The sequence below is a fragment of the Dermacentor silvarum genome, chromosome 2, assembly GCF_013339745.2.
Source record: "Dermacentor silvarum isolate Dsil-2018 chromosome 2, BIME_Dsil_1.4, whole genome shotgun sequence".
Classification (NCBI taxonomy): domain Eukaryota; kingdom Metazoa; phylum Arthropoda; class Arachnida; order Ixodida; family Ixodidae; genus Dermacentor; species Dermacentor silvarum.
Window position 1 is genome coordinate 201,963,760 of NC_051155.1, and position 144,179 is coordinate 202,107,938.

The 144,179-nt window shown below is 45.0% G+C and overlaps 6 protein-coding genes and 2 long non-coding RNA genes across 10 annotated transcripts in view; 6 read left to right on the forward strand and 2 right to left on the reverse strand.

Moving 5' to 3' along the window:
• Window positions 1–14,065: 14,065 nt before the first annotated feature.
• On the reverse strand, window positions 14,066–16,735 carry LOC119442459 (uncharacterized). The gene is made up of 2 exons (XM_037707354.2): window positions 16,308–16,735; window positions 14,066–15,861 (listed from the first exon to the last, which is right to left on the reverse strand). Exons 1-2 carry the CDS (start codon window positions 16,561–16,563, stop codon window positions 14,612–14,614), a joined length of 1,506 nt encoding a protein of 501 aa, XP_037563282.1. The 5' UTR covers window positions 16,564–16,735; the 3' UTR covers window positions 14,066–14,611.
• A 349-nt stretch (window positions 16,736–17,084) lies between these two features.
• Window positions 17,085–50,356, forward strand: LOC119442460 (uncharacterized). 3 transcript variants are annotated; one of them, XM_037707355.2, is made up of 6 exons: window positions 17,085–17,355; window positions 21,846–21,965; window positions 25,588–25,690; window positions 30,107–30,267; window positions 38,162–38,463; window positions 46,631–50,356. In XM_037707355.2, the coding sequence occupies exons 1-6, from the start codon at window positions 17,230–17,232 to the stop codon at window positions 47,019–47,021; spliced, it is 1,203 nt and encodes a 400-aa protein (XP_037563283.1). In that variant the 5' UTR covers window positions 17,085–17,229; the 3' UTR covers window positions 47,022–50,356. The 3 variants fall into 3 exon arrangements, with proteins under 3 accessions (XP_037563283.1, XP_049518143.1, XP_037563284.1); XM_049662186.1 differs by lacking the exon at window positions 46,631–50,356 and adding an exon at window positions 45,789–46,623; XM_037707356.2 differs by lacking the exon at window positions 17,085–17,355 and adding an exon at window positions 17,698–18,169.
• Window positions 50,357–59,442: 9,086 nt separating this feature from the next.
• LOC119442461 (4-hydroxy-2-oxoglutarate aldolase, mitochondrial) lies at window positions 59,443–61,568 on the forward strand. The gene has a single exon (XM_037707357.2). The coding sequence runs from the start codon at window positions 60,006–60,008 to the stop codon at window positions 60,999–61,001; it is 996 nt and encodes a 331-aa protein (XP_037563285.1). The 5' UTR covers window positions 59,443–60,005; the 3' UTR covers window positions 61,002–61,568.
• Window positions 61,569–63,707: 2,139 nt separating this feature from the next.
• LOC119441205 (uncharacterized) lies at window positions 63,708–72,761 on the reverse strand. Its single transcript, XM_037705859.2, has 5 exons — window positions 72,646–72,761; window positions 71,898–72,018; window positions 70,156–70,323; window positions 67,230–67,352; window positions 63,708–64,148 (listed from the first exon to the last, which is right to left on the reverse strand). Exons 1-5 carry the CDS (start codon window positions 72,759–72,761, stop codon window positions 63,957–63,959), a joined length of 720 nt encoding a protein of 239 aa, XP_037561787.2. The 3' UTR covers window positions 63,708–63,956.
• A 23,849-nt stretch (window positions 72,762–96,610) lies between these two features.
• Window positions 96,611–98,924, forward strand: LOC119442462 (uncharacterized). The gene is made up of 2 exons (XM_037707359.2): window positions 96,611–96,873; window positions 98,687–98,924. The coding sequence occupies exons 1-2, from the start codon at window positions 96,690–96,692 to the stop codon at window positions 98,845–98,847; spliced, it is 345 nt and encodes a 114-aa protein (XP_037563287.1). The 5' UTR covers window positions 96,611–96,689; the 3' UTR covers window positions 98,848–98,924.
• A 1,505-nt stretch (window positions 98,925–100,429) lies between these two features.
• On the forward strand, window positions 100,430–102,487 carry LOC119442463 (uncharacterized). Its single transcript, XR_005190089.2, has 2 exons — window positions 100,430–100,794; window positions 102,235–102,487. It is a non-coding gene; the product is annotated as an uncharacterized LOC119442463 (long non-coding RNA).
• Window positions 102,488–127,843: 25,356 nt separating this feature from the next.
• LOC119441206 (uncharacterized) lies at window positions 127,844–131,428 on the forward strand. Its single transcript, XR_005189820.2, has 2 exons — window positions 127,844–128,277; window positions 131,244–131,428. It is a non-coding gene; the product is annotated as an uncharacterized LOC119441206 (long non-coding RNA).
• Window positions 131,429–140,156: 8,728 nt separating this feature from the next.
• The window catches only part of LOC119440667 (protein turtle-like), a 115,420-nt gene continuing 111,397 nt past the window's right edge, over window positions 140,157–144,179 (forward strand). The window contains 1 exon segment of the mRNA XM_049662187.1: window positions 140,157–140,474. Within this exon segment, the coding sequence (XP_049518144.1) occupies window positions 140,366–140,474 (109 nt within the window). The 5' untranslated portion in view covers window positions 140,157–140,365.

Here is a 144,179-nt window from a genome sequence, read left to right on the forward strand (position 1 = left end):
CTCGGGGTAACTGAGAGATAACCTCTCGCTGAGCTTACCTCCGCCATTGCCTCCGCAGAAAATCACTTTAGGCCTACTATGTAAGCGTCGCGACCAATTCGCCAAAAAAAGAAAAAAAAACAAATACAGACATCTAACCTCAGTCTCACCGCTAGAACACAGTGTGAAAGGCCGTGCGTTTCAGATGGCAGGCGACGCGGCTACAAAGACGCGAGAGAAGAAAAAAAAAAAAAAACGGCGCTTACCGGCCGGGATTCGCAGAGTTCCACGGGGAAACTTAAAATGCTGTCGACGGGGCAATCTTCGCGTCCGATTCTGGAAAGCCAGCTGAGCAGCGCGTGAACCGATTCTGCTGCACGAACCAAAAAAAGTGCACGCGCCCACGCTGCAAAAGTTCCTCTTTGCTTTCTTCTTTCCAAACCACGAGGAGCAAACCCTCAGCGGGAAATTGATAAAGCTCTTTTCGAAGAGAAAGTACGACCAAACATTCAATAATATTTTCCCAAAGCTGACGCTGATTCTCCAGCTAATATTTAGATCTCCGAGATTGAAAGATTACTACCAGGAAAACGCAATTAAGTACGCAAACTGAAACCGATTCTCCAAATGCAGAAATTACAATTACGCAGATAGGTAGGCTTTATTGGTGTCGATATTGAGTGGGTCTACACAGAGTGAAGTAATCGTATATTATACAGCACTAATTGCACTATACTGTAGAATCTCCATAAGTGAGGCGATGCAGATTGCATTGTGGTGAATTTCTCTTTTATTGCGATAGCAATTATATGGACACTCCCGGCGTATTTCTGCCGTCGACGCGTCGCAGTAAGGTTCCGTATAAATTCTAAGGGCGATAATATCGTCGCCGCGCGCCGTATTCTGTATGTGCGAGTAAAAGCGTGCGAGCGTGAGCCGGCGATCGAGGCTAAATCTCGCTCACGAAAGGGAGGAAAGCGGGAAGGCAGCGCGCCGCATTTAGTCGCGCGCTGAGGGGTAGGAGAGGGAGGGAGAGGGGATGGGCTTCTACTTCGGGCGGACCGGGTGGCCGCGTGCGCCCGCCCGGGCAGCTGTATCTTGAAAGCCATCTGCAACGAGGACAGAGTTGGCCGCGCGCTGTATTTTCGCGGCTTAGTTCGCGTTCATGCGAGAGGAGGCACGCAGGTCAATTTGCTCGCTGCTGCGCCTCGCTTCCTCACTCCAGCAATTTGACAGCGAGTTTCTGCGGTCATCGAGTGAGACGTGTTCATGTTTGCTTGTGCGCGCGTGACACCACGCTCTTTAATTTAGTTAGTATACCTATGTTTACAAGTTTATACGGTCGATAAAACTACTATCCTTACGTCGTATAGCTTACCACTAATTTGCTATCGCACTCGATGCTGCGCCTTTCGGGCGAAACTGCGACTTTTTTTATTGCTTTGTTTCTGTTTTGGGTACGAAGCTTTTGGCTAGTTGTCATCGGCCAACACTAAATGACCGACAGCAAACGTAATTTATTGTATTAGAGCAGGAACAGAGGACGAGAAGTTTGGCAGGTGACTCACTTTCTTTTGAAATCATGGTCAGAGGAGGAAGACCGATGTAAAGATTTTGGCCGCAGTGGTATCACACATGTAATGTAGAGGAAATTCAATGTACACGTCTGTTTCACATCCGACGAGAACTGTCTGAACAAGATACACACGAACCCATAGGTGGCTTGGGGACTTTCAGTATTCTCCCAGGTGTTGCCCGAAAGTAATAAACCTATATGGCTGAAAATGTTTACGCAATTTTGTTTTTTTGTTTTTCATTTTGTTGATTATCCTTATTCTGTGAGCGGTCTTTGTTGTTGCGCCCTTGGCGTTGTCGTGGACATACTTCTTTGTCATGCAGGGTGGTGGAGTACTCGTGGCAAGCATCCTCTCTGAAGTGGACAAAAAACATTGTAAGACACGTATGATGTTCTTATTGCAAACGTGCATGTAGGGTTGTTGTACAGCCGTGAACATATAGCGCTGCGACTTCGGGTGCAAAAACTGCCGAGGCACGAAACAGCCAAGAACGTAAAACAAAGCCCAAAATAAAAGCTCTGACGCCAGACAGTTTATACACTCTCAACTTTTACGCTCTGCGTGTGTGTGTGTGTGTGTGTGTGTGTGTGTGTGTGTGTGTGTGTGTGTGTGTGTGTGTGTGTGTGTGTGTGTGTGTGTGTGTGTGTGTGTGTGTGTGTGTGTGTGTGTGTGTGTGTGTGTGTGTGTGTGTGTGTGTGTGTGTGTGTGTGTGTGTGTGTGTGTGTGTGTGTGTGTGTGTGTGTGTGTGTGTGTGTGTGTGTGTGTGTGTGTGTGTGTGTGTGTGTGTGGTGTGTGTGTGTGTGTGTGTGTGTGTGTGTGTGTGTGTGTGTGTGGGTGTGTGTGTGTGTGTGTGTGTGTGTGTGTGTGTGTGTGTGTGTGTGTGTGTGTGTGTGTGTGTGTGTGTGTGTGTGTGTGTGTGTGTGGTGTGTGTGTGTGTGTGTGTGTGTGTGTGTGTGTGTGTGTGTGTGTGTGTGTGTGTGTGTGTGTGTGTGTGTGTGTGTGTGTGTGTGTGTGTGTGTGTGTGTGTGTGTGTGTGTGTGTGTGTGTGTGTGTGGCGTTCGACACCAAAAGATTCTCCAAACTTCGTAGGTTGATCCTTTGATGGCTTTAAAATGCAGTGCAGTCCTGGTTCAACAATTGTTCACCAGCGAACACTTCGCAATACAACGCATGAGCATCGTCTAAATTTATGACGTCGCGACGACATGGCACGGTAGAAGGGTGGTGTCGCTCCCATCCTTCCTTTTCTTCTTTTTTTTTTTTTTCTGACTTTCCAACCCTCCTCCGACGGTAAGAGTGGTACTAAGTGGTTCATTTGGAAAGGAAAAGTTGGCGCTATCTTCTGCAGCCCTTGAGGGAGCACGGCTCAGCGCGGTCTAAATAAGGGTCTAAGTTCACTCTCCCTCTCTCTCTCTATCTTTTCCGCCCCGGAATCCCTGCGCCGGCAGTCAGTATACTGTATATGGTGTCATGGGCCGGTATTTTGTAGCGATGCCTTTCCGGTAATAATGCCTTTTCGCACTTATCGCGCTTTGCCACTGGTCAGAGCTATGGTCCGCTCGCGTTATCAACGGGATCAGCCGGCCGCACGGAGCAAGAAACCGTGGCCGGCCGTGAGCGGTGGATGATAATACTAGTATAGAATAAGTCATAAGGAATCGCTACAAAATCGCGCCCTTGATCTCAAAGTTTTTCTTTTTTTGTTTTCGTATTTGGGCCATTTGCGCCTCAGTAAAAGTTTTCGACGCTTGCCAAGCTCAGTCTCTGGCAGCGTTAGAATGCAACGTAGTCCGTCATTACCGATAAAAAGCGAAGTTCGAGCAAACACCGTTAGAATCTATGACATCGCGGCCGCGCTGATGCGAGAAGTTCAAGACAGCGTCGCGAGAAGTCTTTCGTTTTTTGCTTCTTTTTGACTTACCAGGCGTCCTCTGACGACAGGAGTGCCATATTTTTTTTTTTTTTCAGTACAGTCGAAAGCGTCTAGAACGAACGCCTCTACAACAAAATAACCTGTATAACGAAGAAATAATTCTGTACCGGTTCTATTGCGAGCTGCTCGACCTTAATTTGCAACGAAGTGACCTGGCACCCTATAACGTAAAACTTTTCCAATCTGTTTTTATTCCAATCTCCTGATGCCAAACTTACGTAACCGCTGACGCAAGCATCGGGCGGTGACCCACTGCGTTGTCTGAGTAGCCCGATCAAACGCTCTCATCGTTTATAGGTCACCTTTGTTCGCTTTCAAAACGAATAACATTGTCTACACTGAGCGTTTTTTTTTTTGTTTTTTTGTTTTTTTTTTTAATCTAATTGGCTGACAAAAGGCTAGAAGCACGCTCAAGTGCAGAGGGATTCGATGGGGCCGAGCCAGCGCAGTGAAAAAAAATAACCAGATGAAGAGGATGGTGTCGGCGTCTCCGATTGGACCACTTGCTGTTACTTAGCTTGCGGTGGCTGGTCGAAAATCGCGGCGGCGTGCAACACAGAATGGCGCTAAAACGGACCCTCAGCAAAGAAGAGTTGGCATAGCGATGTTGTATACATGCCGAAAGGGCTCGATAACGTTTTACTGCCAAGCGAAAAAAGGTTTATTATACGCTTATAAACCCGTGCTCACCGGCAGGTGCCAGTAGCGAGTGCCTGAGGGATCGGCGGGCAACCATCTTCAATTCCTTTTGGAACGAGGCAGTCTCTGGCTATTCAGAAAGAAAATTCAGTTTTGTTCGGCATAATAATGCATCTTTAACGCGTACATCTCATTTTGACGCGGCGAGTTTTCTTGGTTTTGTGACGTCGTGTGACAGACAGGCGAAGTGGGCGCAGCCCGAAAACGTTTGACCAATAGCAAAGGGCTAATGACGAGAAGATGTCGAATCAGGAAAAAATCATTCTTCTATTGTTCGGTTTAATCATGCATAATCAGTGCGTACACGTCATATCAGATGGGGAGCTATCGCGGTTTTCGTGACGTCTAGTGACAGACAGGTGAAGTTGGGGGTAGCCCGAAAATTTTTCAATCAATCGTTGAGGGCTGATTGCGGAATTGGAATAGAAAAGTTTGGGGTAGCTTTACATTATAGCGCCCCTGTATAGCTAATGATTTCTGAGGACCCAAACGTTTCATTATAAAGGCGTTCAACTGTGTAAGGGCAACTTACCAATACAGTTCAAATTGTTTTTCTCTTTAGTGTCCCTTTTATCTAACAATGAGTGCTGTGTATACAGGCATTTGTAGCATGCCTAGCGCTCCGAAACTCAGGACGACCAAACGTTTCAGTTTTGGGGGAATTGGAGCAGCGGACTTTTTACAATGGTCACAGGATGCGGCACACAGGTGCGGTCACGCGCGCTGTGGCAGTCGACAAACGTTGTTCGTGTACATCATGTATGCAGTGATGTTACAAGCTGCAAATATTTTTGTTCCCTGCCCTGCTAAGCTGTAAGGAACGTACTCGGATTTCTTTTATTTTAATTTCATGCAGCTGGAGGAAAGGGCCGGGCATGCACACAACGTACGTAGGTGAGTGTACCTGAAGCATCAGTAGTAGACGAGGTGCAGTGCGATGCATAGTGTCTACTTACCAAACTTCAAAACTTGACTGAAGCTGGGTGTCTCTGTTAGCATTGTAGAGAAACACGAAAGTAATACCTCCGGAAACAGGCCGGATGTCGCCACTTACTGCGCGCTAAGGGCAGACTTCGATCGCGATCCTAAGAGAAGCACCGAGAATTGAACAGTGTTTCACGGATCTACGACTGCACTGTAAAAAATGTCACAAAACAGACAAAAATTAAATGTTCTATTTTTACTTCAGAAAATTTATTTGAATGTAATAGAGTTTAATTTATTTAATTTTTTTTTCTCTTCATGGTCCCATACAGATTTTTTCTTGATACAAAATTGGTCCTCATATGGTAAAGTGGAAAAAAATTCATCAGTACTGTAGGGGAAATGAGATTTGTTCGTCTCTATACTACCCTCAATTAACATCTGTGTGCAGCTTCACCAGCTAGGCAAGCATGGGAAGATTGATCTGGTTGCGCAAGCGAATTAGTCTTAGTTTCTGAATAAGGTAGAGCTGCAGTCTGGGCGAGCAATGCTCCTCACAGATCATGGCTATATAAACTCGTAGAGTGAATACTATAGGTTGTGTCATGTAGTGCCGGGTGTCTCGGCACCAGACTTGAACGTAACGAATTGCATGTAATTACTTCAAATTTTTAAAGTGTACGGATAAGTATAAACACCGTCAAAATGCGAAGCGATGAAGACGCGATTCCGAGTGTTCAACATGAAAAAGACATAATGCATAATAACTTCTCAACATATTTGTGTTTTAGGCCAGTGGTCCCACATCGACATACATATCGGTTTCGAGTAGCCGCATGGTAAGGTCATCAGCGTACTGGGAAATGTCGAAACTGACTGGAGTGAGGAAATAAAACGTCTGTCTTAATACAAATAAACTCCGCCTTACTTCATCAATATGGGCTCACACATCGCACATGCACAATTAAGTTACTGGCTGTTTTAGAAAACAGTTCATATTTGAACGAGATGTAGCACGAAGTCCCTTGGTAAATTGACTAATTGAGCTTTAGTTGCAATCAGCATTGCGCTTGTATACGAACGTGAATGCAGTGGCGCACCGACGGGGGGGGGGGGGGGGTTCTAACGCCCCCCCCCCCCCCCTGAGGCCGACCTTACCCCCCCCCCCCCCCTTTGTTTAACCCCTTTTCTTTCCTTCTGCATTTGAGTACTGCAACTAAGATGTAAGACGCGCAATCGTCTGCACACTCGCAAAAAGCGCATTTTTTGACAATTTCCCGTGAAGAAATTGAAATTAATGCTGTTTAGATGGTATTGGCAAACTGTCAACCCCCCCCTGGCAGAGATCCTCGTTGCGCTACTGCGTGAATGATACCCCTGGCCAGATGGTTTTTGTCGATGAGTGATGACTTTAGCGCCTATATATCATATGGCATTGCTGTGGAGTCGTCAATATCGCTAACTTTTATCGACTCAGAAACATGACGCAGATGTCGATGATGCTGTTCCCGTGAGTGGGGACCAGTTCATAATTCCCATTCTCCCCTGTGCAGGAAAGATCGTGAGGAACTGACGGAAGTCGTCGTCTACTTGGCCAGTGCGCAAGGGTACCGCAGAAAGAACGACCCCAAAGTGACGGCAAGTATATCGACCTGTGCGCTTTAGTGACGCACATGTGCAGCTCTGCTTAGCCTCAAATGTCACTCTCCATTCTGTAGAATTATTTTACAGCGAAAGCTGTATATGGCTAGGCGAAACAAAAACCCGTTCGCCACATGTTTCGATAAAGGTTTCCATTGGCTGCGCCGTCAGTTAAGTCGTTCTCTACGTCGCACCCAGGCGCGCGCGCCATTGGCAGCGCCATTAGTGACGTTGTTAGCGAACACGTTCCCGCCGTTGCCACGTTGACGCTGCTCTGCCCGCAACGCCGTTTCCTCGGTTCGCCGTGGTCGCATGCGTTCGATATCTCGAGTTAGCTCAGCGTCGTGGTTAGCAGCATCCGCCCACCATTGGCGCTTGCGTTCGACTTCGCGATTTCAACGTGGACGTTTCGTCGCAGCCGAAGCCGAAGTGCCGCTCAAGAAACTCCCGCCGAAAGCGGGCGTTAGCCCCGGCGAACGCGTTCCCGCCATTGCCACGTTGACGCTGCTCTGCCCGCACCGCCGCCTCCTCGGCTAGCCGTTGTCGCATGCGTTCTATATCTCGAGTTAGCTCGGCGTTGTGGTTAGCAGCACGGTGCTACCACCGTGGTTAGCCACTCAACCGTGGTTAGCAGCATCCGCCCGCTTGCGTTCCACCAGAAACACAATCATGTAAGCAATAATTGAGAAACGCTTCAATACAGCGTTAAGATTAACCCACTGCTAAACACCGGGGCCGCACATTTCAGCTTCGCTGGTTAACCATCCGTACTGAGTGGGCGGCAATTTTTTATTATATTTACTATCATTATCATCGTTGAGTATTTCGTAAATGTACTCCCACTGTGCGCGGCACTCTGTCGGCTTTTATTTTAGTTCAGAATGAAGTCTTTCAGGCATTGAACTCACGCGACCATCGCATATTGAAATTGTCTTAGGTGAACTTGTCTTGCCCAAGACCAACCAACTTGCCCAAGAAGAAGTTCTTTTGAAATTGTCGATGCGCTGCATACCGAGACTACTTGCCGCGATGGCTGTGTAGCAATGGCAATCTGCTGCTGAGCACGAGGTCGCGTGTTCGATTCCCTGCCGCGGTGGCCGCATTCCGACCGGAGCAGAATATAAGAATGATCGTGTAACGTGTATTCGGTGCCCGTTAAAGAACTCCAGCTGGTCGAAATATTATTTTGGAGCCCCCACTATACGGTGTCTCTCAAGACCATGTATTGCTTCGAGACGTTAAACCCTACACTTCAACTATAACATAGAGAGACGTGTGCAATTTCATCAAACTGCCAGCATAAATCCAAATATAAGGTAGTGGAAATATATATTTGCACAACTACCATTTATAGCGACAGCTAGCTAGCTGGAGAATGCTTGCTGTGGTGTATAATATTACGATTCACTGCTGTCGCCTTATTATTAGTCGCACAATGCACTTATTTTACTTTCCCATCCATCCGTAATATCCACCCCATGTGGACTATTTCAGGACACAGCTAGGCCTCTTTAACACTGCATTCGCATACGCTTGGCAGTTGTCTTTCTATTTTATTTATTTATATTCTCTTGAAGGGTGAGGGGTTGCAAGACACAATCTCATGTTTATTAGAAATTATGCTTACAGTGTATGTAAGGCGATATCGCCTCTCCATCCCTATCAGCCTGAGTTTTGCACATACAAATGCAGCAATTTCTGCCACTGGGCGACTAAGCCCTGCAGAAAAGCCAATGCATGGTTTTATTAACAATGATGCTCGTCCAAGCAAAAATTCCAGAGTCGCCAAACACTCCTACGTTTTGTTACAGAATTCGTGGTTGCGTGGTCAAAGTTCAATTGCATTATCAAACACATGTTCCTATTTCTGGAAACATTTGAATAACACTTCTGCTGGAGTCAGCTGCTGTGAGCATGTGGGTGCTATGATTTCCAGCACACACAAACGTTCAAGGCACGTAAACAATCTGAGCTAGCTGTTTCATCGCACTGCATGCCAGACAGAACAAAGTCTTCTTTGGAATACTACATCTGCTGCAGGTGCCCCGTCTGATCAGCGGCATGGGAAGCATCATGGGGATGTACGTGGGCATGTCCTTTCTGCTGATTTTCAACGTTTTCGACATCATTGCTCGAGCCTTAATTGCTTCCTACAGGCAATTCCAGAGAGCGCAGGAACGCCGTGCAACCCTTCAGGGTATGCCTTGGAACCCACATAACCGCCTGCCAAGCTACAAGTTTTTCTCGAATTGGCGCGGCATTGCGCCTTATCCAAATAAAGCTGCTGGCCATCATTAGCGATGCGAATTAAAAAGAAGCCTGCATATTGTGAAAAATGTTTTTTTTTTCTTTTTCCCGAGCATCCCAAATAACGCAACATTTAAACAAAATTCTGTTCAGAAAGAGGACCAAAAGGTGAAACTGAAACCGTGCAGCTGAAATGACCCTCGTTCGAATGAAGGAGGCTGTGTCACATAGCTTGTGCGTCAAAGCTCCAAAGTGCATGCTGCCATTTTATTGTGCCATTTTTTTTTTTACTACGGCAGATCCCCTTAATCATGTTTCTAGTCATGCAAATGAAGTATATTGAGTATATTCTATTTTATACCTTTATTAGCGTAAAGAATCTGCCTGCTACAAATATTTGTAGCGAACAATGTGAAACCTAGTTAAAAAATATTTATTTAGATAAAATATTAAATTAAAGAATTATTCACTATAGTGAAAAGGAAGAAAATGCTTTTTCAGGCCATTCAAAATTTCCCAAAATTTTGCATCTCTAGCCGTTATTGAATGCTTGACTTTCGCACAAAAACAAAGCAGACTCGCACAGTGGCGAATACGATGAGCTGTTGCAAGCCTCACACATACTGAACAAGAGCAAAGTAAATCACATTCATTGAAAGTGACAATAGAATGGTGTATATGCCCATTTTAATTTTGCACCGTGTTCAGCTAAAACAAAAACCTAACCACATATAGCAACGTTTCTCGGCTTCATAGCACAGGCATGCTGCTTGCTTGGGAGCCAGTCTTCTTACTTCATATTGAAAACAATAACAAACACTATAGAAACCATGCTCCAGTAGAACAGCCTTACGACAGCTGCTGATGTGTCACAAGCATTGAGTACGAAAGAAATGTTTTTGATATGATTGGATTAAGAAAAGTAATTGAACTGTGTTAGTAAACTACAATTCCACAAGAGTAAATTGGATGCTCTCAGTGCGAGAGGAGGCTGGGAAAACCAGACTGCAAAAACGAGACAGACATCTACGCCACCCTGGGGTTCCCACACCAGCTCGACACAACATTGTGGATTTTGTCAGCATCTGCCTAAGGGTCAGTAATTGCTTACCGCTAAAGAACTAGTACACAGCACTTGAAAGAAACCACGCTTAACCTAGCAAGTTTCCAAAGCGTGTCCCACGACCAAAATCGCAAATTCTTTCCGTCATTCGTGATTCAATTTTACTGGATGCTTGCCTTATGTTTCTTTAAGGAGTTCAGTGTTTTGCATTAATGAAGAATTAATGTCATGGCATAATTTCCAGCACCGAAACTGTGACATCTGAGTATGCGTGTCACTAAATCTAAATGAGGGTTTGTATTTAGCACTTGTCATTTAATTTTTCATACCCTAAACAATTATTTTTTCATTTGCAATGGCCTGAAAGATGCTGATAAGTAGAAAGTATAGACCAGAATCTTTCACTCTCGCACACATGTTTAGAACAAGCACACTTAATCTCAACCCATGTCATCAGCTGTTGGCGCACCGCTGAGAGTTTGATGATGGCGCAGCTAACGATCAAGCCACGGCGAGAAAATGCTACTGTCGGCTACCATGCGATCAAAACAGGCTGAGCATTATCGCAGTTCTTTCATTTTTTCCACCAGTTCCCGCAGTCCCTGGCAAAGATGGTTGTCCTTTAGAAACACTGCAAATTCTGGTCTAAAGACTAAATGAAAATAATCATTGCCTCACAATGAACTTGAAATGAAAATGCTTCAGAAATGTTATAAGTATCCACAGCATTATTCAGAGGATTCGCACTGAACATGCGACTCAAAATTCAAGGACACTTCAAGTATTTTAAGGATGCCAAAGGCCAATATTCAAGGTTGGGGAAACAAACAAACAAAAAGTGGATTCTCCTTCCTAGCGGCAACTTTCTTCATCTAAGCAGCTGCTCAATGGGACACACGCTTTAAGTTCTTCAGATGGCTTTTCAAAGTTGACCTTCCCATAGTAATGATCGCCTTATAGCATGATGGTTCGTAGCTTCAGCCCAAGATACTCGTTGGCTGAAACTTACTTTCAAAGATGCATTTCTAGAACGTGGGGCTTCAACATAAAGCCATGATGGCTGTGGCGTGAGCTACCAAGCAAAACAACAAATGTAGGGGTGCGGCTTCGTCTAGCTTTACGATGACAATGGCAATTTAAACAAGCCTGTCGTTGGTGGCTGTGGACACACCACAATGAATCACTCAGAGACCTCTAAAATGAAAAAATCTAGGATCACTTTTAGGTTAGGTTATGTTAGCACCAATGCAGAGTTTGTTACTTTGAAAGATCAAAAGTCAATCCCAACCTTATTTTGAAGGGAATTCAAGGAGCACATTTATTTTCAAGGACTATTAGGGTTATTGAATCTATTTTTCGAAATCCAAGAGTTTTCAAGCCTTTCAAGGAGGTGTACGAACCCTGAATTCCGACATTCAAAGGATGAAGTGTATGCACGCTTCCAAATTGCCCATCATTCCTATACCACCTGAAAAGACATAATGTTGGCGAATGCACACAGTAGCGTGCAATTTTCTTCCAGTATTCTTAGTATCAAACTCTACGCCTTCAGCATATTCTTTGCAACAGCCAGCATGTGGCATCTGCAACATGCATTAAAGTATTACTGTACGCATGCATGCATAGCTTGCTAAAAAGCATTTGTCAAGGTTGGCTTCTGTACATTATTCAGCCAGCAGGTGAGGCTATGCAACAAAATTGTCTGTTCTGTTACAGTTTACGTTTTGCATCACTGAACATCAGGTTGGTCACAACATGCCTATGTACAAACTGCTGATTTTGTTCCCAGCTACATATGCTATGTTTTATAAATGACTGCCTGACACAGCTGCAGCAAATCCCTAAACCTCAATTTTGCATTTCAGAAATTTTCCTGGGGTGAGTATCAGTTGTGCATATTTTTCAAAGACAACCCAGGCATTTTCAGAAAATAATTATTCCCCACTTTCACCTGCTTCTTGCCAAAAGTACAGATTTAAAGGCATGGATAGAGTGCGGCATTTCAAGCGTGCCAAGCAGTTGCCGGTGAAATTGGATATGTCACACCAGCAATGCCAGGATCGCAGAAAATTTGCCCCCTGTATAGTTCAGCGTGTTAAACATGGCCCCCAGTATTGTGCCGATTAGCTGTTGCCACAGCGCATGTGCACAAGCGTGCGGTGAGCAAGAGCTTTCTTATTTACAAAGGCGCAAACTCAGCACTCACTTTTCAGTGGACCCAAACTGTAGGTCAGCATGTGGTCAGCATGCTGCTGCTCAGCCAAGCTAACACGTGATGTACTTTGGTCTAGCAGCTCATGCATGTTCTATGCCTGTGCCAGCCACGTCAAAGCATGCCAAATGCCACTGGTCAAGCTGGCTGCACAGTGACGTTAGACAGAAGGCGTCTATTTTTTGACAGTGTAGTGTAACTGCACTTCAAGCAGCACATGCCTGCGTTACGCCAGACTATATCTACGATTTACGCAGCTATTGTAGAGCGCAGCTCTTAAGCGCCCATTACTACAGCGAGCGTCGGCGTCCCTCATAACCGAGCCAACGAGCACAGCGAAGGATGAAAGTGTGAACAGAGAGTGCAGAGGGGGATGAAAGACGATAGCGAAGAGAGCGTGAGGAGGAAAGCGGAGGAGTGTATGGCGAAAGTGTGAGAAGACAGACGTAGTGCTGCACAAGACGAGTTTTGCGACGACGATGGCTACGAGATGGTGCCAGAGTACCACGCGTCATCTGTTCACCGATGACGCCAACATTAAAAGAATGCAGCGAGCACATCCACCGATACCATACATGAAAACAAAGCGCTGCATGGACGGAGGTGTCTCTGCGGCAGCTGTTGTGAATTGCACCCACGTGCTGCCTGTCGCGATCTCCCGATTAGCGAGGCAGTCATGCCACACTTAGCTCCATTTGTAATGTGCTGCACGAGACAAATTGTCTACACCAGCCAATATATTGCGAAATTAAAACACATATGGAGCTGCGCTCAAATTTCATGTTACGGAGTATTGTAATCTTCAGTGAACTTTTTCAACACCTAAAGTACCCCTATTGATTCAGCCTCTACCACATCATTCAACAGCTTTAACTTTACAGAGTGTTCAAAGAATGCAAACACGTAAATTGCTTTGTCTGCATTACTGAAGCAGAATGTGGCCACTCTGCTTTGTCAACATATCTTGAGCAACTCTAGCTCTACTCACCCAAAGTAGCCAATACCACAACTTTTCTTAGTTTCACGTGCTGGTCTCCAATTTTAAGTTGTGTGAACAAGCTTCTTCCTACATCTCCTCATTCAAGAGAGGAAAGTGCTAGAAATGGTGCACCCCAAACAAGGAAATGATCGACATCCCTGCTGCACGGGTTGAGCATTGCATGGCCCTTTTCTAAGAATGACTGCTTGAGCCACAAAAGATTCTCCACACCATGGGTTAACTGCCAAGCCTTTGGTCCTACATTTCCTCCACTGTAGCGCATAAAGTGCTGCTCATGATATAGAAAAGTGGTTCACCTGAAACTATACCCCAATAACCCCTCTCCCAATCCACTCGGTTACTCAAACAGCAGTACTCAAACGTAAAAAATATTACAGAGTGCACACACTGCCTTTCATCTAAGATAAAAACTATTCGGCACTTGGGTGACCCATGCCACACAGTACACAAAACATGTTTGCTTGCAGCACATTACATCATCACATCCCTGAATAAAGTAAGAATCTCTTACTCGCACTAATCCCTTGAAAAAAACAGATTGCCTGAACCGTGCAGGAAATACTTGCACATAACTGCTGCTGCGTAGCAGGCATATCCAGCATGATTGACTGGTAGCCTGCAATGCATCAAATGATTTAAGTAAGTGCCGAGAGTCTTCGTGTAGAACAATGTTTTGAACAAATAGAAACAAATACACATTTCATTTGAAAAAGCACCTTGGTACCCAAGGAGTTTCATTTCATAGAACCATTATTATGATGTGAGCTAACCACAAACAGAAAACAACTGGTTTCGAGAAGAAACTGTATATTTTACAGCCTAAGGAAAAAAAATGTGGTATAAATGAAGGAGGTAAAAAAAACAAAAAAAACAAGGGAACTCGCAGTGATATGTTGCATTCCTAGCAACTTAATAGTTCAGAAGCTAGTGACACACTGCAACTCAACATATACATTGTATACCACTTTGATCAAACGGTTGAATGTACGAGCTAGAACTACTCCAACTTGAAACATAGGACATACTTCGTTAAACGTGTGCAAGACGCTGCACACATGACCAGAGCTGAAATCTATCCAAGTTATCGTGCACCTCTGTGACTCTGCAAAGTTGGTGGCGTGACGGGCAATACTTACTACTCTCAAGAACATGGTAGCAAAGATATTGCACTAGCAACGCTACTGTACAGCTTAGAGATAACTCGGCTTCCACATGCCCTGCATGTTCATCCTTGAGACAGGATATACATATTCATGAAGTATCTCTTGACTCGACATCAACAACTCCTCCAAGGCAACACCGGGTGAAGGCATATGCACACATTAACACACTCCACTCATTCACTCTGCTTTGAGTACACATGGTCCTGCCTATGAATCTTGCTTTTCTTCTCTGTGACAACTGCACGTTGTCCCTCCGATGAATCCTGGTGTCGGGGCTCCTCACCGTCACTATCGAAACTAACTTCTTCCATTGCACCACAGTCCACAGGCTCCCTACTAACCATGCCAAAGTCAAGGAAATGAGTGAGGCCTCGGATCTCCGTTTCCAGATGATTTAACTTGTCATCACTCCCAGAATATTTGTTGATCTTCGCATGCAGCTCATGGACTGCTTCCAAGACACTCTTCTTTGCCTGGCTCACTCGTTCTGAACGGTTATGATTGGTAGAGTCACTAATGGAGCAAAGCCTCCTCACTGATTCGAAGTCATTGGTGGTATTGCACTTCAATAGGCTCTGTTGAGTACTGCTTCCTCTTGCTTCACTGCCTCTAACAGAAGGTAATATCAAGTTTTTTCTGCTTTGCACAGTGGTTCCAGGATTGCTCAAAATGAAGACGTTCCCATTCTGAGCAGCGGAAACCAGGGACGTGAAGACCAACGGTGCACTGCTCTGCTGGCCGATGACAAGAGGTGCCAGTGGAAGCTGGCTGTCGCTCTGGAATACAACAGTGGGAAGGTCAACAATAGCATTTCTATTTCCTGCAGAAGCGTGGTTGGCGGACTCGTCTATGTCTTGGTCCACATCATATGAACAACTATTGGATGATTCTGATGGCAGTTCCAGCTTCACATCTTTTACGTATGGTGTAATTGGTCCCTCCTTCTGAAGCCGCGTCAATGTCGTTCCAAGGTAACGCCTGGCAATATTGTTGAGGTCCTTCCGGCTGATCAGGTGTATCTTCTGGAGCTCCCTCCCAAGAGATTTCTTTACATTTTTGAGCACAGTGTCAACAGGTAGGCCTTGAGCAAGTTGCTGCGCAATGACTTGCTTCTCCTCTTTGTTTAATCGCAAGTGGCCTAGGTCTATGTCATGCCCGTAATGATGCTTCTGGTAGACAAGCGAGACAACGCCAGTTTGGGTGTCCTGAATGGTTGTCATCGTTGCCATGCAATGCGCGTTAATTTTGCAGCTACCTTGAGACTTCAGCCGCCTCCGGCCTTTGCCTTTTGGAATGTAATTGCCAGACCGATGGCACACATACCACCGTTTGATGCGACCACCGTACAGTGTTTTCCCACTAGAACTTGCAATAAAGCACACTTTCTCCCTGCTCTCTTCATTCTGCTTCCAGTGGAAGAAATCTGAAAAAGAGATTGTTATAAAATCCTTGGTAAAAATGTTATAACAATGCGGGCTCAACCAGCGCAAACGTTCTCATAACTTGAATATTACATAAGATAAATAAAAGGGCAAAGAGAGGGAAATGTATGACCGGAAAGTCCCACTGAGAAGGCCCTTTACCACGGCCAATGAGAGAGGGCGCCTGGTTAGTTGAAATGAATTATTGTTTCGAAAGGCATAATAAACTATTAGCATAACTGTTGCAAGGAAGATAATATTGTTGGTACATCAAAGAGAAAGCATACTTTTGCCAGCTGCAATAGACAACTGTTATGCAGTAGTCAAGCGTAATTACGTCCTCCGGCTTGTATTTTTGTCATACGCACTCTGTCGCTTCCAACAAACAATTTATTACTCAACTATGAACAGCGTTGAAAAGGACAGTTCTCACGCAAGACTTTCTCACCCTGCAAGGAGCGAAACCGTCGCTGTTCGTACTTGTACTCAAATCTGTGCATCTGGATGAGGTGTTTGAGGAGCTGTTCACGTTGATTATATCTGACATTATGACACTGGTCGCATTTGAAGCTACCCCAAGGCATCGGTATAGAATGAACTTCACTGTTGTGATGCGCCAGGCTGCACCTTTTTATGAACGCCTTGCCGCACGTTTCACAAATGTAACGCGGACATGCCACTTGATTTGGGCTCATATTTTCCATCTGTTCAAAGCCACGCACTTCCCGTCGAATAAACAATGCACGTTTGCCTAGTTTTGCAGTCGCTCGACCCTTTTCTGTTAACTACACCCAACGTTTTTAGAAAGTAAACTATAAACGTTGACTACACTAATCAAGCCACCGCAACTACACCATGATAAACTGCGTTAACATGTCGCCCGCAATATTGTTGATAGCGATACCACTGCCCCCTGCTGTGTTGAGCGGTATGGCCATATAATTCATGCTTGGGCAATGTTCGTAATATCTTGCCCTTTAAATATTTATAAAATTAGTCACGTTCCCGTACAGCAAGAATCTTGCTTTAAAAAAAATAGTTACGGTGAAACAGCACAAATAACCTGTAAAAAGTGAAAAAAAAAGGAATCACTAAGAATGTAAAGGTAAGCAAACATGTTTAATTCATTGTATTACGTAAAAAAATTTATCATTAATTTTTTTTTACAAAAGCTTTCTGACGTCGCCACATGTGGCGCGTCATGCGAAAGCTGCGCGCATAAACATTCGCACATCCTGGCGCTGTGTCGCTGTGGTGGCCGTGGCTACTGTAGCTAGGCGACAGCCGACGGGCGTCGGAAGCATATTGGGGGTTGCGATGACGCTGTGTGAAGCAATGTCACATACATTTAGTTACTAAACGCGCGCACAATGCTTGTTGGCGGCGGTATGTCGTCGCCTAAAGTGAGCAAGAAACATGGCAAGCGTCACCACCACCATCGGCGACACCACCATCACGGGCACAGCAGTGTCCTCGCCAGCCTTGAAACGTCTCAGGTAAGTGCGACAAAACGGGAGGCGTATACACATCAGTTGTTTCTTTTCATCCTCTAAGCACTGTTTAGCGAAGTTTTTGAAAGTGTTGAACGCCGAAGCATTCGTAAGAGAGCGGTACATGTATGCTACACTCGCTCGTCCGATCGTGAAAGCATTGATCATTTCCCCTTTCCAGGAATATGTCCGAGGTGATTGTACCCTGAATTTGCGAAACTGACGTGGTAGTTTATTTTGTTCCTTTCATTTCCGAAATACACGAATGCTAGGACCGCTTAATGTTTGACGCGTTCTCCCCAGGTCAGCCCAAAGCCGTACCACCATCGTAGTGAGTTTGCATGTATTATTGATTTACCGCAGTTTCTCGGCATTGTCGGTACTACATCGACATATGCTTTTATAACGCACTGAAGCGGCATACTTCGCCCGAATGACGTGGAGCTTCTTCACAGCCAAAACTGTTCCGAGCGGCTGCTACCCGTTTTTTGTCACACTGGCGCAAAAACCCACTGTTCGTTGTTCCACGCTTCGCTTGCGACCAAGGCCGCACCTCGACCAGAGTGGTTTCAATACGCGCGCATTCGCGTGCAGGCGAAAATGACTGCAGAGACACAAAGCGCTTGGCTATCTGCCAAAAAAGCGCTGCTGCTTGGGCTAATCGCTGGCCTGCGGGAGATAATTAGGTAGGCGGCGAACGAGGATGGGGCAACCGCGATGCAAGAGCTCCGCACGACAACGCACTGGCGGATTGTGCGTTGCACCTTGACCTGGCCGCTTGCGAGTCGTCGTTATGGTGTCCCAAGTAGCACATGCACAGGTATACCTAGAGAACTTGCTGGGTTCTTTGCCCGCTACAGTAGCGCGTGCGTTTGGGGGTCGTCTTCAGCGGCTGACGCACGCGCGCGATAGCGCAGTCGTAATCCGATCCCCCCGGAGTTGGCGTGCTGTGGCTGTCGAATTACGTTGTATACAGGCAGTGTTGCCTGGCTGATAGGAAGGGTGAAGGTGTGTGTCTTTGTTGGCATCAAGTTGTGTGGCCCTGGCGTCAAGACGCTGGAGTAGAGCCAGTGAGAACTGGCCTTGCGTCGTGGTCATATGCCGGGAATCTGTTTCCACTATTAGCACTTGCTTCTAGAGCTAGCTTCCCGATGCGATTTTGCATTCGAAGCATGTGCGGCCGGCAGAAAGTGAGTACGGGGCATACATTTTCCTTGTGCGCTGCCTCAGCCTACACTCACCAAGGTGTATAACAAAAATGCACCAAGGCTCATTTCACTGAATCTTGGCAGGCTTCACACGGCCTTGCAAACATTTGTGTGCTACATATAAAAGCTGTTGCGTTGCTTACGGAATCTTCGGCAGCTGTACTACACTGACTGTTCCGTTATCATCTTGTGCTGAATACATTAGTTGGCAGCATTCGCCAGGTAGACATCGACAACAATTAAACATTTTTTTTCACTTAAGCTTTTGACAGTTTAAGTTATGTAGCGATGCTGGTAGTATCAGGCACATTCACTATCCTGTATACCTTGCATAAGTGTGCACTGCCTTTGCAGCATGGTGTTCTTACTAATATTAGGCCACTTAGTTTGTACAGGGTCAGTTAAGCATCAATGAGCTGTACACTTGATAACAAACTCCTTAAGGGGATATTGACAACGTCAGCTCATTGCATGTTATCATCACTTGAGCCTACCTCATCGAGTGTATTTCGCCACGTCCTCGATGACCTGTGATGTGTGCAGGATGTCAAACAGTGTTTCTTTTATTTTTTTTCATGACATAGGCAGCCATAGACATACTGTCGTCTTTTTATCTAGGAAGATTTTCTAGACGAGAAAGCAATAAGCGTTCCTTGCAGGCTGGAGTTATCCTATCAGCTATGGATTTTCTCGCTGTCAAAACAAACATGACGTGTTCCATAATATGTGAATGTAGGCCAGAATACTATCTGTGAAATGATTATAGTCAGTCACAAAGATGTTTATTGTTCATCTCGCTCTTAACTAAATTTGAATATTCATTCACAGCAAGGAAACTAGATGACAGTGTGTGAGAAGGCCATTGTGGTGAGCATTACCATACTGGGCCGCAATATTGTAGCGATGCCTTTTCTTGATGCTGATGCCTGTCGATGCTTTTCGTGTTCATGAGTGGTGATGCGACGCTCCAGTCTGGGCAGAGCGTCGAACGTGGCTACTCACAGACACAAAAAGGGCCGAAAGGCATTAGTGTCGAAAAAGGCATTGCTACAAAGTAGTGGCCCTGCTGTTAGTCTCCAGTAGTTTATGTGGCAGCCTTGTAGGGAATGCTGCATGCAACCTTTACTACTGTCACTCAAAACAATGCTTTTTTTTTTCCACAATATTTCAAGGAGGGAAGTGGGTGATTCGTGTCTCTAAATAATGAGCATTTTTCGTGGTTGGGGGCAGGGCAAAGAAAGAAGACGAGAAAAGCGAGATGACAGACATGTCCCTTAAGTAGCAACTGCAAGTTTATAGTGAAAAACAAAAATATAGATAGCCCCATAACATGATTCCCGCTCCAAATAATCAGTGGCAAAGAGTGGCACGAAAAGCAATGGCTGACTATCTTTGAACTACACAAAACAAGCAGACAGCAATGGCGATTGCAGGCTAAGTAGGCACAGCGATATGATTAGTACAAACTAAACACGTGCATGTCATTAATCAAATCTAACGGAGATCAAACTTCAAAGAGAGAAGATATTGTTGCCAGCCATTGCTTTTCTTGCCACTTTTTGAAGCTGATTATTTTACTTTCAGTTGCTAGTTCGTCATGTTTGTCGTTTCATTTTCTTCATCTTCGTCCCTTCCACTGCCCCCAACCATAACTCTAAAGGAACTTTCGCTATTCTCTGCTCTTCAAATTCAATATTTTTGCTGTGTAAGATTTCAAGTCGTGTTTCTGCATTCTGGCCATGTTATTGAAACAATTTATGCCATAATTGAGCAACTGTGCCATTTTGGTTTTAACAAGCCCCTAAGTGGTTAACTTTATAGATGCACATCTGAGTAGTTCAGTGGTGAGCAGCAGAGCTATTGTTTTCTACACAACTTTTTTGTTTTCTACACAACTTGTCATATACAGGTTGCATTGTGTCTGCAGAATTTGATACCTTGGCACTCTTGATTTGCAGAAAGTTCACAGATTGTGCTTTTGTAAGCAGCATATGAAGAAAATACTATTGTGCCCATATTGTTCATTGGTCACACAGTGATATCTTGATATACGATATGGTTAAAAAAAAGCATAAAAGACATCCAAACATGCTTTTTCCTTCCTTCCTTCACATGTTATTCACACGTTGAAGATGTTTAACCAAGGCAACCACAAACTGTGGTTGCCTTGGTAGTGGCAGAAATGCAGGTGAATAAATGATAGCAATACAAACATGGTAGGGTGTAATAAAAATGGAGTTTTCGTTATGTCCACTGTTGGGTAATGAAACTATCCTGTTTCGAGGAGTGTTTGAAGTATGAGCATAGCTACTTAAGAGGGGTCATTTTTTCATGCTGGCACTTATGCCCAAGCCATGCTTGAGGGATGCTGTGACATGTTGTGCACTGGCATGTACATGCTGTCCAATAGATATCTTCCGGTTGTTTTTATGAGGACTGATGCATGACAGCAGGCAGGCCCTATTCTGCAAAACACCACGGGAAAATATTACTGATCAAGCCCTAAGTCTGCATGTTCTTTTAATTGAAATTCCAGACGTGTGCATTTAACTCATATTTTTTTTAGCTTTTTTGAGTGACTGTGATGCACAAGTAACCAGGGGCTATGCAAAGTTTTTCAGAAAAAGAAAAGTTGACATCACAATTTATGTCTGGCTGATATTGCATGCTGTTAATGTAAAGGTGCAACTGCCAAGGCAGCTGTGATAGTTGCAGGCTCAGCTCTTGCACAGGCTGTTCAACTGTTGCCTCTTTTCCAGAAACATTATCCTCCCTTTAATGGCAGCACTTTCGCACTTTTCACACAAGAAATCTTGCGAGATTTCATTGCCATTTATTTCTATAGAGCACCTTCATTATATTGCAAGCACTGAATGAACACTACAACTTTTTTTTTTTTTTACATTTCATCTTGTTTCCGACATTGTTTTATTGTTAGTTGGTTTATATACACTTGGGTCATTAAACATACAGTACGAACATTGTGGTGTAAAACAAATGGCAAATTCTCATTTGTAACTTGATTTGACCTGCTGTAAGCGCTGTTTCTCTCTCTCTCTTTTTTTTTTCATTACTCAAGTTTGCTTAACTTATACACATTTCCATGGAACCAGCATAAATTGCAAAACATAAGAGAGCATGGGCAAACATGGTGCTGGTTACCTTCAGAGCTATTCTGTCTCTCAGCCTTTTGTTTTTTCACTGGTTTCTTGACTTTAGTATATTCCACTTGCACCCTCCTATTTGCTTGTGCTGGGACTTAAAAAAAAAATGGCCTCCACATTTCAGCACCAAATCCTGGAGAGGGTGAAAAATGACAGGGTGATAGTGACCGGCCCGGAGGAAGACCGTCGCCGGAGAACCATCATCGTGGAAAGACGCAAGGGCTCCTTTGGATTTACACTGCAGGTGGGACTGCTTGTATTGTGCTGTTTTTATAAAAAAAGCATTTGGCCTTGCGAGTTTAGTGCACGCTATTGAATTTGTATGGGCCTGTCATTGAAAAGGGTGAATTAAGCATAGACTTTACATAAAAGCAAAATAATTTTAATGCATGTGTGCTGTTGTACAGCTTTTTGGTAGTTTAAATTTGTTTTCTACACAACTTGTCATATACAGGTTGCATTGTGTCTGCAGAATTTGATACCTTTGCACTCTTGATTTGCAGAAAGTTCACAGATTGTGCTTTTGTAAGCAGCATATGAAGAAAATACTATTGTGCCCATATTGTTCATTGGGCACACAGTGATATCTTTATATACTATATGGTTAAAAAAAGCATAAAAGACATCCAAACATGCTTTTTCCTTCGTTCCTTCACATGTTATTCACATGTTGAAGATGTTTAACACAGGAATATGATGAGCTCAGTTTTGTGATTCAACCTTTTTTTTTCCCTTCACCTAACGAGTTTTCGGCATACATTAGACTAACTTTTCAGCTATGTGACAACCTGCCTGCACTCCTTGGCAGTGCTGTTTGCAGGCAAGCTGTAAAAACACTAAATGTACTCTATGCCTGATTCCTGTAAAGGGGAGGTGGTGCTTATCTTGGCGTGTATAAATTTGTGCCACTGACTGTCTGGCTTTGCTTCTTGTCGCAAAAGTCTGTGGTAAGGATAAGTATTCCGCCGTAGCCAAGATATTGGGAACTGTCATCTAACTTTCTGTTTTTGGTACTGCACAGTGCCGCTCACTAGAACATGCAGTATATATTAAAATCTAGAACTCCTGTATTCAGTGGGCGAAAGAGCATGGAAAAAAAAGGGCCAACGTTATATTTGCCATGACCCCAAGCATTGCTCATACTTTGATGAAGCAAAAAAGAGACGAAGGCTCAATAGTTTGAAGAAAAGCACTGTGCTGCATTTGTAAGACACGGTTACATTCCTTTGCAGCCAGTTTGTCACACAAGCTGCACTGCTTTGGAGTGAATTGGGGCTGTAACCTTGTCTTTTCATTTAAATGAGGCAAATTTATGGTTAAAGCTAAGGCATAGAATATTCCAGTGATGTGCAGCATGCATTGATTGCAAGTTTTAGTTTAAAATTGTTGTTATATCAAAAAGAAATCAAAAGCAATTTGACAGAAATTTTCTTTCAGAAGAACAAAGTGGTTGGAAACTGGAATACTCTCTGTAATAAAAGCGGAAATATTGACTGTGCTGCTTAAGTTTGTGCTTAGACAGCAATTTTAGATGTGATAAAGAAAGAGTACATATGGGCCGGTATTTTGTAGCGATGCCTTTCCGGTGCTATTGCCTTTTCGCTCTTATCGTGCTTTGTCAGTGGTCAGAGCGACGGTCCGCTCACGTTATCAATGGGATCAGCCGGCCATGAGCGGTGGATGATAAGACTAGTATAGAATAAGTCGTAAGGCATCGCTACAAAATACCGGCCATGCTGTTGATTTCGTACCTACAAACATGGCTTGGGATATTGTTTTCCTTTAAGTAACTTCAACCTCCTTGCACAAAATGGACTGCATGCTGTTAGCCACTATTTTCATTGGGATGTAATTTTTAGGGGAAATTGAGGCAACGCCAAGCATTGCACTGAAAATGTCAGTTAGCAGCAGTGTGCACCTTTGTCGAAATATTTCCTCTTCTCTCTCTCAATTTGTGTGCAAGGAGGTCTAAATTGACACGTAAGGATAAAGCAGTTCCAATTTGTGTCTTGAGGTTCAAAAGTTGCAGTGTGTGTGCTTCTTATTCGAAATCTGTGTATAGTATGTTACAGCGACATGCCATACTACTACTACTGTGACAATGGCCTGTGCATTTCAACAGTTGGCAAGTGAGGGAGGCCTCAGCACTGATGTAGTCAAGTCCCCTAGTTAAAACAACTTCATGCTGAGGCTTCTTCTGTTTGCTAGGTTAATCATGTCTCAATCTTCCTTTGAGCCTTTGTTTTCTTTTTTTTTTGATTTCGTACATTTGAAAGGTGGTGTTCCACTTGTAAATAATAAAGCGCACATTAAGAGATCTGTCACCGAGGTCCCATCCCGTTTTGTGCAGTTTTTTTTTAACTGTTTTAATAAATTATAATTTGTGCATTATTTGCATTATATATGTGCACGTGTGCTTATGCTCAGTCTTGGGAAAACAGTTTAACAAATGTGTGTTAAGGTACGTCCACAGTTATGGGGAAAACACACAGGGCCAATTGGAATGTCGCGAGTGGCAAAGTTTACGTAAAGTGGCAGTAATGATCGGCAACTGCTCGAAAGGGTATGAGACCCATTTTTTGCAGCAGCCACAAAAACAAACACCCAATAAAAAAGCGAGTCAAAAAAGTTGTGTGACCCACAACATGGTGACCTTTGTTCACTGCATTCAAGACACTGAGGCAGGTGAAGTGGGTGAAAGCGTGCACGTTCTCAAGAAGTCTTGAAGGGAAAGAGGGACGTCACGCGATGCCACATGACTGCTCTGTCCCACAAAACGTGGGTCATTGTGACCTTCATGGCTGGGGTCTGCCTCATGTGCACTCCTTAACTCTTTCGTTACCGCACCCACTGAATTTGGGTCACCGGTGACCCAAAGGTGCCGCGCGAAAAATTAAAAAAAAAATACTGGCGCTCCTATGGACTAACAGTGACTTAGCTCATTTTTCTAAGCACTGTTGCTTCATTTCCTGAGTAGTCTGTTTTTTTTCCCGAGTAGCGGCGGATGTTTAACAGCAGCTCAAAAAAGTACGGTTCACTTCATTAGTTCACGAAGATGCCAGACGATCTGGTCGCCGGACCCTCATGCCAATGGCGTCATTCTGGTGATTCTGTCTCACATGCAAGGGATTATTTTTGCTGTTTCTAGCAGCAGTGGCTCTGCGGATGATATCAGATCATCGGATATTTAGTTTGGACGATGGAGGCTTGCAAATCCAGCCCACGCCGCCGTCAGCTGTTCGGCAGTATTTTTTGTCTGAGCTGCTATTTAGCATAATTTCCTAAAATACCCATGGTTCAACAGCTCATTTATCTTTCTCTTTACTGATATCCATTGTATTATTGTGTTTGGAAAATTTGTAGAGGGAAAAAATATAATTGTGGCCCATGATGGAACAAAAGTTTCCACTAGGCAGAAAAAAACCCAAAAGACTTGTGTGCTTTATGACCTAGATAATTCAAACTTTGCTGTTTTATAGACATTTATTTGCAAACCTTGTATATTTCAGATTATTTTTCGCTTTTTCTCCTTTTATGTTATGAGGACTACATTGGAAATATTGTATGCAATTATCAATAAACCTTGTTTTTAATAATTGTTTGTTACACTCAAATATTTGTTTGTAAAATAATATCCTTGGAAAGTACATTTATTTAGCTTTGTATTGATATAAAGCATGACGCTGTAACCATGATAATATTTATTACAAAAAAATAATTGCGAAAACCTGCAAAAAGTGGCACATTTTGCCATGGTAACGTTACGAAAGAGCTTTAAGAGGGCTGCATGCGTTTTTCCCACTGATGTGGATATATGTTTAGTGGGGTTATAACATGGGTGACATGAACAATATTGCCTGGTGCAGACGTATGGCATCCACCACAAGCGAGATGGAGAAATTGAACTCATCACATACGTCGACTATGTTGAGTATGATGGGCCAGCCTTCCGTGCAGGGATGCGTCCAGGTGAGTTCCTATTTGCACCTTGGTATTGGCCAAACCGTGCTATTCTAAGCAGCCACCCATGATTGGAGTAGTTCCCGACTCCCTGTTTTAAGTAATTTTCAACTGTTTCCTGACAGGGCAATTTATAACCATCTACTTGAGTGCAATGACACACCTCAAGTGCCCAAGTGTACTTTCCGAATGTACTGTGCCCTTACTTAAGTGTGTGAGGATTTGAAGTTTTCTGAATTGGAAGATTTGTTTGTGTTTTCTGTTAAGAAAACAAAAGGATAATGGTTTACAGGCAACCTTTGAGTATGTTTTCAGTCATAGGTTGGTGTGCTTTCATTAGTTAGAATATAATTTTTCTCAATGGCATGCTTGGTGGATGGTGGCAAAATTTATTGTGTTGAGTAGCTGTTCTCAGACTTTGAAGGTGTCCTCTTATCACCTACTCCACCTGCATTTGACTGTGCGAAAAAACAGGTGCCTACTTCCCTGTTTTCTTGCAAATTATCTGTCAACTCTTAGGTGGCTTCTTGTTCAGTATTCTGCAGCATGTCAGCCTTGGATTTCTATCCATTGCGATAAGAATGAGAATGGTAGCAGCTGTTGATTTATTAGCTCACAGTGCCCCTGAGTGCTTGGTGCATATGCAATATAATATTTTAATTAAATAGCAAACAGCTGTTTCCAGTTTCTTCATTAGCAGTTTCTCTATGCTAGGTGTTAGTGGTTTCATGCAGTTTGTTTGTCAAATCTTCTAGCTCTGCAAGCTCACTTTAGTGCCTGCAAGCACGGTTTTGATAACTGATAAAATTGGTGCTGCTCCGATGCGAGGATTACGGCAAATCAGGCATCATAAAAACTTTGCTGCATGGGCTCTTGCGAAATATTCACGAGCAAAAAGTCTATGCATCTAATATTTTGCATTTTGTTTCTTTGGGCCCAGACACATTTTAAGTGAGTATTATGGCGTGAGAAACAAAGAGAAAAAAACACATATTGACTGGATGTGCACCTATCCTGTTGATGCATGTTTGTCTTCATTGTTTCCTGCCATAATACTTAACCTTGTGCCAATTGGTGTGTGTATGGCATGGTGAAAATAAATTATAAAGAAGTGCGCTATCGATTGATTATTAGCAATTTTCAGTACTGCAGCTTGCAAATTTCTTTCACACAAAAGCATAGAGACAGAGTTGAATGAAAGCAAGAGATGTCAGGCTCTAACGTACATGGTACTATCTAAGGGCAGTGAGCAAGGAAAACTAGTAGATAAACACTGCCCATTCTCTAAGTTTGTCTTCTGCCTGAGCTTTTTATTTTACCCTCTGTATTTTTACCTCTGCAAAATGATACTAGCTCTGCGTTATTATTGGCAGCATTTGAGTGAATGTTTTTATTTCATTTAATTCTGTAAACGTGCTTATTTCAACCATACCACACCCTTTCATACCTTGGCTGTGCTCTTGGAAAAGATTCAGTACTTGAGTTTGTTTAGTAGTTATTCACGCATTCGTAGTTACAAAAATATTTTTGCAGGCTCATATTAAAGGAAAGGAAACGTCGCACATTCACCCTATAGCAGCCTTAACAAATAAATGCTAAGTTTCTAACTAGTGGTGTGCGAATATTTTAAACTTTGAAGATTTGATTTGAATCGGTTAATATTCGACTCGATTCAAAATACAGTGTAGACCGCTTATAACGTAAGTCGCCGGAGTCGCGAATATCCGCACTATAAGCGGTACCGCACTATAACCAAAGCAACAATTTTCAAGGCCCGCACATATGCAAAACATGTGCACCGAGCCTCCACGCGTATGCGACAGTCGAGGAATGCGGCTAGAACATTTGCATTCAATTTACAGTCGAATCTCGTTAATTCGAACCAAATCACGCGGCGGTGCCTCCGACCGGCATTGCTCCGGCACCGCCATAGAGTAAAAGCTTAGGAGACCCCCCTCAACGTTGCGCGCGAACAAAACAAAAAAAAAAAGAAAGAAAAAAAATGCGGCGGAAATTTCACCCTCTCTCAAATGGCAAGGTCGCCGCCGATTCTGCATTGCGCCGGAAGATGCGTGTATGTGCCGACGTCTCAGCCACGCTACCGTAGCCACGCGTAGAAAATGGCAGTGAACCCTTCTTTCTCCTTTATGCTTCTTCTACTTTCTAGTCACGTGTTGACCATGCACGCTGCGGCTACGGTGCAGAGGGAAGCCGCGGCGCTGTCCCAGGCCGGCCAACGAAACTGCCCACGCCGGCAAACGCCCGCTTCCCCATAACGGCAGAAAACAAAACTTCGGGGATCTGGCGCCGGGCCGTCTGTAGCGGCGGCGCCTGCACGGCGGCGGGCGCGCACGGCGACAGTCGAAAGTGAGGGACCTACGAGGTAGGGCAAGGGGAGCCACCGAAGCGGCGGAGTTGCCGAGGCGAAATCTGCTTCCCTGCCGCCCTCCCTCACATTCCACGGTCTCCACGTGCGCCCTTCGCCGTGCCGTGCCGGCGCCGCCCGCTCCCTGAAGTTTCGTCTACTGCCATTATCGTGAAGGGAGCGATGGCCGGCGTTGGCAGTTTCGTGGCCCTCGCTCGCTATGCGCGCCGTGACATTTCACGACTCGCATTCAAGATTCTGGTTTCAGCCTCACTGGCTGTTCGTTCGCACCACGTGCCCTTCTCCTCCACTTCGTCTCTCTTTCTTCCTCGAGTACTCCTTGGGGTGCCCGTTTGAGGGGAGCGTTCGCCGTCTCCGCTGACTTCCGTACTTCCAGGCAGCCACACTAACCGGTATTTTGTTTCCCGCAACTGCACTATAAGCGATACGTGTATACATGGAGTGCTATGGGAAAATTAACGGGAGTCTGAAAAGACCGCACTATATCCGGTCCTGCACTATAAACGGTTACGTTATAAGTGGTCTATACTGTATTAGAACCCCCGAAAATTGCTGTTGTTAGTTAAGTCAGCTTTGCTGTTTTTCGTGCAGTGAAGCATATCAAAAGTAGAAAGGGGCACTGTCACGGGGCCCTGCGGGTGCTTATGGCTACCCAATGCTATCGGCTCAAGTAACTACACTTTGCTGCCTTTTTGTGCATATGGACAACACCAGCCATCAGGTGGAAACTATGTGTCTGCAAATAATCTGGCTAAGTGCTTAAAAACACTGTTTTCAAACTACAAATTTCACCAAGTAGCAAGCTTGGTAACGTTTTTAGACCCTCGTTTTAAAGTAGTTCAGTACCAGCAGGCTGCTTCAATGGCAAACTGGATTAAAAACCTCGCTTTAGAAGAAGCAAGGAAAATTTCAGCACCAAGGAACTCGGATAAGTCCTCAACAGCGAAGGCTTCTGAAGAGGCCCATATCAGCACTGTAGAAAGACTTTGATAAGCTCATCAATAAGCAGCAATTTTCACTTTCTAGTGGCAGCAATTTTCAGTGCCACAAGTGCAGGTTGAAAGATATGTGCATGATGAAATTTTGGGCTGAAAATATTTGCGAAGAGATACCTGCCGCTAACAGACGCTCGTGTTTGCAGTGAGTAGCTCTTTTCAGTGTCAGAAGGAATTGTGAAATGCAGGAGCATGGTCGCTGCTCCCCAAACATGTCAAGCACCTATCCTTCTTTCATGACATTAAATAACTGCAGTTGAGGTACTGTCAAGCAAAAGTGTTGTACCAGAGAATTTTGTTGACCACAAAGCATAACTTTCCTGTACGGTATTTGCTGTGTAATTAACTAGTTTTTTTTTTTTCGTACCTCTGGTTAGTGTGAAAAAACTTGCATTTTTGCAAAACCGGTAGTATTCGTATTTGAAGAATATTCAATTGGATTCACTAGGGCTTTCATTATTCGAATTCACTTCGAAATTGAAAGTTTGATATTTGCCCCCCTCTACTTCTAAGTAATTTATTTGGCCTTTGTTCCCAATTTTTTTGCTGGCATAATGAATATTCCAGTTATGTAGCAATGCCTATTGAAAAGTGTCAAATTACTATGCAGTATAAGAGTAAAAAAAAAAAAAAAGTAGCAATGAACAATTTTCTCCTCAGCAAGTGCACATGACATACACTGCTGAGTAATGTAAGCATTAATACACTGTCAGAATTGGCACCAACTAAAACATTTAAACCTAGTTTAAATACAAGGGTATCCAAATAGCCATGCAAATACGACAGAAGACACTGCTGCTACAGCCTGGTGTGACCACCTACGAATTCAGAGTACTGATGACTCCTTTTCTGCCACAACATAGTCAGCAGGTTTGTGCCTTGAGTCTATGGCAGGAATAGCTCCTCTCCTGCACACATAATGAACAGCCAAACACTTCACTGCTTCAGTTATTGGCCTGCCTTTGTAGCTTTATCAAGTGAGCACCATTTTGCCCATTTATAATGTGCAGTGCTGCAGTGTAACACTGGGTTGTATATGTGCAGGAGATGTGATCCTTTCGATAAACGGACATGACATGGAGCATGTGGATCACAAGAGCCTTGTGCGCTTCATCCAAGGTTGTGCATCCACCATGCGTATGGTAGTTCTCTTTGAGGACTGCGTGCACAAGGTGGAGCTGCACATCCGTTACCTGCGCCTGCAGGTACGTGTCATTGGCTGCCAGTTCTGTCAAGTGGAATTTCCTGTAAGGAGTTTCTGTCACTTCACTTTTTCATAAATGTTTCATGGGGAGAACCAGACTAGGAGTGGAGGAATAATATTCCACGTTATCAGCTATGAAGTCTTCAAATTAAGTGAGAATGAGGTGCTAAGGTTAGTCCTGGGTGGAATGAAATGTAGTAGACCCTGAGTGACATTAGAGTTGTTCAGCAGTTCTTACTTGCAACTTAATCACAACTCGTTCCCTGGTGGTTGTTTTGTTGGCAGGACCTTCAAATTCTTTCTGTTTTAAGCTATTGAATGGCAGAACTCATCAATAATTAAACTCACACCAGAAGTTTTGATTTTGCATGTTTCAAATGGCAACTGTCATGTGTACTTGTGCTCTAACATTGGCTTTTATTGACGTTTGTTTAAATTCCCATTGAATTTGCAATCATTTTTTTTTACATTATTTATTTATTGTGGATTAAGCCTCTCAAATGGCACATAACAGGGCGGAGGAGTGTCTCATGTTTAAAATGGCTTTGGGGGTTACATCTCCCCTTATGATACTTTTCTGGGAGTTCCACATACATTTGCTGAGTCTTGCTGTTAAAGACAAATGCAGTCGAACCCGTTTATAAAGAACTTGATAGTTCAGTGAAAAGTGGTCGATGTATTGCTAGTTTGTTATACAGTTGCAAACCGATTTTCCGGACCTGGCGAGGACCGAAAAAAAGTTTGAAACATTGAACAGTCCGAAAAGTTCGTTCAGCCAAGAAAATTAAATTTATTACGTTTAGAGCGACTTAAAAAAATCTTTAAAAGTGCCCTGCCTCATACTACGCTTGCAGGCGATCAGATTTGCTTGGATTTGTGCAGCACTTGGCTCTAGTGAATGCACAAGAGGTGGCGCCAAGCACACAATTGTGAAGCCGCACAAACACACTGAAAGAATGCCCACAACATCTCCCGAGACACACTTAAGCTGTGGACACACCACGTGCAGAATGGCGATCAGAACTTGATTATGACAATAATGCTGACCGTAAAAGAAAAAGAAAAAAATCGCCGCCCCTTCCACTCTGTAAAGATGGTCGAACAGCAAAGCGATGTTAGTTACACCGAGTATTACATCTGCATGCATTGCACGTGATGCAGTTGTGTAAACACAAGTAAACACAGAGCTACAACAGGAACTTATATTGAAACGTTGCGAGGCAAGAAGAGGCAGCGACTTCCGAAGCTACTCGACGAGTGTCCATTTCTTTGGTCGAAACCTGCTGAGTTGCCGCCAGAGGCATCGGCTGTAGTCATGGACACCGTGCGCATTCGACGCGAACGCGGACGGCATCGGCAGCAGCTCTGCGCGTTGCCTCGATGGTGCTGCTACTTTTTTTTTTTTTTTCGTGAGGTTTCTCTCTGTGTTTTGGCATGCTTTTTTTCGAGCCAATTCTCGCTGACGCTCAAGGTAGGCAGCCTCTTTCTCAGGAGTACGTAGCGTGCAGTAGTAGTCTCATCGCAGCCCATCTGTGGTTCGGAACGAGCAATTATTCCGGATAATCAAACTTTAGCGCCTAAATTCGTCTGAAAAATCTGTCACAAAAATGCATTAGCTCTATGGGAACCCTGATGGTGCATTTATGAAGTCCGGAATATCCAATCTGCGAGTTTTTGGACTCCAAAAAATCCGTCAGCGACTGTGTGTGGACTCGACCTTCAACATGCACAAAAATTGACAACACTGAAGCTGGCGTCGGCAGTTATAATTTGACACCACTTTGCTCCTAAAATCTTTTCATTATCTTCATTTTTGTTCCTGGCTTTTTCACACATCGAACTGCAAGTTTCCATTAAAAATGTCTTCTAAAGAATGAATATGGCGTCAAAGCTCTTTCAAAACAGTGCTCTGCATGCTCTAATCACTTCAAAACTATACGAATACAGCCGCCGCCATTTTTTCTTTGAGAGCTCTTGATATATTTTGCAGTCAGCGGGGCATGAATGGATTCTATGTACGATAACGAAGCGTTCCAGTCGGCTGGAAGCGCAAACTACTGCAGCATGATGGCATTTTGCAAAGGTCTTGCCGTTGCGGCTGCAGCATCAGCCACACATGTACTGAGTGCTTCAAAATTATGTTTTCTATGTCGCTATAGCCTAAAATGTATGAAGTTCAAAAGGTAGAAAGCCATTGCAAACTGTGATCTCTGGGTAACAGCATAGTAACTGCCGGCTCTTTGTAACTTTGCCTTGCAGTGGCGTGTCGTGGTGCATTCCTGCTAACTCTCACCGCGTAAATATCACAAGCAACAATAACTTAGCAACACACGAGCGGCCGTTGGTCCAAAATGTCAAAATAGGTGTAATGCATGCGTTGCCATGCAGTGCCGCATGGAAAACAGTGCAAGAACAAGAGTGCTGCTGTCTTGGCCTCCGAGATGGCACTGGCACGTGTGCGCCAGCTATCTCGAAAGTTACTGCCGCCATGCTGCCTAACCGTGAAGTATGCTGGAAACATGCCTTGAAATCATGGTTACCCTAGCATAGTTGAAAGCAAGTGACTTTTGTCGCACTTTTTGAAATCTGCACGCAGCTCTCGCTGGTACTATCTTTGTCACAATTGGTCTGGAGAGGCGGGCGCGTTGCCATGTACCCAGTTCCTGCAAGAAAGTTCCAGTGTCGGCAAAAATAGCAGCGATCAGTTCGATTTTTGGCCGCCAATGTAAAAAAAATAAAGAATGAAGGAGGGGAGAAGAACCGTTGACATTGTCCCTAGAGCTATTTCACGGTTTGTTTATGGCGGTTGTTGGGAAATATCTTTTGTTTAACAAAACCGGAAAACTGCAACTAATCGAGTGAAGCCGTGGATTGTGCAAGTGGCACGTGCCATCAGCACCGACACGCGAATGTAGCAGATAAAGACTCGTAGGTCAGATTTGGTTCTGTGATTTCTATGCGGTTTTTGATGCTTCGGTAACCAAGCAACATTTTCTTTTATCATGTGGTTTAGGGTGCTGATAGTACAGACTTTTGTGTGCCTTCCGGTTATTTACATGCGCTGCGAGTTGTAAACACTACGAGGTAATCTTCGTGAGAATACATGACCTTTTGATGTTGTCGCGAAGCTGGCGGCAACGCCAGAGCGTAGTCGCAACCACTCCTCTGTCGCTGAGTGGTCACGTCGCTGTGCCGCAGGGAAATCCTCTGTGCTGTGTGACGGGCAGATCTCGCTGGCCGAAGTTCGCCCCGATGTGGCCATGACTGGTTGAAACGGTGCATAGGGGCTTCCCGGTTCGCACCGGTGTGATTTGCCGAATTTGCCATTATTTTCATGGACTGGATGTGGCAAGCCAGTGTTGCCTGGGTGTGAGAAGGGCGAGGGGGGTTTCCCGGAACGGTGCAGAAATTTGAAATTCGCAGTGAAGTTAGGGGAGGGGGCTGGCTCTTGCATGGGGAGGAAGGGGGGGGGGGGGCTTGCTCGGAATTTTACAGTAAATGACTGTAGTGCAATTAAAAAATGCTTACATCACTGCAAATACAACAATCAGAACATGATACATGCACATATCGAGATGCACATTAATGCTAACTAGATGTACAGACCAAAGTGCACTTCGGCAAAGTTGGCTGCCATCTTCCGCAAAAAAATAAAAGCACCAGCCGACACTGCAATGTGACCACGCATGGTCATGCCGCTTGCCGGGTCCTGTGGGCTATAGGTGAAACATACATGGAGCCTAACAGTTACCGCACGGTGGCAGCTACGGTAGCTGGCACAGTGAGCAGCTGGCCGCTTAACCACTCTAGGCAAGTGTGTTCAGTCTGTACTTGCAAGGGTGGGACTCCTGCGCCAATTGTACCATTTTGATACAAAAACAAATTCCTATGCCAAACACAGAAAAGTGACCCAAATTATGCCATGCTGTGCCAGAACGGCTTCGGCATGTGTGCTCCGGCAGTGACCGCGAACAGCGAGCGGATTCTTTCTACAAAAAAGAGTGCCAGCCGTTCATATTCCACGCGATGGTGTCTTGCGCACATTTTTTTTCGTAATTTTCACACTTAAAACATTCTTAAACTCCAGCCACTTGCCGGAAGAACCGGCAAGTGGCTGGCGCACTGCGTGGCCACTCCCAGCTGTTGTTGCTGCTGTAAGAACGGCCAGGGCAGTGGGCCGAGCGGCACGGTGCTCCATAGCTATGGCACAAAAATACGAAAAGTAGGCTGAAGGCGCTGTGAGCAAGCAAGATATTGGGGAGGCGTGGGCTGCAGAAGGTTCAGCAGGTGGGCGTCTCTGTCCCCAGGGCCGGTACAACGTAAAACTATTCCAATCTGTTTCTATGCCCACATGGGCGAGGCCTGAGCCATTTTGACCTATCATGAAGGGCTAATGGCCGATTCAGAATAAAAAGTCGCAGTTTCGCTGAAAGGCGAACTGCGACTTTTTATCTCGTAAAGCGAGATCTTTTTATCTTTCTTACGAGATCTTACGAGATCTTTTTATCTCGTGAAGCGAGATCTCGCTTTACGACCGCGGATACTTGGTGTAAAAACGCTGGAGTGAGAAAACGCGGCGGCAGCAGCGCGCGAATTGACCTTCGTGCTGCCTCTCACTTCAATGCAAACTAAGCGGTGAAGCTATCACGCAAAGCTATCAACACTCGGCACACTTTGCCCCCATTGCGGATTGATTTCAAGAAAGGAGCGCGCGACCGCAGCAGCAGCAGCCACCAGAGTAGAATGCATCTCCCCTCCCCCCTGTGCTTTACGCATGACGGAAGACGGCGTGCTTCTCTCCCACTTTCCACCCTTGCGCACACGAGATTGAGCCGCCATCTTCGGCTCACCCTCGCACACTTTCACTCGCACACACAGCATACGACGCGCGGCGACTGATGTTATCACCCTTGGGCGTTATAGGGAACATCACGGGGATGGCAGAAATGAGCCTGGAGTGTCCATATATTATTGCTATCTCAATAATAAAAAAAAAAATTGCCGCCCAAGCACTCCGTACAGATGGTTAACCAGTGAAGCTGAAACGTGCGGCCCCGGTGTTTATCACTGGGTTTATCCCGACGGTACATTAAAGTCTTTCTCAATTATTGGTTACGTATGTCTTTGTGTTTCTTAATAAGGTTTCACACATGTTCGGCTGCGACGGAGAAAATGACGTCCCTGACGGTATGCCCATAGTCCACCTCTTGCGATTCTTCAAGATTAAATCTGTCTCATGTAAGACAATGAATGGCTCATACCCCCTTAAGCATTTGCTCATACCCCCGTAAACACAGCCTCCCCATTATAACGACAGAAGAGAAGCGAAATTCCACGCTGGAATGATGAGCGGCAACGGAGCCAGCTGTGAAAGAAGACGGCGACGACAAATGCGGGAGCAGTGGCACGAGCGCATTCACGCAGTTGCGCCAAGGGGCGCCAACGAGCCAGGTGTGAAAAGACGACTATGCTCGAGCCATTGCTGATGATGATAGGTTCTGCATACAGGCGACAGAAGGACGAATCGGCTAGCCATATACAGCTTCGCTGTAAAACGGGTTGGAATAGTTTTACATTATACGAGCCCGGGGTTGATTGCAGCTCTCCAGGTCTGCGGTGACATATGATGACCCAGAAATTATGTTACCGCTTTGATTGGACCACATAATTTGAGAATATTTGCCGCTATCATCATGAGCCTCAGCGCTGGAATATATAGTTTGATCATAGTACCACTGATGTTTTCGGCTTTCCAGGAACGCATGCGCCGTGCCCCCACTCGGCCCACTCTTCCATATTCTGGAATGCTATGTAGCTTCAAAGTGCGCTGCTACTACACACTTTGTGTTGTTTGTTTATTCTGTGTTCATCGTGGTTTCGAAGTGTGCTGCCATATTCCACCAATATTCAGATTGGGCTGCCCCAAACTGTTTCAAAATGAAATTTTATCTGCTCCAAATTACTCCAAAATGAAATTTTGTTTGCTCCTAACTGGTACAAAATGCAATTTTACTTGCTCCAAAAATTTCTCCAGAATGACTTTGGGCAGTCCCACCCCTGTACTTGTATTTTGGCACACTTTTATTGTCTATATCTGAAAGTTATAATGTGGTCTCCTCAAAAACTTCACAATGTTTGGATCCTGGATGTTGCAAAGGTAAACAGTTTTATTCCATTGTTGTTCATGGAGAAAGCTCAAACAAAAGCTTTTGTCAATGCTGAACACTTTTCCATCAGAACAGTATGTACCAATTTAGTGATATTCATGCAGCCTTTCAACAGCAAGAATAGGAATTGGTCTCCCCTGTTTTGAGCATTGGTTTAATGCAGGCAAGTCAAACAGGCATGAAGTTTTGCTAATACATTCGTTTTGGGAATATCAGATTAGATTGTACCTTGAGGCTTTCCTTGCACTTTCTGATTTTGTTTGATTAATCTAGTTTGAAATGGCTCCTATTAGCAGGCTCTAACGTTGATCTAATAGAGGTTAAGTATGTGACTAGATTAACAGATTGGGATGCTTGCTTGAATTTCCAGTGACGGAACCATAACATCTGCTCCAGTTGCATAGGTTGTTGGTGATCTGGTAGTTTCAGCCCCACTTTAGGATTAGTATGTGCTGAATCAGGTAGAAGCACACACATGTCAACAAGATTGGCCGATAGTTCTGATATTTTCGTAACTTACACTTTCCATTATGAATGCAAAATTATTGTGATCTACTTTGTTATTGATATAACAATTGTACTCCTAATAACGTATTTCATATGTGGCATGGGGCTACGCCACCGCACTACGTACTGCAGCATAATGATTTAAGCTTGCAATTCACAGTATACTGATAGTGCGAGCCACAGCACGAGAAAGACGACGGCCATGTCTGTTAAAACGCTATGACGCTATGTACATAAGTGCCAGCAGCTCCTAAAAAATTGTGGTGTCAGTTTTTACGTCTTTTGAAATATTTAGAGAGGACTTCCATACATAATTACAGCACACGTGCCGCAATGGGCAAACCAGGTTAGCGCTAAGATTGCAGTTTACAACACAATTTCTCTTCCACGTTCGATAATCACACACAGATCATTTGCTGCTCCCTTCAGGGCAGACGTGAGCTTTCGGGTTGGTGCTTTCTGCTGCATTTGGCGCAAGAATATGGCTAGGAGCAGGCACCGCTTATGCACAATTACGAGCCATATAACACACAGCTTCTCCAGAGGCTGATGCTAAGCATGGGTAGTGCGAGGTTCTCACTGCGCTGACACAACGACTTCGCTGTAGCCGAATTCTGAATACTGCATATGCGATGAGGGTAGCCATATGAGCTTGTTGATAGGTCACCTTGTAATTTGTTGTAGCGCAGGCAGAACGACATGGATATAGAGGGCATATGAGACAACACACAATGCTGATCGACCAGCTGTGAACTTCCGCCATGTCTCCTTGCACTGAACTTCAGGAAATGCTGTTGCACATTCCAAAACAATTTTCAGCTTCAAAGCGTCTTTAAATTACAAAACATGCATGTTATTTGCTCTTATTAAAGACATGTTGATAATATCATAACGCACAGGTCTCTTTCATTACGTTTGAAAAATTATGCGGCATGTGCCACAAGACCTGGCTACAAGCAACCCTGGGTGTCGCACCAGCTGCACTGTTGAAATCGCAATTGTGTGGAATGAGCCCTCTGAAAATCGCATTGCCCTGTGTGCGACTGCACCAGTTATTTTTGCTTCAGTCGCAGCATGTGAAACAGGCTTCACCTCCATGGTTATAATAGGCAGCCCTGTGTACGCCGCTTGCTTTCTTCTTGCAACACTAACAGCAAAAATGCATGTGGACGTTCATTGTGACGATGTGATCATTGCTAAGTGTTCTTACACATTTTGCAGCGAGTCCTCCAGGATAAGATCACGGAGCTGAAAGGACTCTGTGAAAAGGAGCGGCAGATGCTGGACAGCTGGCGTGAGAGGGGCATTCATGTGCCAGCAGTTGCGACCTGCAATGGCACGCAGCAGCCAAGAGACTCCAGTGGCCAGCCCGCATCTCATTCATCCTGGCAGCGTGAAGATGATGCTCTTACATCAGCCACGCGCATCCTGTCTTCGTCTCTATGGAACAGACACAGCTTCAAGATCTCTTCTATGCGCTCTGACCGCAGTTTCAATCAGCTGGCACCCACTGCTACGGAAGGGTAAGCACAATGATGTCACTGGCTTCTTGCTTGTAGGGGTTCTAGAGGCAAATGTCGAGCCTAGCTAGAGTGATGCATTACGACCTTTCAAATTTCTTGGCATGCGTTCTCAGTTTTCTCATTAATCATGGGCTCCTTGTAATAGTATGAAGTACTTTGCAATTGCTAGTCTTTATTGCCCTAGCTTTTACTCATGAGGATCCCTGTTTGACTTAAGTGTACTACATGGTGGGTATGGAGGCTGAAGTTTGAAAACAAATGCTCTACGTCGTCCCGTTTTGTGAATACGGTAGCCTCAACCAAATTTCTGCACTTTACCCCGGATATGCTTAATTTATTGTGACCATGTGCGTTCTGTGCTGATTCGCCTCTCTCAATTAGGCTGCTGTTGCAGCAGCCTCATTGGGCCATGGTTGACTACTTCAGCTTTTCTAGAGTGGTCACTTATACCGAATTACCGCTTATAACGAATCTTTTGTCGCCGTCCCGCTGACTTCATTATAATGAGGGATTACTGTATTTAAACCTTGCCTACACATTACCTGTAACCTGCCTCTAATGTTTTTTTTTTTGTTTTTTAATATATAAACAAGGTACCGTGTTAGTTCACCAAGCATAGCAAGAAACCTACTACGAATTTCATATAACACGTAAAAGAAATAATAGAAAACAAGTGTTCAGTAGTTACTTGCAAAGCTGTAGTTGATCCACATGCCTTTAACTTCACGCAGATTTGCAGTGGCATTCCCCTCATTTTTGCTAAATTTGATCGTGATGCCATTTGTCAATCTGCCAGTGCGACAAGCTATATTTTGCGTTACTCATAAGAAACACTCGTATTGCCCCGGAGCACTTGCATATGTTATTTATTGCAAAGGACACAATTAAACCACACACTTTGAATTTTGCCTACGCATAGCCTATTACCTGATCCTTACATTCACCAGGGTGCCTCTTGTAATTTTACCAAGGATACTGGCAGAAGCTGATTTAACGCATAGAAAAACTAGAAAAACAAGGGTTTAGTAAATATTTGTAACACGCCTAATTGAGCCAGGGACTTTAAAATTTGGTGACACATTGCACTTAAAATGGCCATTTTTTTAATCTGAATACAGTAGACATCTGCTGATTCGACTCTGGTTAATTCAATCACGACCAAAGGCCCCATCCAGCATCCTTGCATTTCTATGGGCCCAAACATTTGTTATTTCGATCCTAAAATTGACCTTCGCTGGATAACTCGATGTTCCCCAGTCTACAGTTTTCTACTTCGCATGCACGTGCATGACATGCACACACCTGACCGTTACGGTGACCTCAATAGCGACCTCTTTACTGGCAGCATCTGTCTCGGCAGAGCTTGGGGACAGTCAATGCATAGAACACACATCATCTCCCATCGAGAATGGCTATTTTTGGCCTGCCCTAGGAAGATTTTTAAGTGATTACCATAACTCACAATGTCCAATTACGGTATTTACCCGATTCTAACCCCCGTTTTTTTTATTTCCAGAAATATGGGCAGGAAAGTGCCTGTGCAGTGCAATTGAACACAAACCAAAACCGTATTTGCAGCGTTTTTACGCTTTACCACATAACACAGGTGTACTGTGGCAAACCTGACTTTAGATAGAAAAGCAGGTTGCTATTGTTTCGCACACATTAGACCCTTGGCCATGTTTCTTGCTAAAAAAATCTGGTGGTTCACACTAAATTTATTCTTTGTTTAAAAGCTTTAATGTGATTTATACATTAGTTTTCTACTTTGGACACATAAAAAGTGGACTTGTTTGATTCGGGGGCGTGTTAAGAATAAGGCAAATACCCAGTGAGTGAGCAGTGTGTTTTGGCATTTATTCTGTATTTTCAATGAGTTTTGTAAGTCCCTTCAGGGCTGAAATAATGGAAGTTGACTGTATAAAGTTTGCGTAATGCAGAGTTCTCTCAGGACATTGGGAAACCTAGCTGATAACAGCAGCGCTTGCTGCTGTTATTATTCCAACACTTGCTTAAGGAATGTTTCACAAACGCTGTATTTGATCCACACGCAATCAAATTTGCACACAGATTTTCCATAGTGACAGCAGCATTTTTCTTCGTTTGATCTTGTTGGCACATGTAGTTATGCAGCGCACTCAATTTCGTGCAACTTGTAAGATACAGGGCTAATGCGCTGGAGCACTTGCATATTTTACTGCAAAGGCCGAAATAAACCCGTGTGCTTTGAACTTTGCCTGCACATTGCCATAGACCATGTCCCTTATTTTCGCTAAATGTAAACAAGGTGTGTTGTTCCATTTGCCAAGGACACCAGAGAAACGAACTACAAACTCGTTAAGACACTTGAAAACAAGGCAAAAACGATAGTTGAGTAATTATTTGCAACACATTAAGTTAAACCAGGGACATGAAAGTTTCGGAACGCATTAAAATTGACATTCCTCCTATGTTCATTGAAGTTGCTGCCTTGTACAATCGTTTAAGACTCTGCAGCATACTGCAGATAACGGCAGTACAACAGTTTGAAACACTTCATAAATTTTTTTTTTTTTTTTGCATGGGCAGTGTTTCAGCTACTAGTACCTGCATTTAACTGTGCACAGACATTTGTCATGGATGTCCCATCATTTTCACTAAATGTTATTTTGGTGGCACTTCTAGTTATGCCAGGACTGCATTGAACATTTCACGCCACTCGTAATATTGAATTATATATATAGTATACACTTAGGAGCACCTAAATACATAATTTATTGTACTTGCTGTGTAATTACTCCCAAAACATTGAATTTTGTCTATGCACAACGCAAAGTGTAGTCCTTATTATTGGCAAATGTGAAGCTCATGTTAGGTAGAGTTCCCTTGGGACACTGAGAAACATAGCATAAAATGATCATATAACACTCAAGCATTTCAAGCATTCAAACAATTTTTGTAAACAAAATATTGTTTACATATGCTCTATTCAATCCACTTGCATTTAACTTCGCATGTTCGCTAAATGTCATCTCGGTGGCATTTGTTGCTGCACCAGGGCAGCATTGTCAATTTTGTGCCACTTGTGAAATACTGATGACGCTCCGGAGCACTTGCATACGTAATTTATTGCAAAAGCCACAATGAACCCGCACACTTCAAGTTTTTTCTGCACATTACCCATAACTTTATCCTTACTTTCTTACTTGTAAAATATAAGCAAAATGCCTAGTTTAATCCACCAAGGATATCGGAGAAACCAAGTACGAACGCCTTAAAACGAGGGTTCTTCAGTAATTATTATTTCGATAGTAATCATATGAACACTCCAGGCATACTTTTGCCGTCGGCGTTGCCATGATCCTTATAAAGTCCAAGGGCAATAACACCGTCGTCATGCGCCGTATGCAGTATGTGCGAGTGAAAGCATGCGAGGGGAGCCAACGATCGCGGCTCAAGCTTGAGCGCGCAAGGGATGAAATTTGGAAGGAAGCGCGCCTTCTTCCGTCACGCCAGAGTCCTTCCATGTTTTTTTTCTGGTCACGAAACTGCTGCCTCAGTTTCATATAGAGCCAGCGCCCGCTGCTAGAGGCGCAACCGTGCATGAGAGGGCATGCGAACACCGCTACCGCTGTGATTGTGTGTGGGGCAGCCTCGGTATTCTAGCTTTCTCAACTTCCGCAACCGTCGCTTTACTTTCATGTAACGATTTTTAACATTCCACATGCTTAAATAACTGCTTGAGCGCGTCTTCTGCCATGAAATGAGCGCCCGGGATGAAAAAAAAAAAAAACGCTCATAACATGGACCTTGTGGCGGTCTCAGTCCAAAAAAAACATGCTGGGATTTCAAGAGCCAAAACCGTGATACGGATTTTAAGAGCCAGAACCGCATTTTACTCCCGCAGCAATTGCTTATTCCACAGCCGCATGCACCATATCTTGAAAGTGATCTGTGTTGAGGGCAGAGTCTAGGCACTTTGATGGCTCCTACCTTTGTTCGTGCTGTGTTCTCGTCGCTCAATTTGCATTGAAGCACTTTGATGGCTCCTACCTTTGTTCGTGCTGTGTTCTCGTCGCTCAATTTGCATTGAAGCGGTAGACAGCACGAAGCCCACTTCACTCGCTGCTGCGTGGCTGAGTCTAGGTGTGCCTATGACTCATACCTTTGTGCATGCTGTGTTCTCGCCGCTCAGTTTGCACTGAAGCGACAGCACAAAGGTCACTTCGTTCGCATCTGCTACCTGGTTCCTCACGCGAGCGTTTTGACAGTGAGTGTCCGTGCTCATCGAGTGTGATGTGTTCATGTTTGACTGGGTGCGGGGACACCATGCTTGTTAATTTAGTTACTAAGCGAATGTTTGCAAGTTTATATGGCCGATAAAACTACTACCCTTACGTTGTACAGCAAAACCCGGATATATCGAACTCGGAGGGGACCGCAAAATGGTTCGATATATCAATAATTTTATACAAAATTTCCAAGGGGATTTTACAGCTGTTCGTTATACGTGATAATTCATTATGTCCGGGTTTGACTGTATAGCTGTCTATTAATTTGCTATCGCAATCAATGCTTCGCCTTTCAGGCAAAGCTATGACTGTGTTGCCACACTTCTAATTAAGCTGCTAACGTGAAATTTACACCACACAATGAACTTTACATTTCCCTTATTTTCACTACATTTGAAATTGGTGTCTTGCACAGTTGTTTTAGGACATCGAAAAATGTCGCGGATACCAGCAGTATGACACTGTGGAACACTAGAACTAGTAACCTTTTACAAAGGCTGTAATTAACCTACACAGTTTAAACATTTAACATTCATGACTCGCAACATGTTTCCTCCTTCAACGAAATATAAGCACTGTGCTTCACATAATTCACCTAGGATCCCGAAAAAAAGTAACTACATGCCTCGTATAAGGCATAAAAATTGGATAAAGACCAATATTCAGTAATTAGTTTGAAAGCACATATTTAAGGCACACTCTTCAAACTTTCTGTAAACATTGAATATAGAGTAGTCCCTATTTTCCTCATATATAATAATTCTGTCATTCATGGTGCTCCCAGGAATATGGGGTAACTTGTTAAGCATTTTGTATATCGCCTCTAAACGGGCCATAAACAATAGTTTAGCAGTCTTCATTTATCCCCTAATTGACACACACACTTATAAACTTTGCCTACATATTGCCCATAACATTTCCCACATGTCCTTAAATATACGCTTTGTGAATGCAGTTTTTTTCAGACAACCGTGAAAACTGGCATATAACGTTTGCGAGCGCTTCTAGTCGCATTACCAGCTTCGCTGTAAAGTGTGGACGCTTTAATTGCTATGGATGAGATATGCCAAGCCATCCCCAAACCATTTTTGACCAGCCGTTCCTGTTTTCCAGAGTTGTTCCAGAATCGTATTACGATCTCCTGTAGACTCTCTAGTTTGCCACTTCATTGTTTCCCTCGAGTTGAGCTCATCCTGTTTCGTTCAGTAACCAGATTAGTTAAAAAGTATGCCAATATATAATGAAATGGTTTAGAGGGTAATGAATGCTATGCCTGTAGAACCAAGGAAAAAGAAGATTGTTATGTTAAATGCAAGGTCTCAGTCTTGTCACTAGGGTGCGTATCACTGATGCTGCACTTATTGGTAAGGTGCAGTTGAAACTTACATGGATGTAGAGATGTGAGGGCTTGGAAAAAAAAACGTAGAATAGTGGGAAAAAACAGTTTTTTTTCTCATGGCATAAAAAGTGGGGGAAAAAAGCAAGGGATCCAATTTTACCCAATAAAATGGAGTGCATTGAAGTAAATTACGCCCACAAATGTCACTTGGGTATAAAGATTCAGGCAACTTATTATTTCATCTAGTTCGAGTAACATTGTTGATGGTGGAGATGTGCAGTAACATTGTTGATGGTGGAGATGTGCTGCATCGTTCGTTGCTCAGTGAGGCAACCTATACATACATCACTGATTGCACGACACTGGCTATGACCTTTTACGTAAAGAAGGTGATAGGTAGGACAGTTCTAGACACTGGAACCTTGTTATAATGAGATGGGATATAGCGAAGTATAGGGAATTCCCCTTGAAATCCCATTGATCCATGTATTTAAAACCTCATTCTAATGAAGTAAAAATGTTCTGCCAATAGATATAACGAACTAGATTTGTCTCTGAAAACAAAAATACCGACCGTTGCACACTGAACATATCGCTTTCCACGGGGCTCTGCATTCGTTCGGCGTGGCAGTTCAAAATTCCAGCATCGAATATGCCGTCACCGCCACACAGTTGGTTCGCGATCACCACCACGCGTAGCCGCACGCAAGCAGCACTTCTTTCTTATCGCATCTCTCTCGCACTGCGGCAGGTAGCTGGCGAAGCTAGGCATACCCTCCGAGATTGCCATCTCAAAGGCCACTTCTAGCTGCGCCACACCACATGTCTATGATGCTTGCTCGTAGCATGCTAAAAACCAGCGCCTCCACTTCTTTCTCTCTCTATGGTACGCCGCGCTGTGCTTGCAGTTGGGCGTGACTTCCGAAATTGCGTGAAACAGGCACGAGCTGGCCAAGCCAAGCACTCGCACAGAGGCGCCACAAGAAAGCAGCAGATCAGATAGTTTTGTTTTCGAAGGCCGAATGCGTCGGCATATACATCCGCGTTTCCGGCGCTGTGAAGCTCTGTCGGCCATACACTTCGACGGGTTTGCGAAATCTCGCGGAAGCTAAACTATCTCCGAAGGTCGTGCAGGTGGCCCGAGTATACCACGCCAGTTGAAATGTTCAAAGTTGGCATATACTGCATTTAAGGGCAAGAGTCAGTATAACCAAGTAATTGTTATAGTAGCAAAGTAATTTCGGCATCAACTTCGTTATAAGGAGGTTTGAGTGTAGTAACAAGCACATTCAAAGTGATCCAGAAAAAGTCTTTGAAAGCTTCTCAGATGCTTTGCCTAGTCTGTCCATGGATGCCTGGCTCATTACGCAGATCACAATTGTTCGTTTTTAAAGGAGTGCTTAGAGAAAAGTTTTATTTCTTCTTTGGATAGCTGCCAATCCAGTAATTCTGCTTAGAGCCTCTATTGCTCTAGAACACCACAAATAATTAAGTACTGTACACTTTAATGTGACCAGTTAAAAACATGCACGGAGTGCTGTGCGGTTTCGGACGTGGAAAAGATTGTTTCGTTCACGAAAACCTGATGTGGTGGTCTCATGGTACGTACACCACTGACGCATGCACACATTATGACTGTGCTGCTGAAAGCCGAGTCCACCAGCACTCGACGGTTCAAGATGGAACAGTATGTTGTTCCCCTGCATTTCCCGCAGATGCGCACAACTGTAACGCGAAATATGACAACTTTCGGTGACATCGTCGTTGTATACCTTTCAACCACATGACCGTCACCTTCAATTTCGCTGACGAGAGTCTAGTATCCTTTTTCATGTTCAAAGTCATGCTGCTCTTGGTGCGTGTGTTGAACTTGTGGCAAAAAAGGTGCTGTAATTAATTATTTGTGGCACTTTAGACTAATTGAAGCTTCATGCATTAATTCGACAACTACCTAAAAAGCACAAAAATTTAGTTGTAATAGTTCACCACTTCTTTAAGCTAGTGTAAAGTACATGTCAGCCGAGAGATTGGCAGTTCTGTGCAACATTTTCAAGGGTGTCCTGTACATCTAAAGGCAACCACATGTTTGACCTATATTTTAACATTCCAGGTTATGTAATTGACTACTTTTTAAACACACTCCATCCACAAACTGAAAAACTGAAGTATTAGAAGGTTTGGAGACAGTACACCAGCTTTTCCCTCTTAATAAAATGAGGGTGCGAAGCTTTCACAGTTCTAGATAAAAATTCTGAAATCTACCAAGAATTTCCAAGTGATAGAAAAGTGTGTTATTTTCTATAAAATGGCTAAGTACATCATGCTAAAACACTTATAAACACATCTTTGCATGCACTTTCGTCTGCTGTCATTTTTAATCCCGTGTACTAAAAAAAGGTTAGGATATTTTTCCAGTGTTTCTTAAATTTCCTGGATAAAAACCTGTTTTTATTTTTTATTTTCATGGATTTGTTTCATGGTTTCAAAATTTCCGGAAATTTTACATCACTGCATGGTCGCAATGGTGATGCCATACATGTTACTATGGCTCTTGCAGGGCAAGTTCAGCAACCTCTACGACGCATGCATCGCCTGTCTCGCAGCAGAAGCAATTTGCGACGCTCCCCAAGGCCTCTTCGGCTGCTGCCCGCCGTCAGGCATCGCGTAGTCTTCCGGCCAGCACTGTCCCCACGCCCAAGGGGTCCTGGGATGGGCTCGAGTCGCGTTGCAGCACGGATTTCTCACGCTGCACGGGCCTTTCGGAGAGCACAGATTTCTCCGAAGCCGGCAGTGTTGAGTCGCGTCTTTCACCTTCGCACCTCTCGGATCATGAGGAGAAAATTCCGCTCGCCGTTCCACCTCCCCCTTCCACGTCCACTGCAGCCAGTGCTAATTCGGTGCCACCCAGAGCAGATGGCTTAGATCGCGATGAAGTAACGAGGCTGTGAAATTGTTTCTATCTACTTTAATTTGACAAAAACTAATGCTGTGTTGTGCAGTTTTCGCAGCAGTAGTCATTTCAGCGAGGGTGTGGTTTTCCAGCCTCTGCAGCAATTGTTTTAGCGTTCATTTTTCCTACATTTTCATTCTCTGTTTGTGGTCAGTGATGATGAACTTCTATTGTAGCTTGGCTTCTATATGCGATGGCTCATTATATAAGATGTCACGAAAATGCTGAGCGTGCAAGGACTTGAATAACACTGTAAGTCAGAATCGGAGATGACTGGTTATGCTGTGGATGTGATCACATTTTTAGTCATTTCACTTGTACTCACTAATCTATTAGCAGTCAAACCACTGGCACTTACCTGAACATTGTTTTTTTATTAGCTTTAGGAGAGACCATTGTGATAAATATAAACTGCATTGAGACTGGTTACCAGTCCCTGAGCTCTTTCAGTAGGCGCTTAATCAAGTTGCAGCTGCAGTATCAGAACTTAAGACTTAACCTTGATGACTTTGCAAAGTTTAATCCTTTGGGCTCTCAAGTAACAGTAAATGTTTGACTAAGCAGGAAACATGAACGAGGTTTTCTTTTTTTTAAACACAGGGAACATTCAGAACTTTCAACCTCACTTTTTCTAGTTCATCCTAGTCTGGTAACATGCTTATAGTTTTTTACATTTATATATCTTTTCTTTTTATGTCCAACAGACGTATTGAATATGAACAAAATAGTGTGCTCCATGAATTTTGACCACGAACTTAGTTAATGTAACGAATTTGCACCCATACAACAAAGTGCACATTTTTTTGTGCCTCTCTCGTATAGTGCACTTCAATGCACTATCTGTACATAGTTAAAGTTGCCAACATATTCCAGTAGCTTGTTGATATTAAAGTATACTACTACGTATAGCATGACTGATGCCACTTTCATTTATTCATTGTATGCTCCTTTGGGGAGATAAATGACTACATTGTTCACATTTAACCATGCAACTGTCTGTGAACTTTTTTCTTGTAATGAACAGTGCAAGGTAATCTTGAAAAATACAAACTCTCACACTAGGCACCAAGATCTCAAATGAAGGTAGAAATCAAATGTGTAATGTTGTATACAATGTTTGTTTACCCTTATTGCATATATAATGCTGATCTCTTAACAGTACTACTCACTAGCATTCACTGCACCTTGCAGAGTGTTAACAGTTTTAGGAGTAATCATTCTTGAATTTTCTTCATCCCACATGCTTGAGTGCTTATTTTGAGTAAAGTGTACTTCTCTTTTTTGGCTTCTGGAGCAGCTCTGCTGTTCTTTCATAATGATATGATTGCTGTTTATCTGCCTTTTACTTAACTTTTTTTTTTTTCATGCTTTCTCTCTGAGTACTATCAGCACATGAAGAGGCTGCTTGTTTTCGTGTCAATTTTAGTCGGAACGACACTTACTTTGGTTGTTTGCTACACATCATCAATGCATCACCAGCTCCAAGTCACAATGTATATTATTTTACCAGCTGCCTTGAGTCATGCTTTGCGGGGAATTGTTGAGTTTGTTGAATGCTACTATATACTGCAAGATTTACATCAACAAATTATTGTGATGTCACAGAAATTGCAAGTCTAGTTGCCATGTGCTAGCGGTTATAGTACAGCATGTAGATGCACTTCTTTCATTGGAAGTTGGTTGGCGCGTTGCCATATTATGCACATCACTTCTGCGCTCTTTGCTTCTTTGGAACAAACCAGTGCTAGTGCATTGATGGAAATGGGGTTGGCAGTTCGCTGCCAGAGTGGCATTAATTTTTTACATTCAGCTTGTTTTTAAGCATGCACAACCTTTTCTTTCACCTGGTGCTAGCTTGTAAAAGAAGCCCCACAGTCTTGTTTGGTGGCACAGTGGCCAACTTGGCAGCATGTCATTCATTGGAGCTTTCTTAAGCTCTGCTAGCTTAGCATCAATCTCACACCGTTGCTTTTGTCATGTTTTGTTTATCAAATCTTATCACATTACAGTGCACTTTGATTAAATGCACTGTGCGCACAACTTGGGTGTTCAATTTTTGAACATTTTCTTAATAACTCACCTCATTTTTACTTCGAAGTAGCTGCTCCCATGTTAGCTGGATATTTTGCAAGATTTGCAGCGTTGCTATTGTCAGGAATCAAAATATGTGAACTTGGTGACTTTTTTGCTTGGTTCATCTTGTACTTTGGCCTGTGCCTCTCATGAACTCGGATAGTGTGCACGTCACTGCGATGTCATCAGAGCTTTGTGTTGGGCCCTGCTGTTTTTTCTATAAGAGTGGTAGTTGTATGTTTGCTAGAGAGATTAGCGTGTGCTTAGGTTTTTATCATTTTCTCCCATGTGATATGAGACATATACATATCTATTTACATTTGAGTTCATATTTATATTAGGATTTTTTAAAGGAGCTTATTTTGTGTATCATCTTGTCACGTCTGATTGGCCACAATTTTTTGCATGACCTTGTTTGTACTGTGTTGTGACAAGCTGGTATGGTTTTCTTGGAATTGTCCTGCCAGCGCAAGTTGCGGTGATTCCTGTTCAATCTGCTTGCTTCATTATTTGTATTCTCACGCATTTGATTTGGTGCTTGATGCTTAATTTTCATGGCTCTGTATACTACTGCTAAAGCATATTGTTAGGTTTTTTTTGTCTTCTTTTCTACATTTTTTTTCTCGCGTTTGTATGTGCGAAAAGTATCTAGTCTTGCATTGCTAGTAATGTTTTCCTGGTAACACTAGAAGCATTCTTGGCTGTTGTTACATTAATATTACCTTAATGTAATGTTGTGTGGAAAAGCTTTAACAGGTGTGGGTTCTGTGCAAGAAATGAATTCCCATACATTTTGTACCTGCAGCTTGGTAAAACGCTTTCCATGCTGCATACGTCCGCTGTAGAAATGCACAGCTCTTGCTAAGATCCCACACCCTGTAAACTTTTGATTTCAATTGTACATGACAACAGACAGAATAGCTGTTTATCGGTGCTGTTTTCTTCAATGCCCATTCCAAAGACGGAATGTTAAAGCTGGTCAGAGGTTGTTGGAGATAGTATCTCACTCAAAGCAAATGCTAAGAGGGAAACAAGGAAATTGCCTGTGTGATGCAAGTGCTTGTTTCATTACTGGCATTCCAAGTAGGATACCATGGCTGCATATTGCTGCTACCTTTGATGTTGAAGTCTGGATGTGTTACCCCTGATGGTGGAAATAAGGTCACAGATAATGTGTATAGTACTTGCAATGTGTACTGATGCTGAGCACATCTTTTTAGTTTTGTTAATACCTACTATTAATAAACAATACTGGAAACATGTGCTGTTTCTTTTCCTTCACTTGAATAATGCTCCTTAATGTGTTAAAAGTTAATGTTAAAAAAATACATGCACAGATGGTTGCAAAACAAACGCCCAAGCGCAGCTCTGAAGCATTTATGTAAAGAGCACAGGGGCTGACTTTCTCATTTTTTAAAGTCACAATTAGCTTGCATGCCCGGTTCTAATCAGGACTGAAACCGAAAAATAAGTTTCGTTATTTTTATGTTTATCAAAATTTCTGAGGATCGGGCCATGTCGCGGTAACCAGAACAATACTCCACTCAAACCGAAATAACTCTTTGCCTGGGGAACTCTGAACCTGTAACCAGAACAATGATAACCCGATCTTCAAAAAAGCGAATCCAGATAAATCAATTTTCTAGTGTTGTGCACTACCTGCAACTGAAAACAAGTCGTTCTGCTGGGTTGAGTCCCTGGTTAAAATTACTACTGCGTTTTTCAATGATAAATCTATGTGCAGAGCGAAACATTAGGAAGCAGTCGATCATCATGATCGGCCTATATTTTATGTCCACTGCAGGACGAAGGCCTCTCCCTGCGATCTCCAATTACCCCTGTCTTGCGCTAGCGTATTCCAACTTGCGCCTGCAAATTTCCTAACTTCATCATCCCATCTGGTTTTCTGCCGACCTCGACTGCGCTTCCCTTCTCTTGGTATCCATTCTGTAACCCTAATGGTCCACCGGTTATCCATCCTATGCATTACATGGCCTGCCCAGCTCCATTTCTTCTGCTTAATGTCAACTAGAATATCGGCTATCCTCGTTTGTTCTCTGATCCACACCGCTCTCTTCCTGTCTCTTAACGTTAGTCCTAAGATTTTTCGTTCCATTGCTCTTTGTGCGGTCCTTAACTTGTTCTCGAGCTTCTTTGTTAACCTCAAAGTTTCTGCCCCATATGTTAGCACCGGTAGAATGCAATGATTGTACACTTTTCTTTTCAACGACAGTGGTAAGCTCCCAGTCAGGATTTGGTAATGCCTGCCGTATGCACTCCAACCCAATTTTATTCTTCTGTAAATTTCTTTCTCATGATCAGGATCCCCTGTGAGTAATTGACCTAGATAAACGTACTCCTTTACAGACTCTAGAGGCTGACTGGCGATCCTGAATTCTTGTTCCCTTGCCAGGCTATTGAACATTATCTTTGTCTTCTGCATATTCATCTTCAACCCAATTCTTACACTTTCTCGATTAAGGTCCTCAATTATTTGTTGTAATTCATCTCCATTGTTGCTGAATAGGACAATGTCATCTGCAAACCGAAGGTTGCCGAGATATTCTCCGTTGATCCTCACTCCTAAGCCTTCTCAGTCTAAGAGCTTGAATACTTCTTCTAAGCATGCAGTCAATAGTATTGGAGAGATTGTGTCTCCTTGCCTGACCCCTTTCTTGATAGGTAACTTTCTACTTTTCTTGTGGAGAACCAAGGTAGCTGTGGAATCCTTGTAGATGTTTGCTAAGATATTCACGTATGCCTCCTGTACTCCTTGATTACGCAATGCCTCTATGACTACTGGTATCTCTACTGAATCAAATGCCTTTTCATAATCTATGAAAGCCATGTAGAGAGGTTGATTGTACTCCGCAGATTTCTCGATTACCTGATTTATGACATGGATATGATCCATCGTAGAATATCCCTTCCTGAAGCCAGCCTGTTCTCTTGGTTGGCTGAAGTGTTGCCCTGATTCTATTGGAAATTATCTTGGTGAATATTTTATACAATACTGAAAGCAAGCTAATGGGTCTATAATTCTTCAGTTCTTTAACGTCTCCCTTCTTATGGATTAGTATAATGTTGGCCTTCTTCCAGCTCTTTGGTACACATGAAGTTGTGAGGCATTGCGTATAAAGGGCCGCAAGCTTTTCAAGCATGATATCTCCTCCATCTTTGATTAAATCTACTGTTATTCCATCTTCTCCAGCAGCTTTTCCCCTGGTCATGTCTTTCAAGGCCCTTCTAACTTCAGCGCTAGTTATAGAAGGAGCCTCTGTATCCGGTTCATCACTATTTTGAATGAAAGTAGCTTGGCTGTTTTGGGCACTGTACAGGTCAGTATAGAATTCTTCCGCTGCTTTTACTATGTCATCGAAATTGCTGATATTACCATGCTTATCTTTCAGTGCATACATCTTGCCTTGTCATGCCAAGCTTTCTTCTTACTGATTTAATGCTGCGTCCATATTTTACGGCTTCCTCAATCTTTCCAACGTTATAATTTCGAATATCTCTTACTTTTTCTTGTTGATTAGTTTTGACAGTTCAGCGAATTCTATCTGATCTCTTGAGTTGGACATTTTCATCTACTGTCGTTTCTTTATTAGGTCCTTTGTTTCTTGGGAGAACTTATACCTACTGGTTACCTTGGTGCCCTACCTCCCACTTCAATTGCTGCTTCTGAGATCAACCTAGTTACGGTTTCATTCATTACCTCTATGTTGTCTTTATCTTCCTTTTCTAAAGCTGCATATTTGTTTGCAAGCACCAGCCTGAATTGGTCTGCTTTTACCCCCACTGCCTCTAGGTTGGCTTGTTTCCTCTTGACTAATTTCACTCTCTCTCTCTTCAAATTGAGAGAAATCCTAGACCTCACTAACCTATGGTCACTGCACTTAACCTTACCTAACACTTCTACATCCTGCACTATGCTTGGATCGGCAGAGAGTATGAAATATATTTCATTCCTTGTTTCTCCATTAGGGCTTTTCCAGGTCCACTTCCTGTTGCTGCGCTTCCTGAAGAAGGTATTAATTATTCGGAGCCTATTCCTTTCCGCGAATTCTACTAACATCTCTCCTCTTGCATTCCTAGAATCGATGTCGTAGGAAGCAGTCGAAACATCCTTGCATTTAGACGGCTTGTTCAGGTCTCTTGATGTCCGCACAGCATACCTCTCGTTGACGGCAGCCAAGGACCTCTCAAAAAGCTTAAGCTCATCGTCTGACTTCAGGTAGCCATGGGAGTAGCCGTCTTCATGATGATGTAACCCTTGGAGGTACTTTTCGATCACCTGTCGGTCGAAGGATCGCTCATCGTTGCATTCCGCACTTTCACAAGCGAAACAAAATGCACACCGCGAATGATACGCGCGCCAACTTCTCACTCACGTGGAATGAGCTGATCTAGAGTGCCTCGATGCGCGCGAAGCGGAGGCGACGAGCGCATCGAGCTCTAAGCTGATCCAAACTGAGGCGCTGCACACCGACCGCGCCGCCAAACAGAGAAAAAAAAATAGAAAATGGTGTTAAACTTCATCGAGGTGAGGCCTGCCCCTGCACAGATTTGTTGTGAAAACAGTGGCACCCGCTTTCGGTGGGCGCTGAAAAAAGGGTGTTTATTGATAATGATCAAGTAAAATAGAGTTCTTTTCTCGCCATGCGTATATAAAATTGATTAGGAATTTTATTTTCGTTGAATGAATCTAACTGTGTATCGCTTTAATTAGAAAAAAGCTTTTTTTTTTTCGCAATGTTTGTTCCCTCCAAACATAGTCGCGCTTCAATTGCTGCTCCCATAACCATCCTTGCTGATGTCGGTGACAATTCGTTCTGAACCGCTTTTCGCCTGAAGCTTCGCGACCCTTTGGATCGACCTTGCAACTGTGGCTGCTGTTAAGGGATGGATGGTATTCCTAAATAAATGCATCACTGTTTTGATGACCCAAATATAATCTCACTATCAGGGAGGGAGCAGTCTACATGACTGGAGCAGTATTTTCTTATTTGGGGTGTTGCTACGCTGCACTCCGCAACACCCCAACGACCGCCGCTTCGCGTCGGTGCCCGACACCGCGGCTTCCCCCGCGGCACCGGGGTACAACCGACCGCGTCGCGAAACAGAGAGGAAGAAAAAAAGAAAGAAAATGGTGGTATGTCATCGAGGCGAGGGCCTCGATGACATACAACCGACTATGAATTCGACTATGAATTCGAACACCCCTGCTGGGTGCAATTGTTTTCACAACAAATCCATGCAGGGGCGCTGCATGGATTTGTTGTGAAAACAATTGCACCCAGCAGGGGTGTTCGAATATCCGGATACGAATCAAATATACACACACATACATACATACATAGACGAAAGGCGCGGCCTTTCCACGTATACGGAGCATGGTTTCCCGTCGGCACAATGTTTGTCAATGTCGGCAAAGACCGATCGAAACAATTCCCATACGCGACGTGGGCAGAGGTAACGGCGACAAAATCACGCACTCGTATGGAAAACGCGAAATCATGTGCGAAGATCCGGAAAACATCGTATCGGATACGCGTGTTTACAAACGCCATATTTACGCGTGTTCAACCACGCAGTACCGAGATACGCACACAATCTGACAGCGACGACCTTTGTACGCACGCGCTCTCGCGGTAGTTTCCGGCTGGTCGCCCGCAGACCCGAAGGGCGCCTTAGTACGCGTGATCTCGGGACCGATCACCAATGAACCAGCCGACGAACAAATTAACGGCAAGCTTTCCGCGACGGCTTGGGCCCTTTGAGCACATGTCGACCACGGCGAATTTTCGTAATGACCACACTGCCTATATATATGCACAGGGCGCTGGCAGACGGCGTTCCGGCTGTTTCAGCTTCTTAGAAGATCTGCTGATGCCAGCTGCTTGGGTACGGTAGCTTGGTTTACGAACTTACGACAGAAATGAGAGGCCATTCTGAACAGCAACAGGATCACGGTAGCGTTCAAAAGCATATGGCATGCACACTTGTACATACCCAGTTGAAAAAACAACAATTGACTGCAATTGGCTTTTCCAATAGGGATCAACTGGAACTAATAGGAACCAATTGGAAAAGCCTTACTTCCAACTGGTTACGAACGGGTCAGAGAAGAAACCAATTGGAGTTACCAAGTGGAATGAACTGGACCCAATTGGAAAATCCCTAGTTCCAACTGGTCACGATGGAGTCAAAGTATGACCAATTGAGTCCAATTGGACTTGCCAATTGGGATCAACTCGGCCCAATTGGAACGAATTGGAAAATCCCTAGTTCCAACTGGTTACGATTGAGTCAAAGTTAAACCAATTGAGTCCAATTGGACTTGCCAATTGGAATCAACTCGGCCAATTTAGGACCAATTGGGAAATCATTACCTCCAGTTGGTTACGATTGAGTTTAGGGATGCAACCAATTGACTCCAATTGGACGTGCCAGTTTGAACCAGCTAGGCCAACCTTACATTCCCAACTGAGTCTAATTGGACTATGAAAAGTAATAATTAAACTAGAACATAACCAACTGGGAAATCATACTTCCAGTTTATGAATCCATTCAGAGGAACTGAAATGAGTTATAGCTATACATGCATGCAATACTAAAGCTATAGCAAACCTGTTTCTGACTGCTGGAGTCTTATTTAAGTTTGCTTTGTGGGGTATATAGGTGTATTGGTATCGCCCATTGGTGCAATTGGTCATTCCAACAAAACCAATTGGTCACGTTCCAGTTGGTCCAATTGATCCAGTTTTGTACTAATTTACGATTGGAAATTTCCAATTGGTACCAATTGGAAATTTCCCAATTGGAGTCAATTGTTTGTTTTGACAGGGTATACGTATTACATGCATATATATAACATGCAGAACGCGGGAACGCAGTTGCCTCGATATCAACGCTGGTTCGATAGCATCGTGAATTCGTGACGTTTCCTGCAAGATATGATTCCTCCGCTCGCTATGCTATCAGGCGCTGCTGTCAGTATGGAAAGCTTGTGCTTCCGGTGCCCATAGGTCACTAGGCCTAATCGGTGATGCTTTGGTGGGTGTTGGCAACTGAAGTTACGATTTGATGCCGATTCGATATAGATATATTTGCAGTGGTCGCACAACACTCAGTCAGCCGACAAACCGCTTCACCAACAAAACCGGTGGTACGGGGTGATATCTGTTGCGACTGCGAGTCCGTATAGACGTGAGAAGTTACGCACTATGGTGGAGTACACAACGTCCTTCGGCCTTGGTCGACATTTAGGACTATTTTACAGCGAAGCTGTACATGACTAGGATCTAGCAGATCTCGTCTCCGGCGACATAGACCACCAATGCGGTCTGATCCTGGTGATAGTGCAGAAAGGGTCCAAGTGCAATGGCACGTACCCCTGTGGACTACGGGTGATGGATATATATATATATACACAGGCGGGGAATATTTATGGGTTTATGTATAAAGTGCCTTAGCACAGGTGTCAAACCGGATGATGGATGGCCCATTCTTATACCCCTCGCCACCGCCGAAGCCTCGTTCACAAGTGTCGATAGCGATACTCGGCGGTGGCACTTCCCACCAATCGTGGTGGCCCTTTGTCTCGTGACGTAGAGATTGCGCCAGCGCTGTTATGAGCCGTCGCCCTTTTGACTCGCCTTGTTCGCCCGGAGGAAGAAGAGCGGGAATTGAAGGAGCGCTAACGCGCACAGAAGCGCGAATGGGCGCGAAAACGACGTGAAGCCGCTAGCTCCAGCTTCGCTGGACTTCCCTATTCGCAGGGTGCAAGGGCTCTGCTTTTTAAAGAACAATTCGTTTATGAATTTACATTATGTACAAGAACATAGGAAGGACGATGAGAAGTTCAGTTTGGGTTTAAGCTGCCTATCCCCCAAATGAGCGATCGTCTCGTCCCTTCCGTGTTCCCGGTCTCGTCATCACTCTCTAATCCGATGCTAGGAGACAGGTGACACCATATTCGGCCAGTTAAACGCTAGGATAACATATGTAATTTGTGGCCAACTCAGAGGTCCGCTGCACTCCTCCGAGGAGAGCTTAGCCTAAAACGTACGCAGCGACACGACGTTATTGCGCACGAACTAGAGAAATAGTTATAGAAAGACACCGAGGACACATAATGACCCCGTCGCAAAGACGGACGGGGCAGTAATTTTGGGTCCGTCGGGCGTATTCCATAAGGGCGTATGCGTCCAATTCGCGTTTTTCCTAGTCGTTCCAGAGATGGGAAGGAAAAGACAAAGGCGCACGTGTCATTGACGGGAGAGCCCGCACCCCTCTCAGTCGGCGCGCCTTGACACTTTACGGGCTTGGTAGCAGGCCCTCATTGACTTGGGCGGCTTGTAGCGGCTGTAGTATTTCCCCGTGACGTACCCTTTGCTAGGAGCAAATTTGCGTCTCGTCGTTGGGGTTTAAGGGCGAAAGTCGATAATCAACTGCCGCATATTTGTGCCCCGTGACGTGGGTCCAACGCATGATCACAACAGTACCAATTACGGTATCAGCGTTGCTCACGGCCGCGCCATCTTTGCGATACACCGTACGGAGGCCTAAATATATTTCCGGATGCCTCTTGTAGACGGGCGTCAGTCTCATTCTTGTGGCCAGGAGCAACGCATCAAAAGGCTAGCTTTGGATCGGGCGCGAAAAAGTCATATGACTAATGCACTGACCGTGCGGCTGCAGATGCATTTTCACGGATGACGGGTAGACGCGGACGGGCAAATCGCGCAATATAGCGCTGGCCTTGTTGACGCGAGGAGTGGTCAAGCCCAGCCACGTGATACGACATCGGCAATTTCGTGGCTCGACCAACACCACCTAGATAGCACAAGGCCTAGGCACTCCGATCATGACGTCATGCTACCTGGCCCGACTGCCATAGAATCTAATGAGGATGCTCCCGCGTAAGCAACAGTGATTTTGACTTCACCGCTTTCGTCACGCCAGCCTTGGCAGTGGAAATTTCGGGCCAGGTAGCATGACGTCATAGGTCGGAGTGCTTAGGCCTGTGCTAGCTATCTAGGTGGTGTTGGCTCGACGGGTGACTCACCTGTCATAAGAAAAAAAAAAAAAAAAGGTACGTAGAAGTTTCTAAGCAATTAAATATTAACTGCTATGAAGCAGATGAAGCACTAAAAACCACATTAGTGTTCAAAACAACTTCACGATTTCTTTAGCTTGATTCAGAGGGCAAAAGTCACTTGATTATATTCAACAGACATTGTGTACATATTGATATATTTTTTTACAAACCTTCGTATAGGAACTGAGCTCTAAATTGCTTGCATATTAATTTGGTGTTCTCATTTAAGAAGAGCAGGGTTTCACTAATTGGACATCTCGATTCCTACAGGTACCAAAGTTATAGACAGCTAGCAACGTTCTTGTTAGGCATAAGAGTTGACTCCTCACCATATATGCGGAAGCTGGTTTTCTTGCACTATACATAGAAGACATTAAACTTAGTTTAAGTTTTCGAATATTCGATTCCATGTTCGTTTTTTTTTTCGTTTTTTTTTTACTAGATTCAATATCATTCAGAATCTGCTAGAAACAGTGCTAGCTGCAACCCCTAGAAACAGTGTAGCTACAAGACCACAGAAAGACTAAATAATACAGCACAATGTTTCGTCTTCCTGTGGTCCTATAGCAAGAGCTGCTATTTCGAACGTTCACGTACATATTTTGCTCTTGAAATCTGACTTTTCCGACACCTTCAATCCACCCCTCCCACTACTGTGGCTTAGCGTTTGTGGAGTTTTCCTGAGCAGAACTTAGCTTGACGTAGCTGGCCTTGACGTTGGCTGAACATATCTTGAGGAATTGTTGCGCTGCAAGGACTTCCACAAGGACAATAGGACTCGCGTAGTAACCACTGATCTTTAAAGTATAGAGATCAGTGGTATTGACGAAACGGCGCGTACAAGTGGAAATTGCCATCTGGATTCTGGAACTATACACCTAATGTACAACCATACAGGAAATTGAAACATGATAAAGGGAGTTGCAAAAGTGATGTAGATAAGGCGACGGAGGTACCTGTACTAAAGCATGACCCAAATATTCCCAACAATCTATAGGCTTCCCAATTCCTTTATATTGACTTTACGCTTCGCTCTTGCTTTCTTTGTGCCTTCAATACTTTTCTACATTTTATGCATGTTTCCATTTCCTCCGTGCTTCTATGTTTAGTATGCAGTGCAGCAGCTGATAATTTGCACTTGTGCCGTTTCATTACTGAATTGTATTGTCCTTGCGTAGGTCGTTGCAGCGCAACAATTTTTCAGGATTTCTGCTGAGCAAAAGTTCGCGAGTTCAATTCGCAACCGCTGCAGCCGCGTTCCGATGGGGCGATTCCAAAAACGCTCGACTTTGGGCTGAAGGACTTCCAGCTGGTCGAATAATTATTTCTCCCCAAGCATGATTTTCTTGCTCACACATGTGCTGCTTGTGAGTAGTGCCGCACATTTATTGCTTCAGAAAACAGACTCCGACATCACGAGCCGCATAGTGGCCTAAACTTTGACGGAGTCGCTGCATACGTCTACGGGAAAAAGGCCATGAGTTCTCTAAGAAGCGTGTGTCGAAAGATAGGCTTATCTGGCACCATCTTTCGCCGCACGGTGCCAAATTGCACTGATATTTACTACAGGAGGAGAGTCGAGCAAGGAATCCATTCCTACTTTCGCGCCTCCTCTCGGACGCTATCTCTAGTCTCCAAATCGTAACGCGGGGTCCTCCATGTGACAAGCGCCGCACTAGTGATATCCGGAGCAGCCACAAGTCGTCGCGTCCGCTACTCGGCAAGTTTTTCACTGCGCACACAAAAGTTTAGTCGTGTAGTAGGCACGGTGGAAGTGGTAGTAGGTGTTCACCGTGCAGCACCATGCTCGCCAAATTTTCGCGCTCTGTGCATTTGTGTTCTATCCGATCGCTTGACGGGTTTCGTATCAACGCGGTGCGGCGAGCGTCTCAAGGAAAGTGTCTGGACATCTCTGGCATTTATCCGCCGATTACGACTCCCTTCGATGCCAGCTCGGGTCGCGTGTCATACGAGAAGCTCGAGCAGAACTTGAAGCGCTGGTCGTCACTGCCGTTTCGCGGTCTTGTCGTGCACGGTTCTACTGGAGAGTGTGTGCTCCTCACGGTCGACGAGCGGCTCGAGATCGTACGCCGAGTGAAATCTTCGCTGCCTGACGACAAGCTCCTCATCGTGGGCGTGGGTCATGAGTCTACGCAGGCCACGATCGAATTGGCGGCCCATTCAGCGAAGGCCGGTGCGTCGGCCGTGCTTGTCGTTACGCCGTGTTTCTACAAGGGACGCATGACAGCCGACGCCCTCGAGAAGCATTTCGCCCGGGTGGCCGACGAGAGTCCGGTGCCTGTGATTCTCTACAGTGTGCCCGGTAACACGGGCGTCGACCTGCCTGCCGACGTGGCGATAAGTTTGTCGGCGCACCCGAACGTGATCGGCATGAAAGACAGCGGAGGAGAGATCGCCAAGATCGGCTACATAGTGCACAAAACGAGACAGTCCGGCTTTCAAGTGTTGGCCGGCTCCGCTGGATTCCTACTGCCTTCGCTACAAGTCGGCGCTGTTGGCGGCGTGTGCGCTCTGGCCAATACACTCGGCGCTGAGGTCTGCCGCCTGCAGGAGTTACACGAAAGGGGAGACGCGACGGAGGCTCGTAACTTGCAGCACCGACTGATTGCGCCGAACGCTGGCGTGACAAAGCGGTTCGGCATTGCGGGAGTGAAGGCGTCCATGGAATGGTTTGGGTTATACGGAGGTCCAGTTAGGTCGCCCCTTTTACCACTTACCGAGGGCGAACGGTCTGAATTGAAGAAGATATTCACGGAAGAAGGATTTCTGAACCCGTAGACAGTGCGTGTTGCAGTGCGGAACGAGCTAGCTCGTGTGAAATGTCGCGAATGCTGTTATCGTTGTTGCGTTGCACGCATAAAATATATTTGTCGATTTATATTCTGCGCGTGAAAAGAAATGTATGAAAATATTGTCGGTAGATAAAGTGGAACCAGTCGTCATAATAAGGTATACGCAAATTTAAAGAATTATAAGTTGGGGCTTTACGTCCTAATGTAACCGCCGGAATGATGCCGCCGCCACCCGAAATCCGACTACATTTGAAGGAAGGCGCAGGTACTGCGTAGAAATTTGTGTCTTAGGGAGAGGCCATGATAGACAGGGAAATGGGGGTTGGCGACCACCGGCCAACTCTCCTGACACTGATGTCAATCATAGAGGTATTTCCCATATGACGGTCTTGAGCGAGCAGGCTGAAACTTGCAGCGAAATTAAGCTAGCGAAGTAAGCATATGGTATTTTTTTAATTCGAAAAAAAAAAAAAATGTGCTCACGTCGCCGGTATGTATATGTGTTCTAGATATGGTTACAAGACTATGTCAAGCGTAAAGGCAATGTTATATCAGGGAGGGTATTCTGTAAGAGTCTAGTGGACTGTCCATTTCGGCTGTCGTCGATTGGCTCCAGCTGCACGAGCGAGGAGGATTGAGACTGACTGGCTCCTCGCTCGTGCAGCTGGAGCCAATCGGCGACAGCGGAAATGGACAGTCCGATAGGTGGAATCTTACAGAATATATATATATATATATATATATATATATATATATATATATATATATATATATATATAATACGAAGGGTTTCGCGCCAGACCCGAAGGTAAAGCGTTCAAAAAAAAAAAAAAAAGCCGAACGTTATTGCATATCTTTTTACTGACGTTTGGGCCGGAGGACCGGCCTTCGTCGGAGTGGCTACAAGTGTAGTCGCGTTACAGTTATACGGGTGTTTCATTTTAGCGGCACCAAAATTTTAAAAAATTGCCTGCGGCAGATAGCACAATTATAATCCTTGATCTAAACTAGTCAATGACGCGGCAATTACTTCCACGAAAAATTGAAATACCTATTGAATAATTAACATAATTACGCTAATGAACTTCTTAATTAATTATTTTGCGGCACATCTTTCTATCTACGAATTATAGCCGCCGAGTTCGCAAGGCGTATCCACTTGGAACGAATTCTCAGGAATGAACCAGTTTTGAGATATTAATTTTCAAAGTGTCCGACTAAATGCGTGGGCGTTCCAGTTAACTTTTTGAGGAAAACGCTGTTTTATGCATTGCCTGCAGGTACGCGGGCGCCGATTTTAGAAGACGTTACGAAATCGCGAATGTTTTTTGAGCGTCGGTACACTGCTCGAGGCGCCTCTGGGAAAATTACTCTGTCTTTCAGTTTGACTTAGAATATTTTGATGCCGTTTGAGAATGGCGGAAACATTCCGATTTGACGCTTAGTGCGTCAAAATAAGGTAAATAGCAGGAGTAGTCGCCGCCGGCTCTGACTTCACGAGAATATCTTCCCTTTTCAAGTTATTAGCTCGTTTTATTGCGTTATCAATAATGTCCTTAGGGTACTGGCGGTCCACGAGTGTACGCTTTAGCTCTGCACAGTTAGCATGCTTTCTTCCGCAGAGCGGAAGACAACACTCGCGTTCATTTTATGTACTCGTGTGCAGCTTGTACCTTTTTAGCACCGCATGATTATGTGATTTCGTGAAGTGATGATTCCTATCTCCTGTGATTTTTAGAACTGCCCAGCCATATTTACATTTTTTTTCACCGTGTTCTGATATCGCTTTCATTGACTAGTGCTTGATTATGCGCATGTCGTGTGGGACAAAGCGACAAGTATCTAGTGCCTCTACAAACTGTAACGCGACTACACTTGCATTCACTCCGACGAAGGCCGGTCCTCCGGCCGAAACGCACGTCAGTAAAATGATTTGCCATGACGTTCGTCTTTCTTTCTTCTATATATATATATATATATATATATAGTAGTAACTGGATTTTTCAATGGGCCAAGCGTATTTAGGAAAATCAGAAGCACAACTTCGCGGTTATCTTAGGTTTATTATTTTCCCAACAGTTTCGGTCGGTGGACCGACCTTTTTCAAGGGATACAGGAAAATCTTGCAACAGTCTTTTTATATCTTCAGGTAGAGAAAGAAGGCGCCTGTTGCAAGATTTTCCTGTATCCCTCGAAAAAGGTCGGTCCACCGACCGAAACTGTTGGGAAAATAATAAACCTAAGATAACCGCGAAGTTGTGCTTCTGATTTTCCTATATATATATATATATATATATATATATATATATATATACGTAGGTTATTATTATATTAAGTATATGTAAATGGTATTATAGTAGTAGCAGTTGGCAACCGAGGCACACGGACCGCGCGGGCATGGAGGAAGAAAAATATAGGAGGGAGCATTACGTCACGCAACCAGCCTTGGCAAGCGACCGCTTCGTGTAGGCAGCAGTGGTGGCCCAACACGTGACCTCTTGCGTCGCGATCACGGAGAATTGAGATTTGGTGAGACGTTTGGTCACCGGTAGTTTTTAGTCCATGCGCGCTCGGCCGGCAGCTGCTCACATGCAGGAAGGAAAAAGATTGTTCCTTGTTTTTGTTTTTTTCCTTGGTTTTGTTTTTCTTTATTTCAAGAGTTTCAAATGGTTTCGAATGGGCATTGAAAAAAAAAAAAAAAATCAACCGGGGGTACTCTAACCTACCGCGCGCTCTGACGTATGCTCCTTGCTGTGACGTTTTTATCGCGTGTTGGGTCACCACAGTCGACGACAATCGCGTTGCGTTTAAGAAGTGAAGCGTCACTGTAAGTTTTTTCTTTTTCTTTTTACATGCATCAAAAGCTAATCAAATTCGGTGCGGCGGTTACCGAGAAAAAGCTACAATGAATTCCGTAATGAGTGCTCATGGCGGCATGCAGTCAAGTGGCCGCTCGTTTATTTTGGTCCTCGTTGAGTTGCCTTAGCCTTAGCATGACGTCTTTTAGATGTTTCAGTCTCCGGAACCGGTATGCGGTGCCGCACTGGCTCGCTTCGTCGGCGTCGATGTCGAACATGGCAACGCCGGTTCCCGTGTTTCCGTGGGCTCTCATGTGAGAAAACGCCAGCTGCAGCTGCGGGTGACAAGACTCGAAATAAATTGTGGGGCTGACGTTTGTACGATTACTGTGCTTACGTCATGTATGGTATAGGAGGTAATTAACCGGACGCGTGAGTATAGCCTCAGTGGCTTTGGTAATATCAAAAGCAAGCAATGCAAGGATATGCACTAATACTGATTTCAATTGGCTCGTAGCTTGATCACGCGTCGTTTCCACTTCTCAGCTTTCGTTTATAGAACAGAGAGAGAGAGAGAGAGAAAAAAAACAAGAACCAGACAGCACACGCGCTAGTTTTTAATTGACACTTCTTAAACATTGGCTTGCTAATAAAGAACGCATCGTCGGTCAATATAGCGCAATGAACGACTTTGGTGGCACCGACAATCAGCGTGTGGCGGAAAGGGTAACAATAATAAAGGACAAGGGTAAATACAAGAGCACAAGTGGCTCGAACGTAAGTGAGAGCTGTTTATGTTCGGAAGATAATAATATGCAAATTATAATACTCTGATATTAGCTTTTCCGAACGTCGTAAGTAAAGAAAATATAGCGATCCCTATAATAGGTCCAGCAAGTCGGCTTGTTTCCAACTTGTATCAACGTGACCTTTGCCTTCGTACCCGCTGCTGGAAACATTACATTACGACTGGTGCGAGCATAGAGTTTCCTTCAGTAATCACTAGAGGGAAATGTGGCGCTGGTGTCTATAAGAGCGGCAAGCATGGCGGCTCGGCCAACATGGAAATGACGGGTAGTACTGCATGGATTTGCCTAAACTTCATCCTTCTGGCTTCGAACAGCTCTGTGACTTTGAAATTTGATCTTTTTCAACAAGATATTGCGTTATAAATGTAAGAAATTGCATTGATTATGCATGTGCCAGAAACCAATTGCCTTTTATTGTCTGCGATTCTGCGTTTAGGAAAACACGTTTTCCTGGAAATTGCGAAAGGTAAGCGGAATATACCGGGGCGTGTTTTTTTTTAAAAAAGACTATATATACAGAATTTCTAAACATCATCTGTGGCAGATAGCACAATTGCTGCCACTGAGCTGGAATACTCGAAGAGGCGGACATGCATCACTTGCACGAGAAATCGAAATGCGTAATCGACTCAATAAGAAATTTGCACTCGCCGTGGCTGCTAAGCACGTGGTTGTGGGATCAAATGCCGGCCACGGCGGCCGCATTTCGATGGGGCCGAAATGCCAAAACACCCGTTTATTTAGATATACTTAGATGCTCGTTAAAGAACCACAGGTGCTCCAAATTATTCCGGATTCCCCCACTAAGGCGTGCCTCATAATCAGACCGTGGTTTTGGCACGTCGTAAAACCCCATAATTTTAAAGAAATTTGCACTAAATAAGTTCTTTATTTACACACACTACATCATATTTTCAAATTTGCAAATTGTATATAGCCAGTGAGTGCACAAGGTGTATGCACGCCATGACACGACTTTCTACATATTCATTCTCGAAATGTGCGACGAAATAAATAGGTGTTCCAGTTACTTTTGTGCATTCAATGCATGCAATGACGTTTTGTTAAAGTAAGTGCAACGAAAGTGTGTTTTTGCCGCAAGTGTGACGCCGCATATCTCGTAACCGGTGCCATCCTCAGAATTTGTTTCAAGTGGATACGCCTTGCACAAACTCACCGACTGCGATTCGTGAATTGCAATATGTGCAGTAAAGTAATTAGTTTATAACCTAATTAATAAAATTTTGTTAATTAGCCAATAATACATTTCATTTATTGCGCAAGTAATGTCAAAGATTATAATTTTGCTACCTGCCACAGACAATTTTTAAAATTTATAACATTAAAAAAAAAGACAGCTGTTATAATGCCTCAAGAACGTCTCAAGCCATAAGCACGAAGATCAGACAAATCCATGTAATAACCATCATTCGAATGGTAGCGGAACGATCGCAACGACCTAGTAATTATTGGAGGAAACTCTATGGGTGCGAGACGGGGGTTTTCATGCTTGTGGTGTCACGCGCTATATGTTTCTTGTCAGAATGTCGCCATGAATTTCAACTCATCATCTACCATGCGCTATTTCAATGTCATCTCAATTACTGTCACCTGATATGGAAACCACATCTAAAACCAACATTAATAGACTTCTCGTTCTGGAAAAAAGAACAATAAAACTTATAGCTGGAGTCAATTACAGAGCTCCTATATACAACTATTTTCTTAAGTACAATATTCTCCGTGGACATTCTTTTTAAAGACAGGTTATTATACTCCGGGAGAATTTTATCTGCCTAGTGTGTCCGAAGATATCGCAGCTCTCTCTAAAATGGCACGCATACATCAATATATTTCTAGGAGACAAACAAATAAACTATTAGTTCAGCGTGTGAGAACAAACTAAGGTGAACAGAGCGTAGAATATTTATTGCCTGCAATTTTAAATAGGTATGACGTCTTCCATGATGTTTATACTCTGTCTTCCACTTCCTAAATTTAAGCCATATTTTAATAAAATTATCAAATAATACTGTTTTCTAAAACATTGTGTTTGCATTTTTCTTGTATTCAATTTTGTTGTAGATCTTCTATTCTCCAATATTTCATATTACATTATGTGTCCTTTTGAAATGTCATTTCGTCATTGCCAGCTGGCATTAATGGCAGCTGGTCTCTGCGTGCCGCCCCTGTGTAATTTATGCCGGTATTTGTTTTCTGGGCCCCAGGTGTCCTCAAGCTACTTTTTGTAGTTTTTTATTGTCTGGGGTCGATTCCCTAATTTACTGGGGCGAATGAAGGATTCATTCATTGATTTGATGGCTAGAAATAACTACATCCAATTTGTATAATCCGAGCCAATCCTGTGCAAACTGAACCACTAGTTTTTTTTTTTTTTTTGCCGCCCACTACGTCAAGACTCTTCGTTTTGCCAAAAAATGCGCAATGAGATTCCTCACTGCCGCTTATCTGCTTCACGATAGTGAACTTAAGCTACAGCTAAATTTTGCTCTTTCTGCCGGCGGTCAGCCGCAATTTCGGCCGCCGCCTGAAAGCGAAGGTAGCGGCAACAAACAGCAGAAGCATATATGAAGGCAAGATGCCAACCTTTCTTGTTATGGACTGTTCGGTTTCGTAGGTCCTCCAGGTTCTGTCGGCTTTTCTGTAGTCGTAATGTATCCCGACCTTCTTTCCCTTCGTACCTACCGTGAAGTTGGCCCCTTTGCAAACCTGCAGAGGAGAGAATGTCCGAAGTGCAATTTTAAGTGAACGTGCATAAGCGATGGAATTACACACCAGCCTTCTGTTTGAGACCGGGCTACGCGTTCCGCTTGTTGTCAAAGGCGGTCCGTTGAAGGACGTAGACGGAAGTTTTTGGAATGCGTGGTTGTTATACGTGCCGTTTTGAAGTCATATGGGACGTGCACAACATCTACATGAAGTTGTCATTTTTTGCAGTTTCACTTTCCTTTTTCTCTATTAAGACTGTAAAGATTATCGTTAATTTAGCCGTTAACTGTAAGTAAATAAAAAGAAACAGCAGGTTCCGCTGTGCTTTCCTTCGCTTTAATATCTATTGGCTTCATATGATTGTTACCCTTAATCAAGCATGACTGCGACTAGGCGTCGCTTTCACGCGCAAATATTTGCACATCATTGGACGGACAGACTCCCCGGAATGTTCAGTGTGTGGTGTTATAGAGACTATAGACCATGTGCTCGTGGTGTGCCCTGAGTATGCAAGCGAAAGACTCACACTGGCAGCCACCTTGAGGCATTTATATAATAGACCACTGTCGGAGGACCTCTTGCTAGGCGCAGGGCCACAGAGTTGTCAGACAACAGAGGCAATGCGTGCTTTTTCACGCTTCTTAGGCGACACGGGCCTGGACTCACGCTTGTGATAATCATCTGTGCAATGTGTCCTTTCACCTAGTTCCTCCCATTATCATCCCCCATAATGACCCTCTTTCTTCCCCTCCTCCCCTTCCCTTACGTAGAGTAGCAGGCCAGATGCTCCATATTCCGGCCGACCTCTCTACTTTTTCACATCAATAAACTACTTCTTCTTACCCTTAATCTTCTTGTTTATTGCATAGCGAGGGCTTTGACTTTGGCATGCTTGATGGCAGGTAGAATACGCGGATTTATTGGTCAAACGCGTGCTAGCGTTTATCACTCGCTACGCGATGTCTGTGGCAGTTTAATGGGTGTTCCATATGCGCCTCAATAGACGCGAATGGTGCTGTAACTGAAACCTCCTAGCACTATAGATTATATGAATATGTACCTAAATACTCGAGTAAGTGGCCAGAGGGTCAGCCAGTGCTTTGTCTGCAGCCTAACTGCACACGGTGCTTATTCATATTGTGAGTGCTTACTAGTCTTCAGATGGAGACTGGGATTCAAGCTTTCGTCCACCCAGGCGACGATAGTGCGGCCCAGAAAACAAGGTCATGCGGTATACTCAGATGCTCATTTAGGAGTTCAGTGGCAACCGCCGGTGGCGGCGTGATGGGGTTGCTTGTGTAGGAGCTTGATTTTACTCACTTCAATTGAGCAAGTGGAAGCTTATGGGAAATTGTCTTAAACAACTGATCATTCGGGGTGGGGGGAGGGACTTAACTGAGTGTGGCCATTTCCCGAATCATTACCGATAAGCTAGTAGGCAAATGAGCATATCACATGCTAACCGGCTTTAGGTAGACAGTTTGTATTTCGAATATAGCGACCGTCCCGCTAGCGGACTATGTTTTTTTAGTGCTCTACTGAATCATGAATTTGTTAAAGCCGCAACTCGTGTCCTTGAACAAACATTTTTCACACTCGTCGCTTTGGCCATTCATTTGACATTTCCCATCTGGTAACGCTCTTTTCTTTTTTTGTTTCGGTCATGCGAGAAACTGTTATCCTCTAGTGAGAAACATTGTTCCTCGGATGAATGTGGCCCGTGCTATGCCCTATAGCCAAAGAAAGGCTCAACTTCTGTGCCTCCTTTATAAGAAGTGGTGTATGTACATCACTCGAGAGCAGTCTCTCATGCACCTATTTGGTCAACCTTATCCCGCGCTGTCAGGTTGACCTCCTTTTGAAGCTCCTGTGATTATCTCTATGCAAAATGTTCTACTGAGTCCAGCAACTCTTATCGCCTTTCATGTTAGGTAGAATTACGACTCGTATCAGGTATCAGGACTTCCCGAACATATAGTTGGGTGATGAAGTTTTTGAGAGAAAAAGAAAAAAAGAAAAATGAAGGCTTACTGCATCAAGTCTGCACAACAAGGACGTATTAGGCGCAAAACAGTGCGCCGGACCAATGCCACTCAGTGCCTTGGAAGAAAAAAAGTGAAATGACTCTGCACTACCATCCTTATTCTGTAGACTGTTGCTGAGAAGGCGTAAAAAACTTTTGCGATCAGTTATAGATTTCAATTGTATTGAAACCGTCACATGATTCTAGCTTAATGGTCTCAGGAATGCAGCGTTGAATCATTAGTAGTCAAGGAGTGATTAAATTTTAGCTTCTAAATCGGAATGCGGAGTGTTGCCCGTACGTAACACTGTTCCTCGCAGCCTTTATTAGGACTAGTTCAGCGCGAACCACGAAAGCTGGCTTTTTCTTTTTTCGTTGTTATTCCGGCGGCGCGGGCGCAATTTGACTACGCGTATTATAGTTTCACACAGGGAATTTGGCTAGCGGATTTATTAATAAAATACGTCGGCTGAATGCGCCGCAAAGAGCTGGCTCACTGATCCTACAAAGAGTTTGTAATTTTTCTGCACGTCCATTCTCAAGATTAGTGTATTCGTATTGCCAGGATCGCGTTACGCTTAACGTTTGCGTCATTCTTTCTGTGAAATCGTCAGATCGTCTATTGTGTTATATGGCACAGTATGAACGGTTTGAGAGTAAGCAGCAAAATATAATACTATGATAACGTGCCGTATTATCGTGCAGAATATAGTTGTTTGTAAATTAAAGGATAAAGATAAAGCCGATTATCCAGCGGCGACTGTCCTCGCGCTCACTTACGTCATTCATCGAGAGCACCTGGCAGCGCGCGCACTGCAGGTTGGTCCAGCCATCGATGTTCTTTGCCGTCTTCTTGGTGATGGTGAACGAGAAGACTGCCGCCGTGAAGGAGACGACGTGGTGGATGTCGTACCGGTTAATCACGCGCTTCATGCGCAGGGCGTCTTTCTGCATTAGATATAAAGGAAAAAAAAAGAGAGAGAGAGACAGAAAGAAACAGTTGTTGTTTGAAGTGCTAGCACGTTTTCCTGTGCCATCTCGCTGGCTGAAAACAGCTTGCTTCAAGGCTTCGAGTACGGTGAGATCAGCCCTTAACGAAGCCAAGAACAGACCGGCAGAAATAAATTCAACGGTTGAGGGATGTTCTACGCTGCCAACAACCGCGCTCGTCGTTCGTTCGACCGCACCGTCTCTTATCTCCACACGGCTCTGACCTTTATGCGCATTCGCCGCTCAGTTTCCGTTGAAGCGATAGACCGCACGTACCTTCGCCCGCTCCTGCGGCGTATATATCCGCTCGCTGCCAGCGTTTTGACGGTCGTTGTCTCCAGTCATTCAGTGTGATCTATTCATGTTTGTTTGTGCGCGCTCACACCACGCTTCTTCAATCAGTTAGTAATAGTCGGGCCACATTTTCCAACGCACGCTACACATGCAATGCTGCCCGGGTCGGTAGTGCAGCGCTACAGGTGTGTCCCTTCGCACGCGCTGCCCACGGGAAGCGCTTCTCATCAACACCACCGTTTCACACGCGCCTTCTCGTGGTCATCGAGTCTCTCTTCATGTCGGTCTACTTACGCCGCAGCACACCTGCTTACTTAATCAGCTCATGTTTACTACAATTCATATTGCTACCAAAGCCGCTCACCTTACTTCGTATGACATTGCTGTGTTGCTATCGCATTCATCGCTTCGCCCTTAGGGCGAAACTGTGACATTTTTTGATCACTTGATGTTCTTTTTTTTAATGTGCACCGAATGGACGGTACGCGAGAGCTTTTGCACTAAGCTCCGATTGGAATGTGGCCTCTGCAGGCATGTTATGGCGAATAAGACCCGCCGTGGTTGCTTAGGGGCTATATGCTGTTGGGCTGCTTAAGCACGAGGTCGCGGGATCGAATTCCGGCCATGGCGGCCGCATTTCGATGGGGGCGAAATGCGAAAACACCCGTGTACTTAGATTTAGGTGCACGTTAAATAATCCCAGGCTGGTACAAATTATTCCGGAGTCCCCCACTACGGCGTGACTCATAATCAGATCGTGGTTTCGGCACCTAAAACCCCATAATTAAATTTTTTGTATGGTGAATAAGCGCGTTCTCTTCAGGTCACCAAGGCTAAGCAACGTACGCTGGTCCAGTTCTTAGGAGGCAGACAGCCTCGGGACATTTAAGGGCATATGACTCTTCATTTATTGCAGAGTAATACAGGTGTCCCCTCTCTCATACTCCCCTGGGCCTAACGTTGCCGCCCTTAGCAACTACTAAAACACTCATTCAAGTTCCGTTTTATTTCTGCTGTTTTTGATTTTAATTCGGAAAATGGCTGCAGTTTCTATTTGAAAAATTAATCAGGAAAATATGAAATTTGACATAAAGGGGGCTGTTACTGCAAGTGTAGTGGTTGTCAAAATAAGTGGCGATAAACAGCGTTTGTCCTAACGGAGGACGCTCGTTGTTCTGTCAAAGGCACTCCTTGTGCAACGAAACCCAAGGATTTTCCAAGACCGCCGCTGGACTTACGATGCTGGCGATGTAGGAGTTGTTGGTGTCCTCGTATTTCCAGAAGCTAGAAGGCAGCACTCGGCAGGGCTTCGCCTTCACATTTGTGAGGTGGCTGACAAACACTGTTGGGTACTCGTGTCTGTAATGTTAAAATACGGGAGGGGCCTTTTCTTTAATATTTACAAGTGCAAAAAAGATATTGATGCTTTCTTGGATGCTTCATATACACTTATATACACGTTCGCCCGTGAACGCCACCCCGCACACGTCCGGTAATTTTATTTTCTGCCCAAGAAAGCGTCATAGAGCTGGATCACCGGTTACAAAACTTGAAGGCCGGACAACTTTTGTAAATGCATAATTTACGTGTAGTTGCTCCATACGAGGAGCAACGAATGGTGTCGCGTTGCATGCTGCATGAGCATTTAGTTTTCGTTCAATTTCAGCACCATCGCAAGGCATTTATTTCCGAGGTGGTAATAACTATACTTTGTCAGCAAGCACAAATAAAACTTGCCATTGGATCCCCTATCATTTTCACAAAAAGTGCCAGCTATATGTATGTTTGATTGGTTCATATCGAAAGAAATAAAAAGTAAGCATCGCGTGTTTAAGTCGTTCTGCACTTGCCGAGCTCTAAAAACGAAAACGCCTGGTAGTTTGTGCTCATGTAAATTATTCACATGCCCTCGCACTATAAAAATGGCGCTATAAAAGAAAGGTTGGCAAGACGAGAAGTCGATGAAGAGTGGAGGAGGTGGCGTACACGGTGTCGTAGAGTTGGTTGGCAAATGTGCTTCTGTCCTCTCCTTTGGGTGCGAGAGCAGCGATGATGAAGAAACTGTAGGCAGACTTGTCCAGCTTCTTTACGACGACATCCATGCGCTGCAAATAGAAGGCAAATGTTGCGGAAGCGGCCGAGAAAACAAAATACAGGATTCAATTCCCTTTTCCTTTTCTCTCACCTAGGTGGAGCGGCTACGAGTAGAAGAACGTTTCCACTTATAATCCACTACTACATGTAAGTGGCACCAGCATATATCTGCGATATCTCATTATGTGCGATATGGGAAGAAATTCGCTTGCACGGAAAGAAGGACCTAACTTGGTTCACAGTAATCGTTTAGTGTGGTCCGTGCGCTTATGTCCCTTTGCAGACGGAGACACAAAAGATACAAAGGCAAGCGCTCTGTCTTAAAAAAAGTCACATTGGGAGAGAATGCATAGGCTTGAAGAAACCTCGCAGGAGCGCCACACTTCTTGTTTGTTGCATGTCACGTGCGTTGGTGTGCATATATAGCAGCAGGAGACAGAGTATGGAATGTGGTCACCACGTACGGTGCAAGAATATTAACACGCGCAGTTGAATTGTTTTCCTTTTGTGTCGCCGCACGCGCGATGTCATTGAGAAAAACGCTCACGATATCACTTCGGGTCTACCACTGCCGTTGTCTTTCCTGGAGCTGTGGCCACAAGTAAGTCAGTCAGTATCTACACTAGTATCTTTAGTATCCAGCGTTTGCTTGCTTAGACGGGTTCGACGACCACAGGCCACTATCACTGCCGCACTTCCTTGTTTAAAGGGCAAAAGTTGGCGCTCAAGCAATTTACTTTCGAGCTCTTTGTGCCCTGCCAGCCAGCTTCCGTTTCGCTGTCCCCACGCGACAAACTCTGACTATAAAGGCCGGAACTTAAAGCTGCGACAGATAAAACAGCATTTCGACGGATCAACTTCCTCTAATGCATTGCGCAGTGGCGGCTTACCTATTACGCCCAACACGTGCAAGATCAGTGCAATAGAAAGGCACGTAGGCACGTGCGCGTTTCCAGAAAGTTATTTCCTCGTATATCCCTGACAAGTTCTGAGTATTATTTTGTATGCAGTTATGCCTTCAATTTGAAATCTTTTGCCCTTGATGCTCGCAACAGGTAAAGGAGCCGGACTTAATTAGCAATGTAAAAGCTTTATCTTAACTTAAATCCTTAACAATGCTTACAGTGCAAGGCTTCACGTGGACTAAATAAGATGCTAGGACACAGACAGTCTCTTCTTTCGTCCACGTGAGACATAGTTAAGGAGCCGGATTCGTCTTTCTCTCTCTCGTCCCCCCCTCCCCATCCCAATTTTTTTCTCTTCAACCTCCACGTTATCACTTTAGTGAAACAGGAAAAATGTGGTCACGTACAGTGATGGTGTACTCGATGCGGCTTTGATGATGCTTCAGGTAGGTTGTAATGTCCATGTTGAGGTAAGCCACACCGAAGCCCTTGATGTTGCCGTCAATGAATGGCACGAATATCTCCCTGGGATACATGTGCACGTACTTCTCTCCGTGAACCAAGAAGTCGCCTTCGAGGGACACGGCGAACTTCGTACTCTTCGCTCCTTTGGCTCGTTTCTTGAATTCACTGTAGGTTTCCACTGGAATGGACGCATCGAACCAAATGCACAAAAAGACAGTGGCGCAAATAAATGCGGATAATCAGGAGCAAAAACCTGTAAATCGCCTTTGTTAACATGTTACGAATACGTTTTGCTTATATTTATACGGTTCATACTACGTGGCTTTTTAATGCCAGCGTGAATTTTCTTTAATTAGTTTTCGCCAAAGCTTTACATATGCAAACTGAAAACGTTGTTGGACCTTATAACTATCGCGTCATGTCCATGGAATTAAATTTACCTTGTTATGTCTGCAGCCGCGCAACATACGGGGCGCACAAATATTATAAATTATAAAAAAAGTCGCAATAATTTCATGGCTCAGATAATAAACATTCACATATTTAATAAAAGTTCTGTCAGCGCTGGTAAAAAGATTGTAGCTGTAACATCATTCAGAATATAATTACAAATTAGGGCCTCATTAAATTCGAGTAATCTCTTTCTATGAGCATTTATACACGCACGTAGGCCAACTGGGTTCTTAGCGTACGATGTCTTATTCCGCGTAGGTAATGTAATTATGCTTAATGGAAGTGTTTCTTTTTTAAAATCAGGTTTGGTGCCCTGTAGAATAGCAAAACTTCCAGTATTGCGCGGCCTGTCGCGTCATTGCGCTCACCATTTCCTACTGGACGTTCGATGACTGTCGCGTTGGTCGGGTTTTTGCTACTTTTCGTGCTGATGCTGACCGCACTGTAGATCACGTAATCGCAGAGCCCGTCCTCCGGCAAAGCAGGAGATGTCTTCATCCTGCCCGTGACGCACATCAGAGGCGTCGGTACTGCGCGAAGGAGTTGCGTCAGTTAGACCAAACTTTCATTTCGTTGTAAGCACCGCAATTGTGTATATATCAACTCAAAATAAAATTTACCTCCCCCCCCCCCCCCCCCCCCCACCTCATCAACAGCGAGCGCCTAAGCCTCTTGGAAACTCTTAACATGATTACCTAATCTGTTTCGCGACAGAGAAAAGAATACTGCAAGGTAACAAGCTGGAAGAATTCAGGAAAGCAATCAATTGGTGTTCCTTCTTCAAAATATGTGGAAGGAGATATAAGTGCAATGGTTCACAAAACAAAGTGCTCAAAAGTTGATGCAAGAAACCTTGCGGCCTTACCCTGAGCGGCTTCATACAAAGTAGTTTCTTCAGGTGCCAGCGTGACTGAGGTGAATGAAAGAAAAAGGCACAAGAAACAAGAAGTACAATGGCGCTTTCGAATGCACTACCATTTTACGGTTAGCTTGCAAGGCACTGGGGCTAATATAGAAAGCGTGAGCATCTGGTGCATACAACTCCATGCTATGCTGTAATTTTATAAATGCATCGGAAGTCGAGCGAATCGGTATGTCTGCCCCTTACATGTTGCCTAGGAATATTGCTGGGTTGACTGCGATTTCAGTGAATTGGTTGCTTTCGTTGCATATGTAACGAATTGATATATGTGTTATATAGTGTCTCGTGTAATGAACATTCGTGCGTGCGCCAGTGCTTGTGCTGTGCTCTTATCTATTTAGTTGTTTCTTCAGTTAAATATTAAAACATTGATACTTGCTCCCTTAGTCATACTACCAAACCCTCTCCCCGGACGCCACATACCTATTGGGTTAGTGTTGTGCACTCGTGCATCAGATTACTGCCAAATCTGACGCACGTATGGATTGCGTTAATGTCGTACGCATGCGAGGTCACTCATTGCTTCTATTTATTTAGTCGTCTTTGATAACAATGACATTAAAAATGAACCAATGCAAATAATGTTTTATTGCGATAGCAATTATATGGACACTCAAAAGCAGATTTCTGCCGTCGCCGTCGCCGTCGCCGTCGCCGTCGCCGTGAGGTTCCGTATGACGTCATTTGGAGAAGAAATCGTCGCCGCACGCCGAACGCTGTATGTGCGAGTGAAAGGGCGCGAGGGGCGCGTCTTTCACGGGGATTGAACGCACGGCGGAGAACAAACGCGCGTTCTGCGCCGTGCTCGCTTAAGGGCTGCAGAAGTAGGCGTCTTTGTTCTCCTTCACAATCACCATGTATGTAGAGCAAACGCGCCTTCTTCCAACGAGCGAGAGGCCGTGGGGGAGGGGGAGGGAAGGGAGGCGACGTTTAGCTGCGGCACGCAGTGCCTATTTATATCAGAGGCTCCGGCAACAGTCACCAACGCCGCACGCATTTTGAGCGAACGCGGGCAAAACGCCGATGGCGTCGACAACAGTTCTGCGTGTTGTTGCTACCAAAGCCGCTCACCTTACTTCGTATGACATTGCTGTGTTGCTATCGCATTCATTGCTTCGCCCTTAGGGCGAAACTGTGACAATTTTTTACACAAGTCTTACCCTCGAAAGGGTAAGCGGCACTGCTAGCTGGTTATAACAGTGGTTCTACTGTTGAATATGATGACCTTAATGTTTACCTTCATTGGATGGAGGCTTCATTGGATGCTTAGTTCGAGGAGGGATATCTGAAAATAGTATAAACCCGTTTTTATGTGGTTAGGTGTCTGTGTTACAACACAACTGCTTCGTGTAAAAAGAAAAGTTACAGAAAAATTATACGAGACCCTTCACAGTGTCTTCCCCTATGTACATCGCGGACTGTCTCATTGTGTTGCTATTGACAATGTATTCGGCACTGGTTACGGTGACGTTCACCACAGAAGAAAATCCGTACAGTGAGGACTCATTGGGCTAAGACATCAACCACATTTTTGATGTTAGGACAGGCTCGTCACTATTTTATTTTGCTTCTATCGAGTAAGAACAGTTCATACTTGTACAGCGTGTTCACAGTACCACGAACTAGACTTCATGGAAGATAGTAGTTTGTAGACGGATCAGCTCAACGGCAAAGTCGCTTGCGCACCCTAGTCGAGGCGAGAGTGTAGTTGGCAGTGAAGCTCTCCTCCTGGCAGCCTGTCAACGCGGTATTTAAATTTACCGCGTGTCCTCTAATGGGACAGGGTAAGTGTGTTGGGATGCGACAGCGCCTAAGAGTAATCAGATTTTAGAGCGTTAGGCGGGACTCACGCTTTTCTCGGGTGTACGGAACGCCTTCGTCCTCTCCGGTCTCGGCCTCTATTGTCAACCTGGAGATTGCCCCATTTCTGGTAGTCGTCAACTTTGCATCTATCGTCGTTGACGAAGTCGTGTTGGAGGCGGCAGCCGTCGTCGTCGTCGTCGTCGTCAGCGCAGCCACGTCCTCGTGCCCACGACGCCCGGCTTCCGGCCAGTTCTTGGTTGCCACGGTGGCGGTCGTCACGCTGCTCTGTTTGGCGCCTTGAAGGGCACGTGCTCTGGCTCTCTCTGCGTCTGACGAATCAGAAATGGGCGCAAAGGAGTAGAGGAAATTTCGCAAAACAAATCACAAATCATGCGTTATTCATGGCACAAATAGGATATGTTTTTATTGAGATAGGGAAGGTTCATCAGTCTATGTTGAAGAGGGGGTTGAGGTGGAAGTAATGAATTGGGCCACTGGTGCTGGGCCATGGATAGACGGCGTTGTAGTACATTTTATGGTTTTATCTGCACTGCGGTAGCACTGTATGTGTTTCCCCATTACACTTCCGGCCCTGCGTTCTTGTGGCATCCAAGCTTGAAAACCAAAATTAGATGGTTTATCCCGTTGTCAACCACAGGTATACGTGTATTTAGTGTGTTGAAATAGAAGAAACAGGCAAAACGCACTGATCTATGTGTGCACCTTTCTGGTGCATTTCGGAGTAAAACATATACCAAACTGCGTTTTAATTGCGTAGCGAAATTGGTTCCATCTGGAGGGTCCTATATATTTACAGGCTCTTGCAATGACTTGCGCTTGAAACTTGAATTATTTTAGGACATGCGTAACATATACGTGTGATTTCAGGTGTCGCAAGCGGGACACGTGTTTCCCCTCCGAGCGGAATGAAAAGCAAAGTATTTCCGTCAGATCCGGTCCACGTGCGAGTAGAACATGGCGAACTATATGGAGTGGCGATACTATGTATACATTGGACAGAGACCGACCATCCAAGGTGACTGTCACGGTAAGTGAATAGCTTATGTGAAGCGTAGAAATCGCATGAACGCACCAGCAATACTTCCGAAGTATATACTGCTGACGTCAATAACAGTGATGACGGCGGCACAAATTATCGTCGACATGCTATGATGGACAGAGTGACGATGGCGGCGGCGAGACTACGATGGAATAACGACAGTAGCATGACCAAGATGGCGTGACAACAAAATGAGAACAGCGTGACGATGGCTTCATATGACAACGACGGCGCACCTGCGCTTCCTTCGACGCTCGTTTACTCTACAGAAGCCAGATACTTCTCCGATCATTCGCTTTAAAATCCTGCAGATCCCACGCACTGCGGAACTCGGTCTGAGAGAAGCCGTGGTGAGCCAGCAAGGCGAAGCGTCGCGTCTCGACAAGATGCAGCGTATTTCGGTGACGAACGCTGGACAAACACCATCACGCAAATAACAGTGCAGTCTATGTGGACGCCGCAGAATATGCCACTCACCAAGCCTAGGCCTCGAGAGTGGTTTCCAACACATGTCACCCTATAGTTTCTGGTTCGGCCAAAGCTCCATGCTCCCTAGAGGCGGAGGAAGCCGCAATTGCCTTGGCAATTACCTCAACCACTGCCACACTAATTTCTAGTTATTCAAAAACAACAATCCGGAATCTTTCACGAGGAAAGATTCATACGCCTGCTTTCAAAATTGTCAATTCTATTCAACCCCAGACCAGATCAATTCAGCTCCCATGGGTACCTGCTCATGCGGGCAACCCTGGGAATGAAGCAGCCCACAACACAGCTCGAGCGCACGTCAACCAAGCAGGGCCAGCTACAGACCCAGACAGTGCACGCGAACGCATGGTTACTTATAACGAAAGTCCTCTCCACTATAGGGATTACCGGCTTCAGTATCCAACCCCCCTCAGTAGGCTGTAATCAAGGCTCAAGAATCAATAAATGTTTTCACCACCAACGCGCGCCGAAACTCGGTTGCGGAGAACACGCGCACTTTACATCGGTGGAGAAAGCCCGGCCTCCAACCACCACGAAAACGGGCGAAAGGCAAACTAGATTTCTCTAGAGCACTTGTTTTTTAAAAAAAGAATCTTGGCCTGAGTTAACATGGACACCTGGGATATATGGGGCAACTTTTATAACTCAGTCTGTTCAGTAAGCTGTGAAGAATTGTTGCTACTATCTCCGAATTGTGGTTGTAATGTCATGCAGCACCGAATACACGAAGCACCGTATTTGAAGAAGCTGGCCGCTTATAACATGTGAAAGCAAAACTGATTGCCGTAAACTGTGCCTTGCAAGTAGCTCGAAAATAATATTACGTATATAGTTAATGCCGGGGCTCTTGGAGTTCAGCATGTTCGTGTTAACCGTCTAGACAAAGATTGACTTTGCACCAGCGTGTTGGTGATGTCCTATCTCTGGTTGGTAAGGAGCGTCGAAAGTACGAGCGCCGGCGCGACCCTGTGTTTACAGTATCTGTGGCAAAATAACGCGAAAGCCCAGTTGCGGAGGCTCCATTTACATTTTAGACTAGACCCGCTTACGGACGTAAGCCCGTTGAAAGGCCTGGTGCGCGCGTGCGTGATGGATCGTTCCTTTCCAGTCGCTGGAGTGCCACTACTAAATTTTTCTCGACTATGTTTGCATGCGATAGAGCGTACCTTTTCCTGCCGCCGTCCTTATCACTACGTAGGTGGCGACGCCAGCCAAAGCAAACACGACCAAGCCAGCCAAAGCGATCGCTCCAAGGTACCCCCTAATATACAAAGAAAAAAAAAATCGGCAGATCATATTATGAACTCATCCTTATGCGTATATAGAAATAATTTTTGTCCAGATATCACGCAATCAGTGACTAATAACTTCACGTTAGACTTCTCGTAGCAGTTGACGGCCGTTGAAGGATCGATAATTCATTTTCAGCGTCTAGGCGATTTTCGCGAAGTGCCGGTTGGAACAGGCTCAGGTTTGAAATTTAATGTTAACCGGATTCTCTTATCAGTGCAAGCTTAAAGCTAAACTGCTTGTGCTGCTCGTTTGAGATTACCAAATGAACAAAATATTTTTCATAAGCCGAGAAAGTTGTCGCGTTGTCGGCGAGTGTGACGAAGTACTACAGCGATCCAGCAAGTTGCTGGCGACTTCTCACCACAGACAAATATGAGAATAGAAACGTCGTCGTATTTGTGGGTGACGGGCAAGTTAGACAGTGGTTCAGTTTATCGTATCTATTCTTGCAAGTTTCGAGCATAAATAGCCTAAATGCGTAAATTTTTTTTTAGTAAGAGGCTGATCATTTCAAAAATAAACATTCGTTGCTCAAAATAAAGAAAGAAAACTAGTGACTATGCATGGACTTACAGCAAAATGTTTCATATGACGTTTCGTGCTATATCAGTAGATATAGGTATGCTTCAGATAGCATAGTGCAAACGTAGGACAATAAAATTTGCGTAGCCGCTGCATGAGGTAAATGAAACCATGATTGTTTTTAGCAACGCTCTGCTCCAGTAGGAGTTGATTTCCTATGTGGCTACTTAGTCGTGTACTCACCGCCTCGCTGTTTATGAAGAAGAGAAGATTTCAGAAATCGGAGAAAGGAATAAAATGAGTGAATTTAATGATGAAAGCACAGGTAATAAGTAAACTATCACAGCAGTTGCCAGAATAACTACAGAGCTCTTGATATTCTTGCAGAGATCTCGGGCGTTGCCAACAAACTTTGTTTGTCACATATCAAGGTTTAGTTATTACACCTGAAGACAAATAAAAAAAAAGAAATACAGTTCCGTGTAATTCAAGGGGTTCATGCTGTGCGGCCTAATTGAAGAACGAAAACAGGTTTGGTTAACTGCGGTCGAGACTGCAGTAATTAGTAAGTACGCTAGGCTACTTTATTCACTCGTTCAAGACGTGCCAGGTTATATTTAACAGTGAATGTAGCTGCCTAGATTTTGTGCTATTCCGGCGCTGATTATAACGAAGCAGGAAACGTGGCTGCAGAAAACAAATAGTGAGTCTTTCAATCCTTGTGTGCAAGCTTCGCTGCCCATCCGGCGTACAGAGCAGCAAAGAAGTGCATGAAACACCGAGTGGGCCGAACGCCTATCGCTTAAGTGTGTAGGTGCGCCTGACGATACGGCACGCCAAAGTGAAAGTATGGCCGACAGCGATCAATTGGGAATACAGACACGAGGCAAGCATGATTCACCGTAGGACGCTAGCGTCAGTGGATACCTGCATTTTACTCACATGCCCAACATTCGCAGGCCCATTTTACAAGCAAGTACTCTTTGGTCACACCAACGAACTTCTTAGTATACGGCACCGCATATCGATCTGATGCAGTATGATAACAAAATAGGGTGCTTATGCGAGCTTACTAAGACGCGCATTTCAAAAAGCGAGTCTTTCAGAAGAATACTTCAAGCGCTACTGGCGGCCGCACCGTTTCTTTACAAGAAGAAGCACCGGGCCCATCAGTACGTTCGCGCTTCACTCTTAAGAATGTATATCACTTCTTCATGTTTAGTCTAATCATAACAACCTACAAAATATTGTTTGAAATGAATCCAGGAAAGATGGAGAGCGAGAGAAGTACCAAACAAGGAAAGATAGGGAGGTTACCCTGACAGACGTCTGTTTGGCTACGTCATTATAATATCCAAGTGATACAAGTGGCATAAGAGGTAGTAGGTAGTATTCCACAACTAGCTCCCAATGTTTACCCACTCAACCTTTGTAACTGTATTTGCGACGCAAGCCTCAAGATGACCATAAATAAAGTCATTCTCTGCGAACATCTCTTTTTGTGTCATTAAAGATATTACCTACAAAATCTTCTCATTAAAGCCACTGGATGATGGTAACGGACAATATATTACAGAACTGAGTGGATCGCAAGTTTAATTGGTTTAATAAATGGACCATAGTTAATTGGAAACGGCTATGGTTTCAACGCTTTAACTACGAAATAGGGGTACGACTTCCCCTCTTGGTAGTCATTATCGGGGAAGGAAAGAGAATGAGGTATTCGCAAGTAGTTTCAGCTGAAGTATATCAGCTTTTAAGGAAGTATTCCAGGAGGTACGCGTGAAAGTTGCATGGTCTGTCTCAAGCTTAAATAACTCTAAATACAAAAAAAAAAAAGAAAAAGAAGAAAATAATCTTGTGAGAGTGGCTCAGGAATGTGAGCGCAAGGTGACAAGCGAAGGACTTCACACGAATTGCGTTCCTTCGGCTCTACATCCACTCACCCACCTTCGTCGGGTGTGTCTGTGTGTTTATGCAGCTCTTATATACGAGCTTGGAACTCGCTTGAGTTTCTATACACGACTTCCGCCACCGCGTGCTTCGAGATGCGTGCGTGTGTGGGCACGTTGCATGCTAAACACCTGGCCAACGATATGTGTTATGCAGTTCCTTATGTCGTAACGCTTATAATTTTTTGGGCCTAAATTCGTCGGCTACGCACCCCGCTGCAGCCACTCGTCGCGCTTCACACTTAATATAGTCGCAAGGCAATGGAGGTGTCGCGTCATTTGTAAGCGTGGGCTTTTGCTAACCGACTTGTGTTACTACCGTCTACGATGTAGGAGAGTCGCGAAAATTATCGTATACAATTCGCTATCGCGAGTATAATCCAATACTTACAAGATGGGGAAGTCTCAGTTGGCTCATATTCAAAGTCCGATGTATCTTCTGATGCAGTAAGGAAGGAGAAAAGAGAATTAGAGGTAACTCGACACATTTGATGAACTAGCTCGCAAGTACATTATGTAAACGCAAAACGTACACAACGGCGTTTTTTTTTCTGCGATAGCAATTAAGTATATGAACACTCGAGGGGTTTGTAAGCAGTCGGCGCCGCAGTTCTGTCCCGGGTGTGATGGCGCATGTATGGCCCACGCGCCGAGTGTTGGAGCTAGGTTACGTAATCTGCTGCGGGGGGGGCTGAAGCGAGTTGATAAGGCTGGGGCATAGTGAATTGGAATATGTTTTAACAGCTCACAGTAGCCTGGTGCCATAGAGGAAGGAAACAAAAACTTGTTTTCCTCAGTGGCTGGTGCGTTGATGCCTGCCATCCTCCTGCACGCCTAGTGTTACGGTCACGTGATTTGCCGAGTTTCGTAGGTGTCGCACGGTTAAAATGAAGGCAGCGGCAGCGCGGAGGGTTCGCTTCGGGAAAAGCACGTGCGCTCCCAGCGGCCGGCACTGCTAATCACGCCAGCGTTGGGACCTAAGTGCTCGCGCTCATCAAGGGAAGTGTGTTCGTGTGTGTCATTGGGGGAGCGTGACACTCTGCGTGTTTAGTTATTAAGCGAATGATTGCTGCAATATGTATACTGACCATAAATCTACAAGCCTGACTTCGTATAATATTCCAATACTTTGCTATCACTGTCAATGCTTTGACCTTTGCGACTTCTGAAGAATTGCGACGGATTCAATGCTACGCCGCTTGGCGCTTCGCAGGATCACGGCGCTTCGACCTATATGCAATACTAACTTGATACAACAGGGAAAGAAATCGGAAGACCGGCCAAGGTGCCAAAAGTAAGGAAAAAAAAAAGAATGATGAAAAATCATTGGTGGTTTGAACCATATTATCTGTTCGCTAATTGTTTTTGCACTAATATGTAAGTCTCTTTTTTATCGATACTTGGTCCCACATCGGTAGAGCTCTATCGCATAGGCTCATTAAAGTTCACCGTAGGTAATACGCTCTCTAGCTTTCCGCCGCTTCTGTCAACGACTTCTGCTGGTTTCAGTAGCAGCTATATTTATGATCTTGTGATCCTTTCTAAGGCATGCAAAATACGCCCACAGGATATTTACCTTACTTAAATATCACTGCTTACTGCGAATTTTGAACCAAAGGTGCTTAAAGTGAGAAGCAAATTTAAACGCACGACGCTGCCTCTCTTTGCCGGCCTGCGTCACTGCACTTTCGAATCGTGCACTGAATGATTTTCAGGCAGAGTAAGGAATGACATTGATATATGCAATAAATACTTACCATATTGATCCTCTAGCTCTCCGCTGTCATCATCATCTAGGAAAGAGATAAGTGTTTGACAGTATGTCAGCACTGCTTTTTTTAAAAGGACGAGCTTAATTCCTCCTTTAGTATACGCTGGCAAAACCGTTGGGAAACGGGAAATGTGTTGACTTGCGTATCTGACGTAAGATATAGTGCTAAGGTGGCAATATCGTTATTTAAGTCGCTTAATAAAGACAAGCGCGAAGCAATATTCGTTACAGATGGTTTTTGGTGAAGCTTCCATAACACGGATGGTAAGGTTTGCGAAGCTTATATACTTTCAGACTACTGCTCACAACCTCTCGTAAGTCTACTATTTATAAGGCTACTATTGACTATTGTGCCGAGAAATTTGGTATTGAAAAGTATTTTGCGCCCTGAAAAGCAACGTGTGAAAAAAAAGTCCCCGAGATCGCAATATAATTATTTAAAGATAATGCACCTTTAAGAAGGTATACTCTGCAATACCTCTCGCTGACGAAGGTATTTTTTTTTCTTTTTGGCTATGCTCTTATTTTCGTGATTGCAAATGCCAGCGATCAGGCCTAGTGTGGTATATGTGAGGTCCGCAATGCTCGGCCAGCCACGTGCAGCCACGGCTAGCTCTTGTGATCTTACCAGCGATCTCCCTGCAAAAGCGCCTTCTATCCTGTTCAAATATATGTCAATAACGGCTTTGACGTGAATCGCTTGTGCGTATCGCGACACACAGGATATGATCACGGATCACGAAGGACTGAAATGTGAGAAAGGGCAGGTAGGGCGCGTTGCAGATTGCTTTCAGAAGTCTGGAACAGCCATGAGCTGCCTCAGATAAACGCTGAGCGAGTAACAACTGACCCAGGTGCTATTCCGACGTGCTCCGCTCTTCGTCTCCGTTTCAGTGGAGGAAATGATAGCGAGTAGAACACGTATACACGGCCCACTGTCCCTGACTGCAAACATTCGTCCTTCTTACCGTCCATTTCCGGTATCGTAGGGAAGCGAAGAGCCGAGGATGGAGCCCTGCGCCTTTTGAATTCTTCTTCTACGGCCCGCACGTGTTACGCGTGACGCGGGAGCCTTTTCCCGAGATTATGACATACATCGGCAGTGATGACAATGACGGTGTACGCGGACAATTTCGTGTTGTCCTCCTCTGACTGCGATTAACAATTCTGTTACTAAGCGCTACGACTGACATACTTTACCTAGGGCTAAGTAGCGGGCATCGCAAACGAGAGCAGGACAAAAGAAGGGGACGAAACAGAACGAGGGCTCGTCCCGTCTCGTTCTCTTCTTTTCTTCCGTGCTGTTCGGTGCTAGCAGCCATTACCTGCACATAAAGCTACACTCGGTTTAATGGCGTTCCTTAAAAAAAGAAGAAAAAAAAATGAAAACTGATCTAGGAGACCCCAGAGTGGGTATGTGCCACTACCATCTAGGCTCTAAATCTACTTTTCGTAGGCAAGCTATACATTCGGCTGCAATCATGAATAATCATTGTATTCTCTTTGCCTTTCTTTCCCATCCATCTTTCATCATTCATCTTCTCCCGTGCAGCCTGGGAAGCTAATCGGACTTCAGTCTGATCATCTCCGCCTACTCTTGTTGTCCCTGCATGTCTATACTGACCTTCAGCGTTTTAAGGAAATAAGAAGGAAATAATGCGATGACTAAGTTTGGGTATATAAACAAAACTGTACTTTTTGCTGAAGGAGGCCTCCATGTAATTACAAACGTGTTTTATGATGATATGGCTGGCAGCCTTTTAGCTATGTTAGACCCACCTGATTAATCTATTTGGTGCACTGTCTATTTGGTGCGCGGGTGGCAGTAACTGCAGAGAATAAACGGGAATATCTTCATCATCAGCAGCAGCCTATTTTATTTCCACTGCAGGACGAAGGCCTTTCCCACTGATCTCCAATTTCCTCTGTTTTGCGCTAGCTGATTCCAACTTGCAACTGCAAATTTCTTAACTTTATCACCCCACCTAATATTCTGCCGTCCTCGACTGCGCTTCCCTTCTCTTGGTAGCCATTCTGTAACTCAAATAGTCCACCAGTTTTCCATCCTACGCATTACATGGCCTGCCCAGCTCCATTTCTTCCGTTTAATGTCAACTAGAATATCGGCTATCACCGTTTGCTCTCTGATCCACACCTCTCTCTTCCTGTTTCTTAACATTACGCCTAACATTTTGATTCCATCGCTCTTTGCAGGGTCCTTAACATGTTCTCGAGATTCTTTGTGAATCTCCAAGTTTCTGCCCTATATGTTAGCGCCGATAGATTGCAATGATTGTACACTTTTCTTTTCAACGACAGTGCATGGTAAGCTCCCAGTCAGGAATTGGTAATGCCTGACGCATGCACTCCAACCCATTTTATTGCGATGACAATTATATGGACACTCCGTCGTCACCCTGAGGTACCGTATTAAGTCCAATGGCGATAAAACCGTCGCAGCGCACCGTATGCTGTGTGTGCGAGTTAACGTGCGAGGGTGAGCCGGTAACCGCAGCTTAACCTCGCTCACGCGAGAGAGGAAGGCAGCCGGAAGCGCGCGGTCTTCGTTCGCGCGCGAGACACGGGGAGGAGACGACGGAGACGGTGGTGGGTGCGTTGTGCTCTTGCGGCTGCTGCTCACGGAGCTGCCGCGTGGGCGCCCTATCTTGAAAGCGATCTGCGATGTGGCCGAAGTGTGCGCCCACGGGGGCCTCATCTTCAAAGCGATCTGCGATGGGTACAAAGTTGATGCGCCGAGTGCCGGTAGCTTCGTATGCACTGTGCTTTCCACGTTTAGTTCGCGTTGAAGCGAGAGCCAGCGCGAAGGTCAATTTGCTCGTTGCCGCTGGCGCGCTTTCTCAATCCAGCGTTTTGACGAGTTTCCGCGGTCATCGAGCGAGATATGTTCGTGTTTGCCTGTGCGCACATAACACCGTGCTTGTTTATTTAGTTAATAAGCGAATATATAAAACTTTATACGGCCGATAAAACTACTATCCTTACTTCGTATAGCTGGCAACTAATTTGCTATCGCAATCGATGCTTCACCGTTCGGGCGAAACTGCGACTTTTTTTTATGCTTCTGTAAATTTCCTTCTCAGGGTCAAGGTCGCCTGTGAGTAATTGACCTAGATAAACGTACTCCTGTACCTGCAGACGCTGGAGGCTGACTGGCGATCACGAATTCTTGTTTCCTTGCAGGCTATTCAACATTACCTTCGTTTTCTGAATATTAGTTTTAACACCACTCACGCACATTATCGACTAAGGTTCTCAATCATTTGTTACAATTCATCTCCAGTGTTGATGAACAGGACACTGTCATCTGCAAACTGAAGGCTGCTGATATATTCGCCGTTGATCCTCACTCTTATGTCTTCTCATTATAATATATTTAATACGTCTTCTAAGCATGCAGTGAATAGCATTGGGGAGATTGTGCCTCCTTACGTGACCCCTTTCTTGATAGGTAAGTTTCTGCTTTTCTTGTGGAGAACCAAGGTAGCTGTGGAAACTTTGTAGCTATCTGCCCAGAAAAGGGAATGTATCCCGACTATAATACTGGGCTCAAGGCTGAGATGGTTGAGCCAGAGAAATCAAGGAAAATGAACTGTTCGTTTTAATTGGCAATTTGAAGTAACAAGGAAAATGGAAATGAAAGTGGATGAAAAGACAACTTGTCACAGGCAGGAATCGAACCCACGCACTCTCTGCGTTGCGCGCGCGGTGGCGGCCATTGGCTTCTTCCGTGTTGTACCCCTCACAGGACAACGTGCAGGTCTCGGTAGTGACAACAAGTAAGAGTGGATTGTCCTTTTTTCGATCACATAGGTGGGTATACCGTTTATAAGTATGTTACACGTTTAAACGGTGCTGTTTAAATTGGTGGCAGAGTTGTATGTTTGATTGTGTGGGAGTCAATATGCAAATGAGTGAGACTATCTGCATCAGTGCATGGGCTTCATAAACAGAGGACGAAGAAAATAATGTATTATCAATCAAATTGATAAAAATTAAATAAATAAGGAAATTGGAGTATGTACAAGTTAGTTCGAGGAAAGTACTTGTTTGGCGCTTAGCTTAGGCGTTCTTTTGTTCCAGTTAGAACTCGAATAGCTTCGAAGCTTCTAGTATCGCGTTCTCCCTATCATTAGGTAGCCCTTTAATACTCGTCTTTATCGTGAGTTCATGCAAGTAAGGGGTGTATAGCCCATGGCGCATAAAATCGCGCTGTACTAGCAGCAAACAGGTCACACAGAAAGCTGTCGGGAGGTTAACGACTTCCCGCTTATGCCGAAAATATGGACGCGTTTCAGGATGCCGCGTTTGTCGGCCAATATGCGCGTTCAAAGAAACGCGTGAAAAAACTTCGTGACCTCCTTTCACATGAGGAAACGTGATCCTCCTGGGCGTGTATGCAGTTCAAAACCGCACGCAGAGTCACTGTTTCAGGCTATAGATATAGGGACTTTCAAGGAGCGCACTTGTGTGAGGGGCTATCCTGAGGTACGACCTTCGCTCACCTTAATGGAGATGTGGCTAAAAAGCAGCGAGTATCTTCAAGGGACGCTAAAGAAAAACACTAAATCAGTCTAGTCTGATAGAGTATTCACTGTTTCAGGCTATGGATATAGGGACTTTCAAGGAGCGCACTTGTGTAAGGGGCTATCCTGAGGTACGACCTTCGCTCACCTTAATGGAGATGTGGCTAAAAAGCAGCGAGTATCTTCAAGGGACGCTAAAGAAAAACACTAAATCAGTCTACTCTGATAGAGTATTCTTTCTAAACTATGGAGTTGTTGATTTTGCAGTCAAATATTAAGCATAAAGAGAGAAAGGAGAGAAGGCCAAAAATTCCATTTGATAAACTTCGCGCCGAAACCCTAGTGCCGGTACATCACTGTGACGTCACGAATTTCAATGTATTACACACACACACACACACATATATATATATATATATATATATATATATATATATATATATATATATATTTGCAAATTCGGGTCGCTGGGACTTATTAAGTTCCATTGTTTGGCTTTTTTTCATAGAATACTATGTAATCCATATTTACCGATGAAAAAATTAACTAAGCCCTAGCAGACGCCGTCAAGATTCGTGACGTCGCGGCTAGTTGGTGTGGGACATTCAAGACTCTCACGGGGAGGAGGCGACAGAGACGGTGGTGGGTGCGTTCTGCTCTTGCGGCTGCTGCTCACGGAGCTGCCACGTGGGCGCCGTATCTTGAAAGCGATCTGCGATGTGGCCGAAGTGTGCGCCCACGGGGGTCTCATCTTCAGTGCGATCTGCGATGGGTACAAAGTTTCAGGACGCTAAAGAAAAACACTAAATCAGTCTAGTCTGATGGAGTATTCTTTCGAAACTATGTATTTGTTGATTTTGCAGTCATATATTGAGCATAAAGAGAGAACATCACCAGTCCTTCGTTTTCGCGTTTTATTCTTTCTTTTTTTTTCTGGCTTGCCGAGCCTCTCCTCACGGTAAGGGCTGCTTTTTTGTTTATATTAAACGGTAATTTACTAATACAGCGCAAAATATTTTTTTTTACTTTAGTGCCCTTTTAAGAAGAGTCGTAACAGCTTGTGTATGTATACCAATTGCATGCAAGACAAGTGTAAAAACAAACGGGAAAATAAATATTTTACAACTGACTCCAGCGCTTCTGTTGGGCCCACCTAGTGGTCATTGTCGAGGTTAAATTGGGAGAAACGATAATTTTTGCTGCTTTTGTCACTAACGAACTCCCTTCACTTCCGAAAGACTTGTTGATGCTTTATTTTTGCAATGTGGTGTGGCTTCTTGAATTTTTTCTGGCCGTGACGCACACTTACTTCAAAGATGATCCCTATGATGCTGGTCCTTCCTGCTTATTTCGAGTGGCAATGAGCGTACCGTCAGTTCTATCTGTTGCTGGGGTGCTATGCAGGATGCGCCGAGTTTCTCGTTCGCCCGAGTTTTACCCGAGTTTGCTCGATGGCAGTCAGTGAACGAAGATAGCAAGGAACGTGCAATAACAGCAGGCAAAAAGAAATGTCGAGATAAAGCCGCGTATGACAACATGAGCGCACCCTGCGCGGCACAGTGCTGCCGGGCTTCAAACACAGAGGACTGCGCAACAAAACGCGCCAGCGCCGCGTATTCTTATCAACGTATTATCGCAATTTAGCAATACCGTCACTGTCCCGCTGTCTGTCTGCACACTTGCCGTGAGCCGCTTGCCACGCCTTTCTCGGGCGCGTCAAGGGCGTGCCTCCTTTTTCGGGCATTATCTTTCTATCCTCCGTCGAATGCGAACAGGGCACATGCGGTGCATTCTTGCACCTATACTTTCCCTCAATCGAATACGTTGAAATACAACAAATAAAATAACCAACATTTTACTTCTTAAAGTATCGGTTTTTTTTTTTTGTTTTGAATGCTGTAAATTTGTGATGACAAACGGACATATAGTGAATTATTAAATTTTGTACTTTTTTGCCGCGAGTGGCGACAGTGAGGCGAAAGCTTACAAGCGGATACATTCTAGAGGGTCACACGCACGAGGGAATTCATGCGGTGAGCAGTCGCCAGGGGCGCTGCAGTGCTATGTTCGATAAAGTCAGTCATGACAACGATCTGCCCATTCCCTGTCTAATAGGGGAATGGCAACGCAGCGCTGCGGCATGGCTGTTCACCGCAGGTGCTTCACTGCGGCGGCTATTAAGGCCGCCGCTTTACCAACTGAAACGACACTTTAGCCATAGAGACGGGAGCAACGGCTGTCGCTGCAAAATGGCTGTGCGGTATTCTGGGTCCGTAGTGACGCAGCACAATGAAAATGCACCAGTTTATCTGCGTGCGCGAAGTCTCCGCGATGCATTGCGAACACGAGCGTGCTGCCCAGCGACACAGTTCGTCGCTTGTCACCGCTTGCCCATTGAAGGTGCCTCCGTGCGCATGTGCGCAGAATTTGAGGTGTTGTTCACTCCAATGTGCTTGCCGATTGCCTCTGCTGCTGAGCTAACAGCGATCGCAGATGGATATCGTAACCACAGCGCAGCAATCGCATTTTGGTGGATGAGGGCTCTTGTGTGCAGTTAGGAAATTAGACTTCGAACGCAGGAAGGTGTTGCAATTGTTTAGTGTGCCGTGCTTGTGATGACAAAATGCCATTGCACTGGGTGTGTTTGCGCTGACCGCTGACCGTGTTTGCTGCACTATATCACTGACAGAGCAGCCATCTCAAATGACAGCTGCGATACGTAGTCGTTGGAAAACACTACGCACTGCTCAAGATCGTCGTCCACCACGGCGCATCGACGCCTTGCAAGCAACTACAGTGACGTGCGGATAATTATTTGCTGTGCGCTACGTAGCCACAACGCAGGCAATGAACCGTGTTGTGGGGTCATCACAGCCCAAGAAGACATATGCATAAGGCAGCGAAAGTCGACGCTTTTTTTTATAGTGGTGCTGAGTACATCACCGATGACAGTGCGTTGTGCGTGTTTTATTTCGCCGGTCAAGATTGTTAATGCCTCTCAGTTCCGCACCACGTCGCTGTTGTCGAAAAATAAGTTGGGCGTGGCCCAACCGTGGTGGGCGCGCACAAGAGTTACATGCCTCGCTCGGGGCGTGACCTATGGTTTTGATTGACACGCGAACTCGGGCCAAACTCGTACATCGCGAAACCCCCCTCGAGTTAAACTCGGGAGCATGGCGGCGGCAGCAGCAGCCTGTGTCATCGCATCCAGCGGCGGCAAGCGTCAATCCATCTAGACCCGTTCAGCTACATGACCGACGTAGAGTTTCAGCATCGTTTTTGCCTTTCCAAAACGTCAGTGCGCTGGCTGTGTGACGAGTTAGGCGAGCGCCCTTGTCTGCGGAGACTGCGTGGCGGGCATATTATGCTTTCCGAGCACAGACTGATGTGACTAGGCTGCGGAGGAAAAGTTCTTGCGATCGCTTCGGCTCTCTCCTGTTTCAAGCGCTGCTCGTCCACCGCGCCCTAGCCCCAGGCCAGGTCCGGCGTCGTCATCGGAGTACTGGGGCACCTACGAGCACCTGGGGTTCAACCCGGGCCAACCAACCTGCGTAGGCGAAGTGGTCACATTATATTGGAAGACTCAGAATGGAAGCCGGGCTGCCTTCCGATGCAACAGGTGCCGAAATCAGTTTTCGCAGTTACACGGTAAAGCTGCACTGCACGGTCAGAGAGGCGAAGGACGTTACTTCGCCAACACGGACCGCCTCGGCCATCCGAACGACCACCTCTCCAGGCGGCAAATGATTTGGCTCACGTACTGCGTGAGCAAAAGCGTAGACATATGGCTGTTGAAGGAGATGACCGGCGACTTGTTTCCTCTATAGGAGCACACCATCGCCGACAGGACGAACTACCCCCGTAAGGTCGCGAGGGACGAGCTGCTGGCGCGACCTCCATTTGGTACCCCGGGTAGATAGCGTAAATTGATGAGTGCCTTCTTCGCGGCGAGCAAAAGTATACAATCGAGGCCGCCTAATGACGGGCGACAACTTTCCGCCAGCCGCCAAAATTATGGCGGTGTTAAAGTTGGGGGCCCATGGGTCTTCGGCATGTTCTGCGCGACCAGAGGGGTGTTGCGACTTTCAAAGTCTACCGACGAAAGGCGGCGACGCTAGGCGCCATTATTGCAGCCAATGTTCAACCGGGGACCATTATTCATAGTGACGAATTGGCCGCATACAAATGTATCCCAAATTTAGTGGATGCTAACGGGGCTATGCCTCAATCCGCATTGGTAGACAGTCAACCAAAGCGTGAAATTTGTGGACCCCATCACGGGCGTTCACACGCAAAAAAAGAAAGTTATTGTCAAAAAGTGAAACGCTCCCTCTTCAGCGATGGGTACAGGGTAACTGCACCGATGCTGGAGTCCCACCTGGGATGCATGTGGTGGCAGTCAACATCCACGTGCGCTGCAAATACCCTTTCGTGCGTTTGTTAGAAGCCACGGATCGCTCGGGCTAGCCACTACAAAGACTCTTTCCGGCGGTTGTTAGAAGCCATCGCTCGACGCTTGCCAGTATGGAGGTGTATCGCAAAGTAAAAGAAAATAAAGCGTAGTTTTCTGACCCTTGTATGTGTGCTTTCCGGCATTCCTGTGTGCTTACACGGTAAGCGCGCGGCGACGCTCACTTCGTCTTGTAGCTGGATGCGCGCGCTACTCGCAGCTTTTCTTTAGCGCGAGGAACGAGCGATCTGTTAAAAGCCCAGTGTGAAAACCAGGCGCACACCAATCTCTGCTCGGAAATGGGAGCGCAAGCACGTAGGGAGCCGCACCAATCCAATCTAGAGCAAAGGAGCAACGAGCGATCTGTTGGAAACCCAGTGAGAAAAGCAAGCGCACACCAATCGGTGCTCGGAAATGCTAGAGCAAGCACGTATCAAGCCGTGCCAATCGAATCCAGAAAAAAAAGAGTGGGGCGAGCGTCCCCTCGTGGCATAACGCGAAACGTATTTAAATACAAATTAGTCTAATACACATTCCGTGTACATCGTGGAAACATTAAAATGCTTACAACCCACGTTAATGTGACTAATATTATTGTACTAAATGAATTTATTTTATAACTTGCTTGTGCCTGTATTGCACTCGGTGGAACGACAAACAAGTGAAAGAAGGCACGACCATGCACCGACCGTATGATCACGTGAGCCCCAGTTTGTCGACCGCCCATATGGCAACGCCCAAGGGATAATAGCCACCCAGAGTGAATCTAGATAAACCAATGAAATTGGAGGTGTGCCGATGGACAAACTTCGTCTTGTTACCATTTGTTCTTTGATCTTGGGGCGTCGCCAGAGCTCGTGAAGATCCCGAGTTTCGCCAAACTCGGGGCATCCTGCATAGCACCCCTGGTCACGGTATCCTTGTGGCTATAACATTGCGCTAAGCACAAGGTCGCATGTTCGATCCCGGCCACGGCGGCCGCATTTCGATGGGAGGCGAAATGCAAAAAAAAAAAAAGAAAGAAAGAAAAAAATGCTCGTATACCGTACCCAAAACTCGGCAGAGAAGAAAGCGTTATCCTCAGACACCTACAAAGCAATACTTACACTCACGGAACTATAATGCACCGCCTCTACCCGACGCTCCACGGCTACCTCTGGCCACTCTGCAACGTTCCCGACACCCTGGAACACTTGATCCTGGAATGGCCGTGGCATGAAGACAGCGAAATGCAGCCGGAAACAGACGCGAACCGAGCACCACAAGAAAACGAAAACCACCTAGTCGAAAAGTGGGAGGCCAAGCTCGCCCTCGGGGACCTGGAAGGCCAAAGACAACTCGTCGCCAGGCCCAAGAGGGCAGTCGAAGCCAGAGGGTTCCTGGGCTAAGGAACCTTCGCACCTCAGGGTGATACCGGGTCTCGCTCGGGACACTGTTTCAACAATAAATGTTTCTTTCTCTCGCTCTCGTGTACTAAGATTTAGGGGCACGGTACAGAATTGCAGGTGGTCAAAATACTCCGGAATCCTGCACTACGGCGTGCCTCACACTGAGTTGTGGTTTTAGAAGTAAAACCCCTGAATTTACGTTAATTTATTTAATTTGTCAGTACTAACGGCCACACACGGGAAGTTTCGTGGAATATTGCGGCGTCAAGTTCGCGTTTCATCACGCGAAGTCTGGTTGCAAGTATAGTCTTAATGAGTATCCGCAAAATTATTAATGCTGAGCTTTCTTTTCCTCTTCCCTCAACGTTTTCACTGCTGCTGTCGCTGTCTTGCATGCCGCGTCGGGGGGAGGGGGGGGGGGGGAGGTTGGAAACCTGTATAATGTACATGGTACGCGGGAGAGGCTTCTGTGAGCCCTTTCAAGCGAGAACATCGTGGGCGTCGCGACTGTGCCCTCTGAAGCTCTCTGGTCGTTGACACAATGCTCTCTGGACGGATGTAATTACGCGTTAGCCTCCCCCAAAACCTTTGCTGAAGTTGCAGCGCTTACCTTTGTACTCACGCGCAACAGCGCAGAGGGGAGATAGTACGCGATGCGCCCGTGTGAAGAATAACAGTGCTAACTTTCTTGCAGGCTACGAACAATGACGCACAACAACGCCTCGAGCAAACACGTTGCGCGCTGCGTGCTCTGTGATATACTCCATAGGCAAACACAAGTGGTGCACAGAAGGTAACATTTACCACCACATCAAGAGTGTCGTAGGTCACCAGCATCACCGCCAAATATCGCCACCATCACCACAAACGTCAGCTTCAACATCACCACCAACATCACCACTAAAAATCGATGTAAGCAAAGCTCACATCGATTCCCACATTGCATGAGATCTGCATATTTTTTGTCTATTGTTTACGCTTGGCGGTACAGTCGGCTCAATGCGGCGCGACTCATCCATTACGGTGGACACTGGTACGACCCACATGGCATGATCTTCTTAGCTTGGTGTTTGCAATAGAACCGAAAGGGCAATGTTATACCTTTAGTGCACACGCACGGTTACAATTGATGAGGGACGGTTCTCTTCGTAAGCTTCGTGCGAGTGAGCACATAAATTATGAAGTAACTACTCAGGGCGTACACGAGATATTCTTGTTTTCAGCATATTTTACTGCTTGCAGTACGGACTCCAACTGAGCACCCTTGAGACATATATCCCGTAGGGTTGCTTGTGAGACAATACATCGGGGCCCGTCATATTTGCCTACGAAACTGTTGGTATACGTGGCATCGTTCCCAACGCGGGAACATAACAGGTAGCAGTGTTCGCGCGATTTACAACATGACCTGAAGCATCGAGTGCAGTTACGTGTCCTGTATGAATTTTAATGGGATGTTGAACGCGTTTGGAAAGAACGAACTGCTTACCATATACAAGCTACAATATACTCTCCCGCGAATGTAACGCTAGGCGCTTGATATCTGCATTCGTGCATAAAGCTATCACACATTTTGTATCACCTGCGTGTCAAAAATGACAGCGAGTTTTCAAACTACTCAGGCTATGTTCGGAGGTTCTTGCTCTCTCAAAATCGTGCACATTTACCGACGTTAACCAGGAACGGGCAACGTGACGAGGAGATCGTACATAGCGTGCGCCTTCGGAAAGATCCGTGCGCAAGCTGAGGCGCAGCGTCGTTTCCGGCTTAATTTCCTGTCCGTGCCGAAATACTCGAGGCAGCGTCGTTCGCATTCAGTGGCGAGTCTGAGGTAGTTTGTGTGAAGCCTTCGCCACCGGTCGGTATAGGTCAGAGTTGGGGGTTCGTTCCTGAGTAAGCAGCTACCGTTCCACTCAACGATGGAAGTCGGTCAAATTGCGACGCCCCTGGTTGTCCTGGTCGTGGCCCTGACCTGCTCCGCCGCACCCGAGGGAAGCAGACTGGACGAAGATTGCGGAAACACAACGTGCATTCCAGAAGAGTGCGAGATGATGGGTTCCGTTTGTGTTGAGAACAGCTGCGGACAGCTAGAGTGCGTTAGTCGTAAGTGAACACTGCTTTATTCACTGCAGTCCTTTAAAATAACGTTACCATCTTACCGCTACTTCCCATTTACGTGGCAGTGTGTGGGAATGGCCGTCAATGTAAAAAATAAAAGCTACCTTTTTGTTGGTGGGGCAGTGGTAACACGATTACATTTCTTTCGACTAGTTTTCATATGTAGTGAGGTCCAGTGACACTGTATAGTGCCGCGGTAAACTGCATACATTATAACTGTTTTTGTTTCCTATTTTATTCCCGATTCTATTGCAAAAATGCCTGAAATATAATAATTGATCTATTTGTGGCGTTTAACGTCCTAAAGTTACAATAGGGCTACGATAGACGCCGTGGTGGAGGGCTCCTGAATAATCTCGACGCCCAGGTGTCCTCTAATGTGCAAGCAAATTGAAGTACACCAGCCTTTTCGCATTTCGCCTCTGTCGAAATACAGCGTCCGGGAATCGACCCTATGACCTCGTGCTCAGCAGCAGGATGCCATAATCACTGAGCCAGCGCGACGGGTGAAACATATTTGCAATTCGAATTTCTAATACCTATCTATAGGCAGCTAGTCGGCAATCTCAATTTCCTTTGAAATACGAGTATATAGTCTACTGGCAATGGAATCGCAAATATAACAGCAGACCATGACGAAAATGATGTAGAGAGCGCGTGCCTTCGCGAACTTTAAAAGGACGCGTTAAGTATGACAGAACTCTGCGGAACGACAAAATGAACAGGGACAGTGATTAAGCACAGTATCGGACATGGGGCGCTCATTTCATTGTTGACGATTATGATGACCGTAACGTCATTGGTACCTATCCACTCAGGGATCGGTACTAACTAACTAACTACGAGCTCACTAACAAGAATCGGGCAGAATTTAGATATATATTGGGGGAATAAATTTAGAAATCTATAATTTTGATGAATAACTTGAACCGAGTAAAATACAAGATGATTTAGTCAACAGTCATTCTGATAGAACACAAGCACACAAAAAGAAAATGTATATATATTCATCGGACCAACACGATTAACAATGAAATCGATTAGATTCAAGAATGAATTTCTCTGTGGCGATGCATACATCCCTGTGCGAGTGGCCAAGCACAGAAGTCCATCAAGACAGCAGCACTGGAGAGTTAAATGGCAGGGCGCTCTGCCACATTGTAGTGTGCAATGTGCTTTTACTCAGGGGAGGAGAAATGCCAGCAGTCCCCTACAGGTAATGTTCAGTTGCTTCTAATTTGTTGCAAAAAAACGGCATAAAGAAGAAATCGCCAGACCACATCAGTGCACGTATAGATTTATGGGTGTATTTTTATATCATCATTCCTCATCCTCCTCTACTTTCCTGAGTTTTCTCTAAGCCAGAAACACGGTCCTATAGGGCCAGCCTCTTTCCTCTTCATTAATCCTTCCTCTTCTCTGTTTTCGGCATGACGGTAGCGTGCAATTATTTCTTTTAATTTGAAAGCTATAGCGTGTGGCTACGCCGAACCTTAGCCGCACCGGTAAGCCCTGTGATGTGCATTTGCTACTGCCGTGTCTACAGAACGCTATTACATCACATTAACCCCATCGAGTGCACAAGGGCTTCTTTGCGGCGTAACTTACGCAGGCTTTTAATACCAACTGCGATATAACAGCTTAGGTGAGTTTAGCTTCTTGCTTAGCTTACTTAGCAGTCCAGCTCACTTTATGAATGAATGCCAAGAAGTTCCTAAGATAAAAGCTCGTACTTTATAAGGAAGTATATGTCAACATTGTCATTGGTTTCATTATACTCGGTAATTTCTCCTTGCAGAGACCACTGCACACCATTCGGGGATGTGCCCCTACATGGGATCGGCACCTGATGGGGAGTGTACCGACAACGAATCGGAAACCACGTGCGATGATCTCGGCTGCCAGAAGGAAGGAAAAGTTTGCTGCCCGGACAAATGCGGCTACCTGCGCTGTACATGAGCGCGCGCTCCAGGGGGCTCTGAAGCAACTATAGAAAGCAACGGTATCAGCGCACGGGCGCTCTCAATAATAAATGAAACGACAACAAAAACGTCGTCGTGGTTGCTGTTTGTGACGAAATTTGAGGCTGGGGCTTTACCTTTCAAGTAAAATAAAGCAACGGAAGACATATTTCTTGAAGAAAGATGCAGCGCGACCTGTGGCCACACCTTTCGTTGCCGTCGAAATCGCTATCTGCTTTTAGGATTGTTGATTTTTACGTCCAGACTCCAGCTAGCAGTACGAAAGAATTAAAACACACGAAATGACTAATTTTTAAGCACAAAACCAACGGTTATTTCAAATGAAAATAAAAGATAGGGAAACTGGTCAACCCTTACATGTTCGTCTTTTTTTTTAACTATAATAGTGCAGATAAGCTATTGTGATGAGGAAAAGAAATTTGAAGGCTGAATAGAGAGACAAAGATAGGGACATCTATTGCGGCGACGGTGAAGAAGCAAATGGCAGATATTACGTATAAAAGAGAGCTTTGGCATGTCCATTAATGCATTGCTCCTTTGAGTAATGCTGTGTTACCGCAGACGCAAACGTGAGTGATCACGTTGGTGGCGCAACCCGGTGGCGAAAAGTCTAACTAGAGAGGACACAGAGATATTATTGCAGTGAGCAACCATAGTTTAAGTTGCTGGTGTTAACCGTCGGCAACGATGTAATCATTACATGCAGCCTTTTTATTTTTATTCCAACACTCATGTAACAAAACAACCTGCCGAAGGTGTTGTGGTTGGAGAAAGCGCCGCAAGATGTCACTGCTAGCTTTGCTACTGCCATAAACATCTTAGGTATAACCTTTGATTTCGTAAAGGGCAATACGTTTACGGACAGTAGTGGAGCACGGCCACTCTGGTGTTAGGCAGCTTGTCTGCCACACTTGACCACCGCACTGAGACATTAAAATGGAAACAGCTGAATGTCATATTCAAATTATATCGGTTACCGACGCAACCTGAGTGAATCCGGCGACTGAATTGACTGTCTAGAAACACTGCGAACCACTACTCGCAGACATGCAGCTTTTATGAACCCTTCTGCAATATAGCAGGCTGTTCAGGGTATACTCCTTCAATAGCTTACCGTTACGCAAAGTATACACAACATTACGGACAAGGTAACATATTGATCGAAAAAAAAAGTCTTATATTTGGGGGGCCGTCCACTGAGCAGAGGAAGCCGCCCGAGCCCACGGGCTCGTGGCCGAAGCCTAGGCCGGGGCTAAGGCCCACCCCGAATTAACGTCGCAGGACCCTCAATAAAGTTGTTCAATCAATCAATCAATCAATCAATCAATCAATCAATCAATCAATCAATCAATCAATCAATCAATCAATCAATCAATCAATCAATCAATCAATCAATAATATATTTGCAACTGCTAGGATACTTTAGTCACTTTTATGTAATGCCCGACAATGCTGAACTGCTCGGGAGCGCACTAAAGTGATAGCCAATTTTTCTTTCATTTTTTGGCGCGCGTTTCATTAGGAGAAAATTGTATTCCTTCCTGTAAATAAACATATTTTATTTTGATTTTAAACTCACGTCAGAGTGGCGCGGTATATAGCGTGCGCTTGTGCAACGCGGTATATAGCTTAAGTTATTACGAAATTAGAGATCTCTCAATTGGTTGATCCATTGCCCTGTTCCTGAGCGGTGACGTAGTGACACGAACGCTACACAAACAAAGAACCGCTCTCGGTGGAAAACATATAACCAGCTGTTGTCTGATCGCAGTGCGTAGTTGCTTCCTTTTATTCCTGCAGGTCGCTATCATGACGAAACCGTGCACAGCAACTGCAATACATGTACTGGTGGTGCTCCTGACTCTAGCTTACCTTCCAAACCTAGAATCCCTTGAAGTACACCCAAAAGAAAGAACAAAACGAGGTAAGAAAACCAACCTTGTTTTTTTTTCTAGATTTAGCTTTTTTGTACAGCACAAAATGTATTGTTATTTTATTATTTTTTTGTGTCTGCCTATCTGTGTCCTTGCGCGTTTCTTTAGTCATCCTTATCGAATACCAACACGCATGCCCAAACTGCCACCCGTGTGAAATTTGTGACTTTCAAGCGAGTGCAGTGAACAGAAATGATTTGCTAAAGGATGCTGTTCAGTGCAGCTTTATAAATAGGGACACTTTTGATTTTGGCATCTGCAAATTTTTAAAGCGCTTTGCGTGGTACTTTTGATCCGCTTTGTCAACCAAGAGCATACTGTACGCGCCTTACATTTGTCAGCCGCGGCTTCCAACACTGCCTATACCATTTTGCATTCGAAGTCATCTGAGCGTGAACTAACGAATCATACGTCGCTGTTGCTGTTTACGCAGGCGTGGCATCTCTGTATGCGCGCAGGTTCGAACGTCGAGCCGAATAACGCTTGTGATTTATACTGGGGTCCACTGGTATTCAACCGCACAGGCTTAATTTTTTTATTCGCAAAGTTAAGAGCAAACGCCGGCGCCACTAGCTTGTGAACTCTCTGAAAAAACTGCTATCAGGATAAATACAAGAGCGTAAATACAAGAGTAGGACTAAACCAGCCTATGTGCTGATGTGCTCAAGACAGTGAGCGACAATAATATTGCGCGTCATCTGTAAGGCCTATTTGTTTACAAAACAAATAAGTCAGATTTCGTGCTGCTTTTAAACATTAAGGCTCTCCTTTCGAAATTCCAAATCTTGTCAATCCTTGCTTTCTGTTATGTGGCTAGTATTGTCCGCATTCGTTTACGTAAGAATTACAGCAGCACAGTCAAGGCAAAGTGACAGCAGTTAGACTGCAAGAGCAAGCACATTTGCTCTGCGGACAAAATAACCCAAAATGCACCAGGAAGCACATGCTAGATGCTAAGATGATACGTCAATTCACAGACTTTCGGCAACTGCACTAGGTATGGTAGGGTGTTTCGTCGTGCTTGCTGAACGGCCAATAACGTGGCGCCATCACACAAAAAATCATGCATTGCATCTATGTCACGTGTCATCTATCCCAAATAGACATAACGCGCAGAATTGCGCTGTCCTTTGCACTGTTGCGTCCGGTGCTGTCACCCGCTTTTCCTTTCGTGCTAAAATATTCAACAATGAATGACTACGATCTGGGCACATTTCATAGAAAGTTAAGTGTATGCTGCTAACGAGGGTGGCTGTCGCTCATGCGTAACGTAAAGCTCTGCACAAAATCGCATGGCGCAAGCGCTCATCACGCACTCATAGGCTTCAATTACGAATAATCAACTGCGCTGTACGTTGCACGTGAGCCACACTTTTCATCGCCCAGTGGTTACGTTTATGTTCAGTTGATTTCTCTTCCTTTACTTTTAGATACTGCGGTAAGCGGAACTTCGTCCGATTGCCCAACCAATACCCTGCAGCCAGGCAGCATGATGTGCGCTTTGTACTTGGACACTAGGACATGCGCCGACCTGGATTGCCAGAGTCAGGACAAGATCTGCTGCCGCGGCAGTTGCAACCACCTGCAGTGCGTTGGGCGTCCATAGAAGACAGAGAGACAATATATAGTACATGAACCTTACTTGCAGCTCTGACAGTAAAGGTCAAAGTACATGTATATTTGTGTGCGCGTACTGTCTACCTGTAGTCTGCTTTGCTTGTACTTTACGTGTAAACAGTTAATAAAAAATAATCAAGAGTTTTAAGATTCTGTAATTGCACAGTGGTTTATGAAGGACGCCGTAGTGAGGGGCTCCGGATTCATTTCGACCACTTGGGGCTCTTTTATGTACACACGGGCGCTTTCTTTTCTTTTAGATGCGAAGCATCTTATGGTCGGGGCTATGTCGCTCCCTCCCTCCTCCATCCAACCGCCGTGCGTCCACACCCTTCTGCGCATGCGCATCCTCCTCCCCCTCCTCTCCTCTCCGGATTGTGCAACTAATGGCAACATCTGCGGCTCCGCGCGCGATAATGCGAAGCAGCTTAGGTTAGAGGCGCGACGGTAGGCGCCCCAGAGGCACCGGCAACAGTCACCAACGCCGCATGCGTTCGGTGCGAACGCGGGCAAAACGCCGACGGCGTCGACAACAGTTCTGCGCGTTGCTGGTGCTGCTGCATGTCCAAGTTTATACAGCTGATAAAACTACCTTGAGTCGACCCCATGGCTGCTTCGCATACTACTCAGGGTCCCCCTACGGGAAGATGGTGTAATTTTTTTCTTTTTAAATTTTGCCTTCACGTGTAAATACTCAAATTCAGGACAAATGTGCACAGAAGGAGAAACAAGGAAAGAGTCGTTACTGACTCTGGAAACACAAGCACATCAACGGCAAATGTCGGATTGACGGTAAACAGTGGAAGAGAAACTAAAAGAGCATGCTCCTTCGTTCTATAGGACGGCGTATGAAAGGATGTTATTAACGTTCTTTGCCCTAATAAAGAAAGCTCGAGTACAAATGAGCAATGGTGCTGTGAGCAAATCAGGTAGGCTTAGCCGTCCTGTAAACTTTCGTCTGAAGGTAGTTGCATAGTAATACTGCCTCTTTGCACAAAAAGAAAAAAAAATTGTCAGAGCAAGTGGGCGAACTGTGTTTGCAGGAGCAGGAACAGGGGACCGTACGCTGCACTGTTAAGGTATTTTATTCGTTAGCATACTCGCAGGCATAGGTGACTGCTTTCTATATAGAACTTTGCCCAGATTATCTCCTGAGACGTTCTAGACACTAGTCTGTCTGCGGAAACGCTTCACCCGGCAGAGAAATTTGCGCAGGCGAAGCGGTGATCGCATGCGCGAGTTTGCGAGCATGCGATCAGAATTCGGAATGGACAGTTTTTCCAAACTGAATGATCAACCAGCTGCTCAGTGGCTTCCGCCAGTGGCTACCCGCCCTGGTTGCTCAGTGGCTATGGTGTTGGGCTGCTGAGCTCGAGGTCGCGAGATCAAATCCCGGCCACGGCGGCCGCATTTCGATGGGGGCGAAATGCGAAAACACCCGTGTACTTGGATTTAGGTGCACGTTAAAGAACCCCAGGTGGTCCAAATTTCCGGAGTCCCCCACTACGGCGCGCCTCATAATCAGATCGTGGTTTTGGCACGTATAACCCCATAATTTAATTTTTTTTAATTTAGTGGCTTCATGCGTTTACATAAATGAACTGGCTGTCAAAGAGAAAGACAAAGTTTAAGTGTCTGCGCCACCAATGATAGTGATCTCCCTTAACAGCAGTGTTTCTTCTTGGAATAATTTTCAGGCATGAGCATAAGTGCGGCCTTTAATATCGCTATGGGCTGTAGAGTGTGTTGACCAAGACAAAATCTCACGGCAATTATCAGAAAAAAAATATTCACATTTGCGAATAGTGACTATTCGATTCGAAGACCTAATCGAATAGGACACTGTTCGATTCATTATTCAAAAATTTCGAATATTCGCACACCCATACTTATAAATGAACGCAAGAGGACGAACATTTTGGACAGGAACAGTTGAAATCGAAACGCCGCGCGACTACACCGACGGCAACTGGCATATCAGACATGGAGATAGGAAGTCAGCGCAGACATACAACGTTTTCACATTGGAACGATGATTCACATTGGAACGACGCCAGCGCGATTCGCAGGGGAATCGCTTGGAACTCGCAGAGTGAAGCTTCGCTTTCAGGCGTCACCATCAGTGGTTATTGCTCGGCCTTAATGAGAGTGCCGTGCATTATAGAAACGTTGCGAAGGGTGTTCGGCATAGTGTCGGCACGACTGGATTTATATGATCCGGTGGAGCGAGGGTGACTTGTGTTTTGCGACTGCGACGCTGCCGAGTGAGTGCTGTAGCTAATGAGCAAACTTAAGTGGCAAAAATTTTCCTATTTTCGGCGCTTTGAGCGAGTCCCATTAAGTTTAACGTCGTCTCTGTACGTCGCGTCAAAAGACCTACATTCGAAAGCCCCGTTGTAGACCTGAGGCTCAGGAACCTCGAAGAGAAGGAACAGTTATTTGGTCAAGAATAAAACGCTTGGCTGCTGAAAGTCAGCAGTGATGGCGATGGTGGTAGTAGTAATTCTTTTTGGATACAAAATAAGTGAAGATGTTGAACTTAAGCCTAGGCTTATTTTCACTCACAATAAAGCTCGTTACGAGAACTTGAGGATTACGACGTAGTTATAACGGTTCATTTTCACGACGGGAAGGAACAGCCCAGTACTGAAGAATAAGAAACCCGTCATTTTCCTTTCCATTCCGCCTTCTACACGGTGTAGTTGCCACTCGACTTACTGCACTTTATTTTTTTTGCAATAAAGTTGGCTGTGTGAACGAGACATAATTAATACTGCAGAGAAAATTAAGATGCAGTGTGAACGTGGGTATAAGCGCCAGTCTAAAGATAAAAGACACAGGCTTCTTGGCGTTCTGAGTAAAGGTTACGTTAATTATAGCGAAACGCGGTGACATTCACGTAGGCGGAATTCTATGGGAATTCTACTCTTATACCACCATCATTGAGCTTTTGAATTTTGACAGTATTTAATAACGAACCATTTATCGATCGTCTCCAGAAAGTTTTAACAGGAGCAACAAACACCTGTACCACCGTAACCGGCAAACAAACTCGGCTCATGTGCATGGGGTAACGATTTTCTGCTGAAGCGCATGACTCCTATAGATTTTGAACAGTCATCGGGCATACAGCGGTACATTTTTCACGGCCATATTCTTGCTCTAAACCACTTGCGAAGTTCGAACAATATGAGTCTTTGAAGATCGCCGGTACTCGGAGCAATCTAGGCATGAGAGAAACGAAATGCGGCAAAACTGGTGTAGAAATTGAAATTTGGCTGTCACCGAAAGTACAACTGCAGGCTAGACTCGACGTTGAGCGCCGTAAGGCACCGCGAATTCAATGTAGCTAGAGAAATGTCCGATTCCACTGTTTCCATAGCAGTTAAATAGAGCTGCTCGTGCCAAAAAACGCTAATTCAAGTTGTGGATGGCGTGTTGGAGCAGCGCCTACTCTATTTTTAAATGCGAAGCATTTCTTGGCGAACATTTGCTACTTTGACCGTATCTATCTATTTAGCCTCCTACGACTTTGTGCTTTCATGATCGTTTCGGTAACTTGGTATGTACCAAAATTGACATACTATGACAAGAGTATATGACGAACATAAATGATATGTCATGACGTGAATATCATGACACGCGTGTCATGTAGGTCATTACAATGACCCAGCGAAAAAGTTTAACACACAAAAACCACTCAAATGGGTTCAGACGTGGGTACTAAATGAAGGAAACACTACAGGATGCTGGTAGAAGTAATAGTCATGAACATGACTCAGCAAAAATTACAATGACTCAGCAAAAAAAAGATTAACACTCAAAAACCACCGGAATGGGTTCGGACGTGGGCACTAAGTGAAGGGAACACTAAACGACGATGGTAGAAACCGTAGTCATGAGTATGATTCAGCCAAAATGACAATGACTCAGTGAATAAATATTAACACTCAAAAGCCACTGAAGTGGGTTAGGAAGTGGGTACTAAGGGAAGCAAACACTAAAGGATACTGATAGAAGTCGTAGTCATGAGCATGACTCAGCAAAATGACAATGACTAAGCGGAAAAAGTATAGCACTCAAAAAACACTGAAATTGGTTCGGACGTGGGTACTAAGGGAAGCAAACACTAAAGGATACTGATAGAAGTCGTAGTCATGAGCATGACTCAGCAAAATGACAATACTCAGCGGAAAAAGATGAACACTCAAAAACACTGGAATGAGTTCGCACGTTGGTACTAAGTGAAGGAAACACAAAAGGATGCAAGTCGAAGTCATACTCATGAGCATGACTAAGGCTTTCGCCTTAAGGTCTCTTAGGTGTAGCTAAAGGGACTCCTGAGGACTCATGACATGAATGTCATGACATGCGTGTCATGTAGGTCATGAAAGAGCTACCTACGTCTTCGCGCTCTCATGGTCGTTTCGTTAACTTGGTAGGCTATCCGCCCTCTGCTTTGCATAACATCGATTCCAACAGGGCGTGGGATCTGTCGGCTTTTTTTTTTTCAATGCCAGTGCAATCGCCCGCTCCGCAATGGGAGCCACTGGTCCGCCCACCTTAGTTCAGTGACTTGCCGTGATGTGACGCTACCCAGAGGGTACGACTGTTTGCGTCAAGCGTGCGTCTGAGCCACTGCGCGCGCGCCGCTGCCGTTCCGGAGGAGATGCGGTAGAAGCTTCACGCGTCTGTCAGGATTACTTCCGCCGACTTCCGTCGTGAGGCGCCACCCAGAGGATACTCTTCCCCACGACCATAAAGCAGGTGCGAGCGCTAACCGACGGGAGAGAGTAGGAAAGGGTAATCGGAGAGGGTGGTGAACCGTTGGATCGGCCGCATCTGGCTGGCATTGAAAAAATAGAGGGGGCGATGGTTGGAGAAACAAGTGCACTAAAGTAGGTGGCCCACGCCTTGCGGTATGTTCGTGGGCATGGTTGATGCGCAAATATGCATAATTTCTAAAATAGTGCGCACTTGTGGATACTATAAAATCAAGATTGTTGGAAGGAAGGAAGGAAGCAAGAGAAAGGCAGAAGGCAGGGAGGTTAACCAGGATAACGTCTGGTTGGCTACCCTACACCGAGGGAATGGGAAGAGGGAATACAAAGATGACAGGGAGAGAGAGGAGGGAAGGAAAGAAGGGAAATGCGCGGTTGGTTCGCTGATCCGTGTGTTAGTGCACTAATAGTCACAGACGTTGACACAAGCCCGTCGTCCTCAAAAAGCACAAAAGTGCCTTCACTTCGCAATTGAACATGGGGGCTGCACGCTTGAAACGCACTCTTTTCTCCCTTCTTGCGCTTTGCTTTTTTTTTCAGTAAAAATATTTATTAGAACGATAACACCCACGTGAACATTAAACACGTGACAGCTGCAGCAGCTGTCATTTATGCGCACTGCGCTTAGTTCATTTCGCTCTTCTGCCGAAACGGTTGTCGCATGTCGGCCACGAATCGCGACTACAATGTCCATGCTCCTGATCCTGGTTCTGATATGTCTCACGGCTCAGCATTCTCTTGCAATAGAACCAAAGGCCAGATCAAGGCGAGGTAAGACGACACGACTGCTCCTATGTATACACAGCATTTCTTAGCGTAAAGTAAGGCCGGCTGCTTAGAAGCGCACATTATTAACATCCCCTGATTCCTGCGCTTTGTAAACATACTTCTGCTTTTGCTATCAGTTTGTGCGGCGACACTCACTATTCGATAGCAATGTGCGCCAGAATTCGCATGACGCACGTGCAAGCGTTGCTGTGAATAGCTGAGATGAAAAAAAAGTAGAGGTTGGTTAACATCATCTTTTTGGAATATGAATAGTAAGTATCGAATATCGAAGAGGATATCGATCAGTCTAACACCGACAGATGCCATGTGTCCGCGGGTAACGTTAGCCAAGCTGTTAAAAAAAGAAAAAAAAAGATAAAAAGTCATGACGCAAGATACGATTATAAGACCTGCAATTTTCGTTCGTCAGAGGTCGGACGACCGAACACCGCAGGTCTTAAAATTGTATTTTGCACCACGTTTTTGAAATATTTTTTTCTTTCGTTTAATCAGCTTGGCTAACGTTCGGCCATACAGAGGATGTCTCAACAATTGTGCAGCAAGATTTAAAAATATGCAAATGCAACGTAGCTGGACAGAAGAAAGCTGATGTTTGTCGTCGCTTGGAGATAGTCAGATTATTTTTTGCGTTGCGCCTGATTACAAAATTAGTATTAATTACTTAATCATTCAATTTCTCAAATAATATAAGATGAACAGTGTCGATGAGAAAATCGTACAGCAACACTTAAAAACTCCCGGTGCAGCTTTCTGTTGCTCAATACCTTCTGCATAAAAGTGTTTTTCCGAGCGTGAAAGGAGCCTGCGAATGCACGCAAAGTGCCTGGAGTGGCCAGTCGCGCGGCAGTTTGGTTAGCGTTCAATACTTTAAAATAGCGAATAGTTCTTTCTTAGAGTACGAATACGAATAGTTAATCTGCACTATTCGATTCGTATTAGAAACTTTAACTATTCGCCCGCCCTTAATAAAGAGGTGTCCGTGTTTGTAATTTATTTTATTTAAAATGTGCAACAAATTCTTATGCTGTCCATAGTGGTGCCGATAGACACACATTTTGATTTCACCAACATAATAGAACAAACCAAAAATATGCACATTTACTTTTGATCCGAAAATACTTATGCAGACCAGCGCACAAATGGCACAATTGTAAGCGGCCTTATAGTGTCATACGTACTTCTTTGCAAAAATGTACTAAGAAATTCTCGTGGACCACTTGAGAAAGCCGTTTGAAACCGCTACCACGTGATGTCGGTTTCAGCCGTTCTAATGGCGCGTAATTTTCACATAGCGCTTGTGCTCACGCAGTGTTCATGGCTAAAATGCTTACAATGCTGCAAGCACAAACGAATTTTGACCGTAATTTAAGCGTGACCAATCAGTACAGAAGCACGGACGTCTCGCATGAGAAAATGGCGGAAAGGCAGCCCGTTTGTCACCGCTTAAGGGTGCTATAGTATTTAATGCGTTGGCATAAGGATGGAGTACAAGCCTCAGTGGCCTAAATCTAGTGTAATCCGAAATTTCACGGCACTGTTTGCTCCGATTATACAGGCTCATTAACGTTTTTTCTTTTGACGTTATTTTTCCCTCCTCAGAAACAGATAAAGGGACTTCACCAAATTGTCCGGTTGCCATCACCACGATACCCATGCCATGCCCTCTGTACATCATCGTCAATCAAACATGTGCCGATCTCAAGTGTGAAAGGCAACACAAAATTTGCTGCGAGGACAGTTGCCGCCACCTTCAATGTGTCGAGAGCCCGTAAAAGCAGCGAAAACGAAAAAAGATTCGTTATGCGGCTCGTAGGCATCTAAAGAATAAAAAACTGTTCAAAGAAAGTATGCACATTTTGACTTCTTCTGTTTCGTTTGTACAACGCGTTGAACTTGGAGTTTTTTGCGTGACAGCCGTTGTTCGAGCGCAGTGTAAATAGTATCACAATGTTAGTGACGATGCAGCACAGGCATAAGAACTAGCAAAAGAGGTGGAAGAAAAGAACATAAATGTTTATTTGGGGTGTGGGCCGGGGCGAACTTCTACACAGAAAGCAAGACAACACTTGTGTGAGTACAATACGAGCCAGCATGGTCGGCCGCCACCTGTTCTAATTACACTGTACCAGTCCGGCCGCTGTTTATACAACCCCGTGATCTTAATGCATGACAGAGTCTCGCTTCGGTTCGTACGTAAGCGAGACAACGTTCACGAAGTTTCCGAGTGCGCGTTTATCTATAGCCATAACACAGTAATTTCGGGAAAGCACTCACGGGCAGAAAGTAAAACAACGCACGTAGTAGTAATTTTGAGCATGAGTTTTCGTGGGCTCTTAGGCTAGCGATTTTTACGGCCATTTCTTACAGTTATATTTTTTAATGCGAGAGCATTACTTTGACTCATTGTGTGAACCCGCCGATATCAGAAAGCCGTGGCAGACAAGCCGTGGCAGAAAAACGTACACAAATTAAAAAAAAAACCGATTCGATCCCATACAACGCCATACTACTGTCGATCAGATTGGACCCGCAGACACCGTCGCCTGCGCCCATGAAAGACAATGACGAATAAGATGCAAAGTGCTTGAGGTACCCGTCAAACGACGACTACGATATCCCCCCAGAGTATGAGGTGGAGTTCGCCAATGAACCCGATGAAGAAATGTAGTGTCAACACCATGGTGCCGCACGGAAAAGTACTGTCATCGCTCGGAGAGGTGGTGTCATCGTACTGAAAAGTGCTGTCATCGAGAAAGAGCACTCAACACAATGTGCGCGAAACACTACATTAATGAGAACTCCGCAAATTAAAGCTTAGCTGAGAGATCGCAATACGGCTGGTTTGTCATCTTGCGTTGTTGCGACCTCATAAGCAGCAACATTAGACTCGGAAACATAACGCAGTAGTACTAATCTCAGCAACATTTCGTCGCAACACTAAACTCAGCGTCATAACTCAGCAACAGACTCTGCGACAAGTAATCCTCTTGCATTTACACATCATAAGAATTGCTAAGGTGCCTCCATAGATTTAATGCGGGAGCATTACTGGGTTCGGTGTGTGACTCCACCGTCATCAGAATCCGTGCCAGAAAATCGGCACACAAATTTTGTCATCTTCATCAAACTAAAAAGAAAAGTGACCACGTTGTAGATTCGATCCTCTGCCAATCGCCACGTAGACGAGCGCGCTAACCACTGCACCACCATTGCAACAATTACTTTCAAAAATATTATTGGAAATGTTAATACTTCTAACCACTTGGTGATTTAAGCAACATCATGAAGTATTTGGAAAATCAAATCTGCGGAAATATGCGTGATGGAATAAGTATCATCAAATGAAAGATTCAGAAAGATAAGAATGAAACCCAAGGCTTCCTTTGTTAGCTTGGCGCCATTGTCGTGTGGATGACAAATTTTCTACTTTGTTGTGAAGTATTTTTGCAGGCGCTTTCAGGGATAGTATGCATGCAAACGTCCTCTTATGCCATCCGACTCCCTCCTTCTGCATCAAGCCAAAAGCTAGACCTTTTCCTGACATTCATTTTTTTTCGCTGATACTAAACAAAGAATCTTTAAAAGAAAGAACTAATGCAAGAATTTATTCCCGGCAAGCCAATGCACACCAAGTAACGATAATTTAGTTGACAGTATCGTGCAGTGAATTATTTGCTTCTGGTTTCTGTGACTGTTCTACGCATGCAAATCCTGTTACATCAACCTGCTCGCTTTCTAGTCAACAGAGTGTTATTCTTCAAAAGAAGACCCTGCATACTTAACCTGCTCGTTGAAATTATGACCTAGCTACAATGTGGGCGTATTTTAGTAATGAATAATAAACTGAAACTGACACTGAAAACTGATAGCGAAATGTGCCAATTCTACAGCGCCACCCGGCTCGCCTTCTCAGTAACACGCATAATCCAGTTTCGATTCATAGAGGTAGAGAAGTTGGCACTGAAATGTGGTACATAAAACATTTCCGAGCGAAGTCGTATGCGAAGGCTAGGTGATTACTGACTCGCAGAACTAGACGACGGCCTTCACTAGCCTGGCTTTCAGCCATGCGATGCTGGGAGCCGCGCTTCGCAGGAACAATTATACTAGTTGGCCTTTCCCAACCATCTGCCTTTTGCCTGTGTGCCAGTCGCGATAACAGCGGGAATAACCGTTGCTAAATATTGCGCGAAATATATAGTCATAGTATAATTGGCAAGAGGATGACTAGGCACGGCGTTTTTTCTAGTGTCGCAAAGGACTGCTATAAAATTACAAATCTCCTGCCTAAAGTACTAACTGATGAACTAACATCTTTTGTGGGTTTATGCCTAAATGTAAATAACGATCCGCCATGTTATGCGCTTATTTGCTCTTGCTACGATATACTGTGTACTAGGGGTGTGCGAATATTCGAAACTTGCGAATAACGAATCGAATAATGTTCTATTCGATTCGGTCTTCGAATCAAATAGACCTTTTTTTCTGATGTCCGAATAGTGGCTATTCGATTCGGTCTTCAAATCGAATAGGCACTATTCGTAAACGCAAATATTTTTCAAGTACTTTTCCAATATTCCAGAACATCAACTGCATCCAATTAAACATAAAATTGGAGCAAAAGCGATCATTCGCACTCTCTGAAAAGCCCTGTACATACGAAGAAACTGCTTGTTTGCTCCTAATGTCTCATTTGTGCTTTTAATAAACAACGCTTCATAACGCGCTATGTAATGACAGAAACGTGCTAACTTGAAGAATACTAAGACGTAAACCTTGTTTTATACTATTGTGACAACGGCTGTTCATTATTCGAAAGCTATTCGAAAGCTATTCAAAAACTATTCGAAAACTATTCGATATTCGATTAATTTTGAACAGCTTCTGGCACTTTTCGATTCGTATACAATTCGGTCTAAAAAAATCACTGTTCACGTGCGCACCCATACTATGTACCGGGTCGTCCAGTGTAAGAGGAAACGCCTCATTAGTATTCAGGCTGGTATAACTTCAACATGCCTTCTACTTCACGGGGGAAATGGGCTGAATACGACGCCTAATGATGATACCGACAAAGGAAATAATCGTTTTCTTTATTTTGTGCGGAACATCAACGTCTACAGGCTCTTGAATACTAATGAGGTGTTCACCATAAAAGTGGCGGGCCCTGTACATATAACCTATCGCACTACTTTACCGCAAGTATACTACACGCCTGCATGATGCAACTGACTCAGATGAGAATTGCTATCCTGTTGCCTCCAGTGTTTTTTTTTTTTTGCGTTTGATGACGGCATGACAGAAATGTTTAAAACATAAAAATCGGTTTTGCGTGACAGAGCATAGACAGAGCATGGCCATGATGTCCGCATACTTGTTCGCTCTGATCGTTTGCCTTCTCGCTCAGCACACACATGGAATGTACACAACAGAGGCCAAGTCGAAGCTTGGTAGGACCATTTGCAACGTCGAACTTTTTCTAATGTGCCAGGAGCGGCCGCAAATCAGTATGCAGTAAACACGGCGTAAGCTACGCAACTAGCGCGGCCTAAGAAGTATGCCTCGCGCTTTTCGCAGTGCAGTTGTTCTTCATCTGCACGTTTTCTACGAAATAACTACTTCATGTATTAATTTATTTATTTTGAATACTGCTGCTCTCAACCGAGAGCATAGCAGGAGGGCAATACAAAAAGTCAATAGAAATATAGGAAAGGGCTAGAAATTCCAAAAGATCTAGTATTACTACTGGAACTTGTTTACGCAAGTTTACGCCAAATCACATAATGCTCGTGCATATTTGTGGTTCTTGTAGGCGACGTACTATATTTTGACGGCGAGCGCAAGTGATTCGTTGTGGCCGCTGGCCCCAGGGACATGTTACTCCACTCGTTTGGTGGTAAATAGGTTTAGATCTCCGCCGTCTTTCATGTAATAAATACGTCATCTTTTGTGACGTAAAAGTGCAATACTTATGTCACATCGACATGATTTATGCATATATGCAAATAAGAACTCGCTAGTGATAATGATCCGCCCCGTTACGCGCTTCTCTGCTCTTGCTACGATATACTATGTACAGTGCTCTGCGATTGAAACGTGATACTCAGACAACATGGCGGCCGGAGCTTGTTGCGCCACCGCTGATGGCTTGGTGATCTCTGATGGTACCGATTGCGGTTACGATGCACCAATTAGATTCTCGCTTTCATGTGACACAAAAATGCATCATCTAAGTGTCACCAGCACCCACCGGAGGCCCCCAAAAGTGCCGGCCGCCATGTTGCCCGAGTATCGCGTTTCAATCGCTGAGCACTGTACATTTACCCTATCACAGTACTTTACCGAAAGGCACTGCAGACCTGTATATAATGCAACTAACGAAGAAGATGAGAATTGCTATACTGTTTCCTCCAGAGTTCTTTTTTGCGTTTGATGACGGCATGTTAGAGGTGCTGAAAAAATAAAAATCCACCTTGCGTGATATATATATATATATATATATATATATATATATATACAGGGTCTTTCAGCGAACACTTTCAAAATTTATTTAAGGTTCCGTGTGGCAGATAGCCCACTTCTATTTAATGAACTTCTCGAAGAGGCGGACATTACTTGCACAAAAAATTGCAATGCATAATCGACTAATTAGCAAAAATTCACTAATTAAGTTTTTAGCTAATTGCCTAATGGCCCATATTGCAATTTACAAATTGTAGCCGTGGAGTTCGCAAGGCGGATCCACTTGGAATTAACTCTCAGGGGGACACCAGTTTCGAGATAATTATTCCCGAACTTTGCGGAGAAATGCATTGGCGTTCCAGTTAATTTAGTGCTTCAATGCATAAAGCGATCTTTTGTTAAGAAACTAACTGGAACGCCAATGCATTTGTCCACAAAGTTCGGGAATTAACATCTCGAAACTGGTGTCATCCGGAGAATTCGTTCTAAGTGGATCCGCCTTGCCAACTCCACGGCTACAACTTGTAAATTGCAATATGCGCCATCAGGTAATTAGTTAAAGAGTTAATTAGTAATTTTTTGTTAATTATTCGACTATGAATTTCAATTTCTTGTGCAAGTAATGTCCGCCTCTTCAAGTACACCAGCTCATGGTCTAGAATTGTGCGATCTACCACAGGCAACCTTTAAGAATTTTTGAAAGTGTTCGCTTAAACACCCAGTATATATATATATATATATATATATATATATATATATATATATATATATATATATATATATATATATATATATATGGCCACTACCTCCCTCATGACTCCGACAATTAACCCATGGCCCTCAGTTCCCAGTGGCTGCGGAGCACCTGACCAAGGCGGCGGTCAGACCTGCTACGCGGCAGAGGGTGCTAAGAATCTCTGGTTCAAGACAGGCCGCCAATGGAAACTGAACCTGGCAACGTTCAACACGTGCACCCTCTCGAGTGAGGCAAGCTTAGCAGGACTATTTGAAGAATTATCAGGCATTTCCTGGGATATTATTGGCCTTAGTGAGGTTAGAAGAACTGGTGAGGCTTACACAGTGCTGACTAACAGCCACGTCCTCTGCTACAGAGGTCTTCCAGATAAGAAAGAATCCGGGGTAGGATTTCTAGTGCATAACAACATAGCGGGCAACATTGATGAATTCTACAGCATTAATGAGAGGGTAGCAGTCGTCGTAATAACCTGAATAGGAGGTACAAAATGAAGGTAGTGCAAGCCTATGCCCCAACCTCTAGTCACGATGATGAAGAAATAGAACAGTTTTATGAAAATGTTGAACTAGCAATGAGAAAGGTGCAAACTCAGTATACTTTAGTCATGGGCGATTTCAATGCAAAAGTGGGGAAAAAGCAAGTTGGTGAGCAAGCAATTGGGAACTACGGCATCGATTCTAGGAATGCAAGAGGAGAGACGTTAGTAGAATTCGCGGAAAGGAATAGGCTCCGAATAATGAATACCTTCTTCAGGAAGCGCAGCAACAGGAAGTGGACCTGGAAAAGCCCTAATGCAATTTAAGTGGGAGGTAGGGCACCAAGGCAACCAGTTGGTAAGCTCTCCCGAGAAACAAAGGACCTAATAAAGAAACGACAGAAGATGAAAATGTCCAACTCAAGAGATCAGATAGAATTCGCTGAACTGTCAAAACTAATCAAAAAGAAAAAAAATAAGGGATATTCGAAATTATAACGTGGGAAAGATTGAGGAAGCCGTAAAATATGGACGCAGCATTAAATCAGTAAGAAGAAAGCTTGGCATAGGACAAGGCAAGATGTATGCACTGAAAGATAAGCATGGTAATATCATCAGCAATTTCGATGACATAGTAAAAGCAGCGGAAGAATTCTATACTGACCTGTACAGTGCCCAAAACAGCCAAGCTACTTTCATTCAAAATAGTGATGAACCAGATACAGAGGCTCCTTCTATAACTAGCGCTGAAGTTAGAAGGGCCTTGAAAGACATGACCAGGGGAAAAGCTGCTGGAGAAGATGGAATAACAGTAGATTTAATCAAAGATGGAGGAGATATCATGCTTGAAAAGCTTGCGGCCCTTTATACGCAATGCCTCACAACTTCATGTGTACCAGATAGCTGGAAGAACGCCAACATTATACTAATCCATAAGAAGGGAGACGTTAAAGAACTGAAGAATTATAGACCCATTAGCTTGCTTTCAGTATTGTATAAAATATTCACCAAGATAATTTCCAATAGAATCAGGGCAACACTTGACTTCAGCCAACCAAGAGAACAGGCTGGCTTCAGGAAGGGATATTCTACGATGGATCATATCCATGTCATAAATCAGGTAATCGAGAAATCTGCGGAGTACAATCAGCCTCTCTACATGGCTTTCATAGATTATGAAAAGGCATTTGATTCAGTAGAGATACCAGCAGTCATAGAGGCATTGCGCAATCAAGGAGTACAGGAGGCATACGTGAATATCTTAGCAAACATCTACAAGGATTCCACAGCTACCTTGGTTCTCCACAAGAAAAGTAGAAAGTTACCTATCAAGAAAGGGGTCAGGCAAGGAGACACAATCTCTCCAATGCTATTGACTGCATGCTTAGAAGAAGTATTCAAGCTCTTAGACTGGGAAGGCTTAGGAGTGAGGATCACCGGCGAATATCTCAGCAACCTTCGGTTTGCAGATGACATTGTCCTATTCAGCAACAATGGAGACGAATTACAACAAATGATTGAGGACCTTAATCGAGAAAGTGTAAGAAGTGGGTTGAAGATGAATATGCAGAAGACAAAGATAATGTTCAATAGCCTGGCAAGGGAACAAGAATTCAGGATCGCCAGTCAGCCTCTAGAGTCTGTAAAAGAGTACGTTTATCTAGGTCAATTACTCACAGGGGACCCTGATCACGAGAAAGAAATTTATAGAAGAATAAAATTGGGTTGGAGTGCATACGGCAGGCATTACGAAATCTTGACTGGGAGCTTACCACTGTCGTTGAAAAGAAAAGTGTACAATCATTGCATTCTACCGGTGCTAACATATGGGGCAGAAACTTGGAGGTTAACAAAGAAGCTCGAGAACAAGTTAAGGACCGCACAAAGAGCGATGGAACGAAAAATCTTAGGACTAACGTTAAGAGACAGGAAGAGAGCGGTGTGGATCAGAGAACAAACGGGGATAGCCGATATTCTAGTTGACATTAAGCGGAAGAAATGGAGCTGGGCAGGCCATGTAATGCGTAGGATGGATAACCGGTGGACCATTAGGGTTACAGAATGGATACCAAGAGAATGGAAGCGCAGTCGAGGTCGGCAGAAAACCAGATGGGATGATGAAGGTAGGAAATTTGCAGGCGCAAGTTGGAATACGCTAGCGCAAGACAGGGGTAATTGGAGATCGCAGGGAGAGGCCTTCGTCCTGCAGTGGACATAAAATATAGGCTGATGATATATATATATATATATATATATATATATATATATATATATATATATATATATATATATATATATATATATATATAACAAGCCAACAAACAATGACAACAAGGACAACATAGAGAAAATTACTTGTACTTAGTAATTGAATTAAAGAAATGATAAAGTATTGGATATGAAAATAGATTAAAAAAATGTCACAGTTTCGCCCTAAGGGCGAAGCAATGAATGCGATAGCAACACAGCAATGTCATACGAAGTAAGGTGAGCGGCTTTGGTAGCTATATGAATTGTAGTAAACATGAGCTGATTAAGTAAGCAGGTGTGCTGCGGCGTAAGTAGACCGACATGAAGAGAGACTCGATGACCACGAAAAGGCGCGTGTGAAACGGTGGTGTTGATAAGAAGCGCTTCGCGTGGGCAGCGCGTGCGAAGGGACACACCTGTAGCGCTGCACTGCCGATCCAGGCAGCATTGCATGTGTAGCGTGCGTTGGAAAATGTGGCCCGACTATTACTAACTGAAGGAACAAGCGTGGTGTGAGCGCGCACAAACAAACATGAATAGATCACACTGAATGACTGCAGACAACGACCGTCAAAACTCTGGCAGCAAGCGGATACGCCGCAGCGGCGAAGGTACGTGCGGTCTATCGCTTCAACGGAAACTGAGCAGCGAATGCACGGCGCATAAAGGTCAGAGCCGTGTGGAGATAAGAGACGGTGCGAGCGAGCGACGAGGGCGGTTGTTGGCAGAGTGGAAGTGCGCCCCCCCCCCCCCCCCCCCCCACTCCCTCCGGCGCTGGCTTCCCGCTTCCTTGCTTGCGCGTGGGAGATTGAGTGCGTTCGCTCTCCGTGATAGCGCGCGTCCCCGCACGCTTCCGCTCGGGCATACGACACGCGGCGAAGATTTTATCTATAGAGAACCTCACGGCGACGCCGACGGCAGAAATCCGGTTACCGGATTTCTGTCGGAAAACGGCGCCACGGTATAACTACCATGGCGCCGTTTTCTCATCCACTTTCTGGGGTATTTATGTTTTACAACTACACTAACCGTGGGAGTGTTAGCCAGCGCCACCACTCAGAAACCTAGGTGGCGGATGTGGAACATCCTTTCTGCCGCAGGCGTGACGAGTACGTAATCTTCTGGGGTGAAGGCAACTGGTCAATAAACCCACATATGCTACCAGAAGGCATCAATGTTGCCGGATTCGAGCCCTCGTTATGTAATGAATGAGAAGAAAGGGAACTGAGGGGCTCGATTTTGATGAATCATGAAAGAATCCAATATATATATATATATATATATATATATATATATATATATATATCCCCTTTCTTGCCTACGTTGCAACTTTTATCCGACGTCTGTCTATAGACAGAGCATGACCATGATGTCCGCATACTAGTACGCTCTGCTCATTTGCCTCCTCGCCCAGCACACACATGGAATGTACACCACAGAGGCCAGATCGAAGCTGGTAAGACCATTATGCAAGAAATGTAGCCTCGAACTTATTATAATGTGCCATAAGCGGCAACAAATCAGTTTACATAGGTCGCCGGCCACGACGCGGCTTTCATCAGAAGATTCAGAATAATATATGCACCAATCATTAAACCCTCTCATGTTTAGTTCTGATGTCTTCGGCACTGTTTGAGCAGCTGTCCAAATGTGTTACGATCAGGAACATGTTATCTACGGTTTCTTTCGTAAGAAATGTTTGCCATTGACCGGTGCATCTGTTATGACCTCATTCTTGGACACGATTGATCGGCACTTGTTTATGCGGCAAGCGGTTCGTCTAGCAGAAGTTGTTGCTGAGCAAGTTGGTACGTCTCAATTGAAGTCTAAAGGGAGCGAACACATGCTCATGCTATGTATTGCATAGAAAAAATGTCACAGTTTCGCCCTAAGGGCGAAGCAATGAATGCGATAGCAACACAGCAATGTCATACGAAGTAAGGTGAGCGGCTTTGGTAGCAACAACACGCAGAACTGTTGTCGACGCCATCGGCGTTTTGCCCGCGTTAGCTCAAAATGCGTGCGGCGTTGGTGACTGTTGCTGGAGCCTCTGATATAAATAGGCACTTGGTGCCGCAGCTAAACGTCGCCTCCCTTCCCTCCCCCTCCCCCACGGCCTCTCGCGCGTCCGAAGAAGGCGCGTTTGCTCTACATATATGGTGATTGTAAAGGAGAAAAGAGACGCCTACTTCTGCAGCCCTTAAGCGAGCACGGCGCAGAACGCGCGTTTGTTCTCCGCCGTGCGTTCACTCCCCGTGAAAGACGCGCCCCTCGCGCCCTTTCACTCGCACATACAGCGTTCGGCGCGCGGCGACGATTTCATCTCCAAATGACGTCATACGGAACCTCACGGCGACGGCGACGGCGACGCCGACGGCAGAAATCTGCTTTTGAGTGTCCATATAATTGCTATCGCAATAAAAGAAGGAGACAGACAAACGAAGCCCAAACGGTTCGTCTACCCGTATATATGGTGTCCCAGCTAACGTTAGCCAAGCTGTTCAACGAAAAAAAGAATGATTAAAAATACACGGTGCAAGATGAAATTTTAAGACATAAAGTATTCTGTCTTGAGACTTCTGACAACAGAACACCGTAGGTGTCATAATTGTATTCTGCACTGCTTTGCACTGTTGCACTCTTGCACTGTTGAACAGCTTGGTTAACGTTAGCTGCCACACACGGTTGTGATGGTATTGGGTTCAGAATCACTCCAGAAAAAGATAGAGGCCGTACGCAGAAATACAAAAAATGTGGTTGATCCCTCTTATATAGGAATTGGTATAGAACACGAAAGTGAAACGTGTCTTCACAGAAGTAGTGTAATGTTTATTGCACATTGATATATAATGTCTATTGGTGTTTTGTGGCTAAAGCGCCCTTAGGCGTTGATGCACCCACGCTGACGCCTGGTGGCACGTCTCCTCCATCACGACTACCAACGTCGATGACCATGAGCAACCGTCGTGCATATGGAAGCTGCACTACGCTGCACACGCTAGCACAACGCGAAAGACGAAGCACGTAACTGACACACTAATACAACGCGCAAGACAAAGCACGTAACTGAATCGTCACCGAGTCAAATCAGCGCGTACAGCGCGTCGTATGTGCAGCCTCCGCGATCAACTTCAGTGCTGAGACCACCGAAGCGTTCACTGTCGGTGTGCGTTAGTGTCATAATGCAGTACTTCTCTTTTCTGCTCGTAGGCGGCGGCACCGCCCCGAGCAAGAGCGCGGGTACACGGAGGAGTGTTAGATATATAAGGCGCGTCTGTGTAGCTCTCTGCAAATGCGTTTGTGGCGCAATGGGTTAAACGCTCGGCGATCTATCGTCGCGGACCGAGAGGTCGTGGGTTCGATTTCCAAATTTTCCATGTTTGTGGAACTTTTTCTTCTGGTTTCTATCTTTGTATTATGTTCGTGTACATTGTAAGCTGACGTATTTCCGTGACGGAAATACGTCAGTGAAGTCTTGGTGGACCCCGGCATAAAACACTTTCGTGTTAAAACACGTCAGACTTGTATTGGACACACTTAACACATTGAAACAGCACACACACGCGACAGTATCCCAAAATACATTCTAGAGGACAGGCAGCTATATATGAATTAGTTAAGGGCAATCAGCCTACAGTTAACGTAGAAGCAGTTGTCGCCGTGCTGGAGACGTCGTAGACTGGCGTCGGACAGCAGGGTCGTATACAGTAGACGCTGTCTGGCCACGTAGAGCTTAGGTGGCCCTGCGCCACGATTGACGAACCGGAACCTCTGTGTGCCCGGTTTTCCGACGGGGGGTTGTGCTCTGGAGCATACCGCAGCAGCCCATCGTGTCACATCCGCAGCCGGCGAGGTAGCCCTGGTTCCACTCTCCCTAATGCTCGTTCAGCAAGGCTCAGGACCGCCAGCCCTCCTGGACCAGTTGTCCAGCGGAATGACCAGACGAGGTGGTCTCTCAGCTGGTGAGAGCGTCGGTGCGGATGCAGGCGTCGTGACGTGGGCGGTGATTGCTCCTATGGGCCGGACGCCTAGCGAAGAAGCTCTGCCTTCGAACGCCGAGTCTCTCGCACTGCAAACGCCACGGGCCACGCTCTCTCGAGCCACGCTCATAGAGAAACATACTTGCCTATATATGTTTCTTTATGCCACGCCTCCCGAGACGCCACTGCCGCCGCTCACAAATCGGTGTCCTCTTCGCTACCGCACGGCACACTGTCTTCATTTGTTGTCATGCGTCCCGATTGTGATAGCAATTATATGGACACTTAAACTGGATTTCTGCCGTCGGCGTCGCCGTCGCCGTCGTCGTGAGGTTCCGTATAGATAACATCATCGCCGCGCGCCGTATGCCCGAGCGGTAGCGTGCGGGGGACGCGCGCTATCACGGAGAGCGAACGCACGGCGGAAAGCAAACGCGACCGTCGCGCGTGGGGCTATGGGAGGGAGGGAGGGAGGGAGGCGGGGCGACGCTGCGCTCCGGCACCAAAGGCCTATCTTGCAACCGGGCGCAAGGGGAACTTCCCACTCAATCTCTCACGCGCAAGCAAGGAAGCGGGACGGCAGCGCCGGAGGGAGCGGGGGGGGGGGGGGGGGGGGGGGGCGCACCTTTACTCTGCCAACAACCACGCTCGTCGCTCGCCGGCCGCACTGTCTCTTATCTGCACACGGTTCTGACCTTTTCTATGTGCTGTGCATTCGCCGCTCAGTTTCCGTTGAAGCGATAGACCGCACGTACCTTCGCCCGCTGCGACGTATATGCGCTTGCTGCCAGCGTTTTGACAGTCGTTGTCTGCGGTCATTCAGTGCGATCTATTTATGTTTGCTTGTGCGCGCTCACACCACGCTTGTTCATTCAGTTAGTAATAGTCGGGCCACATTTTCCAACGCACGCTACACATGCAATGCTGCCCGGATCGGCAGTGCAGCGCTACAGGTGTGTCCCTTCGCACGCGCTGCCCACGGGAAGCGCTTCTCCTCAACACCACCGTTTCACACGCGCCTTCTCGTGGTCATCGAGTCTCTCTTCATGTCGGTCTACTTACGCCGCAGCACACCTGCTTACTTAATCAGCTCATGTTTACTACAATTCATATTGCTACCAAAGCCGCTCACCTTACTTCGTGTCACATTGCTGTGTTGCTATCGCATTCATTGCTTCGCCCTTAGGGCGAAACTGTGACATTTTTAACCCTAAACCACGCTTGGATGTCACTAGTCGCCATGCAGTACACACCTTCGCAGGTTATGAAAGTCGAAAGCCTTGTAGATGGAAACTAATTGTTGAAAAGAAGTGCCGAGAAGATGTACGTTGTACCCTATACCCCACGGTACAACACAAACAAACGATGCATGGAAACACCGCGTCGCCTCTCCCCACGTTTCGCAAATCTGGTGCGCAGCCAGACCGCATGCATGTTTGCGCACAGAAGCCGCTCGCCACTATCTTCAAATGGCCAGAAGACCTGTGTGTGTGCGTTCGCGAAGTGTTTGGCCAAGACCCTTTCAGCAGGTTTCCGTCAAGAGCAAATCTGCCTTCAGCCCTAATGCGTCCCGATCCGTTTCCGCCATTTCCAAGTCGACACACGCCTCGGACCAAGCCGCGGCGCGCCCTGGAGTTATTGAGAGAGACGGGTTCACTGCTTCGATCATTATATGGTGCGCGTATACACAACACGAGCAGGTCGCAGAGCGGAGTCACGATTACTGGACGAGGCAGGGGAGAAGCTATAGTGCATAGTGGGCACGAAGGGAAGGAGAGACAGACGGAAGAAGAAGAAAAATTAAGAGGAAGAAAGTGCTCGGCAGCCGCATTCCAAAGGCTGACCACCAGCAGCAGCCGGCTTTCGTCCCTGTTGACGGAAGTGTAATCACATAAACAGCGGGTACACAGCAGACGTGAAAAGGGTTCATTTTCCTGTTCCGCCGCGAACGCAGAGAGAACGACCGCCGGGTTTTTGTTTTTCACTACGCGCATGCGCACGAGGCAGAGTCATGTTTCGCCGGAGCTGGAGCTAAGCCGTCGCTTCTTTTTGTACCAGCTATGGTTGGCAGTGGCCTTCACGAAGGCTTGCACAACATTGATAGGAATGACCGACAGTGCTGCGTGCGACGTCTGCGGCAGCGAAGAGAACATCGAGGATTCAATTGTACACTGTCGTCGATTTCAGTCGCATGGCAAGCACTTTCTATCGCAATGCGACGACTGGACAATCGGCGGTTGTCCTTACAGGCGCTACTCGAAGATCACCCCCATCGCTCGTCGGCCTACAAGGCTGTGAAGGCACTTCTGTGTTTCTTGAGAGCGAATGGCCTATGTGAACGCCTTTGATTTAGTGATGCCCCGCGCGCGCGGGCATGAACTCACCGCGTCTTTCGTTCCTCTATCTTCTCTCTCTCTCTAATCTTTCTACGCTTACTTTCCCGTCCCCCAGCGTAGGGTAGCCAACCAGACACATTCCTGGTTGACATCCCTGGCTTCTCTATTTCGTTCTTCCTCCTCCTCCTACAGTGGGCAAGGGGAAACGGAATTCGACGAAATAGGAAAGTAGACAAATGAGTAGGGAAGCATAAATCAGTTAACAAAATTCTGAGGCTGCACACGTCACTATCACAGCTCATCGTGTAGCCCCGCAAACTGTAGGACGTGAGCAAGCGCTCTGGCTGTCTTTAAGCGAATACATCGGTTGTGACCACAGTCGTAATATGCTTTGCTTTAAGTTCCAAATTAACTCAAGCGCTTTGAAAGTCATCCTAGTCAGAAGCTTCGGATGATTTTTGACCACCTAAGGTTCTTTAATGTGTTTAAAAGCACACTGAGTTTTTTTAACATTCTGTTCCTACAAGAGCGCTTCTTTGGAGTTCGAAAATTTGGGCCTACGCATTTTCCGACCCGGTATGATTTATTTAGTACAGGAAGAATTTCAGGGGGGCTAACGACTGCTAAGGGATATGAACACAGTTTACTACACACATATTCTGCTTCCCGTTCAGCTCGTCAGAGGTTTCTTGCTGTGAGTGCTCTTGCTTTGTCGGAGCCTGGCCATTTATACATGGCTTCATTTTGCTTCGGCGATAAAATTTTAAACACGACTTCTGGGAAAGGTGTGAGCTTGATTGTCAACCTAATAGGAGGTTGCACAAGACATGTGGACGGTTTCCGTACCTTAAATGCAGATCTTGCAGAAGACTGAAAATCTGACTTTCTCGTTCGAATTCTTGGAGAGACTAAATCGAAAAGGTCTGGTGCTTTCGTGCGTTTAAATTAAGACGTGTTAATGCTGTTCGCCCTTTTGCATTTTACTTCACTTACTTAAAAAATAAACGCAGTTCGCTTGTCTTGTGTTTCTGGCATCAGTCCTCGAGCCCTGTTTTTCAAATGACATTTAGTAGCTTGAAGCTTTAACTAAAAGCTGCATGGCTGATATTTAACAGCGTGGACATGACAGATGTACTCCACAGAGGTTTAACCAGCAAACGCACGTGGCGACAATCCACATTGCTGTAGTTATCCGGCAGCTGCGGATTTTCCGGGGCGGTTGCAGCCTATGTTGGAAATGTTGGAAGCGTGCGACAATATGTGACAGAAATAGGCGCACGTGCTGTGGTTTGTTGTTGTGATTTCGTTTATCCCATACTTTTATTATCGTTGTTTTGTTTCGCGTGTTCTCGCATAAGGCCATCAGAAGACAGAGAATCGTACGCCATACCGGTGTTATATTTTCCGGTTCTCAAACGATTTCCTTTAGTAAGTGGCATTGCCCCTAACCTGCACTATACTGAAGGACGAAACGTGCCGGGTGAGCCTTCCTGTGTATTTTCTTTTTGTTCCTACGTCGCAGTGGCAACTGAAAATAAAGCGATCTACGACTATTCACTCAGCACTTGCATAAACATGAGGGCGTCGTTACCGCTGTTATGTGCAAGCATCGCGACGCTGCTGCTTGCGCCTCAAATAGCAACAAAGCAGACCATCTCTGGAGGTAAGATGAAATAAATAAAGCATGTATGGTATATTGTACGTTGCTCAGGTGGTAGGTGGGGTGGGGTGGCGTTAGTAGGAAGTGTTCATATCTGATATTCATTCGGCAAGAAGCTCCGGAGGGCTAGAGTCCCGATCACTTGATCGCCTATATGGTTCCCACTGCTGTGCCTGGAGATGAATGCACGTTGTTTGTTATCCACGAACTGTAGTTGGGAATAGCCGCTGTCACTGTAAGGTGCTGATCTTGGAGCGTCGCATAACTTCAGTGTAAGCGTTAAAGAAAAACTTCTGTCTAGCACCAAACGTTTTACGCCGCATGCTGCAGGGCAAACTTTAGAAAAAAATTGCTGTATGCTAATAGGGCGTCGCATTTGAGCCATGTTCTCTTGGAAAGTTCGGTTCCCGCTTTAATATTGATGTTTTAAAGTACCGAGAACTTTTTCAGCTTAGTGCTTCAAGAAAAGCGTCATAAAATTTCACCCTCGAACTGTGATGCATGTGAGTGCAGCAAGTCCTTTAGTTTCCACGGGGGTAGTATAGTATAGGTACCAGTATGACTTTTGCCGCTTTCAAAATACAATAAAATATCAGTCCAGTGAAATAGCAATAAGGAAACAAAAAGCAAGCCTTAGGCTTTCTTGAGGAATGTTGGTATAAAAAACATTCATTTATTGGCTATTCGGCTGTCGTCAGCGGACGTAAACACCTACACTGCCGTTATCCCTGCTGCTACAGTCACTTGCGGGTATTTGTCTTCAACGTCGAGGCCTGCAGAGAGCTGTACATTTTGCGCTGTTGTCGTTTCTAGTGCAGGCTTCAGCTGCTAAGCTGTGGAGCTTTTGAAGCCATCTGCTTCAGCATATTGTTGCACCAGAGAGCAAGAATACGCTATTCGTTGCATTTTTTGTGCATATCAGTCCGACATTGTTTTCGTTATTTGCTGGTTAGGGCTTTAATTTGAAAGAAATCTTGAGTAAAAGCAAGCATGACGACAAGGAAATAATAATAAAATGCATGCATGGTGAGCTCATGCGCAAATTCAGTTGACTAACGTGTGAGGTTAGGCCTCCGGTTCCAAGTTTCGCGTGCGATTTGCGTAAACCAACGCATACGACCGTGACCTCACGCTCAACAGCACAACCGTGTGTACACCAGGATATAAGCGGATTTTCACAAGCTCAGCGTTTTAAGGCCGTTATATCTTGCTACTTTCCCTTTTTGACAGCTTCGATCGTTTCAGGCGTCTCTTGAGAAAATAGGAATTCCAAGTCGAGATTTCGCGACAAATGCATGTGCTGCAGCGCTACTGCTGTTTTCTTCCAGGAGGGAAATCGGCGTCGAACGCAGACGTCCCCGTGTGTCCCAACCTACCTACCGACGTAACGTATCACTGTCCGAAGCTACCGTCGGCGGAAACTTGCGCGGATCTCAACTGCGAGGCCAAAGGTCTGAAATGTTGCATCGGCGTCTGCACAATTCCTACCTGCGCCTGAGCTGACACGGCTGAAATTATTCTCAGCAGCCTCACGGAGGTCAAGATGCAGATGTGGTATAGGTGCTGAAAACGCAAACGCTGCCGCTCTTTCACAGCAGGAAAGCCCACCAGTTTCTTCTTCGCAAAATAAAAGCTTTATGAAAACGTTCTGGTCAATTGTGTTTCTGCTTTTATGCACTGAAGTACCCAGATGTTATTGGCTTATGCGTTAGTTATGCTTGAGCAGATAAGTGGTCACTTATCACGACGTTCAATGGGCTTTTTATAGTTTGTTAACCTTCTTTCCGACACACGGCTGCGGCACGTGAGCTTCTTTATCGATATCGCTTTGAATTGCATGCTTGCGGTGGCTCGGTTGCTGAACCTTGCCATAGCGCGGCTGATAAACGTACCAATCACTCGAACATAATTACAATAGAAACAGGCGAGGAAATTCCCCCGAGGGATGTTCACGCTTTGGACAGCTGACAAAAGCTGTGGCAACGCTTCGTAAATGTACGCAGCATGAGGAAAGGGCAATAAATACAATAAAGGCAAAGCGACATCGCTATAAAAGCCATCGCCGCTGAAGCTGCAAACGGATAAGGACCTTGCGACCGGTTGGTTTTTCCCTGCTCGCTTACTGTGTGTTGACGACCGGCAAGCACACTCGCACGCCCTCTGCGAGAATGAAGACTTCTACGCTCATCGTTCTGCTGGTGGTAGGCGCCTGCCTCGTTGCGAGCATCGACGCCCTGGCGGCTTCGCCCAACGCGAGGGCAAAGAGGAGCGACTGTGTCTATGAAGAGTGCACCGACGAAGAGTGCGCTGCGCGTGGAATGCAGTGCAGGCGGAAGGGGTGCGGAGGTTCCCACTGCGTGTAGCTGGTAAGAATGACATCTACATTTTAGAGCTAGCTGCGTAGCTGTTGCGGCTTCTTTTCAGCTCTCTACGTGTCCGGGAGTTCTTCCGTCTGCAGGCCGCACCAGGAAACCAACAATCGATGCACAACCTCGGTAACTGTTTATGTGACCGTGTAGAGGTCGCCCTATGTTTGTTTGATTGGCTTTGCGTTGCACATAACCCTATAAAGTTACGCACAGCGGAAAGTGAGTGAGCGAAGTGTTTTGTTTCTCCGCTTACGGCTGTCCTTGTGTTTGTTGACCGTGTTCTTGTACTATATTTTTGATCTATTTTCGTGCCTCGTATGTCTATTTCTTGTATTTTTGTTATGCAACATGTTCGGCAGCTTTGTTGTTGTTGCCTCAAAGCATGGCTCGTACCCACAGGGTCCCACTGGGTTGAGTGAAAAGTGCACCCAACAAAATACCAAAAAGGGGCCAAGACAAACATTCAAAACAAAGCATTATGCAGCTAAATGCTAATAGAAATTTTGAGAGGGCCCATACACGAATTTAGCAAAAAATAAAAATACAGTAAAGTGTCTCTGTATTCCTGGTTGCTGTTAATATCTCTTTTTTTTCTTCCTTGCATTGCGCCGTCTTCTTCCGTGTAAAATATCTTAATCCCGCTACTATAGTGCCATCTGGGCGACTCGATGTAAGTAAAAAATAAAATAACTACACATACTTAATGGTCACTCATGGTAGTGACAGAGAATTATGGTGAATGCGCATTTCTTCTTATTGTTATCGTTACCGCCATGCTGGATTTTATGTACAACTGTGAACAGTATCGTCATACTAAATGTGATCTCAAACGGAAACCAATGCGCGAGTCCAAGGCAATGGGACCCAAAAGCCCAAAAGTTGCGACTGTGCTTCAGTGAACAGTAAAGTCACAATAACTATACCGCATAAATAGCTCGTTTAAGGCAAGTTTGAAAAATAGTTGTAGAGAGCTTCTCCTTGTTCATCTTCTTTTTTCTGCTTCTGTCAGGTCCTTATGATTTACACAGCAGGGAAGCGTTCGCATTGCACTGAGGTTTTCCTCCCTTGGGACTTCGCCGTTTCTTTTTGCAATCTCTTTACAATCTCCGTGCACCTATTGTTTTTTATCAGACCTCTTACTCCCACTTCCTTTGAATTATTACGAATCCAGGTGTCAGCCAGGTTCTGCTCTCTCCTGATGGTTTATGTTGGAATGGCCGACGTAGACACCGCAGGACAAAGGCATCTTCCAGCGATCTCCAATTAGGCCTATCTTGCGCCAGCTGATTCCATCTTGCCCCTGCAAATTTCTTCATTTCATCACCTCACCTAATTTTCTGCCGTCCTCGACAGCGCTTCCCTTCCCTTGACACCCATTCCCTAACTCTAATGACCTGTCGGTTACCTGGCCACAACGCATTAGATGGCCTGCCCGGCTCCATTTTTTTTTCTCTTAATGTCAACTGAAATATCGGCTATCGCCGTTTGCTCTCTGATCAAGACCGCTCTCTTCCTGTCTCTTAGCGTTACATCTAACTTTTTTCGTTCCATCGCTCTTTGTGCGGTCCTTAATTTGTTCTCGAACTTCTTTATAAACCAACAAGTCTCTGCCCCATATATTAGCACCGGTAAAATGCAACGATTGCACAATTTCCTTTTCAATGACAGTGGTAAGCTTCCAGTCAGGATTTGGCAATGCCTGCTGTATGAACTCAACTCCAAACCATTTTTATCCTTCTGTAAGTTTTTTTCTCGTGATCAGGATCCCCTGTGACCTTGTTCGATATATGCCTATGAAATTCAGGACCCGTATACACAAAAACGCTCTTACACTAAAATTGCTCGTACGAGCAGATGCCAGGTGATCGTGATGTTGGGCGCATTATTAGTAGAGGTGGGCGAATATCTGGTTTTCCGAATAGGAATGGAATTCAACATAGTAAGCATCCAATATTGAATTAAATATCGCATAGTCAAACACAGATCCATATATTCCAGCATGAATAATTATTTCGAAATAATTAGGTACCTGGCTTATACAGACTAGTGAAAAAACACAGCCAAAAAAAGGTCACCTTTAAACAGAAGATTAGTAATTGTCAATAAAAAACTGCAAGAATGGCCTCTAAACATCTTTAAAGTCTGGTTGAAAACAAGCTTTTGAAGAAGGAACGGCGGCTCTATGACAAGCTTTCCAAAAACGGATAAGAAGTTGTAGAGAAAAGAAACAAAAAGCTACTGAAGAACTTGTATGCCGTAGACAAATGTAAAAGGCTCCTTTGCAAGGAAAGCGTCAGTGGTTGTAGCGTAGGAGGAGGAGGAGGAGAGAAAGAGAAGGCAGGGATGTTAACCAGAAATGCGTCTGGTTGGCTACCCTACTCTGGGGGACGGGAAAGAGGGAATAGAAAGATGAGCGTAAAAGATAAAAGAGCTACATGGCTAGATCGCCAAAAACAGTAAATAAGAGACTACAAGCAAAACTAACAGGTTCTCATGTAGGCTTGCGTCGCAAAAAACGAAAAAAAAAAAGATTGCAATACCAATTTTGTTTCTGCATTGCTTCGAAATATTTTCTCGTTGGTTCACTTCTGATAACTCCCAATACTTTGTTTAGCAGACGGAAAACAGTAATCATACTTTAACCATCGGCTGTTGCGAAATATTTCGTTAGTTTGAAATATTGGAAAATTTCGAATAGTTCATTTTTCGAATACAAATACGAATAGTGAGCCTGTAATATTCAATTCCTATTCGAAACATTGAATGTTTGCCCGAAGGTAAACAGCACTTACGAACAATAAAAACAACACTTTTGTGAAGTGCACCACAGACCATGGCACCGCTTCCACTTAAACCATCAATAAATGTTTCTAGACTTATGTTATCACGCATTTGAATGTTATCGTTCTGGATCCTAAGTTTCCTTCTTTTCAAGTGTTCCCTTCATTTGCTTTTTTTTCCAGATGCATTCGTCATTGTGGGCGTAATGGCGCAGCAATTCACCGTGTCAAGAGTTCATGGTTCCTTCGACTCAAATGGAGCTTAAGGGAAGCAATAAAGAATGGCAAATGGGATGACTGCAAATTTGATATGACGCCGTGCGCAGATTCAACTGCTGATGAAAAATTAAAATTTATCAAAACGAAAATTGATCTCACTCAGTGCTGTATACTTTGCAACGATCACTTCATTTGTACCCGATATAGCGAAGAATGTCGAGTTTAGTCGCACTCAAGATCAAGGTTCAACATGACAACACTTTTTATGCTACATATTTGCGTTCTGCGTCAAGAACCAAACCAAGAGCTTCTATATTGTCAAATTAGGCTTCTGCGTTGTTCTCGGCAACAGAATGGTGCCATACATTACATCGCTGCAGTTGTGCTCGCCGGAACGGAAGTTAACGACAGCTATCATGATTTTATTAAGGACGTGGCTGCAATTGGCACGGAGATTGCATGGAGACTCGGCGATGCCGAAAATAGTACATCATAATGTCGGTACCTCGCCGTTCGAATAGAGAAACTAATTATTCACTGTATGGCTTTGCGCGACTCTGACTTTTCATCGTTTATTTTATAACCAGGCCAAAGGAGCTAATGTTTTTGTCGCTCCTATATATATAAGAAAAAAAAGCATATTTGCCACAAGTGCATCAAAATCATGACTCGCTGTCGTTGGCATGACTCAACTTCACAAAGCACAAAGGTATGCTATACATTTACCAAGGGATGCCCAAACAAGCCATGAATCAGGCTACGCTTTTCTATTTACTAATTGCCGTGGTGGCCTGATGGCTCGTGTGCCGTGTTTATTTGCGTGCCCACGCCAGGTGGCCGAAACTAGCCTGCAGCCTCCAAGTACGGAGTCAGCCTGAGTCATCCCGCAAGTTGCTGTAGAACGTTATACTGCGTATACTAATTAAATTTTATTGCGATAGCAATTATATGGACACTTGAACCGGATTTCTGCCGTCGGCATCGTCGTCGTCGTCGCCGTCGCCGTCGCCGTCGCCGTGACGTTCCCTATAGATAAAATCTTCGCCGCGCGCCGTATGCCCGAGAGGAAGCGTGCGGAGACGCGCGCTATCACGGAGAGCGAACGCACTCAATCTCCCACGCGCAAGCAAGGAAGCAGGAAGCCAGCGCCGGAGGGAGCAAGGGGGGGGGGGGGGGCGCACTTCTCTGCCAACAACCGCGCTCGTCGCTCGCTCGCACCGTCTCTTATCTCCACACGGCTCTGACCTTTAAGTGCATTCGCCGCTCAGTTTCCGTTGAAGCGATAGACCGCACGTACCTTCGCCCGCTGCGGCGTATGCTTGCTGCCAGCGTTTTGACAGTCGTTGTCTGCTGTCATTCAGTGTGATCTCTTCGTGTTTGTGCGCGCTCACACCACGCTTGTTCATTCAGTTCGTAATAGTCGGGCCACATTTTCCAACGCACGCTGCACACGCAATGCTGCCCGGATCGGCAGTGCAGCGCTACAGGTGTGTCCCTTCGCACGCGCTGCCCACGGGAAGCGCTTCTCATCAACACCACCGTTTCACACGCGCCTTCTCGTGGTCATCGAGTCTCTCTTCATGTCGGTCTACTTACGCCGCAGCACACCTGCTTACTTAATCAGCTCATGTTTACTACAATTCATATTGCTACCAAAGCCGCTCACCTTACTTCGTATGACATTGCTGTGTTGCTATCGCATTCATTGCTTCGCCCTTAGGGCGAAACTGTGACATTTTATCATTTACCTTCTCCTATTGGATACGGGCTCGTGTCCAATATAATGTTTCAGCGACGCCCCATCCTTTGCTGATTAACTTCTGTTTGTTGTCATGGGACTATTGTTGGAATCTCGAAATCGAAGCCAGCCAGGCTTTAATGGAAGTACGTTATTAGCTGCCAAAGCAAGCCATTGGCACTTACCGCGTTTATCGTTATCACACAAGGATCCTCGCTATTGACAACAAGCTTGGTAATTCTGTCCAGAAAGCTTGCACGAAATGTGTTAGGGTTTCCTGCGGTACAATCACGAGGCCTAAAATTATACTACGCGGTTTGCCAGTGTGTTTCACTACAGATTTGGGGTACGTATATTTTAGAACTGCAACGATATCCCAAATGGTGTAAGAGCTTCTGTTTCCGTATATAAGGCGGGAACACGCTCATGTGTCGTGGTCAGGCAGGTGACGCCAAATTGTAGTTTTCCCTCACTTAATCATCCAGTCTCCATTTAGGAACTTAGAATTTCTACGCAGAGAAATGACAACAACAGGTGTAAAAAGTTTAATCAAAACTTTCGTGGAATGAATTACTTTACGTGGTCTCTCAAACACTGTGCAAGTCCTTTAACAGTAGTACTCTAAACGTACTCTAAAAGCAGTCTCTATGCGACCATGATTGATGCTTGCTGGTTCAGTTCTTGTTTAAAATAAACAATCGTAGTATCTATGTGTATGGTATATTCATCTTAATGACTGTCATTCTGGCGAGTTCCCCCTTTCCAACTTCCACTGGATTGATGCACTGGAGAATGAATAACGTGTATCGAAGCATCGACGCAGTGGAGCAATTTCAATCACGCATTGTGTCCGGAATGTCAGCCACAGGACCACCATGTCAGTAGACCGGCATCCATTCCATCATTTACGAACCAATTGCAAGCGCATAGAAGCGGGAAATGACTGGTACATTCTCATGCGCCTTTAATGCGATGCGTTCCTGTAAAAAAAAAAAAAAAACACATTTTAGTGCACATTTACAGCAGTTCATTGCACTCACGCACAGTTATTTCATTGCTTGGCTCTCAGAGCTTCCACTGCGGAGCACAGACAAGTTGAGAGGAAATGCAATAATCCAAACAAAAGGTCGTGCAGCCTTTTTCATGGGAACACAGAAAGCATACGTGGCTGTGTTTCGCTGCGTCGGGGCTGCATTCCATGGGACACAGCCAGTCGAGAAAGAAAGAAAACGCGATGAGCCAGTCTATAAAAGGCGCTCAGCCAGCTGTGCATGTGGCGTAAGTTTTGGTGTAGCGTATTTTCTCTGATAGAAACCTGCCGTGTGCCTGAGCTGGCCTGAATTCATCGTTAAGATGAATACTTCTACTCTCTGCGTTATCCTACTCGACACCACCTGCATGTTTTCTGGCAGCCTCTGGGCGCTATCGATGAACGCGAGGGTTAAAAGGAGCGACTGCATCTACGAAGAGTGAACGGACGGACAGTGCATAGCGCAAGGCCTCGTCTGTCGTCCGAAAGGGTGCGGGGGCTCGCGTCCAAGGTGAGGCTATAGAAGAAGCATGCTGATGCTGTTAGCGTTAATAACTCCATGTAAGCGAGCTAGACTACTTTCTGATGATCAACTCCTCATTTTTAGATAGGAAACCTAATATACTTCAGTCCTCGTAACTATACCTTCTGAAGTCAATTTTGGTCGCCACTGCAATAAAAGCAGTAAGCTGTGGTCTTATCTAGTCCGAGCTAACACAATGCTGAGCAACAGTATCAGCTTCCGATTTTTTAATACAATACCTGATACATTTGCTATTGTTCTCGTAGCTCTCGGTCCGCGTCCATTCCTTGCCACCAACACACACAAAGCATTGTCTTACCACGTAATTAATCCGAACGTACGCATTTCTGCGTTCTATACAAGCATTGATCTGTCTCTCTTTTAGTCCTTTCGGCTATACGCTGCTTCTGTTCTTTTAGGCGCTGAGCCATGCTCCCTAAAGGGTAGCAGAAAGTAGTGCTTCTTTCTCTTGACAGTCGCACTCTCTCTTCTACTCTTGCTCAATGAGCCTTACCCCCCCCCCCCCCCCCTCTCTCGCGGCCCTTTAAAAAATATAATAGAAAAACTGGTGTAGCTTGTACTGGAGGCGCAATGGCAAAGAGAGAGAGCGGAGCTGATGGGAACCTAGCTTTTCCTGGATTTTGGGCTTGGTTAAGCACTAACAAGTCATCCACAGAATTTTCCGGCATTTATTGATGATTGATCGATTATCGATTAGCTATTGATTGGCTATCTAAGGTATTGGCCACGTATTTGGGCTAGGCTAAGCACTACCAAGTCATCCCTAGCATTTTGCGGAATTTATTAATAGTTTATCGATTGTCGATTAGCTGTTGATCGGCTATCAATTGGCTATCGATGACTGACTAAGCTTAACTAGTCCCAACCACGCTTACCTAGACTTAGCCAGACTCAGCTTCGCTAGTTCACAGAGGTATGTTCCATTGCGCTTGGACCCTTTCTGCACTACCGCCGGGATCAGACCACATTTTTTGTGAACGACTAACGCAATAACGACCTGCTTAAACAGCTCCGCTGTTAAAAGTTAACCAAAAGGAAAAGCGAACTCTCGCCAAGGCTACGTGGTTGATGTCTTCGGACTTGCGGTATTCTAGACACTAGCCTCGACCATGCTAAACTCAACCGGTCGTATAGTCCACTGGCATAAAATCTAAACTGAACTTGAAACTTGACTTTACGTCACGAGAAAGCGCCAATGGTTATCTAGAGTCTGGAAGTTCGTGCTCATATTCTAGGGAAAAAAAGAGAGAAGGTGTGCTGTGTATGGGCAGGGCAGGGTAAACTTTTGTCTAAAGAATTTACGCTATCGTCGTTCCACTCAAGAATTATGTGGGGCAGCTGTGGTCAATACCGGCGACTAAATTAGAAGTTTCGCTATTGAAGAGCCTAGCATCTCAATATCTCAGCAAAAACAAATCTTCAAAGAAGCCAAATATATAGCAAAAAAAAAAAAGGAAATAACGAGAACTTTTCCCCTGGCTAACTAAAACAAACTTCCACAGAACAAAACTGTATACACCCGACTCTTGTTAGTCTGACGTTGGTTAATGCAATTTTTTTTAGTTCAATGGAACTGTAAAGTACCAGCGAGAAATCATACGTTGCTATGAAAAAGAAGAAGGAAAACACTCGTTTAGTTCGAAGAGAGTGTGTTGGGAGGCTAGTTTGTAAGACCTTATTTGGGAACTTAAACTGCGCTAAGGACGACACACCGAAGTACGTCCTGTCTTTTTCTACTTCAGTGTCTCGTCCTTCGCGCAGTTTAGGTTCCCAAATAATCTCTTAGTTCGGACGCGAAAGCATGGCGGTTCGGTTCAGTCGTCCCTTTCCGGTGTCCACTCATGCGCGCAATCTTGAAAACACAATAATTCAATACAATAATTCTATCCAACCACATTACAATGCTCACAATATTATCCACAATACAATAATTTACAATACATTCATTTTATCCAACCCGGCTCACGGTCTCCATTCTATACATGTACGACTAAATGAAACCGAAGCTTCATCGCGCAAGAGGTCACAATAATGGTGGAACTTAATTTGGTGCGTCCTGCCCATATCCCGCAATGTTAAGTGGTGTTTAACACGCCAAATCTAACACTGGGATACCAGAAACGCCCGGTGTGGTTTTTTTACTATTATTCAGAAGCATCTGAATCTCGTTAAAGTGCACTTAAATCTCAACACATGGGTGTTCTTTCAATAAGACCGCAGGGAGGGGGGGGGGGGGGTCGCCTTAATTGCCGCACACAGTAAAGCATGAATAAAACCAAAACCTAAACGCTACCGCAGAGGCAGCAAATTAGCGCACTGTTAGTATTAACACCCGTACTTATTTATCGTTTTCTCGGGGACTGCAGGCTTTTCACCCACTAACAGCTTAAAGTTATCGCTCAAGTCATGCCGTGCCTGCACGATTGGAACTTAGTCGAATGTTATCGTTTATTATACCTATTATGTGTTCTCGCCGAACCTTGTGTAATCATATTGTATGCGCGGCACTAATTGTGTAGTACTTTCTGGAAGGCACGCGGGCCCCAGCGATTACCCTGGAACCATAGCTGGAACCTATGACGACTCATGTATAATAGCCGACATGTTCCACCCGCAGATCAGATTTCGACGTTGGCCTACTGTGCTCGCCGCTATTGTTGAGCTTTGAGTCCCACTTGTGTTGCTGCGCACAGATTCGCCCAATAAAGAGCTTATTTCGTGCTTCATAGTTTTCGCTACGCTGTTCTTCACTGTCACTACAACACGAAAATATTTAAACGCAGAGAACACGCCCCTGGCTAATACAGCCATCGTAGCTATTAATAATACGGGCGCGCAGTAACGAACTTGCTGAGCACACACACGTTTCATTTGCGGCTTAAGAATGTCATTGCTACCGCTACTTCACAGAACAGCTTTGTGCTAGCAGATGATGACATTAGATAATTAGTGAGCAGAAGGACTATAAGGAAACTTCATACGTGATTTTGCTGTGGAGAGCATTACGTTATAGTTGTCTATAGGATATAGATTTTACGGTGAAGAACCTTACGTTATAGTTGTCTATAGGATATAGAGGCGCGTAGTCTTGTAGGCACGCGCTGACTTTACGTGACGAGGGCATACACCACGCACGAGCAGACGTGTTTCATGTGATAGGTACTTCATACAGCACCGCATAATGGGATTTTCACTTACATGCGCTATGCACATAGCTTACATACATCTACGTACTCATAAGCAGCCTAACTATATGTTGCACAGACGATTGCATTTTCTCAAGTTGCTTAGCGTCAGTGAGCGTTCTGGGTATTTCGAAACACTTCCACTTCATGATAAGAAGGTTTCTGAGATGTCGGAGCTAGATGTATGTTAACCATGTACTTTTGCTATGCGAATTTATTACTTCATATGTATACTCCCGTGGCAGATCATGCATACCAGTTTTACACTCTGCCTGGACGTATTTTTCAGCAAGCGCCCAGTTCGAGCGACTCTGAACATTTTGTTCTGCCGGGACTCATTGGAGATGCTGTTGTGCGGGATCGATGTTCTTCTCGAGTATTTGAGCGCATGTTGTTCTCATTGCAGAAAACTGAGCTGGGAAGCAAGAGGACAAAATGCAACGAGTCTATCTATTCAAGCTCAGATGTTACCATGGCTTTCGACAGCCTGAAATGAAGCAACAACGAACAACGTTACAATTTTGGAGGATGTTCATGATGATATATGGTATGTGTGTGCAGATGTTGTAATAAAGACCTGCGCAATCTTTGCGAAAGCATTGGTAGCGTACGAAGACGTGGTACATTGTTTACACGTTCATTCGCACAAAATATCTAGAAGCAATCTTAGACTCTACCTCTTGTTTCGTAAATACAAGGACTATACGCTTAGTCGACAAAGGCCTGAAAACTAATTTTCTTTCGTTTTGGTCTCCGCATGGCAGATGAGCGAAGTCACTTATTCGATCTGAAAAAGGCTCTTCAATAGTCTTTATTGAAGAAACAATGATCATATCAGCAGGAAGCTTTTGCTCAAGAGGTCCTATCTAAATACATAGGAACGGAGAAATCAATTTTCTCGGCAACCATTGCACCGATTTTGATGAGGTCTGTTGCATTTGAAATAATACACTGATTTATTCTGATCTTAGGATGCACATTCTTTATTTAGGGCGTCATTTGTTTAACAAAAAATGTTGAAAATTGAAAAATTGAAAACAACTAAAGTACCAAGTTTTCAACTCTAAGCAATAAATAATGCTATCACAATTCTGTAATCTAAATTTATGAAGGCATCTATTATAAACCGCTCTGAAATATACCATTAACTTGTGAGTAGGACTTTTGCAAATCCTCGTAAACATTGTAACAATTTCAAGTAAGCTGTAAATTGTTGTGTCAAATTTATTCCCCTTAAATTCACTAAACGATGCAGTTTACAGAACTGCGGCAGTTCTTTTTGGTGCAGATTCAAGGATTTGGGAACTCAATGTTTCAAATTATTTTTTAACTTAGCAAGTTCCGGGGTTTTTCGTAATATATCGCAGGCTCTAAATAAAAATATTGCTTCAAAATTCACTAGAATTTAACTTTCTTTCTCAAATTTTATTCAAATTGGTCGAGCGGTTGTTTCACAAAAGTATGTCTACATTTTGCGTGTAACCGAACAGGGCAATGGGAATCGGCCCCGAGCTGAAGCGTCCTCTAGGCCTTACGGATGATTTCTGCGCCACCTCCGTTATTCAGCAATCAAAGTAGACGCTACGAGGCTCACTCTCGTTTCCTGAATTGCAAGAAAGGTCGCTTTTACGCTTGTACTGTGCAGATTAAACTTACTCTGCATCCAAAGCAGCGATTATCCCGCGGAACTAATGGCTGCTTTCCATAACAAGGAATACGACGCAGTGTGACTCGACCAGGTTTTTTTTTCTTAGGACTTTGTTTACTAATATCAAATCTGGTAGTAGTAGCAGAAGTAATAGTAAACTTTATTTTTTTAAATGCGCGATAAATTGGGACACCTGAGTCCAGGAAACCCGCTGGTCAGCTGCACCAACGCATAGTCGATGTAGGCGGCCATATTCGCTTGTAGTAGTACTTAGTGGAAGCATCGACTGTGCAGGTCAACAGGTGACCCAACGACGGTATTACTGACGTGAACGCGCACAGATAGTGAAGCAGCGTTTAGCAGGACGCCTAGTCTAAACAAAAGTTTGTCAGTCATTATTTATGCAAGCAACAACGCAGGCGCGCGAAAAGGCGGTCAGAATTCGGGTTGAAGTCAATTATGGTCTCCATATAGGAAAATGCACCGCGCAACGCGTTTTCGGGAGTGCCTCGAGAATCCACTTACGCAACCTGCCGCCCGCTCAGTTCTCTACTTTCCCGACAGATGGCGGCAGGCAACCTCGGCGTTTCTGCGCGCTCTTCCGCGGCGAGCGCGCGAACGCTCATCCCTAGCGTCCCGCGGGCGCTCGTGTCCCGACGGTGAACTTCCCGATCGACACCGAGCCGGGCAACAGTGTTATGTCGGAGGCGCCCATCGATGCGGGCCGAGGAGTTCGCGAGCCGCTGTCAGCAGAAGCGCTATGGGGCAGAAGCAACGCCGCCGACCGGCGAGGCGTCACGTTGTTGTGGCGCGCAACAGATGACGCGCATCGTCGTCGCCGGCGCGTGAAAAGGTTGTGTCAGCGGGACGTTCGAGATGGCCGCTATGGGACGGTAATGAGCTCTCGCAGGACGATGCTTGCTTCGGCGAGAACGAGGGAAATGACTTGCGGACGTCATTTTCGCCGGCGAAGTTGTTGGACTTTGCTTGCAGTGGCGGCGTTTTGCTTCTGCGGGACTGCCGTGCAGGGACGCTATCAAGCCGTCACAGGTATACATTGCACGGATCTGCACTCATTTTGGTGCATCTAGAGACATTTGCATTTTGTAGGCGAAGATTTGTTTAAGTAAGGTGCATGCGCCTTGATGTGAGAAGAAACCTAACGAGTGATATTTTCGGTGCTCAACGTGACTTGTTATCATACAAGCTCAAAAGAGCGGAGATTTCAGGCTTCCAACTGCAAACAAACAAATTGTATTGCAAGCACTATCATTACACGGTTGGCGGTTATCATCATCGACAGTACTCGTCTAGAGACAGCCTTCAGCCGATTACACCTAAATTTTAGTGTGGCGCTCATTGGTTCAGCTTCTTGCGGCAGATCACAAGCGCCAATGTTTAGCACTTCTTCGAATAAATGTCTCTGTAATTATATGGACGTTCAAGTGTTGATTAGATGTGATATTCTATCCGTACGACTTTGCCGATGCGTTATTTTTATGAGTCAGAATTAGGTTCATAGAATTTTTCAAAAAAGATTTATTGACTTTCCAACTAGTGATAGAAAACATCGCTGTGGTTCGTATAGTTGCATGGGATTCAGCTCCTCATTCTTTTCTGTGATTAAAGGAAACTAGATATAATCTAACTTCGCAGCTCTCAATCACTACGACGAACAAGTGATATCCGCAATAGAAAAGGAGCCATGTTGTTCATTTATATGAGATGCGTATACCATTCAGTGTAGATTACGCATGTACTTTTTACCACTTCAACGGCAATTACAGTTTATGAATTCGAAACGTGCTATAGTAAATCCATGTCTCTAGTAATTAAACGTTTTACTAGCGCATATTCATATATACGTGATAATCAACAGCGACTTATCGCTGAGTGCCACAAGGCTAAGGGCACCTCCTCACAGTTCGTATATGCCATAGCCCGGCAGCATAAGTGAATACTCACTCAAACTCCCTCACCAATATTTTCGCAGCCTGTGTAATCACACTCATGGGCACTCACACTCGCGCTCCCCCTTACTCACCAACACCCACTTGCGTTCGCAGTCACTTCCAATCACACTTGCCGGCACCCACTCAGGCTCGCGTCCCCTCCCACTTACCCACACTCACACACATACATATATACTCACGTACACTCACGCACGCCGACAGTGACCCACGTTCATACTCATGTCCAATCCAAAATCAACGTCACTCACTACCGTTCATACTCACGCCCCCTACCACCGTTCGTTACTCACTAACGCTCTGTCTCCCGGTTGTGAAATTGAGGGTGAAACGAATGCGAGCCAATTTACTTGTGAGTGAGAATGCCCGACCTTTATGCTCGCTTCTGAGCACCGACAAAACTGTGAGTGAGAGTGACCGTTGGACATTCGAAACCGATCGCATACGTGAATCGATGCGCATTTCACACCTTTAAAAAATATCTTATGTGTGTGTCCAGTGGAGCCTCGTCAGCCTAAGGAGAGCGATGTTGGCGTGCGCGAACGCATCATGTTGTAACGATGATTAAAGCAGACAGCACGTCGTGCTCTCGTTGAACTAATGATATCGAACGCTTGAAGTGCAGAAGGTTTAGCATCGTGTCTAAACAGCTGGTTCTAGAGGGAAGCGCGTAGGACCTCTGAGGTGTTATTGTTCGTGACGTTTACTCGTAGAGAATCTCGTGCGTAGGCACCTGCGTTGCAACTACGAAAAGCAAGTTGAAGATGCTGCCGGCTACTGTCGCAAGTCCTCGTGCCGCACAGGGACTACCATAGAACAGATCAAGCACACGCTTTGCTTGTGACCTAACCTGAGTGTTTAATGTTTTAAGGACTGATAGGAATTTTCATGAAACATGTGCGGCGCTAGAACGACGTCTCTATATGCCTTTACGCTCCAGCGTAATGCAACTTCAAGCGTCGAGAGTTGGCGCAATTCAAGTTGCATTGGTGGTGTCGATTTTTTTCTATTTTTTTACGTGTGGATACATCAGTTTCTACAACTGCGTGTGTCCTCAGCATCATCGTTTCTTTTAACCCTTCTTCGTAGTAGCTGAACAACGAAAAAATGCGTGTGACTTCCAATGACATAACCAAAGCGCCACGAGTTCTCCTCGTCAATAGATTGGTAAGCCTCAGAGGAACTTAACTTAATATGCAGGACCTTTCTCGAAGCGGAACAGAATCTCTCTAAAAGTACGACTAAAGGTATGACAGGTCATTAACAAGGAGCTTGATGGTTCCTGACTCCATATAAAGGACACATGCGCCTTCAACGTAAGGGCTAACATTGCGGCGTCTATATTTCTCTCATCACTACAAATGTGTAAATTTACGTTCTTAGCCAGCGCCTTCCGGCGCATCTCCACGCGCTTCTACAATATATTTACCGTTCTTTCAATAAGTGTGTGTTCTGAGACAAAGCATGTTTGCTAACTTCTGCAACTTAGCAACGTTTGTCCATTTCAGACGCATGTACGTCTCGTCACCATGCCCTTCTCCACTACGTGATGTTTCATATAAAGCCGTTAAATTTCGCCATATTTATGCTCACGCTTACGCCAAAGCTACGTATAACTTCTGCTCACCTTAAAAATAATTATTCGCCCTTTTGGTCCTGTGCAAACGATTCCGCATCCAAGAATCAGCCTGTTGAAGTAAACGTAATAGCATTTGTCGTATGTGTCTGCCGTCATCATCACCACCACCCCGACTACTGTCACCAACTAGAGCTAGGCACGAGCGCATGCGCTATGAAACGCCCAGCTGAGCTTGAAGCCTGATAATGACTAGCAGGTTCTCGGAGTTTATGTTAATTTCCATCCTGTTACAACGTGGTCTGTTCCTTCCGTCGCTTACGTGACAGCATTGGCCATTTGAATTGAATTGAATTGAATTGAATTGTGGTGTTTTACGTGCCAAAACAACGCTTTGACTAGGAGGCACGCCGTAGTGGGGGACTTCAGATTAATTTTGACCCCCAGGGTACGGTGGCTAGATGGGTAGGTGTGCCGTCCGCCAGGCGTAAAGCGTAGTTCAGCGCTTCTCCGCTTCATGACGACAAACGTGGCGCTGCGGTCGGAAGCCGGCCACAAGCGGCGCGCGTCGTGTGCTGCTGCGGCCGTATTACATTGGAACTGTGGCACGTTTACCACCGTATTTAAACTGAAAACCACATTCATAGTGGCATCATAGACAGTTACAGATTTCTGGAGGCTGCAGAGCTCTGTCACTTGCAAAGGTAACGTACTTGCTTTTTCCGTCCCTTGTTAGTTTCCCCGTTTGATTCGCAAGAATAGAAGAACTATTAACGCCGTTTAGTTCGGTACACACGTTGAACTTGAGTCTAAGAGGATAATCACAAATTCTGTATGGACGAAATAGCCCTTCATCAGTTCTCCTAAAGCGAGAAAGGCAAAGTTTGCTTTGCGGAACAGATATATACTGTAGTATGTAGGGGCTGTATTCTATAGGCGAACTGCAATTCACACAGGGCGTATTCTTATACTACGCAATGCGCAAGAGAAATGATTTGGCTTGAAGGGATGTAAAATACAATGGTATAAACATTGATATTCGTACAACTAAAATCCTTTGGTTCAATTTTATTGCTCGTATTTGGGTTATTATAAACGAAACACGCTTGCAATATAACATAACAATGTTTTTGACAACACAAATCAACTTGTTCGTGATAAAAAAAGTTCGTACTTTGTGCAATGAGAGCAGTAGCTTGTAGCATGAAA

Bases quoted from the DNA above. Each gene is read 5' to 3' on its own strand.
- LOC119442462 (XM_037707359.2), top strand. From the start codon at position 96,690: ATGGAAGTCGGTCAAATTGCGACGCCCCTGGTTGTCCTGGTCGTGGCC. The intron at 96,874-98,686 runs GTAAGTGAACAC...TTCTCCTTGCAG, and splicing joins ACAGCTAGAGTGCGTTAGTC to AGACCACTGCACACCATTCG.
- LOC119442460 (XM_037707355.2), top strand. From the start codon at position 17,230: ATGCTTGTTGGCGGCGGTATGTCGTCGCCTAAAGTGAGCAAGAAACAT. The intron at 17,356-21,845 runs GTAAGTGCGACA...TCCACATTTCAG, and splicing joins CCAGCCTTGAAACGTCTCAG to CACCAAATCCTGGAGAGGGT. The intron at 21,966-25,587 runs GTGGGACTGCTT...TGCCTGGTGCAG, and splicing joins CCTTTGGATTTACACTGCAG to ACGTATGGCATCCACCACAA.
- LOC119441205 (XM_037705859.2), bottom strand. From the start codon at position 72,761: ATGGATGTCGTCGTAAAGAAGCTGGACAAGTCTGCCTACAGTTTCTTC. The intron at 70,324-71,897 runs GTAAGTCCAGCG...TATCTAATGCAG, and splicing joins ACTCCTACATCGCCAGCATC to AAAGACGCCCTGCGCATGAA. The intron at 64,149-67,229 runs GTTGGCATCTTG...TGTCACCCGCAG, and splicing joins AACAGTCCATAACAAGAAAG to CTGCAGCTGGCGTTTTCTCA.
- LOC119442461 (XM_037707357.2), top strand. From the start codon at position 60,006: ATGCTCGCCAAATTTTCGCGCTCTGTGCATTTGTGTTCTATCCGATCG.
- LOC119442459 (XM_037707354.2), bottom strand. From the start codon at position 16,563: ATGGAAAATATGAGCCCAAATCAAGTGGCATGTCCGCGTTACATTTGT. The intron at 15,862-16,307 runs GTGAGAAAGTCT...TCTCTTTTTCAG, and splicing joins ACGGTTTCGCTCCTTGCAGG to ATTTCTTCCACTGGAAGCAG.